This window comes from Aotus nancymaae, unplaced genomic scaffold (genome assembly GCF_030222135.1).
Source record: "Aotus nancymaae isolate 86718 unplaced genomic scaffold, 86718_ANA_hifiasm-v0.15.2.pri h1tg000092l, whole genome shotgun sequence".
Lineage (NCBI taxonomy): Eukaryota > Metazoa > Chordata > Mammalia > Primates > Aotidae > Aotus > Aotus nancymaae.
Genome location: NW_026988507.1, coordinates 2,615,743 through 2,759,921, shown reverse-complemented (window position 1 = coordinate 2,759,921; position 144,179 = coordinate 2,615,743). Strand labels below are relative to the sequence as shown.

At 40.3% G+C, this 144,179-nt stretch overlaps 2 protein-coding genes across 9 annotated transcripts; both read right to left on the bottom strand.

Moving 5' to 3' along the window:
• Positions 1 to 85,096: 85,096 nt before the first annotated feature.
• On the bottom strand, positions 85,097 to 119,004 carry RPAP3 (RNA polymerase II associated protein 3). 4 transcript variants are annotated; one of them, XM_012459107.2, is made up of 17 exons: positions 118,918 to 119,004; positions 115,719 to 115,877; positions 114,827 to 114,967; positions 110,473 to 110,595; positions 109,160 to 109,287; positions 103,413 to 103,534; positions 102,051 to 102,121; positions 100,675 to 100,800; positions 99,590 to 99,717; positions 98,034 to 98,155; positions 95,982 to 96,052; positions 95,771 to 95,872; positions 91,765 to 92,003; positions 90,565 to 90,751; positions 89,661 to 89,758; positions 88,753 to 88,853; positions 85,097 to 85,343 (listed from the first exon to the last, which is right to left on the bottom strand). In XM_012459107.2, the coding sequence occupies exons 2-17, from the start codon at positions 115,869 to 115,871 to the stop codon at positions 85,258 to 85,260; spliced, it is 1,998 nt and encodes a 665-aa protein (XP_012314530.1). In that variant the 5' UTR covers positions 115,872 to 115,877; positions 118,918 to 119,004; the 3' UTR covers positions 85,097 to 85,257. The 4 variants fall into 4 exon arrangements, with proteins under 4 accessions (XP_012314530.1, XP_012314532.1, XP_012314531.1 ...); XM_012459109.3 differs by having other exon boundaries at positions 90,565 to 90,709; XM_012459108.3 differs by having other exon boundaries at positions 115,719 to 115,902; positions 118,918 to 119,003.
• A 4,768-nt stretch (positions 119,005 to 123,772) lies between these two features.
• Positions 123,773 to 140,146, bottom strand: ENDOU (endonuclease, poly(U) specific). 5 transcript variants are annotated; one of them, XM_012459113.3, is made up of 10 exons: positions 139,961 to 140,146; positions 134,550 to 134,672; positions 131,581 to 131,646; positions 130,975 to 131,112; positions 130,324 to 130,495; positions 129,738 to 129,937; positions 126,754 to 126,867; positions 126,008 to 126,114; positions 125,154 to 125,296; positions 123,773 to 124,449 (listed from the first exon to the last, which is right to left on the bottom strand). In XM_012459113.3, exons 2-10 carry the CDS (start codon positions 134,665 to 134,667, stop codon positions 124,332 to 124,334), a joined length of 1,176 nt encoding a protein of 391 aa, XP_012314536.1. In that variant the 5' UTR covers positions 134,668 to 134,672; positions 139,961 to 140,146; the 3' UTR covers positions 123,773 to 124,331. The 5 variants fall into 5 exon arrangements, with proteins under 5 accessions (XP_012314536.1, XP_012314538.1, XP_012314537.1 ...); XM_012459115.2 differs by lacking the exon at positions 139,961 to 140,146 and adding an exon at positions 139,488 to 139,949; XM_012459114.2 differs by lacking the exon at positions 139,961 to 140,146 and adding an exon at positions 137,167 to 139,317.
• Between the last annotated feature and the right edge of the window lie 4,033 nt (positions 140,147 to 144,179).

The window sequence follows — 144,179 nt, the reverse complement described above, 5'->3', positions numbered from 1 at the left end:
CCTTACACTAAAGTTAACTCCAGATGGATTAAAGACTTAACCATAAGAGCTAACACCATAAAAACCTTAGAAGAAAACCTCTGCAAAACCATTCAGGACATAGATATAGGCAAGGACTTCATGACTAAAACACCAAAAGCATTGGCAACAAAAGCCAAAATAGACAAATGGGACCTAATTAAACTCCGGAGCATCTGCACAGCAAAAGAACAATCATTAGAGTGAAGCAGCAACCAACAGAATGGGAAAAAATTTTTGCAATCTACCCATCTGACAAAGGGCTAATATCCAGAATCTACAAAGAACTAAAACAGATTTACAAGAAACAAATAAACCCATTCAAAAGTGGGCAAAGGATATGAACAGACACTTTTCAATAAAAGACATATATGAGGCCAACAAATATATGAAAAAATGCTCATCATCACTGGTCATTAGAAAAATACAAATCAAAACCACATTGAGATACCATCTCATGCCAGTTAGAATGGCGATCATTAAAAAATCTGGAGACAACAGATGCTGGAGAGGATGTGGAGAAATAGGAATACTTTTACACTGTTGGTGGGAGTGTAAATTAGTTCAACCATTGTGGAAGACAGTGTGGTGATTCCTCAACGACCTAGAAATAGAAATTCCATTTGACCCAGCAATCCCATTACTGGGTATATATCCAAAGAATTATAAATCGTTCTTTTATAAAGACAGATGCACACGTATGGTCACTGCAGCACTGTTTACAGTAGCAAAGACCTGGAACCAACCCAAATGCCCATCGATGATAGACTAGACAAGGAAAATGTGGCACATATACACCATGGAATACTATGTAGCCATAAAAAGGATGAGTTCGTGTCCTTTGTAGGGACAAGGATGAATCTGGAAACCATCATTCTCAGCAAACTGACACAAGAACAGAAAACCAAACACCGCATGTTCTCACTCATAGGTGGGTGTTGAACAATAAGAACACATGGACACAGGGAGATGAGCATCACACAATAGAGTCTGTTGCAGGGGACAAGGGGAGGGACAGCAGAGGGTAGGGAGGTTGGGGAGGGATAACATGGGGAGAAATACCAGATATAGGTGATAGGGGGGATGGAGGCAGCAAATCACATTGCCATGTATGTACCTATGCAACAATCCTGCATGTTCTACACATGTATCCCAGAACCTAAAGTGCAATTATATATACATATATATAAAGAAGGCTGCCTACCATAGCATCTGAATCTTACTCTGTCAACTCAGGGGTCCAAGCAATATAACCTTTATTTTCCTGCAACACTTTCTAGTTTGAGCTCATTTTTAAATGAAAAAACTTGTTCTTTGTTAAGTCAGGGCTCTCTGACCCTTTCTCCAGGTTGAAGTTTCAGTGAGATTACAGTGGGGAATTTTAAGCATGCCACAGGGAGGGAGAGCTGATGAGCCCTCAATGTCATCTGTCTTCATGGGTCACTGCTGCCATTCCTGCCTTCATAGTCCCTCCAGGCCCAGCTGGTCTCCTGGAACCTCCTAACAATGACTCCAACTCGAGAAGGCAGCTTCAGAAACTCAGCATTCTGTACTTCCAAGCCCTTCTCTAGTCCTGCCTCCACTGCTGAATGCTGACTAGGAGCAGCAGCACTGGCCCCTTCTCTAAAAGCCACTGTAGGAAATAAGAATAAATAAAAGGTTTTACTTTGAAGCTTTTCTCTTAGTTCATTATGAATAAATAATAGTTTCTTCAAAGGTTAATTTACTTTAAAGCTTTTGCTAATAATCTTAAAGTAGCTGTTGGTCATAACAAAGAAATAAGTGCATCCCGTGTTCTTAGTTCTTACACTTTAACCTAGATAGTTGCCCTGACATGCCTGGACAAGCCCAGGCAAGTTTTAGGTCATAGTTTATTCCCTTCCTTATTTGGAAATGTTATGGCTTCTCTAAGCATTCCTCAAGTTACTTCCTCATTTCCTTTGTTCTCCTCTGCCTTTACTTCTTTAGAAAATTTCCAGGTTTTTAGCCAATCAGGTCAAGCATAGAATGTGAGGTCCTGTTCCAGCCAATGAAAACTGGACACAGCAGTAGGGCAATTGCATCAGGTTATGAAACTTATAAATATCCCTGTCTCCTTGTTCAGGTGTGCTGTTGTGGCAAGACTGCTGGCGAGTTGCACCATTCCTGCAGGAAGTAAACTAGCCTTGCTGAGTTATCCATTGTCTCAGTGTGCATTTTTCCCAATGTTATAAACCCGTTTCCAATGCCCACATAATGTCTTTTCTCTCTCTCCCAAGCCTGATGATCTTTCTCCAGCCTTGGGGAGGAGGGAAAGACCTTCTCACTTCTTCCATGTTTCTCCAAATGTGTGCCTTATATCCAGAGTCCTCTCAGTAGCCCTTGGGGCTTAGACTTTTGAAAACCAAAGTCAAACAATTTATTTCTCAGCTCTTCACTCTGACTGCTCTCTGGAAACGAGTTTTCATGAGAGGCACTATTTTAAGCACTTTACATATAATAACTCACTTAATGCTTATAATATCCTTGAGATTTAGGAGGATTCATTTTATGGCTGGGGAGACTCAGGCATAGAAATGTGAAGAGACTTGCCCCATGTCACACAGCTATGAGTGATGGAGTAAGGCTTGGGGCTTAAGAAGTCTGGCTCGAGTCTAGACCCTCAAGTACAGAAGCAGACATTTGTTTGGAAGCTCCAGCCTAGAGTGAAGATTGCTAATTACAAACTCCATTGCATACTTTTATTTTTTATCTGGAAATATTTTAGACACAGAAAGGTATAGACAATAACATCAAAAACCCGTACACCCACCAGTCAGCTTAACAAATAAACCATATACATATAGTGCCCAATTGAGACCCCTTGTCATACTCTGTTCAGGCTGCTAAAACAAAATATCATAAACTGGGTGGCTTGTAAACAACAGAAACTTATTTCTCATGGTTCATGTATCTGGAAAGTCCAAGATTAAGGTGCTGGCAGAGTCCATGTCTGGTGAAGGCCCACTTTTGGTTCACAGGTGGCTGTCTTCTCATTGTAACTTCATACAGTAGAAGGGGAAAAGGGGCTTCCTGGGATCTCTCTTATGAGGCACTAATCCTATTCAAGATGGCTCCATCCTTGTGACCTAATCACCTTCCAAAGGCCTCACCTCCTAATACCATCACCTTGGGGGTTAGGATCTCAACACACAAATTTGGGGAACATTCAGTTGCTAGAATCCCTGTTTTTTCTTCCCATTTCTGTGCCCTCACTTTCTGCCAAAGGTAATCACCATCCTGTTTTGTGTTTCCATTCTCATGCATATCTTTTTTATCGATACATAATAATTGTGCCTATTTATGGGCTACATGTGATACTTTGATGCATGCACACAATATGTCATGATTATATCAGGGTAACTGGGAGGGTCCCATGCATATCTCTATTTTTCACTCTACATGTATGAATCTGTATGTGGCATATACTAACATTTTGCATGTTTTCAAGCTTTTAGTTTGTCAGTACACATCCTTGTACAACAATTACTTTCACTAACAAGGATAGATACTTTAAATCAAAAATTTTTATCTCAAAAGAGAGGAGTTGTCAGAGAAGTGTCTACTCAGGAGAAGAAACAGCAACACTAAGCCTTACTGGCATGCAAATTCTTCTTAACTACAGAGAAAAATGCACTAGGACTTCTCAAAGCTAGGTACATTCCCTCTTCTTCCTCTTAATTTGTGAATGTTATGAGTTGAGACCAAGATTCTGGAAAAACCAAAAGACATCTCCCAGCATGAACTCCCTTAACTTCCTCCATCCTACCTCAAACTCATCTATATCTTTATTCATCCCCCGAGGAAAGGAAATAGAAGAAATACATACCAACTTTTGAGTCATTCAATCATTTCATAAATATTTACAGTTGGGTCAGGTGTGGTGGGTCACGTCTGTAATCCCAGCACTTTGGGTGGCCGAGGTGGGTGGGTCATTTAAGGTCAGAAGTTTAAGACCAGCCTGGCAAACATAGTGAAACCCCATCTCTACTAAAAATACAAAAATTAGCTGGATGTGGTGGCACGCACCTGTAATCCCAGCTACTCGGAAAGCCGAAGCACAAGAATCACCTGAACCAGGAGGTGGATGTTGCTGTGAGCTGAAATCAAGCCATTGCACTGCAGCCTGGGCGTCAGAGTGAGACTCTGTCTAAAAAACAAAAAAAATTTACAGTTGGACACCATCTTTCATTTGGACTACTATTTTAATAATGATGTACCTGGTCTGTTCACCCTTTTTTTTTCTCCTATATCCTGTTCCTTTCCCTTACTGCCACCTGAATGATATCTCCAAAACCCAGATGCAACTCTATCACATTCAGAGTAAGGACAATTTCTTTACCAGCAAGACTTTCCTAATCAGCCTCTGCCACTTCTCCACAGCCTCCCCTCCATCCATTCTTCCTTCAGGAAACCCAGCTCCAGCTCTTCCCGAAATATTCCAAATCCCCATGTACCATGTTGTCTATGCCAATGTCCCTGTCTGTTGTCTAGGTCTACAAAGCTCTTTCCTCTGCACACCAACACAAGCACTGCCTACTTTCTGTCTCCCACTGATTGTTCAAGCCCAGCTCCTGAGAGTTAGTTTCTTGGTAAAGCTTACCTGATTCTTCCAAATAGATTTGTCCCTCAACCTCTCTCTGCACTGCCATGGATTTCCCACCTGCCTACCACTAAGCTGGCAGTGATCATAGCACTCTGCACAGTAATTGCTTGCAAATCTGAATTCCTATGTGCCAGGCACTCCCTGTGGAAAAGGATTATGTCCAGTTTTCCCTTGTATCCTGGCTCACAGAATGGTGGCTGGCATGAGACCATACTAATGAAGCTTGCTGCATGGATGAAGCCTGTGCTGTTAGACCGTGTCTGGGTAAGCCAGCTATCTTACATGAGATTTTGGTATTATCCATGGAGGGGCCCTTAGGATAGGTTAGTAAGGTCTCTTTTATAAAATGGCAACTGAATCACACCATTCCAGAGCACTGAAGATAGTTAGATGGTTGTGGAGAATAAAGCAGATATGTCAACAAAAAGCACACTAGATAAAGGTCTGAGTTCCTATACACTTTTTGTTTTTTAAGTGAAAGCAAGTTTCTTAGAGAAGTAAAGAAATAAAAAAATGACTACTCCATAGGCTGAACGGTCTCCTATGCACTTTTTTAAAACAGCTGTATTGGGCCTGGCACAGTGGTTCATGCCTGTAATCCCAGCACTGTGGGAGGCTGAGGTGGGTGGATCACTTGAGGTCAGGAGTTCAGGATCAGCCTGGCCAACATGATAAAACCCCCATCTCTACTAAAAAGTACAAAAATTAGCCAAGCGTGGTGGTGCATGCTTGTAATCCCAGCTACTTCGGAGGCTTAGGTGGGAGGATCACTCGAATCTAGGAGGTGGAGGTTGCAGTGAGCCACATCGTGCCACTGCACTTCAGCCTGGGTGACAGAGCAAGTCTCTGTCTCAAAATAAATAAATAAAAATAAAAACATCTTTATTGAGATATTATTCATGTACCATAAAATTCACCCATTTAAAATGCACAGTTCATTAATTTTTAGTATATCCACAGAATTGTGCAGCTGTCACCACAATCTAAGTTTAGAACATCTTCATCACCCCCAAATGAAACCTCATACCATTATCAGCCACTTCACATTCTTCCTCCTTCCTACCTATGCCCCAGCCCTAAGCAACTACTAATCTACTTTCTGCCTCTATAGATCTGCATATTCTGGACATTTTATAGAAATAAAATGATAAAATATGTGGTCTTTTGTGACTGGCTTCTTCTCTGTAGATTAGTTTGAGTAGTACTACCATCTTAAAGACAGTGAGTCTTTTCATCCACAAACATGAATGTCTTTCCATTTACTGAGAGCTTTAATTTCTTTCAACCATGTTTTGTAGTCTTCATTTTACAAGTTTTGCACTTCTTTTGCTAAGCTTATTTAAAAGTATTTTATTATTGTTGATGTTCCTGTAAATGGAATTACTTTCTTAATTTTTTTCATTGCTCATTGCAAGTGTATAGAAATACAAGTGATATTTGTATACTAATTTTGTGTCTTGCTTCTTGCTAAATTTGTTTATTTGTGCTAATATTTTTAGTGCACTTCTAAGATGTTGTGTCTACAAGATCATGTCCCCTTCAAATGATATGTATTATTTTTCCTTTCTAATCTAGATGTCTCTTACTTATTTTTCTTCCCTACTTGTCCTGGCTAGAATCTCTGGTATGATGCTGAATAGAAGTAGAAAAGTGGACATCCTTGTCTTGTTCATGACCTTAAAGGGGAAAAAGTCTTTCACCATTGAGTATGATGTTTACTGTGGGTTTTCATAGACATCCTTTATCATGTTGAGGAAATTCCCTTCTATTGCTAGTTTATTGTTTTTACTATGACAATGTTGAATTTTGTAAAATGTTTTTTTCTATGTCCCAAGTGCTTTTGTATCAGTTACTTATTGCTGTACAATAAACACCCCAAAACTTAGTGACTTAAATTAACATCCCTTTTACCAACTCTTGATTTTGCACATCAGCAATTTGGGATGTACTTGGTTAGATTGTTCTTCTCCTGGTCCTGCCTGAGACTGGAGCTGGAGAGTCTAAGATGGCCTCTCTCACATATCTGGCAGTTGATGCTGGCTGTCAGCTGGATCTCTTTTCGTGTGCTCTGTCATCTTCAAGGTGGCTAGACTATACTTCCTTCCATGAAAGTCTCAGAGCAATGATGCATGCAAGAAAGAGCAGAAGTTGCAAGTCCTCTTGAAGCCTTGCTTGGAAATTATACAATGTTTGTTCTCCCACATTCTACTGGCCAAAGCTAGTTGCAAGTACAGCTCAGAATATTCCCAATGTGTGGGGTAAGGTACTGGGCTCCACCTCCTCATGGAAGGAGTGGCATTTTAATTTACCACATCGTTCAAAGATATGGTCCACTGGTCTTTTATTCCCTCCTTCTGAAACTGAGTTGCATCTTTCCATAGTTGTCCTTTCTCCTCTTCTTTACTTGAATTTCCATGTGCAGCATTTTCTTGGATAGGTAAGAACCAGTAGAGATCATTTGCTCTGTGACCTCCTCCTCCTCAAGAGAGAAAGATGCTAAATAAATTTTTCTCTTAAAAGATAAGTGGAAACAAGTGAGTGATAAAGTACAATTTGCTGTTTTGTACCGGCTCCCATAAACCCAATTGAGAAATATAATCCAGAAAATTGTAAATATAATTCTGTTTCTTCTGGGTGGTGGTGGTGTTGGGAGCATGGTGTTTCTCCTAACCAAAAACATTTACATGATCTGTTTGTTAACTGTTTAGAAGCAGCTGGTCCATAACTAGTGAAGCAATTTGCATATTTTTATTATAATTAAAGTTTCAGAAACAAGTTTGAGTTCTTACAGTGTAGAGCAGTATGTAAGACTATGTTTTACAAAATGTGCTCATGGAAAGTAAAGAATACTAACACATTGGATTTGTCCAATTACCTAGAACCTTAAAGCTAACTTGAGTTTTCAGCACTTCATTATGAACAAAAGGAGCAAATTATTAGAAAACATTGACATAATTGGCTTATTAAAAACAAAACAAAACTTCTTTTCAGAAAGAGTATGCAAGCAGTTTCAATCTCTTGTAATCAAAGAAAGGCATTTGAGCCCGCAAATCACAAAAAGGTTCAATTCTAATCAGTATAAAGATGGATGAGGCATGTTTAAAAGATGTCATCATCAGAATGGAAACAAAGCATCCTCTGACACTCAGTTAACCAGAGAAATCAATTAATCTTCATAGCCTTAATAATCCAATAATGCAAGTGAGTTAGGATTTGTTCCTAATTAGAGCCAACCTTAATGCTATTGCCAATTATAGCGACCATATAATGATTATTATCATGTGTTTTAGTGCACCATATAAATTAGATGAATTTATCTTCTCAATAGATTAGTTAACTTGGGCTGTCATAACAAACTATCACAGACTAGGTGGCTTAAAAAAGAGAGAGATTTATTTCTCACAGTTCTGAAGACCAAGGTGTAGGCAGCGTTGGTTCCTTCTAGGGCAATGAGGGAAGGATCTATTCCAGGCCTCTCTCCCTGGTTTGTCTTCTCCCTGTTTCTTCACATCATTTTTCCCTCTGTACATGTCTGCGTCTAAATTTCCTCTTCCTAAAAGGACATCGGTCATATTGGATTAGAGCCCACCATTGTGACCTCATTCTAACTCAATACCTCCTTAAAGGCTCTATCTCCAAATACAGTCATATTTTAAGGTACTTGGTGTTAGGACTTCAATATATGAATGTGGGGTGCAATTCAGCCCATAGACATAATCCCCTTTTACACCTGAAGAAATAGGCCCAGAAGGATTGCTACCTTGTTCAGAGTCTCCAGTTAGTGGTGGCAGAGTCAAGACAAACTCCAATCTGTTGGAATCCAAAGCCCTACAGTTAATCGTGACACTGCATACATGCCCTTAATAATAGGCAGATCTTTTCCCATCAGTGTCCCCACCCAGTTTCAGTTTCCCGAACACCACACACCCAGGAGCTCTGTAGCCAGGAGCTCTGTGATTACTCCTCCCACACTAGCCTCCAGTGATTCCCCCTCACCTCCCCGAGGTCTAGCTGAATATTCTAGTGAGACCTTTCTTTCCATTCCCAGTCCCCACCAGCCCTGCTTCCAGGACTATCATCACCACCTTCCAGAGACTCAAGGGAGAGACCATCAGCTGTCTTTGCCTCATATTTACATTATATTTCACGAAGGCTCTCTGGACCTACTGAGGTGTTGACCAACTAGCCATAAATGAAGCTAAGATATTGGATTCAAGAGAAGATTTAAGAGTCCTCCAAAGTAATGTGTGCACTTACCACCCACACTCTCTCTCTCACAACACTTCTGTCAAGAGGCTTTCCCGGCTGCCCACACACACCCTCCCTCATGCCTTAGAAACCCCAGATAGACTTTTATTAAACACCTGCAATGCCTTATTGTGAACATTTCTCTTTATATCTGCCTCTCCCTCAGACTGTCAGAGGTACCAACACTGTCTTATTTGTTTCTGAAAGTGCTTAGCATTTTGCCTGGTACTCACTCCCTGGTGAGTATCCAATAAGCACTCGACGAATGAATGGATGAGTTCTCTACCCTACCCTACGCCTCAAAATACTTTCCCCACCCAGCCAAATGATGCATAGAATTACAATATTAGACGTTATGATATGGCATGTTCTCCTGGTTGCAGGATGTATGCCTTATTCAAGGACAATGCCTCTGAGCAGAGTAGTGCCGGAAGCCTCCTCTATTGTCGAATCCTCAGTGTGGATGACTTCCTTGTCATGGGGGAAGTGGATGGGGTGCTTAGGAGAGATGATTGCTTGAGTTGCCTCATAAGGGCTGAAAAAAGGGGAAGACACAGAAAGATAGATCAAAAGACTCAAGGAGCTTTTCCTCTGGAACAGCTTTTCTGAGGAGCAGCTCTGGTTGCCACAGCAACAGCTGCAATTTGTGGTACCTCCTTCCAGCTTCTTATCTGCTGGTGAGAAGGAAATGAAAGCCACAACCTCTTAACCCAGCAGGGCGTTCTCCTTGTATCCCTTGAAAGCAGGAGCTGGGGTGACACCCAGGGAGATAGCAGCCTGGGCTGCACCAACAAGAGTGGTGAAGGAAAGAAGCCAATGGGGGTTGGGTAGGGAGGCACACTGCTACCAAGAGGTGAAGGCTAAACGGGGGGCTGAGAAACACAGGAATAAAGGAGTAAGCTGCCACTGTCGGCAAATAATCGCAGCTGGGGCAACAGTTCTCGGGGCTGATTACCTAGAGATCCTCTAGCTTAACTGATTTTATATAACCTCCTGGCTGCAAAATTGAGAGCCTCAAACAATAAAGACAATTTTCAAAGGACAGCTGCTTGCTCAAATGGACACTCCACACAGAATTGTTTACTGGAGCTTCTAATGACTTATTCTTCTCAATTGAGCCAGAAAAAATATTTTTCTAAAGGAGAAATAGGAAGAATGCCAGATCTGTGAATAGGAGATTGTACATGAGGGTGTTGCTAGGTGTGTAATTATTAGTCTGCCTAATCAAATCAGCAGCCTTATTGTAAGAGTTGCCCATTTCTGCAGCAGAAATATGATTTAGAAATGCTAACAGTATCATCTTTCTAGATCCTATTTTCTGTGTTGAAGACTACAGTCTAAGTCTTCAGCATAACTCAAATTAACAGTATTTTTTTTGCAAGGTATGAAGAAAGGGGAGAATTAGAGGCAATCAAATTACATTTGATAAATTTATCACTTTTATTGATGAAGACATAAATTGTGAGTTCAGAAAAGATATTTGGGCTTATCAAGATTTTCTTTTAAAGATAATTATTTTTTCTATCAACACCAAAGGGAGAGCTTATCCAAACAATTCCTAGAGTCAATCATGGTTCACTGAGGAAAAACACAGCAGAAACATGTAATTTCACAGCAGATCCCACCAAGTAGAGCCTCTCATTACCAGCAACAAGCCAAATAATTTACTTAGCAATCCTGCTGCTGGCATTTAGGCTTTGTCTTCCTCACATCTGGTGCTCCAAGTATGATGCATTTAATAAACATGTTTATAAGTCAGTAATTTATTTCTGGCACTATTTTTGCTTCTTTTTACACCAAACTTCATTCATGGGGAGGAAACATGTGAATTATCTTATTTTTAAGTGACCTTTCTTACTGTGTTGTTTTGAGATTTTACAAAGCCTGCAGATGAGCATGACCTTAGAAATCAAGCCTAGTATAAGCTGTAGGTTGACATCTTTGCACCACAATAATCAGAAGTGAAGCATCAAGCCAAAGTGGGGTGAGAAGGAGATCTATCTCAAAACATTCTTTCAGGCTTCCCAGAAAGTCAAAACAATGTAGGGAAATTACTCTGATGGAGCTCCTGACCTCTATATGATAATGTGTAGGGTCTCATATTACTGCTACTGATTAAGATGAAAAATCAAATAAAGTTCATTTATTTTGGTTTATGAAAATTTTCTGTAAAAAACAGGCAGATGGACTTGCCAGACAGTTACAGAACAGCCAAAGATTGTTTGATATTTCTTCCAGAAAAAGAGATACATTTTGCAAAATTTAAATAGATCTTCTTTGCAGAAGAATGTTCATCCATGTATCCATGTGGCCATGATTGACTCCCTGAGGGACAGAATGCACCAGAGGTTACTTTTCAGAAGACAAGAGGTCACCTGGTGAAGGGGAAGACACGGGTTCAGTAGCAGAGCATTGTATCAAACACCTTGACCAAGAATAAGCAGCAGGCTAGGGGATGGATACCCATTTTCTTTGATGCAATTATTACACATTGCATGCCTGTATCAAAACATCTCACATATCCATAAATATATACACCTACTATGTAGCCACAAAAATTTAAAACAAATTAAAAAGAAACAGCATCAGCCTGACTCTACTCCTAGCTCTGCCACCAACTCTGTCATGTAACCTAAGTCTCTGAGTCTCTGTATTGGGTGGCGATTGCCATGTAAAGAACCACCCCAAAACATAATGGCTTGAAATAACAACTACTTACTATTTCTCACAGATATGTGGCTAGGTTGGTCTGCTGATCTGGGCCAGGCTCAACTTATCTCAGTGGCCCTTGGCCATCCATCTGTGTTCAGCTGATGAGTTGCATGGGGCCCAATGAGTCTAGGATGGCCTCCGCTGTGACAAAGTGATTCTGCTTCATGCGGTTTATCTCAGCCCCCAGTAGGCTAGTCCTGAATTGTTCTCATAATAGTAGAGAAGCAGCTGCAGGGGTTGGGGAGGAGAAGAGAGATAAAAGAGAGGGGAGAGGAAAGGAGGGAGAAGAGGAAGAGTGAGGAAAAAAGGGAATAAGAGAAAGAAATAAGGAGAGAGGGAGAAGAAAATGAGAATGAGAAGAAAGAGAGAAACTGTGAGTTCTTGAGACCTGGACTCAGAACTGATCTTCTAACATATCTACCAAATTCTTTGAGTCTGCTCTTTTCATAGGGATATCATGCTTACTAAATGAGATGGTTTCTCTGTAGCATTTCATAAATCAAGAAGTGTCATACAGCAGATCTAATATAACAAGACATCACCGACACACCTGTTTTGGAGCTGTCCTTCACAAAATACCAGATCTATCCACTCCCTAGAGATGAAGTCAGTAGTGACATGTGGGGCAGAGAAAGTCATGTGAGATATTTTATTTATTTATATCCTTTGCCTTGTTCCACAAGGCTTTGAGATAGCGTGACACAAGAATACAAACATAAAAATAATAGTATACTATAAGTAAGAACTAGAAAAAATATACTTGGTAGTAGGCAGTCAAGACCTAGGCCTAAAAGTGGTAAGGGACTAACCCAAATATGCAAATATTGCCCTAAGGGCAATATCAGAACTATATTGCAGTCTTATATTTGCCTCTATATTTCCTAGAAATAAAATAAAAAGAAGTGTTTCCCAAAGATGGTGCACAAGCTGATCTGGGCTGATACAAAGCTGGCCAGCACATACCTACCTTCCCAACCCTCAGCATACTAGCTGCTAAGAAGCTCTTCAGCAGGTGCTAATGCAATGTCCTTCCTGTCCATGGTGTCACTTCACCTCCTGAATGCTGGTTATTTCTGGGTATTGCAGTGGGCAGTGCAAGAAGCAGTCTGATCTTTGCTGCAAGGTCAGGAGAGCTCAGCCACAGGTCAACAGCAGGGACTGTGTTCAGGCCATGGTAAGAATAACTAATGTTCATGGAAGATGAAGAAGGAAAAATAGTATGGATTTCCCCATCATGTCAGGAACATGGTGTTTCTTCTTTAAATAAAGTTTTAAAAGTAAGTCAATACAGTTATCAATATTAATTAATACAAGTATAGACAGTAGGCTGGGCACAGTGGCTCATGCCTATAATCCCAGCACTTTGGGAGACCGAGACAGGTGGATCAGGAGGTCAGGAGATTGAGATCATTCTGGCTAACATGGTGAAACCCCATCTCTACTAAAAATATAAAAATTAGCTGGGTGTGGTGCATGCCTGTAGTCCCAGCTACTCAGGAGGTTGAGGCAGGAGAATCACTTGAACCTAGGAGGTGGAGGTTGCAGTGAGGCAAGATGGCACCACTGCACTCCAGCCTGGATGACAGAGCAAGACTCCTTCTCAAAAAAAAAAAAAAAAATATATATATATATATACACACACATAGATAGTATATAAGTGAAGCAAACCTGTGCCCGTATTACATAAATGCCCAGAGTTTGGGGAACAGCTCTCATCTGTGACATCCATTCATGAGCAGCACTGGTTCCCATTGAACTTCCCAGAATTAGTAATAAATATTTCTCCAAATGGAGTCAGTACACCACACGGGCAATGTGAGACTAGTATGCATGAAAAATATTAGAAGTGATGCCTAGATTTATATGCAACAGTACGAAAGAAGTTAAACTTCAATACTGCTTACATATTCCAGTTGACACAGAGGCACCCCACCTGCTCAACTTGCAAGATGGTTACCTGCCCTGGTTGCCCCTTGTGGTTTCCTGGGTATCTTGAGGGAAAAGTGGAAGTTCCCTACACAGAAGGCTGGCACATTTTTGTTCACCAAATGAGCACATGTTAGAGTTCAGAAGGGTCTAGTTAAGTGGATGTATGGAATATAACATCCAGTTTTAATTAAATGAGCTTTCATGAAATGGAGAGGATTAAAGAGATGATATCAGTAATACAAGTTCAAGCACACAAAGTTTGTCTGGCAGAGCCATACTTCTCCAACTCTTTTTTTTTTTTTTTTTTTGAGATAGAGTCTTGCTGTCACCCAGGCTGGAGTGCAGTGGCGCAATCTCGGCTCACTGCAACCTCTACCTCCCAAGGTTCAAGGGATTCTTCTGCCTCAGGCTCCCAAGCAGCTGGAACTACAGGCACGCCACCCCACCCAGCTAATTTTTGTATTTTTAGCAGAGACGGGGTTTCTCCATATTGGCCAGGCTGTTCTCGAACTCCTGACTTCGTGATCTGCCCTCCTTGGCTTCCCAAAATGTTGGGGTTATAGGCATGAGCAACTGTGCCTGGCCAACTTCTCTAATTCTTAGAACAGACAAGCTTTTTATCAGTGGCATAGTGAGGTAAAACAGTGATCTGATCATAGCTGACAGAAAGTCAAGTCTCAAATCTGAAATTAATAAAAAGCTTTTTAAAATACGGATTTACCTCCACTCATTAATTTTGATCCTTGCTTTGAGTGTGTATTTTGCCTTTGATGTTAGTTAATGAGAGCATGAAGCCATCAGGATTAGCAAGAGATTTTAAAAATTAGCAGCCAGAACATTCATCATCATAATCGAGTGATATTGTTCTATTATTAAGAGAAATCATTTATTTCATTATCTCATTCATTTAAATTGCTATTTTATGTATCTTTATAATATAAATAATATACTAATATAATGTCACTGTGTGTCATTTATTAATGAATCCATACAGATTGGGAGAGCATATTAACACTTTCTTTTTAATAATGATGTAATTTATGCCTAGCGTTCCATTATTGGAATGCTAAGCATGCAGGAGTTATTTACATCCTACTCTTCAAGGACATCACCAAGTTCTGATTGCAAAAAGTCAAAAGAATTGCAACCTCAGGCATGAATGGGTTAAACAGTTGGGATACTGTTGCTTTAAATGACTAAAAGAATTAGCTGGTTGAATGGAATTATTAAATTTAGGATTGTGACATTTGGGGAACACTCACCACAATAATTATTTTAATTGCAAAATTGTTCATCTAAAACTAGTTGTTCTGCTAGTGGTCTCATCACAGGATGAACCACCCACAGAGGCCACTTCCAGGCTCTGACATTAATATTAATGTACAGGAGGAGACTCATTTGCCTATTCTCCATAGCCAGGAGAAATTAACCAAAATCAGTTTCAAATTATTAATGTTGAATGTGTAAAAAGGGGGTACAGAACACAGTTCTGCTTTATGCCACCAGACATTGTTAGCTGCATCATCAAAAGATGTGCCAGCCGATCCCAACTCGCACCGTGGTGTAAAAAGCTTATTTCTCTGAATACCAAAAACTAAGGAAGTCATTTATGCTGACCCAAAGCTCGCTGCTGTCATATAGTCAAACGTCGAGGAAAGGTCAGTCTCAAAGGTCAAGCTAGTTGGAGGGCACACAGGAGTCATGGAGAAGCCAGGACTGAAGCTCACTTGCTCCTCATGTAAAACGCCAGCCTTAGAAATGCAGACCTGCAGGCTTGAGAGAAGAAAGGCAAAACATTGAGATGCAATGCCTACAGCCCATGACATGGTTGTCGTATTTTAAAATGAGGTCCAATATTCTTTGAGTCTAACCAGATGGGATTATGTCTATGAAGTACACTGAAGTTATGAGGTTGTTGATTGGTGCTTACCAGCATGAAAAAATGTTAGACTAGGCCCAATGGCAAAAGATACTCATCAGCTATTTCATTTCATTTAAGCAATGAGGAAATGTTCTCAGCTGAAAACTGCAAGGGAGTCTATTATGCTTGAAATACTTTGCATAGGACTTTAAAAGATAGGCCTCTTAGTGAAGCACCATCTAAAGGAAAGTCAGTGAAAGGAAGTCTGTAGCATTTAAGACTTGGAACATGAAAGGGAGAAATGATGAAATGAAGGTGCTGTCGATGGCAAATGTACACACAGATGATAGCCCACACATAACAGAGAAAAAGCCAGAAAGAAAGAAGTAACAAAGAATGGGCCTTTTGGTATTTCCTTATTCTTCAGACAAAAATGACCATATATACAGATGAATCATAAATGAGAAGTGTTTTTAAAGAATAACTGTCTTTACGAGGTAGAGGGAGGAGAGGGTCTCTGTCACCCAGGCTGGTGTGTAGTGGCGTGATCATAGGTCACTGCATTCTCCACCTCTCAGGCTCAATGGATCCTCCCCCCTCAGCCTCCTGAGTAGCTGGGACTATAGGTGCATGCCACAATGCCCAGTTACTTTTTGTATTTTTTGTAGAGACAGGTGCTTGCCATGTTGCCCAGGCTGGCCTTGAACTCCTGGACTCAAGTGGCCTCGGCCTCCCAAAGTGCTGGGATCACAGGGGTGAGTCATCACACTCAGTCAAAAATAACTCTTAAGAGTAAGATCTCTTTGTTCTAATTCCATGTGTGTTGAGCACTCCCCTAAGGAGCCTTTGGGCTCCTGAGCAGACACGTACACCAAGAAGAGAACTCCATTCTCCAGCGGCTGGTGCTGAATCTGGGCCAGGTATGGCTCATTATGAAAAAACAAAAAGCTAGAACAGAGAAGCACCTGTATGTTTAATTATTACTGATTCTCCCAATTCTGATTTTCTCCACAGGTACAAATATGATGGAGCTCTTATCCAGCAAACTGAGGCTCCAAATCATCAAAAGATCATGTCCCTAAAAAGATCCACCTGCTCTACCAATTTCCTTATTAATTTGTTCATTCAGCCACTCAGCACATGCTGAGTGTCCACTGTGTGTTAGGCACTGTTTTAGGTGCTAGAGAGAACAAAATAGACAAAAATCCAGAGACAGACAAAAATACCATTAATAAGTGAATTGTAGAGTTAGACAATATTACATATTAGGAATATCAGGGAGAGGCAGAATATAAAAGAGGAAAAGAGAATGCCAGTTGGGGAGGGGAAGTCATTTCATTTTTTAATTTTTTGAGATGGAGTCTCACTTACTCTGTCACCCAGGCTGGACGGTAGTGGCATGATCTCAGCTCATTGCAACCTCTGCCTCCTGGGTTCAAGCGATTTTCCTGCCTCAGTCTATTGAGTAGCTGAGACTAGAAGGATGTGCCACCACACCCAGCTAATTTTTGTATTTTCAGTAGAGATGAGGTTTCCCTATTTAGGCCAGGCTGGTCTTGAACTCCTGACCTCAAGTGATCTGCCCAACTGGGCCTCCCAAAATGCTGGGATTACAGGTGTGAGCCACCACGCCTGACTGGGGAGTCATCTGAAATAAAGTGACCAGGGAAGACATCACTCAGAAAGACACAAATTCTAGAAAGAAGTGAATTTGGGGGAGTGTTTCAGAAAAAGAGCAGCAAGTGCAAAGGCCCTAAGGTAGAAACTTGCCTGATATGTTTGAGGAGGAACTCAAAAGAAGTGAGCAAAGAAAGCAGAGACTTATTTTTATTTATTTTTTTGAGATGGACCAGGAAAGCCCTATTTTGATGGCCCTACCAGAAAAGTAGAGCAGACAGTTCTGCTTCATGATCCCTGGCAGTTCTGGACTTTGGAGTGAGAGAAGACAGAGTTTAAATCCATCTCTTCCTCTTCCTAGGGCAAGCCACATAACCTTTCTGAACCTCAGTATTTCAATTGTAACATGGTAATGTGAAATGTTAAACTGATAAAACATAACACCATAGCAACATGACCACACATCATGAAAAAATCCAGGTAAAATAACATATTACTGGTGCCTTGGCCAGAGTAAGCACTCAATAAATATTAGTCTCCTTCCTTCCAAGCAAAGACTGATTCCAAAGCCACTACCATCTGACACTTCTAGTCAGATGATTTTGCTGAAGCAAAATTGACTATCATGTATTCCTAAATAGGTTGCTTAATCTCTCTAAATCTACCTTCTTATTTGTAAAGTTGGAATAATGTCTCCTTGTCAGTCTACTGCATAGGGATCTCATGAAGACTAAGGTTTTCTATTTTCTATTTCATTAGTAATGAAGTCTTTATACAACTGTAAACAGTGACATCATCATTACTGTGCCCTTCCGATGAAATGGCAGGTACTCCTTAACACTCTTAAGAATATCATAGAATGGGTAACTCTCTTCTAGATTTTGCCATTGGAAAATGGGTCCAGAGAGATGAACTGACCTAGTCATGATCACACAGCTTGGAAGGGGCAGAACTAATATTAGAACTTAGCCTCCTGAATCTCAGAACAATGCAGGCACCACTGGATGGTGAGTCACCCCATAAAAAGCCCTTGCACTCCAAACTCCATCTCAGAGTTTACTAGATAATCCACCCTCCAACGTACAGCCACATCCAGATGTTCAGATGGATGAAAAATGTAGTATTTTCACTTGTGGCCATGTGTACCCCATACTATCCCCATAGTAGACTTAGCATTATGTCTAATATATAGGAGATATTTAAAAATACTTATTGAATGAATGAATGAATGAATGAGAAAGTGATTGAATGAATGATGGGAATCACTAGATATAGGACAAAGAAGCCAACAAAATGTATTGGTTACATACATATTAGTTCACGTGAGTGTATATAGAAACACTTTAGTTACCAATAATCAGAAATATATAAATAAACATTAAGAAACTCATTCTAATTTCACTAGAAAAAGGAAGGAAGAGAAGAAATGATAGTTTCAAAGTGACTTACCATATTTGTAAGGAAGGAAAAGAAATTTTTGTGTCTCATTTTCAATGAGGATTGCTCATACATCACAAAACTAGTAGAGAAAAGGTGTTTGTTTATTTGCTTGTGTTTGTTAAAGCAGAGAGAATTTAGGAGAGAAGTCTGCTGTCTGCTGGGAATAGTCATTCCCAGGGACAGAAGGGAGATGAAAGCTCTTGTACTTTTCAACATATTTGACATTCCAGTAAATTTTACATTGAAAAAGGAAGCAATTCATCCATAAAATGTATTTTGCAAAGAGAAAAGTACTTACACTTTTTTCGGGGGTGGGGGTGGGGTGAAACAGTTGTCAGATTCAGCATTAAATGCCCTGTAGATGAAATATACATGAGCAGGGAGGAAAAGGAAGGGAGAATTGGGAGCATTGTACAAAAGAGAGCACTAAGGCCACAGGGGTCCTGATGCCTCTGAGCCTCAGGAAGGAATCTGCTGGAGCCCAGCTGCAGCCAATCTAAGGCAGGCAACTGAATCAATGGGATGGAACACCCCCCTGCCCCTCCCCCTCTCAGCAGCATTTCAACATTGAACTTCTGCAGATAATGGCCAATGACAGAACATTAGGCCGATGTGCAGAGAAGATACTCAGGGACATGAGGTCTGCTGGTGCCCCTTGGAGCAGCCTGATAGCCTCTAGTCCTTGGGCACACAGCCTGCATTCAAACGAGCACCACAGGGAGAAACAAATGTAGACAGAATTCAAACTAAGAACATGGTCAAATAGCTTCTAGATGCAACAGACTGTTTGAGAAACTACCAGAGAGAAATAGCCTGTGCTGTTAGCTCCTTCTGGGAGGAGTCACTCTTCCCAGTGCCACAGGAGCCAGGAAGTTCAGGCTTGGAAACCCCACGGCCAAAACTAAACCTTCTTGTTGACATTCTATCTCAATTTGACTGTTTTATTTCATGTCCAGCCCAAGACTGACAACATGACACACTTTTGATTTTCTTCCAGAAAGCAAACAAATTTAAAGCTTTATCATGTGGAGAAAAAAAGTGAAATGTGGCTATTAGTCCTCATTAAAACTTCAGGTGTCAAGCTCTAAACCCCCAAGGAGATAGTGAGCAGGAATAGCTGAGACATTTACTGCCCGAGAAAGGAAGTGAAAGATAGACAAGAAAGGACAATACAATTGTGCTGTCCCCACCAGTGCTGCTATTTCCAGGGTCTTGCTGAGCAGAGCCTGTGCTGTAGTGAGTTCCTATCCCATGCCTCGAGCCATATCTGTCATCCTGTACCCTCAGCTGCTGCCTTCAAGAAACACATCTCAGCCTCACACTCAGGACACCAGGAAGTGGGTGTCCTCTCAGCACAGCTGTGTCTCAGATTCAAGACCTTATGTGACATTCCAGACTTATCACCACCAAGAAAAGCAAAGATGCATGATTTCATTTAATCCTCACTACAATCCAGTGGAAAGGTATTAATTTAATCCCCATTTTATGTGTGAGGAAATTAAGGTTTAGAGAAATTAAGTAACTTGAAAAGGATTAAAATTATTAAATGAGGACCTGGATGCAATCGGGATGCCTCCTGTCTTGGGGGAGAGAGAGAGTGGAAACGGCAAAAATGCCTCCCTTTTAAAAAAGCTTATGTATCCTCCATTTTCTATTTGCTCATGAGTCACGTGGGAAGGTAGACATGTGGAGAATATATGAGATGAGAGCCGTGGAAACGCAGTGGCACTAGGTCACATGTAGGTGTTACCATTACCTGGCACAGCATCCCTGTGAGAAACTGATGTCTTCCCCCATTTACCTATGAAGAGACTGATGCTTCACCAAGTCAAGAAGGGCTGGAGCCATCAAGTTAGGAAGTAGAGATGCTGGAAGAAAAAGCTCATTTCCCACCTAGGCTAGACCCCTTCCAGCCCATTTCAACTGCCTCCTAAATTTTTCCTACACTCCTGTGGTGTGCTCCAAACTGCACTGTGTATCTGTTATTTTATTTAATACACACAACAGCTTGGTGAAGATGGCATCATATTATTGTGCATTAAAAATTACCAGAGTTCCGTCGAAGCTGGAGTCGCTATTCTCCTTGTGCAGTGCTGCAATTGCCCCTTACAATGCAGATCTTTGTGAATACCCTGACAGGTAAGACCATTACCCTCAAGGTTGAGCCCATTGAGAATGTCAAGACAAAGATTCAAGACAAGGAATGCCTTCTCTCTGACCAGCAGAGGTTGATCTATGCCAGAAACAACTGGAAGATGAGCACACCATCTGACTATGATATCCCTAAAAGGTACACTCAGCACCTGTTTCTGTACTTGAGGGGAGGTGTCTAAGTTTTTCCTTTCTTTTCATCTTTCAACAGATCTCACTGCACTTTTCTTTTAATAAAGTTGTTGCAACCCTATGTTCCGCCCCCCCAAAATTTCAAGCGTTAGAGCTTTGAGACTTTCAAATAAAATGCATGAAGCTTTACATTTCAATCCTTGTGTTGGTACCAAGATTTGGGCACTCTGAAAACAGACAAGCAGAGAACATACTATCCATTTTTAAAGTATTTCAGTTCTGGTTCTGGAAAGACCTAAGTCTGAAGATAGAAAAAGAAATCATATAAAATGGAGGATAATATTAAAGTTTTTGTTTTAATAGAAAAGGTTATTTCTCATTTGATCCACCAGCCCAGGTAACAAGCAATGCCTTGGGTCACCTTTTAACATGACCACGACGTAATGAAACTTCTGCAGACAGTCTCTCAGGACCTTAACTTTACTATTTGGCCATTCTTGCATTGCTATAAATACCTGAGACTGGGTAATTTATAAGAAAAGAGGTATAATTGGCTCACAATTCTCCAGGCTTTACAGGAAGCATGGTGCTGCCATCTGCTCAGTCTTTGGTAAACCCTCAGGGAGTTTTTAATCCTGGTGGAAGGTGAAAGAGGAAAAAGCACATCTCATGGTGATGAAAGCAAGAGCAAGTGAGAGATGGGCCGGGGAAATGCTACACACTTTTAAATGACCAGACCCCATGTAAACTCAGAGCAAGGCTCACTTATCACCAAGGGGATGGTCCAAGCCATTCATGAGGAATCCACTCCCATGACCCAAACACCTCCCACCAGTCCCCACCTCTAACACTGGGGATTAGAGTTCAATATGAGATTTGGGTGGAGACAAGTATCCAAACTAGATCAGACAGTAATATTATAAACTATTAATACAATAGGAAATCATGATATTAATTAATTAATCAAAAGTTTGTTGAGGAACAAGATACTGTATTCACACAGCTTAAAAGCACCTCCCTGCAAATGCATATTAATTACAAAGGGGGAAAAGATTATCTCCAATAGAGGAGCCTCCTCCAAGTGATCAAATGCAACATGATCAGTAATGGGAAAACCCAAAATTTGCATCATCTGATAAGGTGCAATAAGAACATACATCATTTCTATGATATTCCTGCCAAAAATGCACAGCCCAAATATAATCATGAGGAAATAGGAAATCCTTCAACCTAACTGGCCTATAATCTTCAAAATCTTCAAAACGTCATGAAAGTGAAGACTGAAGACCTGATCCAGATGTTAGGAGACTAAAGAAACTGGACAGTAAATGCAATGTGTGATGCTTAACATGATTCTTTTGCACCAAAGGACAACACAGGCACAAGTGCTGAAACTGGGTGGGATTTAGGGATTCGACAGTAGTCATGTTTTGATGTTAATGCCTAGATGTGGTAAGAGTACTGTGTCCCCGAAAAGGCACACCAAACATTTTGGTGTTGGAAGGATCATCATTTCAGCAATTTACTCAGAATGATTATGAAAAAGAGGTACTTGTACCGGACTTGCAACTTTTCTTTAAGTTTGAGATTATTTTAAAATAAAAGATATTTTTTAAGTTTTAGATGGCTTTTTTTATCAGCTATTTTTGTTTCTGATTTAACCTTTCGGTGATTGGCAGAGCAAATTTAAGAAAAAATATAGGAGACGGATCCAAGATGGCCGATTAGGAGCAGCTCAGGATTGCAGCTCCCAGCGAAAACATGGAGGGTGAGTGGATGCCGCATTTACAGGTGGATTTTTATTGCCCACAAACCAGGAGATTCCCAGGTGGAGGAGCCCCATGGGCCACCAGAATGGCTGTTTTGGCCAGCGCAGCTGTTTTGGTCAGTGCCCCGGCGTGGCGGGTCTCAGCACAAAATACACAGGTCTGGGCGCAGTTTTATCTGGTGATTGTAGCTTCTGGGAGACAGAGTCACCCATTCAACTGATAAAAAAGGGGACTGAAACAAGGAGCCAGGCCAGGAGATTCCCAGACAAAAAAAAAGCGCCACGAATCTCAGCGCAGCTGTTTCAACCGGCACAGTGGGTCACCACACGGGAAATCACACAGATCCTGGCACCTTTTCAACAGGCAACTGGAACACCTGGGAGATAGAGTCGCCCGTTCAACTGAAAAAAAAAGGGTCTGAGGCAGGGGGCCAGGTGATCAGGCTTGGCTGGTCCCACCCCCACAAAAAAAAAGCAATCTGAAATGCTCTGGATTGAGAGGTTTACAACAAGCACAGCTGAACCCAGGATGGTCCAGCTCTGTGGGGGAGGGGCATCTGCCATACCGAGGCAGTCCACCACTACGGAGGTAGTCTGCCATTGCTGAGGCAGCCCGCCATTGCTGAGGCAGCCCACAATTACAGAGAGAGTCCACCATTACAGAGGTGGGCTGCCATTGCCGAGGCAGTTCTAACTATACCCGTATAAACAGGAATGCAGGGAAGTTCACACGGCAGCTGGGCGGAGCCCATAGCAGCTCAGCAAAGTCTCTGCAGGCAGACAGTGACTAGGCTGCCTCCTCGCTGGGCAGGGCAGTCCTGAAAAAGGCAGCAGCATGACAGAAACTTATAAATACAGCCCTAACTACCCGGGACAGAGCACCTCAGAAAAATAAAAAAAGACGTTTATGAGTTCTGCTGCAGCAGACTTAAATGTACCTGCCCAGCAGCTCTGAATGAACAATGGAGCTCACAGCTCAGCACTTGAGCTCCTATAAAGGACAGACTGTCTCCTCAAGCAGCTCCCTGATCCCTGTATATCCAAAGAGTCACCTCATAAAGGAGAGCTCAGACTGACATTGGGTGGGTATCCTTCTGGGACAAAGATAGCAGAAGAAACTGGCAGCAACCCTTACTGTTCTGCAGCCACTGCAGGTGATCCCCAGGCAAGCATGGCCTGGAGTGGAACTCCAGCAGTCCTACAGCAGAGGGGCCTGAATGTAAGAAGGAAAACTAAAAAACAGAAAGAAATAACTTCATCATCAACAAACTGGATGTCCACTCAGAGACCCAATCTGAAAGCCAACAACTACAAAGATGACAGGTGGATACATCCACAAAGATTGGAAGAAACCAGCACAAAAAGGATAAAAACACCTGAAACCAGAACGCCTCTCCTCCTACAAGGGATCACAACTCCTCACCAGCAAGGGAACAAGGCTGGATGGAGAATGAGTGTGATGAATTGACAGAAACAGGCTTCAGAAGGTGGGTAATAAAAAACTTTGCTGAGCTAAAAGAACATGCTCTAACCTAATGCAAAGAAACTAAGAACCTTGAAAAAAGATTTGACGAAATGTTAACGAGAATAAACAACTTAGAGAGAAATATAACTGAATTGATGGAGCTGAAAAACACAACACGAGAACTTCGCAAAGCATACACAAGTTTCAACAGCCAAATTCACCAAGCAAAAGAAAGGATATCAGAGGTCGAAGATCAACTCAATGAAATAAAACGAGAAGGCAGGATTAGAGAAAAAGGGTAAAAAGGAATGAACAAAGTCTGCAAGAAATACAGGACTATGTGAAAAGACCTAATTTACGTTTAATAGGTGTACCTAAATGTGACAGAGAGAATGAATTCAAGCTGGAAAATACTCTTCAGGATATTATTCAGGAAAACTTCCCCAACTGAGCAAGGCAGGCCAATATTCAAGTCCAGGAAATACAGAGAACACCACAAAGATATTCCTCAAGAAGAGCAACCCCAAGGCACATAATCATCAGATTCACCAGGGTTGAAATGAAGGAGAAAATACTAAGGGCAGCCAGAGAGAAAGATTGGGTTACCCACAAAGGGAAGCTCATCAGACACACAGCAGATCTCTCAGCAGAAACCCTACAAGCCAGAAAAGAGTCGGGGCCAGTATTCAACATACTTAAAGAAAAGAACTTTCAACCCAGAACTTCAAATCCAGCCAAACTAAGCTTCATAAGTGAAGCAAAAATAAAATCCTTTGTGAACAAGCAAGTACTCAGAGATTTCATCACCACCAGACCGGCTTTACAAGAGCTCCTGAAGGAGGCACTAAACACAGAAAGGAACAACCAGTATAGCCACTCCAAACACGTACCAAATGATAAAGAGCATCAACACAAAGAAACTGCATCAACTAACAGGCAAAACAGCCAGCTAGCATCAAAATGGCAGGATAAAATTCACACATAATATTATTAACCCTAAATGTAAATGGCCTAAACGCTCCAATCAAAAGACACAGACTGGCAAATTGGATAAAGAGCCAAAACCCATCAGTGTGCTGTATCTATGAAACCCATCTCACATGCAAGGATACACAAAGGCTCAAAATAAAGGGATGGAAGAAGATTCACCAAGCAAATGGAGAGCAAAAAAAAAGGCAGGAGTTGCAATCCTAGTCTCTGATAAAATAGACTTTAAACCAATAAAGATCAAAAGAGACAAAGAAGGACATTACATAATGGTAAAAGGATCAATGCAACAAGAAGAGCTAACAATCCTAAATATATACGCACCCAATACTGGAGCACCCAGATACACAAAGTAAGTTCTTAATGACTTACAAAGAGACTTAGACTCCCACACAATAATAGTGGGAGACTTTAACACCCCGTTGTCAATATTAGACAGATCAACCAGACAGAAAATTAACAAGGATATCCAGGATTTGAACTCAAGCCTGAACCAACCAAACTTAATAGACATTTACAGAACTCTCCACCCCAAATCCACAGAATATACATTCTTCTCAGCACCACATCACACCCACTCTAAAACTGACCACAAAATTGGAAGTAAATCACTCCTCAGCAAATGAAAAAGAACAGAAATCATAACCAACAGTCTCTCAGACCACAGTGCAATCAAGTTAGAACTCAGAATTCAGAAACTAACTTAGAACTGTACAGCTTCATGGAAACTGAACAAACTGGCTCTTGAATGTTGACTGGATAAACAATGAAATGAAGGCAGAAATAAAGATGTCCTTTGAAACCAACGAGAACAAAGATACAACGTACCAGAATCTCTGGGACACATTTAAAGCAGTCTCTAGAGGAAAATAAATAGCAATAAATGCCCACATGATAAGCAAGAAAAGATCTAAAATCGACACCCTATCGTCAAAATTGAAAGAGCTAAAGGAGAAAGATCAAAAAAACTCAAAACCTAGCAGAAGACAAGAAATAACTAAGATCAGAGCAGAACTGAAGGAGATAGAGACACAAAAAACCCTTCAAAAAATCAATAAATCCAGGAGCTGGTTTTTCAAAAAGATCAATAAAATAGACAGACCACTAGCCAGATTAATAAAAAAGAAAGAGAGAAGAATCAAATAGATGCAATAAAAAACGATAAAGGGAATATCACCACAGATTCCACAGAAATACAAACCATCATCAGAGATTATTACAAACAACTCAATGCACATAAACTAATAAACCTGGAAGAAATGGACAAATTCCTGGACACTTGCATCCTCCCAAGTCTAAACCAGGAAGAAGTTAAAACCCTAAATAGACCAATAACAAGGGCAGAAGTTGAGGCAGCAATTAATAGCCTACCACCTAAAAAAAGCCCAGGTCCAGATAGGTTCACAGCCGAATTCTACCAGACATACAAAGAGGAGCTGGTACCACTCCTTCTAAAACTATTCCAAACAATTGAAAAAGAGGGAATCCTTCCCAAATCATTTTATGAGACCAACATCATCCTGATACCAAAACCTGGCAGAGACTCAGCAAGAAAGGAAAACTACAGGCCAATATCCATGATGAACATAGATGCAAAAATTTTCAATAAAATACTGGCAAAGCGACTGCAACAGCACATCAAAAAGCTTACACCATGATCAAGTAGGCTTCATCCCAGAAATGCAAGGCTGGTTCAACATACACAAGTCTATAAACATAATTCACCACATAAACAGAACCAAAGACAAAAACCACATGATTATCTCAATTGATGCAGAGAAGGCCTTTGACAAAATTCAACAGCGTTTTATGCTAAAAACCTTCAATAAACTAGGTATTGATGGAACATATCTCAAAATAATAAGAGCTATTTACGACAAACTCACAGCCAATATCATACTGAATGGGCAAAAACTGGAAGCATTCCCTTTAAAATCTGGCACTAGACAAGGATGCCCTCTCTCACCACTCCTATTCAATATAGTATTGGAAGTTCTAGCCAGAGAAATCAGGCAAGAAAAAGAAATAAAGGGTATTCAATTAGGAAAGGAGGAAGTCAAATTGTCTCTATTTGCAGACGACATGATTGTATATTTAGAAGACCCCATCGTCTCAGCCCAAAACCTCCTGAAACTGATAAGCAACTTCAGCAAAGTCTCAGGATACAAAATGAATGTGCAGAAATCACAAGCATTCCTATACACCAATAACAGACTAAAAGAGAGCCAAATCAAGAACGAACTGCCATTCACAAGTACTACAAAGAGAATAAAATACCTAGGAATACAACTAACAAGGAACGTAAAGGACCTCTTCAAGGAGAACTACAAACCAGTGCTCAACGAAATAAGAGAGGACACAAACAGATGGAGAAACATTCCATGCTCACGGTTAGGAAAAATCAATATTGTGAAAATGGCCATACTGCCCAAAGTAATTTACAAATTCAACGCTATCCCCAACAAGCTTCCAATGACCTTCTTCACAGAACTGAGAAAAAAATCATCTTAAACTTCATATGGAACCAAAAGAGAGCCCGCATAGCCAAGTCAATTCTAAGCAAAAAGAACAAAGCTGGAGGAATCACACTACCAGACTTCAAACTATACTACAAGGCTACAGTAATCAAAACAGCATTGTACTGGTACCAAAACAGAGATATAGACCAGTGGAACACAACAGAGGCCTTGGAGGCAACACCACACATCTACAACCATCTGATCTTTGACAAACCTGACAAAAACAAGCAATGGGGAAAGGATTCCCTGTTTAATAAATGGTGTTGGGAAAACTGGCTAGCCATGTGCAGAAAGCAGAAACTGGACTCCTTCCTGACATCTTACACTAAAATTAACTCCAGATGGATTAAAGACTTAAACATAAGACCTAATACCATAAAAAGCCTAGAAGAAAATCTAGGCAAAACCATTCAGGACATAGGCAGAGGCAAGGACTTCATGACCAAAACACCAAAAGCATTGGCAACAAAAGCCAAAATAGACAAAAGGGACCTAATCAAACTCCACAGCTTCTGCACAGCAAAAGAAACAGCCATTAGAGTGAATTAGCAACCAACAGAATGGGAAAAAATTTTTGCAATCTACCCATCTGACAAAGGGCTAATATCCAGAATCTACAAAGAACTAAAACAGATTTACAGGAAAAAACAAACAAGCCCATTCAAAAGCGGGTGAAGGATATAAACAGACACTTTACAAAAGAAGACATACATGAGGCCAACAAACATAAGAAAAAATGCTCATCATCTCTGGTCATTAGAGAAATGCAAATCAAAACTACATTGAGATACCATCTCATGCCAGTTAGAATGGTGATCATTAAAAAATCTGGAGACCACAGATGCTGGATAGGATGTGGAGAAATAGGAACACTTTAACACTGTTGGTGGGACTGTAAATTAGTTCAGCCATTGTGGAGGACAGTGTGGTGATTCCTCAAGGACCTAGAGATAGAAATTCCATTTGACCTAGCAATCCCATTACTGGGTATATATCCAAAGGATTATAAATCGTTCTACTATAAGGACACATGCAAACGAATGTTCATTGCAGCACTGTTTACAACAGCAAAGACCTGGAACCAACCCAAATGCCCATCGATGATAGACTGGACAGGGAATATGTGGCACATATACACCATGGAATACTATGCAGCCATAAAAAAGGATGAGTTCATGACCTTTGTAGGGACATGGATGGAGCTGGAAACCATCATTCTCAGCAAACTGACACAAGAACAGAAGATCAAACGCCGCATGTTCTCACTCATAAGTGGGTGTTGAACAATGAGAACACATGGACACAGGGAGAGGAACATCATCACACACTAGGGTCTGTCGGGGGAAAATAGGGGAGGGACAGCAGTGGGTGGGGAGTTGGGAAGAGATAGCATGGGGAGAAATGCCAGATATAGGTAATGGAGAGGAAGGCAGCAAATCACACTGCCATGTGTGTACCTATGCAACAATCTTGCATGTTCTTCACATGTACCCCAAAACCTAAAATGCAATTTAAAACATATATATATATATATACATACATACATACATAAATTCTTATTTCCTCCCTTCTTACGCAAAACTAGGATATTCTGCATCCTCCTTTTTATTTTTTTCACATGTAACAATATATTCTAGATAACATTTCACATGAGTACATGTGGAGATCTTCTTCATTCTCTGTTATGGTTGCATAGTGCTCCATGCTCTCAACTGATGTTCATTTGACATATTTCCCATTTTTCCCTATTTAAAAATAAAAGCCATACTGAATGACCTTTGTGATGTGTCATTTTGTACTTATACAGGTATATGTCTAGAATACATTTCTAGGAGTTTCCACAGCCCCACAAATAAAATAGGTCTTAGATTTTTGTCAATCTGACAGGTTGACAAAAGCCCCACAAATAAAATAGGTCTTAGATTTTTGCCAATCTGACAGGTAATTTGCATTTATTTTGAGCATGGTTGAGAGTCTTCTAAGTTTGAAGATCTCAGAAATTTTGTCACTCCCCAGAAAAGTTGTCTCCTTCTCACAGGTGTCTGATGGATGCCAGGTTTGCAACTTGTTTCGTTGTAGTCTATGGTTTTGGTAGCTAAGAAGAAACACAACTACTAAATATTGTTTATGTTTATTGGTTTTCACTAGAGTTTAGACAGACATTGGAATATAAGTCTAATTTACTCAGATATCATCTCCTCTATGAAATTTTCCCCAACAGCATCCAGCTGGGTTTAGCATGGTTTCCCTAGCATTTTGTACATACCTCTATGAGCATATATCTTCCCATATTAAACTTACTTGTTTAAGTAATTGTACTTACTGGGGGGTTCGCACCTAGAAAGATAAAACAATACATCTTATTCATTTTCCAATCCTTAGGATCAAGCCTAGTTTCTGGCACATACTCAATATGTGTGTGCCAAGATAGATAATAAGTGTGTGTCTGAATAAATGAATAAGTGATTGATCAGTAACCCCAGTGTTAAATTTATACTGAAATCTAGCACTTCACATCTCTGTAGAAACACACGCAGCAGAAAGGAAATGTTTCTTTCTTGAATGCTATGAACTTTGAAGGACTGTTTATTTCCAGCTTCTGATCTCCGCCTAGCTTTAGTCTGCTTCACTAAGAAAATGAGTCAGTCTCCAGAGTGCCTGATCCCTTTCTTTAGCTGGTAAGCAAGTGTAGGAGTCCAGATCCTTTCACAGAGACATTTTCTGGTGCTGCTCCCAAGGAAGGTTCCACAATCTGAAGCCCTGCCTTAGCAGCAGCATCTATGACTAAAGTAAATACAGTTGTCCTGGATGCCACTCTGTTATGTTTTTCCTTCCTCCCTCCATACTCTAAGGACTTGTACTCTGGCAATTCAGTTGATCTTTGAAATTTTCATTACATTCAATTTACAGCCTAATCATTTGACTCCAGAAGGTTATAAGTGTAATATTCTTCCTTGACTACTGTGGTTCCATTTTTCTCCCTAAGGAGGGAGGGTCTTAAACACAAAACACTTGCTTACTAGTCATGCACCTTAGGAAACCAAACTCTCTGCTAACAGTCTCCTTCTTAGTGGATGATTTATATTATTCTGAGAAATAGTTTAAATCTCTCTTAGAAGACAGCCATGCTTCTATGACAAAGAGTTACTGTAAGATGGCACGCCAAATATGCCAGAAGCCACAACTGTAAACAAAGCCATAATCACAGAGTTAGGTTAGTATAGTTACATCATTTATAAGTTAGTTTAAAAACATGCAGCGATTGCAGCGCTGGTCTTCAGGAAAGATGTTCTGGGCAATAATATAATAATTGCACTTACTATATCAATATTCTTTTCTCTCCTATTCCCCCAAATATATCAGAACACCTTTTATTAGGATAGCAATTCAGTTCTAAGCCATCTATTGCTTTTTTTAAAATTTTAGTTCAAAATCAAAGACATTAGCTAGATTTCCAGCTTTGTCATAAAGAATGTTGGGCCATCTCATTTGAGGGATAAAAGAAAGTGAAATGCAATGAGGGGTAAAGAAAAAATGGAGAGAAGCAGTGTAGTTCTTGCCCCACTGGTGGCTTCCTCCTACCGTCCTGCAGGTCAGCTACGTTAGAGATGCAACAGCCATTCTTTCCTCCAGCAGGCGGCGCCAATCTTGCAGACACGAAGAAACACAACGTCAGGGAGTCTAAGACCTTCTTGCCAACACCTCGTATGATACGAAGCCGGAATCTGACAGCAGGGTGCTGGAGACACAGGTACAAACCTCACACCTTCTTCCACACACATATCTGGCACAGGGTCACCAACACCCTCATTCGCTGCCAGCACTGCCATGCACACAGCGGACGCCTCAACCACGCCTCTGCCACTGCCCGGCTTGCAGTCCCGTGACACCTACCGCCTCACCCACCTCCAAACATCTGGGAGCCCTTGCTTTTAGCTTCCCCCGAGTCTGGTCAGAACAACCCTGGGTTTCTGAGATAGTTGTATTTCAGAGCCTCTACCCAGAGAAGCGGGATTCTCTCACCCACTCCAGAAGACAGTGCCAAGACCCCGAGGTAACTGGAGCTGTGATGCAGAGCCTGTGCTGGTCAAGCAACTGAACTTCTGGCTACCACCACCAAGTACAGATGCAGCGAGGACAGCAGAAAGTGCATGAGATATGGGAGCCTGACAGCTCTCACTCCACCAGTTACCAGGTGTATGGTCCTAGGCAAGCAACTTGATCTTTTTGAACTCCAGGTTCCTCACCTTTACAATGGAGATAATAAGAGCTATTTTTAAGCAAACTTGTTTGCCTAGTATATGTGATACTATTATCTAACAGCATCCAACAACAGCAGCAACTGTGGTTTAAGTTTTTAATATGAAATAGGCATTATGCAAAGCATTTTGCATCCATCATTTTATTCTGTAAATAAATCTATGGGGTAAATAGCATTGAATTGAATTACTGTTTTACAGATGAGGAAATAAAGCTGGGAAATGTCATCCTTCTTCCCCCGAAGTCACATCATATAGCTAACACCCAGTATCAGATGAAGCTGGAATCTGACAGCAGGGTGCTGGAGGCGCAGGTGCACTAGTACCTACTAGCTAGTAAGTAGTGGAAGTGGACTTCCAGTGGTGTGCTGGTAAACCAGCTCACTGTATGGAGGGAGTGGGGGAAAAGGCCTGATTTGTAGTAACTGTCAATTTCCATGCTGCAAATACTCCCACTATGGCTGATTTCTAGTTACCAATGGTTTTACAATTGGCTTGCAAAATTCCTGAGTATTTGACAAGTGTCTTGAGAGCCTGTACAGGCTGGCTCTAGCACACCACTGCTTCAAATGTGAGTCTGATGCAAAAGCCCTTTCTACTGAATATTACAGTCTATTGCCTTCCAGCAAACAAACACAGTGGCACATTATAGGTGTTTAGTAAGCATCTGCCAAGCTGTAAAGAGAGGGAGGTTTCTATTTTAAAGAGCACTTCCAAGCCATAGACTCTCAGTGATATCTCCTCTCCTCTGGATCACTACAGACCAGGCCACATGGTATACAACTGATCACTACCAAGCTGTTCAGAAAACCTGCAGATGCAATATGTGAATACAAAATTATGTGATTTTTAAATTTTTTTATGATTATATCAAAATATATTTAATCAGATATGGGTTAGACTCAAGGTATGATTCATCTGAGAGGAAATTCCTCTCCAGCTATGAACCTGTGAAACCAAACAAGTTATGTGCTCTGAAAATACAGTGGCCATGTGTATTAGTTCACTTTCAAGCTGCTGGTAAAGATATTCCCAAGACTGGGCAACTTATAGAAGAAAGAGTTTTAACTGGACTTACAGTTCCACGTGGCTCGGGAAGCTTCACAATCATGAGGAAGGCAAGGAGGAGCACATCACATCTTACATGGATTGCAGCAGGCAATAAGAGAGGGCTGTGCAGAGGAACTCCTGTTTTTTAAAACCATCAGATCTCGGGATACCCATTCACTATCACGAGAACAGCTCAGGAAAGACCTGCCCCCATGATTCAGTCATCTCCCACCAGGCCCTTCCCACCAACACATGGGAATTATTGGGAACTACAAGACGAGATTTGGGTGGGAACACAGAGCCAAACCATATCATTCTATCCCTGGCCCCTCCCAAATCTCATATCTTCACATTTCAAAACCAGTCATGCCTTCCCAACAGTTCCCAAGTCTCAACTCATTTCAGCATTAACTTGAAAGTCCACAGTCCAGAGTCTCATCCAAGACAAGGCAAGTCCCTTCCACCTATGAGCCTATAAAATCAAAAGTAAGTTAGTTACCTTCTAGACACAATGCGGGCAGAGGCATTGGGTAAATACAGCCATTCCAAATTGGAGAAATTGGCCAAAACAAAGGGGCTACAGGCCCCATGCAAGTCTGAAATCCAGCAGGGCAGTCAAATCTTAAAGCTCCAAAATGATACCCTTTGACTCTATGTCTCATATCCTGGTCACACAGATGCAAGAGGTAGGTTCCCATGGTCTTGGGTGGCTCCACCCCTGTAGCTTTGCAGGATACAGCCTCCCTTCCAGCTGCTTTCATGGGCTGGCATTGAGTGCCTGCAGCTTTTCCCGGCAAACTGTGCAAGCTGTCAGTGGACCTACCATTCTGGAGTCTGAAGGATGGTGGCCCTCTTCTCACAGCTCCACTAGGCGGTGCCCCAGCAGGGACTCTGTGTGAGGGCTCAACCTCACATTTCTCTTCTGCACTTCCCTAGCAGAGGTTCTCCATGAGCGCCCCACCCCTGCAGCAAACTTCTGCCTGAGCATCCAGGCATTTCCATACATCTTCTAAAATCTAGGCAGAGGTTTCCAAACCCCAATTCTTGACTTCTGTGTACTCGCAGGCTCAATACCACATGGAAGCTGCCAAGGCTTGGTCTTGCACTCTCTGGAGCCATGTCCCAAGCTCTGTGTTGGTCCCTTTCAGCCACAGCTGGAGTGGCTGGGATGCAGGGCACAAGTCCCTAGGCTGCACACACCACGAGGACCCTGAGCCCAGGCTATGAAACCATTTTCTCCTAGGCTTATCTAAGCCTGTGATGGGAGGGGCTGCTGTGAAGACCTCTGACATGCCCTGGAGACATTTTCTCCATTGTTTTGGGGACTCCTCGTTCCTTATGCAAATTTCTGCAGCCAGCTTGAATTTCTCCTCAGAAAATGGGCTTTTCTTTTCTATCACATTGTCAAGCTGCAAATTTTCCAAACTTCTATGCAGACTTCCCTTATAAAACTGAATGCCTTTAGCAGCACCCAAGTTGTCTCTTGAATGCTTTGCTGCTTAGAAATTTCTTCCACCAGATACCCTAAATCATCTCTTTCAAGTTCAAAGTTCCACAGATCTCTATGGCATGGGCAAAATGCTACCAGTCTCTTTGCTAAAACATAACAAGGGTCACCTTTGCTCCAGTTCCCAACAAGTTCCTCATCTCCATGTGAGACCACCTCAGCCTGGATTTCATTGTCCATGTCATTATCAGCATTTGGGTCAAAGCCATTCAACAAGTCTTTAGGAGGTTCCAAACTGTTTCACATTTCCCTGTCTTCTTCTCAGCCCTCCAAACTGTTCCAACCTCTGCCTGTTACTCAGTTCCAAAGTTATTTCCTCATTTTTGGGTGTTATTTCGGCAGTGCCCCATTCTATTCGTACCAATTTACCGTATTAGTCCATTTTCAAGCTACTGATGAAGACATACCTAGACTGGGCAATTTACAAAAGAAAGAGGTTTAATTGAACTTACAGTTTCACATGGCTGGGGAAGTCTCAATCATGGCAGAAGGCAAGGAGGAGCACATCACATTTATGTGGATGGCAGCAGGCAGTAAGAGAGGGCTTGTGCAGAAAAATTCCTGTTTTTTCAAAACCATCAGATCTCATGAGACCCATTTATTATTATGAGAACAGCATGGGAAAGACCCATCTCCATGATTCAATCATCTCCCACCAAGCCCCTCAACACATGGGAATTGTGGGAGCTACAAGATGAGATTTGGGTGGAGACAGCCAAACCATATCACCATGCTAGACTTCTCTTACTGTCATAATCTTTGCAAAGAAGGTTTCAAAAGCATGGGGGTATGGGATGCCAGAGGTGTGGGGGAAACACCCCTGCCAGTTGGAGCTGTAGGGCAGCACCTCTGCCCTAGTGTGTCCAGAGGTGGGACTTACTGCCCCACTGGGCCTGAAAGGCAGAGCATGGAGCCAAAGATTATTCTCAAGCCTTAAGCTCTCATGGAGTTTGCCTTGCTAAGTTTTATACTTGCTTGGGAACTATTTTTTCCTCCCTATTTTTCTTCTCTTCTTTTTCATTTCTCTCTTTTGGAAGGGGAGTGTCTATCCTATGCCTGTCCCACTACTGTATTTTAAGAGCACAAAACTTGTTTATTTTCACAGGTTCTGAGCTGGGGAGGAGTTCTGTCTCAAATGAATCATACCTGGAGTCTCACCCATATATAAGTTCATCCCCAAACAATCAGCAGTACCCATTCTCTAACCCCCGGCCTGTAAACTTCTCTGTAAAACATTAGCCTCTAAATTCTTGGAGAGACTAATTTGAATAATAAACCCCTGACTTTCATGTGACTAGCCTTGCTTTAATTAAACTCTTTCTTTACTGCAATACCACTGTCTCAGTGAATTGACTCTATCTGTGCAGTGGGCAAGAAGAATCCATTAGGTGATTAGAGTTTTGGGTGGTCCTGTTCCCATGGCTTTGGGTTGGAGCTATCTGGCCTGTTGAAAGCAAAGCAATGGTCCTCCCCTTTAGAAACCAAGGAAGCAACCCTGATGATCTCTGAATTGCCTTCATGGTCCTTCTTCTCTTGTCTTGAAGAATAGTGCACATTCACAGTTGAATAGCTCTATGGTCCATACTGTTAAATATAAGTTTGACAGCCTTCCTTCATTCTTTCCTTTCTCCATCCTCATCAGTTCAAACTAATAATTTTCCACTGGGGTGGCTGATTGAGTCCATGGTTCCCACCCATATTAATCTCCTCATCAAAGGGGATTTGCCCACACCATTGGTGTTCTCATTTTTTGCAATATGAACAGGCTGAGAATTTTCCACATCTTTAAGTTCTGCTTACTTTTTGCCCAGAAATTCTGTCTTCAAGTCATTTCCCTCATGTCTCATTTCACTACAAGCAGTCAGGAAAAGCCAAGCCACATCTTTAACACTTTGCTTAGAAATCTCCAGCTAAATATCCAGTAAAATCTCTCACAAGCTCTATCTTTCTTTCACAAAATACTAGAATATGAACACAAGTCAGCCAAGTTCTTTCCTACTTTATAACAAGGATGGCCTTTCCTCCAGTTTCCAGTAACATGGTCATCATCAGAATGGCCTTTACCATCCACATTTCTACAAATGTTCTGTTCAGGATTACTTAGGTATTCTCTAGACTCAGGTTTTCTCTCCAGCTCTTCCTCTTTTCTTTCCGCGCTCTCACCAGAATCACCCTTAACATCCGTATTTCTAACATGCACCTCAGAATTCTTCCAGCCTCTACCCACTATGCAGTTCCACATTTTTAGTTATTTGTTACAACAGCACACCCACTTTTTGGTACTAATTTTCTTAGTTTGGGCTGCCGTAACAAAATACTATAAACTAGGTGACTTATAAACACTGGAAATATATTTCCCATAGTTCCACAGTTCTGGAAGCTGGAAGTCTGAGGTCAGGGTGCCTGCATGTCAGTTCAGGGTCTTCTCACAGTTGCAGATTGCTGACTTCTCCTGTTAGCAGAAAGAGGAAGTAAACTCTCCTGTTACTGCTTATAAGGGCCCTAATTCCATTTATGAGAGCTCCCCGCATCATGAGCTCATCTAATCCTAATTATCTCCTAGAGGCACCAACTACTAATACCATCATTACTGGGTGTAGAGTTTCAATATATAAATTTGGGGGAGGACAGCCAGGCATGATGGCTCACACCTGTAATCCCAGCACCTTGGGAGGCTGAGGCAGGTGGTTCACGGGTCAAGAGATCGAGATCATCCTGACAGACATGGTGAAACCCTGTCTCTACTTAAAAAATACAAAAATTAGCCGGGCATGGTGGTGTGTGCTTGTAGTCCCAGCTACTCGGGAGGCTGAGGCAGAAGAATCATTTGAACCAGGAGGCAGACGTTGCAGTGAGCCAAGACTGCACCACTGTGCTCCAGCCTGGTGTCAGAGCGAGACACCATCTCGAAAAAAAAAAAATTGGGTGGGAACACAAACATTCAGTCCATAACGTATACATTCAAATGAGTTTTTCTCCCAACTTGTCATGCTGGGCAGATATTCTTTGTCTAATGATGCTGCTTCGTGGGTGCCCACCCCAACAGGCTCTGTGGATGCCCCACTGTCACAGTGATGCCATTCACTGTGTTCTGGATGGTGTCCAGAACAACAAATTGAAACAATTTAGCCAAATAACCAAAATGCATAAACCACATGTTACATTAAAATAACATAATTTGGCGGGGCGTGGTGGCTCACGCCTATAATCCCAGGACTTTGGGAGGCCGAGGCAGGCAGATCATGAGGTCAGGAGATCTAGACCAACCTGGCTAACACGGTGAAACCCCATCTGTCCTAAAAATACAGAAAATTAGCTGGGCGTGGTAGCAGGTGGCTATAATCCCAGCTACTCTGGAGGCTAAGGCAGGAGAATTGCTTGAATCCAGGAGGCGGAGGTTGCAGTGAGCCAAGATCTCACCGCTGCACTCCAGCCTGGGCGACAGAGTAAGACTGTCTCAAAAACAACAACAACAACAACAACAACAAAAAAAAAAACATAATTTATACCCACTGCCTTCTAGTAAAAGACATAGAGTAAAATGTTAGTACATTAGCCTTTTTGTGGCATCTTGTAAACAATACTTTTTTAACATTAAAGTGTACACAAATTAGAATGGCTGCACTGAACTCAAGGAAATACATGCTGCCCATTTTCTGCCTGAAATCTGGAAAAAGGAAGGAGGGAGTCATCCTCAGACCCTCCCTTCTCTTCATTCCTGTGAGGCAACTGCCTAGTCCTATGCATTGCACCTCCTTCATGACTGTTATTTCCACCTTCTCCTCACTAAGACCTCATCATTTCATATCTAAATTATTCCAACAGCCTAATACCTGGCCTCCCTGCAGCCACTCCAGAAGTCTTTCTGCAGTCATAAGCCAGTGACCTTTCTATAATGCAAATCTAGGTCCATATCCTCTTACCGATGCCCCTCAATGCATGAAAGATCTTTTCATAGCTGGCTTTTTCTATGTTTTCTAGTCTCATCACTTTTCGCTTCTTCCACTCCCACCTCAAACATGTAACCTTTACCCCAACCCTACTTAAAGACATGTAGTTCCCCAACACATCACATGCAGTTTGATTTTTTAAGTTGTGTTTTGCTGATTCCTTATAGTCTGTCTCCCATCATTAGAAGATAGGATAATGAAAGTGGGAAACTTGTTTGGTTTATGTATACTGGTATTGCCAACATCTGGAATGACTCCTGATACCTGAAAGGCACATCTATAAAGATTTGTTAAATGGATGAATGAATTAATGAATACCTCAATGCCTATGCACATACTGTTGCTTCCATTTGAAATGTCCTTTCCCACTGCCTTTCATGACTTCAACCTCATTTTTCTCCCAAAACTCAGTTTCAAATAAATTCTTCTGGAAAGCTTTTGCTATACTTTCCCTTCCCTCCCCACTACACACACACACACACACACACACACACACACACACACACACACACAAATGGGTTTACCTCTCTTCTGAGCTCCCATTACACTCCCACCCTATGCATAAGTCTCAGAGACAGTTGGCTCTTGATCAAAGACTGATGCTCCCCTTTCAGAGTGCGAAGTTGTTGCCAGAAAGTGGCTACCTAGCCATGCCATTATAAAAGGCCAGGAGGACTAAGCTCTGATGAATGGCTTATGGACACCTCTTCCAAACCTATCCCCCAAAGTCTTCCTGTGACACACTCCAGTTTCCTCTTTCTTCCATTTGTCAACTGGTTGCAGAGGATCCAGAAGGAACTTTGAGACTATGGAGATTGTTGGAGCTACGTGAGGACTACCTGCCAAGCACCTGCACTACTCTGTAATAGTGGATGGAAACAAATATCTACTATGCTAAGTCATGGGACTTTGGGGGCTATTTGTTACAGCAGCCTACCCTAAGTTATACAGCATACCTTTACCACAGTGCAGAATACTGCCACTGTCCACGTGTCAGTCCCCTTTTCTGTACTCAGTGCTCTTGACGAAGGGACTGTGAGTCACTTCTCTATATTACCAGGTCTTAGTGCAGGATCTGGCACATAACTATGTGCACTTAGTATGTCTTGCAACTGATGCATGACGCCAGGAATTAAAAAAAGAAAGAAAAAACAGTCAAAGCCAAACCTTGATTTTCTCCCCAACAAGTTTTCTCCCATAAAATCCCTTTGCCACCAAAAAAAAAAAAAAAAAAAAAAAAAAAATCCCTTTGCCATTTTCACTACAGGGATTTCTGAGATGATGTTTTATGGCAAGTCACATTTAGACGCCTTCTTCCCTACTAAAACACTCCACTCATCCTCCTGAGGACCTCTGCCCTGTAGATCTTATTATCAGGCTGTTCAGCTCTCAACCACTACACAAAGAGCTCATTGATGAGAATTACTTTTGAAGGAGCAATCTATGCCTGTGATTAATTCCACCCTTCCCTGGAATGTTTTGTTTGTTTTGTTTTTGTTTTAATAGCACCTTTTCCTGTTAATAAAATAAATAGAGCCTAATTTCTCCTCTCCTTTCCAACCTAAACTAATCATTACTAATTCTGACTTAGATGAATTTATCCTGGTAAGATGTACATTTAATTGAGATCCTAAAATACCTAGGTGGATATTAATTACATTTCTGAAACAAAGAATGAAATCTAAACAGATTCTGGAATATAAAATGGAAATGGACTTTTTAGTTCTAAGCTAGTGTCCAGACGCACAAGTATTGTCTTAGTCTGTTAGGTGCTGCTGTAACAGAATACCTGAGCCTGAGTAATTTTAAAGAACATATATTTATTTCTCACAGTTCTAAAACCTGGGAAGTCCAAGATCAAGGTGCTGACAGGTTAGGGCTTAGTCTCTCTGTTTTTAAGATGCTAATTTGAACACACATCCTCCAGAAGGGAGGAACACCACGTCCTCATATGGCAGTAGAGCAGAAGCGAGATAACCCACTCCCATAAGCCCTTTTTATAGCAACAAGCTACAGTTTGGATGATTGTCCCTCTAAATCTCATGTTGCCATTTTATCTCCAGTGTTGGCAGTAGGGCCTAGTGGGAGGTATGTGGGTCAGGGGGATAGATGCCTCATGAATGGCTTGCCGCCATCCTGATGGTAATAAGTGAGTTCTCATTCTATTAGTTACTGCAAGAGCTGATTGTTAAAAAGAACCTAGTACCTTCCCCCACTCTGTTACTTCCTCTTTTTCCATGTGCTGTCTGCACATGCTGATTCCCCTTCCCCTTCTGCTATGAGTGTCATCAGCTTGAGGCCCTCACTAGAGGCAGATGCTGGGCACCATGCTTCTTGTATAATCTGCAGAACTGTGAGCCAAATGAATCTCGTTTCTTTATAAATTACCCAGCCTCTGGTATTCTTTTATGGCAACACAAATGGACTAAGACACAAAATTGGTACCAAGGAGTAAAATGTTGCTATAAAGATACTTGAAAATGTGGAAGCAGCTTTAGAACTGGGTAATGGGCAAAGGTTGGAAGAGTTTAGAGGGCTCAGAAGAAGACAGAAAGATGAGAGAAAGTTTGAAAATTCTTAGAGGTTGGTTAAGTGATTGTGACCAAAATGCTGATAGAAATATAGAGAGTAGACCAGGTTCGGTGGCTCACACCTGTAGTCCCAGCACTTTGTAAGGCTGAGGTGGGCAGATCACAAGGTCAAGAGATCAACACCATCCTGGCCAACATGGTGAAACCGTCTCTACTAAAAATACAAAAATTAGCTGGGTGTGGTAGGGTGCACCTGTAGTCCCAGCTATTCAGGAGGCTGAGGCAGGGGAATTTCTTGAACCCGGGAGGCAAAGGTTGCAGTAAGCTGGGATCATGCCATTGCACTCCAGCATGGTGACAAAGCAAGACTCTGCCAAAAAAAAAAAAAGAAAGAAAAGAAATATAGAGAGTAAAGGCCATGATGACAAGATCTCATTGGGAACTAAAGCAAAGGTCACTCATGTTACATCTCAGCAAAGAATTTGGCTGCAATGTGTCCATGATCTAGGGATTTGTGGAAGGCCAAACTTAAGAGTGATAATCTATCTGGTGGAAATTTCTAAGCAGCAAAACATTCAAGGTAGGATGGGCTGCTTTTAGCAGCTTACAATCAGATATGGCAGTAAAGAAACCTCCTAAAAGTGAAATTTATATTTAAAGGAGAAGTAGGGTAAAAATTTGGAAAATTCACAGCCTGGTCATGTGTTATACAAGGAAAGAACATTTGCAGGAGAGGAAGCCAAGGGTGCTGCAGGGCAACCACTTGCTAAAGAGATTGGCATGACTAAAAAGGAGCCAGATGCTAAGAGTCAAGACAATGGGGGAAAAGCCTCAAAGGCATTTCGGAAATCTTTGAGGCAGTTCCTTCCATCACACACCTAGAGGCCTAGGAGGACAGAATGGTTTAGGTGGACAGGTCCAGGGTGCTGCTGCCCTGAACTGCCTCAGGATGCCATTCCCCACATTCCAGCCACTCTGGCTAGTGCAGCCCAGGCTCAAATGGCCTCAGATATTGCTCAAGCTGCTGCTCTAGAAGGCACACCATAAGCCTTGGCAACTTCCACATAGCATTAAGAGTGTAGGCACCCAAAATGCAAGAGGGGTAGAGGCATGGAAGCTTCCATCTAAATTTCAGAGGAGGTATTGTAAAGCCTGGGTGCCTGAGGCAGAAGTCTGTCCTGGGGTGGAGCCACCACAGAGAGATTCTACTAAGGCAGTAGCCTAGTGGAGCTGTGAGAGTAGTGTTTGTGCCCTCTAGACCCCAGAATTATAGAGCCACTGGCAGCTTGCAACTTCAGTCTGAAAAAGGCACTGGCATTCAACTCCAACCCATGAGAGCAGCTACATGGCCTGTGCTCAGCAAAGCCATGGGCTTGAGGGCCCACCCTCACACCAGTGTGCCAGGACATGAGACATGAATCAGATTTTTTTTTTATCATTAAGACTTAATGTCTTCTCTTCTGGGTTTCACACTTGAATGGGTCCTATTACCCTTTTCTTTTGGCCAATTTCTCCCTTTGGAATGGGAATGTTTACCCAGTGCCTCTAACACTATTGTGTCTTGGAAGTAAATAACTTTTTTTATTTTACAGGCTCACAACTGTAAAGAACTTTCTTGAGTCTCAGATGAAACTTTGGACTTTGGAGTTCATGCTGGACCACAAACATGCTTGATTAAATTTCTAAGACATAAATTTTGGGGGATACATTCAGACCATAGCATTCCACCTCTCTAGTCCCCACAAATTCATGTACTTCTCATATATATGAAACACATTCATTTCATCCCAATGGCTCCAAAAATCCTAATTCATTCCAACATCAACTCAAAAGTTCAAGTCCAAAGTCTCAACTAAATCAGATGTGGTTGAGACTCAAGACAGAATTTATCCTGAGGCAAATTCCCTCGATCTGTGAGCCTAAGAAATCAAACAAGTTATGTGCTTCCAAAATACAATGGTGGAACGAGTGTAAAACAGACATTTCTATTCCAAAACGGATAAATAAGCCAGAGGAAAGAAGAAACAGATTCCAAATAAGTCTAAAACTCAACAGGGCAAACATTAAATCCTAAATCTTAGAACAATCTTTTTGTTCTCCATGTCTCATCTTCCAAATACCCTTGGGCAGGGTTGAGCTCCAAGGCCCCAAACAGCCATGTCCCTACAGCTTCACAGGGCAAAGCACATGCTTCGGCTCTCACATATTAAAGCTGCATGCCTGCAGCTTTCCCAGGCTGATGCTGCATAATGGTGGCTCCACAGTTCTAGAGTTTTGGTCATGGCCCCATTCCCACAGCTCCACTAAGAACTGCCCTAGTGAGATTCTCTCCAGTGGCTCTATCCTTGCTTCAGGTTCCTGTTCGAGGTCTGAGGCTGTCCAAAACATCCTTTAAAATCTACATGGAGGAAGTCATGCCGCCAAAACTCTTGCACTGCTTAGGTATCTGCAGAATTAGCATGGACATCACCAAGGCTCACCACTTAAGCCTTCTGGAGTTGTGGCCCACGCCATACTTGGGCCCACCAGAGCCATAGCTGGGGCAGCTAAGGAGCACTACTGCACTGGAACGTGGGGAGCAGGGACATCAGGCAGCCCTGGGCAGTGAGCCCTGAAGTCCCATGGGTGACCTGGGCCCATCCCAACAAACTATTCTGGGCCTGGTACCCTGAGCCTGTGATTGGAGGAGCAGCTAAATATCTCCAAAATTTCTTTTGGGTCATTTTCCCTTTGTCTTGATAAGTAACACTTGGCTTCCTTCTATCCATATTAATCTCTTTATCAAACCGTCACTTGGCCACACTGTTGGCTTTTTCTCCTAAACACATGTGTTTAGTCATTACATGACCAGGCTGAGAATTTTCCAAATATTTGCATTCTGCTTCCCTTTTAGTTATAAATTCCATCTAATCATTTCTATTTTCTTTCATTTTACTAGAAGCAATTGAGGAAAGCCACACAGCATCCTGCTTGAGATTTCTGCTTAGAGACTTCTTCTGCCAAATATCCTAGTTTATCACTTTTAAGTTCTGCCTTCCATAAAATTCTAGGACATGACCATAATTCAGCCAAGTTCAATGTGCCAGCAGATTCAGCGTCTGATAAGAGCTCTCTTAGAGGCTTGCGGATGGCCATCTTCTTGCATCCTCCTTGCGTGGTGAAGAGCAAAGAGAGGGTACAAGCTCTCGAGTATTTTTGTTTAAGGGTACTAATTCTATTGATGAAGTCTCCATCCTAATGACCTAGTTACCTCTCAAAGGCCCCACCTTCTACTGCCATGACATTGGAGGTTAGGATTTCGAAATATGAATTTGGAGTGACAAATTCAGTCTCTAACACTATTACATATGCAGAAGGGTTTATATAATAAGGCTTCTACATTAGCAAATATTTGTGATAGGTTAAGAAAATTATCTTGGTTCTGTGAAATATATTATTTCAAAGCAACTGCTTTTTAGAGAAATGTTTGACTTGTGCATTTTAAATTTACTGACATGCCTTGATTGTATCTGGATAAGTACGAAAGGGAAAGAAATGATAACTTCTTCAACTGACAAAAAAAAAGGAAAATAAATCACTCACTCCCAAGGGGCATCTTTTATGTCAGTTCAGACTGTGCAGCCTGACTGATGTATGTAAATCTGTGTGTCACTCTTCTAGTGCTATAAACAGATATTTACTTCTCCACTTCACTCCACACTCTGACACATTGGTTCAGGGAAATGCATAATTACTTCAGCAATTAAGCCTACCGAATATTAAAAGTGACTTACAAGACAGCAACATGGAAACTGGATTTTGAAAGCTTTAGAATAGAAAGACTTTGTAAAGAAAATACAAGAAAGATTGAAAGAGAAAAGAAAAGGGCGAGAGCAACATAAAGAAATCTGCAGCACAAGTTAGGATGGGTTCTGGGACCGTAAGGAAGGAGGACTGGGTAGGAAGGCTGGGTTTTCTGTTTGTCTATCTAATGGCTGGAGGGTCTGATAGCTTACTCCCTTGATTATCAGTTCACCTCTCCATTAAGTCTCTGAGGTCCCTGCAAAGTCAACCCTGGTAATACATGAGATGCAGTGAAACAAATAATATTCATATTTTTTAAACAAACTCAAAAATTGTTTAAAATGGCTATGACTGCCATTAATATCTTTCTGTTACATCTTAATCTTTTCCTATTTTAAAGGCGTCAGAGCCTCCCCTGAAACTCCCCTGCCCAGCTCTGCTCGATTAATTCTTTTTTTCCCCCTCTGAGCTCAGGGATCTAGAGAAATCTGGCAAGACCAACTCACCATTTGCTAATACTGTGACCTAGATTGGATCTGTTTCACTTAATAAACAGTAAGAGTTTTAGCCCTGGGCTATCAATACATCTAATGCTCCAGTGGACCCACAGTTTGTTTATGAAGGATGTTTTTGCCTGGGATAAAACATGAGCTGTTGATTTCTTCTGAGTTTGCAGAATGGACCAAGATTTGGGCAATGTTTTTAGGCTTTTTTCAAAAATGCTCACAAAGGTGTTATCTGTGTCTCAATATATTCAGCAAAATTTGTAAATTACTTCTCCAGATAAATTTGGATGTTCTTGTCCTCTTCTGATAAATAACTGGAAGGAAAAGATATTGCCACTCAGCACAGAGGTAGTGCTCATTACAGCATCCTTGGTTCAATTATTCATTTCCAAGTCTCCTTGATTCACTTTAATAATATTATATCATACTTGCACAACTGCAGTAACAACTAAGTATTATTTTATTGAGCATTTATAATATATATGCTCAGGGCTAAGCACTTTGCATTCATTAACTCATTTAAGCCTCATAGGTGTGCTATGAGGTAGATAAATTTTTATTCCACTTTATGGATACTCAAGAACACATATCTATTAAGTAGAAGAATTAAAATCTGGGTTTGTCTTACTCCACACAGACTTAACTTTCATAGCACTATTCTAGGAATGCATAGCACTGTAGATTCTAAATCATTTTAACCATTGTGATCTCATTTGATCTGAAGCACAGCATTCTACAGTAGCTATCATTATGTCCATGAAGAAACTGAAGTTCCAAGAGTTTGAATAACTTGCCCAAAGTATGGTTGCCACATTTGCGGGTGCAAATATGGGACTTTCACTTAAATTTGATTTTCAGATAACAAATAATGTTTGGGAAACACTTACACTAAAAATTTTTGGTACTTATCAATTACAGTTTACTTATTCCATTCCAATAAGTAACAAAATAATTTTTAGTATAAGTTATGTACCAAATATTATTCTTTATCTAATATTCCAATTCATCTAGGTGTCCTGTATTTATATATATTTATATATGACAACCTTAGCCTAAAATCACACTACTGGTTGTGAGGCAAGGTTGGGACTTGTTCTTTTTGCTTAGCATTGTCTTGGTAAGCCTCTTATTTTTCTACCAGACAATTGCATTTAATAAAGCTTTTGCTTTCTCACTTTTTTTTTCCATTCAGGACCTGGTCAGACATTCATTATTATGACAAGATAGGTTTTTGCCCCTAAACCCAGGGTTCTTTCTACCACATCAAAATAAGGGGCCTATACCCCCACCCAGATTTGTAAACAGACTATTATAGATAACTGCTTCTGATCAGATACTCAAATACCCATATAAACTAGTATTTTTCTGACATGTAAATTAACCTTGTAGCTGGTATGAATCTTAGTCCATACACGCTGGTGTCAAAAATTAGAACTTAATTTGGTATAACTGAACTTAGTTTCTATTTTTAATCCTCCTCCTTGCTGGGATAGTGGAAGTACTGCTTCCAGACTCTCTCCCTAAGATAGGCTATGATTCTGGGATCTTACTCAATGTCAGGCTCCATGGGCTTCACGGGAGCAGAATCCCATTTGGTCACCATGTCGTTGGCCTACACAGGATGCTGCCTGTGAAGCCTCGTAGCCCTGATGCTCCAGTGACAGACTGAACTCACAGGCTCTTGGCAAGCTGCTAAAGCTTGCATCCTCTTTTGCAGGTTCTCCAGGAAATTGGCTGCCTCTGAGAGCCTCTGCCTAGGAAATAGGGTACAGGTTCTCTCTGTTCTCATCACCTCTTACCCTCTCCCCAACCTGGGGACAAGATGGATATTTTTCTTTTTTTCTAGTCTTTGAGAAATCATACTTCCCTTAAGTTTCTGGCAGAAACTTTTATCTATTTTTCAGAATTTTTTTCATTGTTCCTTTGGGTTTGACTCTTAAAAACCAGGAAGATTTCCACATTTATACATTTCAACCACACTTCTTTCCCTGGGGTAAGGAACACAAGATCAACTAACTGCTTGAATGCAGAAGAGAAAGAAGGAAATTCAGGGTGAGAAAAAAATTCATTAATAACATATTCTCCTGCCACAGCACAATATAAGAATTATACGTTTGTCAATAAATTATCCATATTTTATGGTTTCTCCATTTAATACACTGCTCTGTACATCTCTGCAATTAAAATTGATATAATCTTTCTATGTGGCCAGAGCAGTTTCCTAAAAGTAGGCTCATCAGATTACTTCTTAGCTCAAATTCATCCAAAGGCTCTCCCTTGTCTCCAAAATATAGTTTAGTCTCCATGGCTTGGCACACGAAGATGTCCACAGTCTGTCAATTCTGTTTTTACCTCCATCTTCCAAAGCTCTTCAGCATGAGTGGTCATAACCTCACAATATTACACTGCCTGCAATGCCTTTCTTCTTCCCCTGTGCCTCTCCAAAATTCCCAAACTGTTGCCATAAATATTGACTTCATATCCCCACCATCCCTCAACTACAGCAGCCCATACCAACACATTTCAGCTCACATCAACTAATTCCTCTGCCAACCACCTTACTTGGTGTCCCTTTAGATCACTAAGAAGGATAACAAAAACATCACATGTGCAAGCAGAGCATAGGTTAATTAAAAATCCAAGTTTCTTTGCTCAGCACTGAAATTGTACCACCTCTCTGCAGTAACACTGGTTATCTCATAACAATGAATGCCTGACCAGGTCCTGAATGGAAAAAAAAAAAATGAGAAAGAAAATGCTCTATTAAATGCAATTGTCTGGTAGAAAACAATTCTAAGCAAAAAAACAAAACAAAACAAAACAAAGCTGGAGGCCTCACGCTACCTGACTTCAAACTATACTACAAAGCTACAGTAATCAAAACAGCATGATACCGGTACCAAAACAGAGATATAGACCAATGGAATAGAACAGAGGCCTCAAAAGTAACACCACACATCTACAACCATCTGCTCTTTGACAAACCTGACAAAAACAAGCAATAGGGAAAGGACTCCCTATTTAATAAATGGTGTTGGGAAAACTGGCTAGCCATAAGCAGAAAGCTGAAACTGGATCCTTTCCTTAAACCTTATACAAAAATTAACTCCAGATGGATTAAAGATTTAAACATAAGACCTAACGCCATAAAAACCCTAGAAGGAAACCTAGGCAATACCATTCAGGACATAGGCATAGGCAAGGACTTTATGACTAAAACACCAAAAGCAATGGCAACAAAAGCCAAAATACACAAATGGGATCTAATTAAACTTAAGAGCTTCTACACATCAAAAGAAACTATCATTAGAGTGAACCGGCAACCAACAGAATGGAAAAAATTTTTTGCAATCTACCCATCTGACAAAGGGCTAATATTAATCCAGAATCTACAAAGAACTTAAACAAATTTACAAGAATAAAAAAACAAACAAATCCATCAAAAGGTGGGCAAAGGATATGAACAGACACCACTCAAAAGAAGACATTTATGCAGCCTACCAACACATGAAAAAAAGCTCATCATCACTGGTAATTAGAGAAATGCAAATCAAAACCACATTGAGATGCCATCTCACGCCAGTTAGAATGGTGATCATTAAAAAATCAGGAGACAACAGATGCTGGAGAGGATGTGGAGAAATAGGAATGCTTTTACATTGTTGGTGGGAGTGTAAATTAGTTCAACCATTGTGGAAGACAGTGTGGTGATTCCTAAGCATATAGAACTAGAAATACTATCTGACCCAGCAATCCCATTACTGGGCATATACCCAAAGGATTATAAAATATTCAATTATAAAGACACCTGCACATGTGTCTTTATTGCGGCACTGTTCACAATAGCAAAGACTTGGAACCATCCCAAATGTTCATCAATAATAGACTGGATAAAGAAAATGTGGCACATATACACCATGGAATACTATGCAGCCATAGAAAAGGATGAGTTCATGTCTTTTGCAGGGACATGGATGAAGCTGGAAACCATCATTCTCAGCAAACTGACACAAGAACAGAAAACCAATCACTGCATGTTCTCACTCATAAGTGGATGTTGAACAATGAGAACACATGGACACAGGGAGGGGAACATCACATACTGGGGCCTGCTGGGGGTTAGGGAGACTAGGGGAGGGATAGCAGGGGGTGGGGGTATAGGGGAGGACTAACAGGAAAAATACCTAATGTAGATGACAGGGGGATGGGTGCAGTAAACCACTATGGCACGTGTATACCTATATAACAAACCTGCATGATCTACACATGTACCCCAGAACTTAAAGTATAATAAACAAAAAGAAGAAGAAAAAAAGAAAAATAAGAGGCTCACTGAAGTATGAAAGAAGACTTTATGAGTGAAAAGGTAGAAACCATCTAGTCCAGCACAGCCCTTCAATTTTCAGTTGAAGAAATACCTTCCACCCTCACCCACACCCACCGCCACAAGTTTCCTCCTGTTGTAATGAAAGATGGTACTCCCCACATGCTATCAATGTGGAAAGCTACAGACTGAATGTTTGTATCCTACCAAAATTCATATGTTACGTTCTAATCGGTAATGTGATGGTATTTGGGGGAGATTAGGTCAAGAGGGTGGAGCACTCTTGGGCACATGAATGGAATTAGTGCCCAGTAAGCTCGTTTGCCCCTGCCACCATGTGAGGACTCACAGAGAAGACGGTTGTCTATGAACCAGACACTGAATCTGCTGGCATCTTGACCCTGGACTTCCAGGGGCCAAAACTATGAGAAATAAGTATCTGTTGTTTATAAGCCACCCAGTTTATGGTATTTTTGTTATAGTAGCCCAAGCAGACTAAGCTACTCACTTGCTAAGAAGCTTATAAAAGTTCACATGTATAATTAGCGACAATCAATAAATGCATTACATGTGTGAATATGATGTATGAAACCAAAAATGAGATACTCTGAGAAAGACAATGAAGAAGAAGGAAAGGTTTTCACACTTTCTAGGTCTTCATTCTTCACATTTGCTCCATTGGAACATTGTTTGTCAGTGAATTCCTCTGAAAAACTGTAAGTGGGTAGTTCTTATGGGAGTTCTTACCTATTGTTTTACCCTTGGACATGTTAAGAGCAAAGCTGCTTTCTCAAAGTAGAGAAAGGGTCTTATCTGAAATGCACCATCTTCTTGGATGGCTGGAGAAAAACTCATATTAAGACCAGAATCTAGAACTGAGGGGCAGGGCCCTAGGTGAGAGGCAGAATATTTTTCCTTGGCCCTGACCTTGAATAACTGAAAGTGTCTGGGAAACCAGTGCTGACATCTGGGAAACCAGTGCTGACATCTAGGAAACCAGATTCTGGCATCAGAGAAGACAGAAATTGTCCTCTACATGGAGGCAGTGTAGGAACTGGATTAAAGGACTCTGGAGGACACAGCAGAACGGCCTGGGAATCCTGTGAGAGCGCTACCTAGGGTGACATCAGGGACCTGGACTATGTATGCTGAACTTTTCTGCCTCTAATATCTTTATTTATATTTTACATTTTCTCCTAGAATTTGGTAAAGTCCTCTTGAAACTGCCAGCTTATCTAAGCTGCACTGAAGGAAATCAAAGGAAAGGGTTTATATCCACTTGTGGGCCTGTGTTTTCCACAGCCTAATCCCTGCACTCTAGGAGCCAGGCTCAGGGGTGGCAGTAGATATCCTAATATGAGTGCTCCAAGGGAAAACCAAGTCACAATCCCTTGGTCCCACCACACTTCCCCACCTGTCAGGTCCCTCCAGCCCTGCAAGAAAGATCTCTACAAAAGCACCCTCAGTTCTCCACATACAACTCTACCAACAAGTGTTACTGAAAATAGCAACAGGGTCCAGGACTGTTGATAGCTCGTCTTTCCCAATATCTTCAACAGTCCATGACTCTGTGCTTCCAGGTTCATTTCTTCCCTCTTGTAACTCTAATTTGCATGTCATTCTCTGTTGAGCATCTATCTACTCATCCAAAAAAGACCCAGACAAGCATGAAAGGCAGAAACTCAATGCTGACTTTGGGATTCTGGCTTCAGAGCCTGCTGGGGAAGTCCCACCATTACTGACGGACCAGTGTTTGGTATTAAGGCACCACTGGTGTCTTGTTGAACAACTTCCCAGTGGCAGGAAAAAAAAGGAACAATAACTCTCAGAGCCATGCAGATCTAGCTGAGTGTGCAGAGCAGGCAGAGCCTGGGGGAGCCCAAGACCACAGCAGGAGCCCTGGGGCCTCCCTTTCTGGAGATCCAAGTCTTAAATACTATTCTAAAAATAGGATCTACCCCATCAAGCTACCAATGACCTTCCTCACAGAACTGGAAAAAACCACCTTAAACTTCATATGGAACCAAAAAAGAGCCCGCATAGCCAAGTCAATTCTAAGCAAAAAGAACAAAGCAGGAGGCATCACACTACCGGACATCAAACTCTACTACAAGGCTACAGTAATCAAAACAGCATGGTACTGGTACCAAAACAGAGATATAGACCAATGGAACAGAACAGAGGCGTCAGAGGCGACACAACATATCTACAACCACCTGATCTTTGACAAACCTGAAAAAAACAATCAATGGGGAAAGGATTCCCTGCTCAATAAGTGGTGTTGGGAAAACTGGCTAGCCATGTGCAGAAAGCAGAAACTCGACCCCTTCCTGACACCTTACACTAAAATTGACTCCAGATGGATTAAAGACTTAAACATAAGACGTAACACCATAAAAACACTAGAAGGAAACCTAGGCAAAACCATTCAGGACATAGGCGTAGGCAAGGACTTTATGACCAAAACACCAAAAGCATTGGCAACAAAAGCCAAAATAGACAAATGGGACCTAATCAAACTCCACAGCTTTTGCACGGCAAAAGAAACAGTCAATAGAGTGAATCGGCAACCAACAGAATGGGAAAAAATTTTTGCAGCCTACCCGTCTGAAAAAGGGCTGATATCCAGAATTTACAATGAACTAAAAAAGATTTACAAGAAAAAAACAAACAAGCCCATTCAAAAATGGGCGAAGGATATGAACAGATACTTCACAAAAGAAGACATACATGAGGCCAACAAACATATGAAAAAATGCTCATCATCACTGGTCATTAGAGAAATGCAAATCAAAACTACATTGAGATACCATCTCACGCCAGTTAGAATGGCGATCATTAAAAAATCTGGAGAAAACAGATGCTGGAGAGGATGTGGAGAAATAGGAATGCTTTTACACTGTTGGTGGGAGTGTAAATTAGTTCAACCACTGTGGAAAACAGTGTGGCGATTCCTCAAGGACCTAGAAATAGAAATTCCATTTGACCCAGCAATCCCATTACTGGGCATATATCCAAAGGATTATAAATCGTTCTACTATAAGGACACATGCACACGAATGTTCATTGCAGCACAGTTTACAATAGCAAAGACCTGGAACCAGCCCAAATGCCCATCGATGATAGACTGGACAGGAAAAATGTGGCACATATACACCATGGAATATTATGCAGCCATTAAAAAGGAGGAGTTCACATCCTTTGTAGGGACATGGATGAACCTGGAAACCATCATTCTCAGCAAACTGACACAAGAACACAAAATCAAGCACCACATGTTCTCCCTCATAGGCGGGTGTTGAACAAGGAGAACACATGGACACAGGGAGGGGAGCACTATACACGGGGGTCTGTTGGGGGGGAGGGGGGATAGTGGGGGGATGGGGAGTTGGGGAGGGATAGCATGGGGAGAAATGCCAAATATAGGTGAAGGGGAGGGAGGCAGCAAATCATACTGCCACGTGTGCACCTATGCAACAACCTTGCATGTTATTCACATGTACCCCAAAACCTAAAATGCAATAAAATATATATATATATATAAAAATAAAAAAATAAAAAAATAAAAATAGGATCTAAAAGCCAGAGGGCTCCCCAGAAGAGTAGAGATTTAATTTAGATAGAATGTACAGAAAAAAGTAGGAAATCGGAACTGACAGCAGATAGAAGGGCTAGGATGTTTCTTGAAATACATGACCTGGACTCAAAATAGAGAGAAAATGATGTTCCACCATATCAGATTATTAAAGTCACCATCGCATGCCTAACTAACCACAGGTGCTCACTGCTCTAGGGTTGCTGTCTCCACTGTAATGAAGAGTCTGAAAATCAGGATATATGTAAGTAGATAAGAGCTACTCAGGGCAATGGGGATGATTCTTCTGGTACTATGATGCCATTTATTACATTTTATTGTATTCTCATTAAATTCACTCCCAGCAACAATAAAACACAATATTCATTGTCATTGACTATGTTGTAAACCCAGTGCCAAATACTTTAGGGGAATTATCTCATTTAATCTTCACATCAACACTGTGAAGTAGGCACTATAATTATCTCCTTTTTAAAGATTATGAATCGAAGTTTGGCGATCTTAGGTCATTAACCCCAGAGCTTAACTCAGATCCCTGGCCATCTGACTCTTGAGTCTAAGCTCTGATGTTATACCACTTCTGTAGACTGTAAGTACAAAGGCAGGAAAAGTGTCATTCATTCATCCATCCAACAAATATTTTGAGCAACTACTATAGACTACTGTAAGCTATTCTAAGTGTTAGGAGTATAGTAAACAGGCAACATTGCTGTTTGTAAGAAGCTAACATTCTGGAGATGGGAAAACAGACAAGAAACAAGTAACCCAATAAATGAAAAAGATAAATCAGGTAGTGATAAATACTAAGATTGCAATAAAATAAGCAGGTATGCTGGCTAGAGACTAGCTAGGTTCAGGTATATGGCTGAGAGGGAGAGTGTAACTTCAACCTGAATGACTGGGGAAGATCTTCCTTAGGAGATAACATTTGCGCTGAAACCGGCAAGATGAGAAAGTAATAGTATGTGAAGATCTGGGGAAAGAGAATCCTAGGCAAGGGCCTGAGCCGTGTTTAAGAAATAAAAAGGAGGCTCATGTGGCTGGGGAAAATGAACAAGGAGGATATTCTACCTGATGCTGGAGATGAGGTTTTATTTTCAGTGTAATTGTAAGCCAATGTTGTCTCCCTTACCACCAAATCTACAGCACTTAGTGATGTGTTCCAAAGTACACATTAATTGTCACTGAATAAAATGTTTGCTGCATGAACAAATGAAAGAATGAACAATATCCAGCTTTCAGCTCAAAGGAAGAAGTTACAGAATGATGTACCCTGTAGAGGACTAAGAACCTGATCTAAAGCCCAAGAGGCAGAGTCCTTTCTTCCCCCTCTGCCATACACTGAGAGAGCCTGAGTGGGTGACTAGACTCCCTAGAGATACTGCAGAACTGAGAACAGCAAATCAAAGTTCATTTTGTTACATAAAAGGAGTAGAAGATGGTCATGCCATTGCTCTGTGTGTGTGTGTGTGTGTGTGTGTGTGTGTCCCTACTCACAATTTGCACAATAGCTCCTTGCTTGGATGAGTACATGATCCTTTCAAACTCTGAAGGACAAAATGTATATAATGCATAGGAGGGAACATCCCTGGGGACTGTAGACCTCATTTTTGGATGACAAATTCTGAAGAGTCATGCTTGCTCCTTCCAAGGGATCCAAGTATGAATAGGAAGGAAACTTAACAAAGAATCATACCAGCCTTCTCAGGGACAAGGGATGACATGCTTAAGCCAGTCCTAACAGTTTGTCTGGCTCATATTTTACCCTCCTTCGTAGTGCCTATGATATGCCATGTGATAAAAATGAGTTTCTGATGATCTCCAAGCCATAGATTCACTATAGGAAGCAAGCAAGTGGGCCATGTTAAATGGTTGCCTGGAACATTCTTATCTTACCAAGAATTTTATCAGCCTGTCCAGATAATGCTTCTATCCCTCCAAGTGCTACAGAGAGATAGCACATCCATAAGGTCAAAGGGACAACACCTGGACCCCAGAGGCAGGTCTCAAGGCCAAAGTGTGACCTTGAACCTGGGCAACATAGCAAGACTCCAGCTCTACAAAAAAAAAAAAAAAATTAATTAGCCAAGCATTTTGGTGCACGTCTGTTGTCCCAGCTACTCTGGAGACTGAGGCAAGAGAATGGCTTGAACCTAGAAGCTCAAGGATGCAGTGAGCTATGATGGCACCACTGCACTCCGGCCTGGGTGACAATACAAGACCCTGTCTCTAAAAAAAGTGTGACTGGGAACTCAATTAACTTTAATTGCCTTACATCTTTTCCATTACTTTCCTACCATGCTCCCACCTCCACTGGCACTCCAAGTGAGCCCATGCTACTGTAAAAGGTGGGTATAAAAAGGCAGTTTAGCTTTGGAAGCAGATCTGGCTTTTGAATTACAGTTTTACAACAATTAGCAGTGCAACCTCAGTCAAGTTACTCAACTTTTATATGCCTTAGTGAGCCAATCTGTAAAATTAAGATAACAGTGTTGAGAAGACAAAATGCATAAAGCACCAGAGCACCTAACTCACTTCTGGCATCTATTCAGCACCCCTCCTTCCCATCCCTCTCCCCAAAATCAAAGGCCCCACTCCCTTTGTTCTCTAAGGACATTAAATAGCACAGAGGGAAGATACAAAAATATTTCTCATAAATGTGTTATTAATAATATCCAATAACAGCAATTTTATGTTTCACTTCCAAGTAATATTTAAAGCAAAGAATTTCTAGTTCAGGGATTTTATGCCATGTAGTCATATTGGCAGAGAATAAGAAAATCTTTCCCAAATACGGTGCAAGCAAACTGGGGCTATGTGTGAGTTTACCATGCCATTATCCCCTCTTCCATATGGTGCTATCATAGTTCATTCAAATGAAGAGGCTAACTGAGGAAAAACCACTGGTAAAGCTTGGGAAGTACAAATCTTAGGCAGACCAAACTTTTATTGACTCTTGGAGATAAAAAATATTCATTAACTCAGGAAAAAAAAACTCCATACAGTTCTTCAGCAAGATTCACATTCATGCTGACTTTAATAAATGATGTAAGGGGAGCTGGCTAGATGGCCAAATAGGAACAGCTCCAGTGTGCAGCTTCCAGCAAGACCAACACAGAAGGCAGGTGATTTCTGCATTTCCAACTGAGGTACCCTGTTCATCCCCCTGAGACTGCTTAGGCAGTGGGTGCAGCCCACAGAGGGTGAGCAGCAGGCTGGGGTGTCACCTCACCTGGGAAGTGGGAGCGGGGCCTCCCTTTCATAGCCAAGGGAAACTGTGAGGGACTGTGCTAACCGGCCCAGATACTAAGCTTTTCCCATGGTTTTTGCAATCTGTAGACCAGGAGACTCCCTTGTGTGCCTACACCACCAGGGCCCTGGGTTTCAAGCACAAAAGTGGGTAGCTGTTTGGGCAGACACCAACCTAGCTGCAGGGGAGCCAAGTGGTCTCGCTCAGTGGGTCCCACTCCCATGGAGCCCAGCAAGCTAAGAACCACTGGCTTGAAATTCTCACTCCCGGCACAGCAGTCTGAAGTTGACCTGAGATGATCGAGCTTAGTAGGGGGAGGGGCACCCCCCCGGGGCGCACCCCGCCCCCCCCCCGCCACCAAGGCAGTTTTCCCTCTCAGTGCTAAAGAGGCCCAGAAGTTCGGACTGGATGAATTCAACACAGCACAGGAAAGTGGCTGGGGTCAGACTGCCTCACTAGATTCCTCTTCACTCGAGAGGGCAACTCTGAAAAAAAGGCAGCAGCTTCAGTCAGGGGCTTACAGATAAAACTCCCATCTCCCTGTGACAGAGCACCTGGGGAAAGTGGGGAGCTGTGGGCACAGCTTCAGTGGACTTAAACGTTCCTGTCTGCTGGTTCTGAAGAAAGCAGTGGATCCTGACAAGGAGGGTTCTCCCAGCACAGTGCTCAAGCTCTGCTAAGGGACAGACTGCCTCTTCAAGTGGGTCCCTGACCCCCATGCCACCTGACTAGGAGAGACCTCCCAACAGAGGTTGACAGACACCTCATACAGGAAAGCTCCGGCTAGTATCAGGTGTTCCTCTGGGACAAAGCTTCCAGATGAAGGAGCAGGCAGCAATCTTTGCTGTTCTGCAGCCTCCCCTGGTGATACTCAGGCAAATAAGGTCTGGAGTGGACCACTGGCAAACTGCAGCACACCTGCAGAAGAGGGGCCTGACTGTTAGAAGAAAAACTAATGAACAGAAAGCAATAACATCAACATCAACAAGAAGGACTGCCACACAGAAATCCCATCCAAAGGTTATCAGCCTCAAAGATTGAACACAGATAAATCCATGAAGATGAGGAAAAACGAGTACAAACATGCTGAAAATTCCAAAACCAGAATGCCTTTTCTCCTCCAAATGATCAAAATGCCTCTTCAGCAAGGGTGGAAAACTGGACAGAGAATGAGTTTCACGAATTGACAGAAGTAGGCTTCAGAAGGTGTGTAATAACAAACTCCTCTGAGCTAAAGGAGCATGTTCTAACTCAATGCAAGAAAACTAAGAACCTTCCCAAAAGGTTAAAGGAACTGCTAACTAGAATAACCAGTTTAGAGAAGAACATAAATGACCTGATGGAGCTGAAAAACTTCATGAAGCATACACAAGTCAATAGCTGAATTAATCAAGCAGAAGAAAGGATATCAGAGATTGAAGATCAACTTACTGTAATAAGGCATGAAGACAAGATTAGAGAAAAAAGAATAAAACGGAACAAATGAAGCCTGCAAGAAATATGGAACTACGTGAAAAGACCAAACCTAGGGTACCTAAAAGTGATGGAGAGAATGGAACCAAGTTGGAAAACACTCTTAAGGATATTATCCAGGAGAACTTCCCCAACCTAGCAAAAGAGGCCAACATTCAAATTCAGGAAATAAAGAGAAAACCTCTAAGATACTCCTCAACAAGAGCAACCCCAAGACACATAATTGTCAGATTCATCAAGGTTGAAATGTAAGAAAAAATGTTCAGGGCAGGCAGAGAGAAAGGTCAGGTTACCTACAAAGGGAAGTCCATCAGACTAGCAACATATCTGTCAGCAGAAACCCTACAAGCCGGAAGAGACTGAGGGTCAATATTCAACATCCTTAAAGAAAATAATTTTCAACCTAAAATTTAGCCAAACTAAGTTTCATAAGTGAAGGAGAAATAAAATCCTTTACAGACAAGCAAATGCTGAGAGATTTTATCACCACCAGGCCTGACTTACAAGAGCTCCTGAAGGAAGCACTAAACATGAAAAGGAAAAACCAGTACCAGCCACTGCAAAAACATACCAAAATATGAAGTCCAATGACACTATGAAGAAACTGCATCAACTAATGTGCAAAATAACCAGCTAGCATTATATGACAGGATCAAATTCATATATAACAAGATTAGACTTAAATGTAAAAGGGCTAAATGCCCCAATTAAAAGACACAGACTGGTAAATTGGATAAGAGTCAAGACCCATCAATCAATGTGCTGTATTCAGGACACCGATCTTATATGCAAAGATACACACAGGATCAAAATAAAGGGGTGGAGAAATATTTACCAAGAAAATGGAAAGTAAAAAAAAACAGGGGTTACAATCCTAGTCTCTGATAAAACAGACTTTAAGCCAACAAAGATCAAAAAAGACAAAGGGCATTAAATAATGGTAAAAGGTCAATGCAAAAAGAAGAGCTAACTATCCTAAATATATATGCACCCAATACAAAAGCACCCAGATTCATATAACGAGTTCTTAGAAACCTACAAAGAGACTTGGATTCCCATTCAATAAGTGAGATTCCCACTCAATAACTCAAGATTAGACAGATCAATGAGACAGAAAATTAACAAGGATATTCAGGACTTGAACTCAGCTCTGGACCAAGCAGACCTAAGAGACATCTACAGAACTCTCCACCCCAAATCAACAGAATATACATTCTTCTCAGCACCACACAGCTCTTATTCTAAAATCGACCACATAATTGGAAGTAAAACACTCTTCAGCAAATGCAAACAAATGGAAATAATAACAAACAGCCTCTCAGATCACAGTGCAATCAAACTAGAACTCAAGATTAAGAAACTCACTCAAAACCACACAACTACATGAAAACTGAGAAACTGGCTCCTGAATAACTACTGGGTAAATAATGAAATTAAGGCAGAAATAACAAAGTTCTTTAAAATGGAGACAGCGTACCAGAATCTCTGGGGCACAACTAAAGCAATGTTTAGAGGGAAATTTACAGCACAACATGCCCACATCAGAAAGCAGGAAAGTTCTAAAATTGACACCATAAAATCACAATGAAAAGAACTAGAGAAGCAAGACCAAACAAATTCAAAAGGTATCAGAATACAAGAAATAACTAAGATCAGAGCAGAAATGAAGAAGATAAAGGCATAAAAAACCCTTCAAAAAATCAGTGAATCCAGGAGCTAGTTTAAAAACAAAAAATTAACAAAATAGACCACTAGCCAGACTAATAAAGACAAGAGAGAAGAAAAAAAGAGAAACAATAAAAAATGATAAAGGGGATATCACCACTGGTCCCACAGAAATACAAACTACCATCAGAGAATATTATAAATACCTCTATACAAATAAACTAGAAAATCTAGAAGAAATGGATAAATTCCTGGACACATACACTCTCCCAAGACTAACCCAGGAAGAAGTTGAATCCCTGAATAGACCAATAACAAGTTCTGAAATTGAGGCAGTAATTAACAGCCTTCCACCAAAAATAAGCCCAGGACCAGACAGATTCACAGCTGAATTACACCAGAGGTACAAAGAGGAGCTGGTACCATTCCTTCTGAAACTATTCCAAACAATAGAAAAAGAAGGACTCCTCCCTAACTCATTTTATGAAGCCAGCATCATTCTAATTTTGAAACCTGGCAGAGACACACAACAACAAAATTTCAGGCCAATATCCCTGATGAATATCGATGCAAAACTCCTCAATAAAATACTGGCAAACCAAATCCAGCAGCATATCAAAAAGCTTATCCACCACAATCAAGTCAGCTTCATCCCTGGCATGCAAGGCTGGTTCAACATATGCAAATTAATAAACATAATCCATCACATAAACAGAACGAATGACAAAAACCACATGATTATTTCAATAGATGCAGAAAAGGCCTTCAATAGAATTCAACACCCCTTCATCCTAAAAACAGTCAATAAGCTAGGTATTAATGAAACATACCTCAAAATAATAAGAGTTATTTATGACAAAACCATAGCCAACATTATACTGAATGATCAAAAGCTGGAAGCATTCCCTTTGAAAACCAGCACACGACAACGATGCCCTCTCTCACCACTACTATTCAACATAGTACTGGAAGATCTGGCCAGAGAAATCAGGCAAGAGAAAGAAATAAAGTGCATTAAATAGGAAGTATGGGAGTCAAATTGTTTCTGTTTGCAGACATGATTGTATATTTAGAAAACCCCATGGTCTTAGCCCAAAAACTCCTTAAGCTGATAAACAACTTCAGCAAAGTCTCAGAATACAAAAATCAATGTGCAAAAATTACAAGCATTCCTGTACACCAATAATAGACAAACAGAGAGCCAAATCATGAATGAACTCCATTCACAATTGCTACAAAGAGAATAAAATACCTGGGAATACAACTTACAAGGGATGTGAAGGACCTATTCAAGAAGAACTACAAACCACTGCTCAAGGAAATAAAAAAGGACACAAACAAATGGAAAAAAATTCCATGCTCAAGGATAGGAAGAATCAATATCGTGAAAATGGCCATACTGCCCAAAGTAATTTATAAATTCAATGCTATTCCCACCAAGCTACCATTGACTTTCTTCACAGAACTAGAAAAAACTACTTTAAATTTCATATGGAACCAAAAAAGAGCCCATATAGCCAAGATAATGCTAAGCAAAAAGAACAAAGCTGAAGGCATCATGCTCCCTGACTTCAAACTATACTACAAGGCTACAGTAACCAAAACAGCATGGTACTGATATGAAAACAGATATGCAGATCAATGGAACAGAACAGAGGCTTCGGAATGCCACACATCTACAACCATCTGATCTTTGAAGAACCTAACAAAAGCAAGCAATGGGGAAAGGATTCCCTATTTAATAAGTGACATTGGTAAAACTGGTTAGCCATATGCAGAAAACTGAAACTGGACCCCTTCCTTATACCTTATGCAAAAATTAACTCAAGATGGATTAAAGACCTAAATGCAAAACCTAAAACCATAAAAACCCTAGAAGAAAACCTAGGCAATACCATTCAGGACATGGGCATGGGCAAGGACTTCATGACTAAAACAACAAAAGCAATGGCAACAAAAGTCAAAACTGACAAATGGGATCTAATTAAACTAAAGAGTTCTCTGCTCAGCAAAAGAAACTATCTTTAGAGTGATCTGGCAACCAACAGAATGGGAAAAAATTTTTGCAATCTACCCATCTGACAAAGGGCTAATATCCAGAATCTACAAAGAACTTAAACAAATTTACAAGAAAAAAACAAACAACCCCATCAAAAAGTAGATGAAGGATATGAACAGACACTTCTCAAAGAAGACATTTATGCAGCCAACAAACACAAGAAAAAAAGCTCATCATCACTGGTCATTAGAGAAATGCAAATCAAAACTACATTGAGATACCATCTCACGCCAGTTAGAAAGAATGGTGATCATTAAAACATCAGGAAACAACAGATGCTGGAGAGGATGTGGAGGAATAGAAATGCTTCTCCACTGTTGGTGAGAGTGTAAATTAGTTCAACCATTGTGGAAGACAGTGTGGTGATTCCTCAAGCATATAGAATTAGAAATACTATTTGACCTAGCAATCCCATTACTGGGTATATACCCAAAGGATAATAAATCATCCTGTTATAAAGACACATGCACATGTATGTTTATTGCAGCACTGTTCACAATAGCAAAGACTTGGAAACAACCCAAATGTCCATTAATGATAGACTGGATAAAGAAAATGGCACATATACACCCTGAAATACTATGCAGCCATAAAAAGGATGAGTTCATGTTCTTTGTAGGGACATGGATGAAGCTGGAAACCATCATTCTCAGCACACTGACACAAGAACAGAAAACCAAACACCACATGTTCTCACTCATAAGTGGGTGTTGAACAATGAGAACACATGGACACAGGGAGGGGAACATCACACACCAGGGCCTGTGGAGGGTAGGGGGTTAGGGGAGGATAGCATTAGGAGAAATACCTAATGTCGATGATGGGGTGATGGATGCAGCAAACCACCATGGAACATGTATACCTATGTAACAAACCTGCATGTTCTGCACTTGTACCCCAGAACTTATAGTTTTAAAAAAAATTCTTCTAACTGAATGACAATAGTGACACAATCTATCAAAACCTCTTGGGTACAGCAAAGGCAGTGCTAAGAGGAAAGTTCATAGCCCGAAATGCCTACCCCAAAAAGTCTGAAAGAGCACAAACTGACATTCTAAGGTCCCACCTCAAGGAACTAAAGAAACAAGAACAAACAAAACTCAAACCCAGTAAAAGAAAGGAAACAACCAAGATCAGAAAAGAACTAAATGAAATTGAAACAAACAAAAATACAAAAGATAAATGAAACTAAAAGCTGGTTCTTTGAAAAGATAGATAAAATTGATAGACCATTAGCAAGATTAACCAAGAAAAGAAGAGAGAAAATCCAAATACCTCATTAAGAAATGAAACAAGAGCTATTACAACTGACACCACTGAAATACAAAAGATAATTCAAGGCTACTATGAACATCTTTATGTACATAAACTAGAAAACCTAGAAGAGATGGATAAATTCCTGGAAAAATACAACCTTCCTGGCTTAAATCAGGAAGAATTAGATACCCTGAACAGACCAATAACAAGCAGTTGTAATTTTAAAATTACCAACAAAAAAAAGTCTAGGACCAGGTATATTCACAGCAGAATTCTACTAGACATTCAAAGAATTGGGACCAATCCTTTTGACACTATTCCACAAGATAGAGAAAGAGGAAATCTTCCCCAATTCATTCTATGAAGCGAGCATCACCCTAATACCAAAGCCAGGAAAGGACATAACCAACAAAGAAAACTACAGGCCAATATCCCTGATGAATACAGATGCTGAAATCCTTAATAAAATACTAGCTAACCGAATCCAACAACATATCAAAAATATAATCCACCTTGATCAAGTGGGTTTCATACAAGGGATGCAGGGATAGTTTAACATATACAGGTCAATAAATGTGATACATTACATAAACAGAATTAAAAACAAAAATCATATGATCATATCAATAGATGCAGAAAAAGCATTTGCCAAAATCCAGCATCCCTTTATGATTAAAATTCTCAGCAAAATTGGCATACAAGGGACATGCCTCAATGTAATAAAAGCTATCTATAACAAACCCACAGCCAACATAACACTGACTAGGGAAAAACTGAAAGCATTCCCTCTGAGAACTGGAACTAGACAAGGATGCCGATTCTCACCACTCCTCTTCAACATAGTCTTGGAAGCCCTATCCAGAGCAATCAGACAAGAGAAAGAAATAAAGGGCATCCAAATCAATAAAGAGGAAGTCAAACTGTCACTGTTTGCTAAAAACATGATTGTTTACCTTGAAAACCTTAAAGACTCCTCCAGAAAGCTCCTAGAACTCAAAATAATTCAGCAAAACTTCCAGATACAAGATTAATGTACACACATCAGTAGTTCTTCTATACACCAACAGCAATGAAGTGGAGAATCAAATCAAGAATCAATCAAACCAAGTGGAGAATCAAATCAACCCCTTTTACAATAGCTGCAATAAAATAAAATAAAATACCTAGGAATATACCTAACCAAGAGGGCAAAAGATCTCTACAAGGAAAACTATAAAACACTGCTGAAAGAAATCATAGATAATGCAAACAAATAGAAACACATCCCATGCTCATGGATAGGTAGAATCAACATTGTGAAAATGACCATATTGCCAAAAGCAATCTAGAAATTCAATGCAATCTCCATCAAAATAACACCATCATTCTTCACAGAATTAGAAAAAAAATCCTAAAATTCATAGGGAACCAAAAACGAGTGCCTCTAGCCAAAACAAGACTATGCAAAAAGAACAGATCTGGAGGCATCACACTATCTGAATTCAAACTATACTATAAGGCCGTAGTCACCAAAACAGCAGTGGTACTGATACAAGAATAGGCACATAGACCATTGGGACAGAATAGAGAACCCAGAAATAAACCCAAATACTTACAGCCAACTAATCTTCGACAAAGTAAACAAAAACATAAAGTGGGGAAAGGATACCCTTTTCAACAAATGGTGCTGAGATAATTGGCCAGCCACATGTAGAAGAATGAAACTGGATCCTCATCTCTCACCTTATACAAAAATTAACTCAAGTTGGATTAAGGGTTTAAATCTACGACCTGAAACTATAAAAGTTCTAGAAGATAACATTGGAAAAACCCTTGTTGTAGACATTGGCTTAGGCAAGGATTTCATGACCAAAAACCCAAAAGCAAATGCAATGAAAACAAAGATAAATAGTTGGGAATTAAAGAGCTTTTACAAAGCAGAAGGAACAGGAAGCAAAGTAAACAGACAACCCACCTAGTGGGAGAAAATCTTCACGATTTATACATCTGACTAAGGACTAATATCCGGAATCTACAATAAACTCAAACAAATTAGTAAGAAAAAAACAAATGATCCCATTGAAAAGTGGGCTAAGAACATGAATAGACAATTCTCAGAAGAAGATATACAAATGGCCAACAAACATATGAAAAAATGCTCAACATCACTAATAATTAGGGAAATGCAAATCAAAACTACAATGCAATACCACCTTACTCCTGCAAGATGGCCATAATCAAAAAAATCAAAAAACAGTAGATGTTGGCATAGATGCAGTGATCAGGAAACACTTCTACACTGCTGGTGGGAATGTAAACTAGTATAACCACTATGGAAAACAGTGTGGAGATTCCTTAAAGAACTAAAAGTAGAACTACCATTTGATCCGGCAATCCCACTACTGGATATCTACCCAGAAAAAAAGAAGTCATTATTCAGAAAAGATACTTGCACATGCATGTTTATAGCAGCACAATTCGCAATTGCAAAATCATGGAACCAACCCAAATGGCCATCAATCAATGATTGGATAAAGAAACTGTGGTATATATATACAATGGAATACTACTCAGCCATAAAAAGAAATGAATTAATGGCATTTGCAGTGACCTGGACAATACTGGAGACTATTATTCTAAGTGAAGTAACTCAGGAATGGAAAACCAAATATCGTATGTTCTCACTGTTATGTGGGAGCTAAGCTATGAGGATGCAAAAGCATAAGAATGATACAGTGGACTTTAGGGAACCTAGGGGGAAGGGTGAGAGGGGCAAGGGATAAAAGACTACAAATAGGATGCAGTGTATACTGCTTGGGTGATGGGTACACCAAAATCTCACAAATCACCACTAAAGAACTTACTCGTGTAACCAAATACCACTTGTACTCCAATAATCTATGGGAGAAAAAAGCCAAATACCAGAGAAAATAAATGAATAAGAAAAATAGAAAAATTTTTAAATTAAAATTTTCTTTTTTCAAAAACAAATAATAAAGAAGCCACAATAAAAATGCTTCAACAAGCAATTACAAACCAGTTTGAAACAAATAAAATATAGAAAATAGACAATATAAAGAACTAAATGAAAATTTTAAAACTCAAAAATACAATCACTGAAATAAAAATCTCAGTGGATGGGCTCAATAGTAAGAGGAGGAAACACAGGAAAGAAATCATGAATTGAGAAATAAAACAATACAAATTAGTCAATCTGAAAAATACAGAGAAAATAGACTGAAATAAAATGAACAGTATCTCAAGGACCTGTGGGACTATTTAAAAAATAACATTAATGTAATCAAAGTTTCAGAAGGAGGGGACAAAGGCAATAAGACTGAAAAAGCACTCGAAGTAATGGCTGAAAAATTCCCAAATTTGCCAGGAGACAAAGATCTACAAATTCATGAAGCTGGGCAAACTCCAAACATGATCAACTGAAAGAAATCCATGCCAACTTCTGAAAACTAAATACAAATTTAAATATATTGAAAGCAGCCAAAGAAAAATGACAACTTACCTACAGAAAAACAACAACAACAACAACAACAAATTTTTCATCAGAAATTATGTAAGGCAGAAATAAGTGGCACAATATTTTTCAGTATTGAAAGAAAACAACTGTCAACCAGCTATGCACAGTGGCTCACGCCTGTAATCCAGCAGTTTGGGTGGATCACTTGAAGTCAGGAGTTGGAGACCAGCCTGGCCAACATGGTGAAACCCCATCTCCACTAAAAATACAAGAAAAAAAATAGCTGGGTGTGGTGGTGCATGCCTGTAATCCCAACTACTCGGGAAGCTGAGGATCCCTTGAACCCAGGAGGCAGAGGTTGCAGTGAGCTAAGGTCACACCACTACAATCCAGCCTGGGTGACAGAGCAAGATTCCATATCAAAAATAAATAAATAAATAAAATAAAACAAAACAACTGTCAACCAAGAATTCTATGTCCAGTAAAAATATATTTTAGGAATCATATATATATATATATATATATCAAGAAACTATCAGATGAAGGAAAACTTATATAATTTTACATCAGCAAAACTACCAAAAAAAATGGGTAAAGGAAATTCTCAAAATAGAAAAAAAATGACAAAAAGAGAAACTTGAAACATTAGGAAGAAAGAAACAACACAGTAAGCAAATACAATGAACAAATACAACAGGTTTTTCTTTTCTTCTTGAGTTTTCTAAATTATGTTTGAAGGTTGAAACAAAAATCACAGCATTGTCCTATGTGATTCTAAATGTATGTACAGGAAATATTTGAGACAAGACTAAGTAGGGGAGGGTGACAGAACAAAAAGGAAGGTAAGGTTTCTGTACTTCATTTGAACTGGTAAATAACACCAGTAGACTGCAATAAGTCATGTATATATGATGTAATACCTATAGCACCCAAAAAAAATAAGACATATGCTTTTTCAGAAGTATACAGATAAATCAAAATGGAATTCTAAAATATATTTCAGTAAGACACAGGAAGGCAAAAAAAAAAATAAATGAAAACAGCAGAAAACAAAAAATAACATGGCAGATGTACATTCTAATGTAATTATGTTTAATATAAATGGTCTAAAAACAAATTAAAAGACAGAGATGGCATGTTGAGTTACATAACATGACCCAACTACATGCTGTCTATAACAAACTTGCTTCAAATATAATTATATAAAAGTATTGAAAGTAAAAGAATGGGAAAAGACATATCATCCAAACATTAATCAAAGGAAACCAGGGATGGCTATATTAATATCAGATAAAGTAGACTTCAGAGCAAAGAAAATTACCACCAACAAGAAGGGACATTACATAATGACAATGGGATAAATCAACTAAAAATATATAGTAATTCTAAATGTGCATGCACCCAAAAATAGAACTGCAAAATATGTGAAACAAAAACTGATATAACTGAAAAAAGAAATAGAGAAATCCACAATTATAACTGGAGACTTCCACACCCTCTCAACAACTGATAGAAGAACAAAACATAAAATCAGCAAGGATATGAAAAAACTCAATACCATCAACCAACAGGTTAGCATTTATAAAATATTCCACCCCATAACAGCAGAATCAACAGATTTTTCAAGAGTCCACAAATCATATACCAAGATGGACCATAAATTGGGACATAAAACAAACCTCAACAATTGTAAAATAACTGAAATTATACACAGTAAAAAGAAAAGACACAAACTGCCAATATCAGGAATAAAACAGAAACTATCACTAGAGACCCTACAAACATCAAAGGATAAGGGAATATTGCACACACAAACTTGAAAACTCAGAAATCAATAACTCAAAAGACACAAATAACTACACATCTCCTATTATGATAATCTGAATAGCCTACAATATTAAGGAAATTTAACTTATAATTTTAAAACTCCAAAAAAAATAAATCCCTAGGTACAGATTGTTTCACTGGATAATTTGACCTATTGTTTAAATAAGAATAAGCATCTATTCTACATAATTTCTTCTAGAAGATAGAGGAGAGCTTTCTTAATTCATTTTTGAATATCCTACTATCCTAATTCCAAAGCCAGACAAAAAATATTAAAAAAGAAAGAAAACCACAGATAATATCCTTCATAAACACAGATACAAAATATTAGCAAATAGAATTCAGCATTATATAAAATGAATTATACATCATGCCCCAATGGGATTTATTCCAGGGATGCAAGTCTAGTTCAATATTTAAAATTCAATCAATATAATCTACCATATTGGGCTAATGAAAAAAAAAATATGGTCAAACCAATTGATTCAGAAAAAGCATTTGAAAAAATTAAACAGAGATTCTTGATAAAAACTCTGAGTAACAGAAATTGAGGGGACTTTCCTGGAGAGAAAAGGTAGGGCTGTTCCTAAATTTATTATTTTTAATAAAGGGGGAAAAAAGAAATAGAAGGAACTTTCCTCAACTTGATAAAGAATATTTACAAAAACCTACAGCTAGTTATACTTAATGAGATAAAAGAATGAATGCTTTCTCCCTAAGATCTCCCTAAGGTACGAGGCAAGAATGTCCATTCTCACCATTCTTTATTCTGCATAATGCTGGAAGGTCTAGACAATGCATTAGCTAGTGCAATTTTTACATAACTTAACTTGAAATAAATCACAGGCCCAAATGTAGAACACAAAATATCTGAACTGAAATGCAAAGAGAAAAACGAAGGAAAAAGACAGGCTATTCAAGAACTGTGGGAGAATTAGAAAAGATGTAACATGCACATAATGGGAATACCAGAAGAAGACAGAAAGGAACAGAAGAAATATCTGAAGCAATAATGACTAAGAATTTTCCAAAATATCAGCTTATATTTACCCAGCAGACTGTATACCCTTTACTGTATCTAGTGTTCCCTAGTCCAGAGTTTCTCAAGAGTTCTAGAATGTAAGTACCATCTGTACTCAGTTGCTAGGACTGCCATAATGAAGTACCACAGACTAGATGGCTTAAAAAATAAAAAATTATTTTCTCACAATTCTGTAAGTTAGAAGTCCAAGATCAAGGTGTCAGTAGGGTTGGTTTCTTCAAGATCAAGGTGCCAGTAGGGTTGGTGCCTTTTCTCCTTGGCTTGCAGATGGCTGTCTTCTCCCTGTGTCTTCACATGGTCTTCCCTCCATATATGCCTGTGTCCTAACCTCCTTCACATAGGGACAACAATCATATCGTATTAGGGCCCACCCTAATGATGTCACTTTAACTTAATTACCTCTTTAAAGACCCTATCCCCAAATTTAGTTACATTCTGAGGCACTGGGGGGTAGGACTTCAGCATATGAATTTGAAGAGAACATAATTTAGCCCATAACACTTTCCTTATGCTCTCTCATGCAAATCCTTTCTGTGACTCCCTCCACCTTCATCTTTCTAAAATGTATTAATAATTTTTGTTTCCTAGTGTACTATTCCCCTTTTTTTTGCTGTTTATGATTTATTCATTTATAATTTTTTACTATTACTTTACTAGGATCTGAAGAAAGATAAGGAGAAGAAAAAATGTGCTTAATCCACTATCTCTTCCTAGGAGTGTTCCCAAACTTTTAGTTTCACCTCCCACTAAGAAGTCTTCTTGCTGATGTTAGACCACAGTAATCAATCCTTTATCCTAATTCTTAATTCATTTAACACATATTGGTGTTCTATTTTATTTTATTTTTATTAGCCTTAGGAGCCCACTTACAGGTTTTAAGCAATGATGGTTTTTAGAATTTCTATTTTACCCCCAGGACCCGGTATTGTATCAATATTTGATTAAAATAATTAAATTTTTATAAATTTATAATATGACCCCACTCCTATAATTCAGATTCAGTTTTTATGTTTTAATGTTGTGGACCAATGAATACATCATGAAATTCACAATGTACAACCCTATTATATATGACAGCTTATGGGAATAAGAGGTATAAAATTTCACATCCAAGTACCAAAATAGAAAGCACAGAGCCATCTCATGCCTGAAAATCCTGTCCTAGACTTCTTAGAAACACAAACATTTTAAATTCAGCCCAGGCAAATTAGATCAAAGCTAATAATGTAATCCTTTAAAAAATGACTCATTGCTCCAAGCTAAGTAAAAAGCATATCAGGTCTATGAAGAGTAATTATACATGAAAATGAGATTATTTGCTTTCCTTCTAACAAGTGTTAAAGGTAATGTAATTAAAATCAACATTGATCACTATAATTATGGAAATCTTAGTCCTGAATTCAGGTCATTTACTGTTAGTTAAGTTGACTGGTTAACAAAATCTTTGAAGTTTTCCTAAGGAGCCTCATTGCCTTACATGATTTTCTCTACTTCCGAATTTTCACCAGGCCTGGGTTCAAAATCCTCTGGTGCTTAATGCTGCCATGTGATTGGTTGGCGAAAATTTCTTTGTTCTGCTTCTTTGTCAAATGCAAGGACAAATCAAGTGTGATGAAAAGTGAGATGGCAAGCAGGCAGAGTAGTTTGACTTGACAATATTTCAGATTGTAAGGGCTGATACTTACCTGATAAGACTCTACACCCAATTTGAACATTTTGACTGACTTACTGATTATCCAAATTAGGGTTTTTTTGGATAGAAAAGATGGTAAGGTGAGTAAAAAGGGATAAAATCAAATTCCAGGTACCCATTACAACAGACATGAGAAAACAAAATTAAAGCCACCATTTAGAGAATCAGATGCATTCTCTTCATTCTTGTGTGTTTCCTGGATTTTCTTTTTCCTTTGGGAAGATTCCCCCATTGTTCTAGGAAACACAGTTTGTTTTGGTCAAGCAGATCTAAGGTAAATGCCTACTCACTCTTTCAGGTCAGAGAAGTCCTGAAAGCAGGGAGTAATCCACATGCAGAGGCTTCAGACTCAGATGCTAAGCTGGTCTTCACCAATTGCAGAGTGAAGCTCTTGCAGAGACTGTTAGAGGATGAGAACTGATTTTTGCTTCATCTGGCATAGGCCAATTGGTGGAGAATTCTGGGCTTAAGGAGGAGCACTTTTGCAAAGAAGCACAGCCAGTGGACTCCAGGAGCAGGGATACCTGGTTTTAAAGTTCATTTGTGTCCCATAATGCCCCAATGGTATCTTCAAGTCTATGGTAAAGTATCATTAAACTGTGCCTTCTATGTCAAATTTGTTAGCCTTGGATCTCAGCCTCTCCAATCCCAACTAAGGCAAAACTCTAAGCCTGTGGGAGGTGAAAAGACTATGCTTACCTTCTTATTCTTATTCTTCATTTCCCCACTTAAATCACCTTTTTAATTTCTGACTTAACCTAAACCCTACCTTGGCTTTTGCCTCCCAAGGCCTGCTTTTAGGTTCCTTCAGGATCCTCCTCTCCAAAGCATAGGGCTGATAAAATTGTCTTTGCTAATAGATTAATTAGCTCATATGTCACTATTTTCAAATTATAGTCATAGCTGAGCTAAGTTTAAAATGTTTATGTCTCTAAGAAGTCTAGTACAGGATTTTCAGGCATTCCAGCAAGCCAGGAGAGAAATGTATTTGGCAGGAGCCCTCTGGCACTTCGAGGCTGCTGGTTAGTCCAGGGCCGGAGTGAGGATGTGATTAAGTCTGTAACCATGCAGAACTTCCACTATTGCCAGACTCTAGGGATAATACTGCCCCAGGTCTTGAATTGTAGGAAGTTAGGGTTAAAATTAGGCCTACAGCAACTTTATCTATTTTTATTTTTTTGAGACAGAGTCTCCCTCTGCCACCCAGGCTGGAGTGCACTGGTGTGATCTCAGCTCATTGCAACCTCCACCTCCCAGGTTCAAGAGATTCTCCTTCCTCAGCCTCCCGAGTAGCTGGGACTACAGATGTGTGTCACCACACCCAGCTAATTTTTGGATATTTAGTTGAGATTGGGTTTTGCTATGTTGGCCAGGCTGGTCTCGAACTCTGACCTCAAGTGATCCACCTGCCTCAGCCTCCCAAAGTGCTAGGATTACAAACGTGGGCTACCATGCCCAGCCAGATAGCAACTTTAGCTGGAAAAACAGACTGGTACCTCAGTCAACTCTATTTATTGTTAGGCAGAACTGTGAGTGAAGCCCTTCCTTTGGTCTTTTCACCATTCTAATAAACTAATACCTGCCCAATGAGCAGTACCTAATCACAGATAACTCAAAGATGTTTAGCACTCACAAAAGGCTTGGTACACAGAGTAGAAAAGAAAGAACTGAATATGGTATAATCTTTGGGAAATCAAACCAGTGACCACAAAACTATGACACTTCTTGGTGTCAGCTTGGGTTTTTGCCATTGCAAATGTGCTGCTTCATCATGACTCAGAATCTGCCTTGACTTAATAGTTATAGTTTTGCTCTGATGTTACAGAAATGCTATTCAATTATCCAAGCGAGACTAAACAAAATTACCGTATTTTACTACTTAAATAGGCCTTATAAAGGAAACATCAAACTGTCTGACTGATGTTAGAAACTGAGAGGCAGGGGAAGTAGAAGAGAAGCAGGTATCTGTGTAGGCCAGTAAAGCAGACCTGCCTATTACATACAAACAGCCATTGCCTACCATGTCCATGCACACATGCACACAAACACTCCTCTCTCTCAAGGAAGAACAGCCCTTTCTAACTACATTTTTGTGACACCTCCTCCTCTTCAAAATTTAGTCCATATTTAGATTAAATCTAGTAGGAGGAAAAATGCTTCCCACACACTCCCCCCAGGCTCCTAGAAAGACCTTATGACACATTAGGAAGGGGGCTCTCCTTGATGGAGGAAGATGGAGTTCTGACCTAGCCATGGTTAGGCACTGACTTTGAGGTATGCTCCCTGTCTGGATACTCCACCATGATCCCACAGCTTCCCAACATAACCATGGCCCAGGACTGTCAGGCTACAGGACAGAGTAAATCCAACGTTTCATAAAAGGGCCCAGATAAATTCTGACATCCCTTCCTGTGTGCCAGCTACCAAAGCCAACCACCACATTGACTGGCACAGAGGAGGCCTCCAGGGTCTGTCTATTGGCTGAATGAATGAACTTGCCATTACAAACTATCTGCCACACTCCCTCCTTTCACCATGTCCTCCTTCCAGGTTTCAATACTGAACAACATGATCAAAGATTACATGTTCGTTTTTGCTATATGCACTAGAAGGAGACTTAGAGATAGACAGGGTCTCACTTTATCACTCAGGCTGGAGTGCAGTGGTGAGATTCTGGCTCACTGCAACTTCTGCCTCCCCGGCTCAAGTGATCCTTGTGCCTCAGCCTCCAGAGTTGCTGGGACTACAGGCATGCACCACCACGCCCAGCTAACTTTTAGTAGTTTTAGTAGAGACGGGGGTTTTGCCATGTTGCCCAAGCTGGTCTCAAACTCCTGAGCTCAGGCAATCTGCCCGCCTTGGCCTCCCAAAGTGCTGGATTACAGGCATAAGCCAAAATCTTACGAATGTAAAATTCACTTTCATGTTTATTCCTAGCAGAATGCTTTCTGCCACGGGCATACTGCTATTTTCTGAACATCCAGTGGATGGCAGTAATACCGAGGAAATGCTAGCTGCCAGCCTGCCTTCTCCAGCCGCAGTGCTTCTTGTGTTAACCCTGACAGTGGCTCAGTAACCACTGCAGTGTACAAGGAAGAATATGAGTGTCTAAGTCAGACTAGCTTCTGCCTGACCCCCCAGCTTCACAGGAAAACCTGTTCTGCGTGTTTCTAGGATTAATATATGCAAAGCCCTTGGTACAGTGCCTGCCACATAGTAGGATGCATATAAATATTAGCTAATAGTAAGTCTATTTGAACTGCCATAAACAAGAGTTCCACATGAGAAACAACATTATAACCCTATTCCTTTTTACATTCATTTGGTATTCAAAAAACATTTTGGGGGAGGAACACTCTGAATACAATCCTACAACAGAGAATTAAAATAATCCTCACTGATGATGAAAGGTCTTTAAATGTTCAGACAAGTGATTTTAGCCAAGCTTAAAATTTCATCTGAATACTTCATTCTCATTCTATACTGCTTGCATTCATTCATCTAGCAAACATTTATTAACTTCATATTATGTGCTAAGTACTGTATTTTGGAGATCATCTCTTTAAGATACATTGTACATTTATAATCCCACTGATATGCAGACAAATTCTAGTTTTCACGTCTCTTAGTTCAGGAGGCTATTTTAAGAATACCATACACTGGGTGGCCTAAACAAGAAATATTTATTTCTCACAATTCTGGACACGGAGAAGTCCATGATCAAGAAGCCAGCAGACCTGGTATTTGGTGAGGGCCCTCTTCCTGGTTTGCAGATGGCTGTCTTCTCATTGTATCTTCACAAGGCAGAGGACAGAGACAGAGAAAGAGCCAGAGAGAAGGGGGGTGAGGGATGGGAAAGAAGCAGCTCTTTCCTATCTCTCTTTAATAAGGGTAGTAATCCCAGCATGAGGGCTCCACCCTCATGACCCATTTACCTCCCAAAGTCCCCATCTCCACATACCATCACAGTGGGGATTAGGATTTCAACATATGGATTTGAGGTAGGACACAACAGTCTGTAGCACCACTGAATCCACATTCAGTGGTTTGCAGTTCTATGGGATTGACTCAGTAAAGTCCACATCATTACTGGATTCCGTAAGAGGGGACCTGATAGAGGTTACTGGAAACAGCACAGAGTTCTGAGTTATGTCACTATTCACATGACTTTGGGCATGTAATTTAACCTTTCCAGCTCTTTGCTTTCCTATCCAAGTAACAGTTACTCTAAATAACTTACTGAACACAGTTGCAAGGGTCAAATATGATAAACTGAAAATGTCCAGAAGGGTCAGGTGTGGTGGCTCATGCCTGTAATCCCAGCACTTTGGGAGGCCAAAGCAGATGGATCACCTGAGGTCAGGAGTTAGAGACCAGTCTGGCCAACATGGTGAAATCCCGTCTCTACTGAAAATACAAAAATTAGCCAGGCATGGTGGTGTACGCCTGTAATCCCAGCTACTCAGGAGGCTGAGACAGGAGAATCACTTGAACCCGGGAGGTGGAGGTTGCAGTGAGCCAAGATCGTGCCACTGCACTCCAGGCCTGAGCAACAGAGTGAGATTCTGTCTCAAAAAAAAAAAAAAAAAAAAAAAAGTCAAGAAAACTACACAGCTTAGAGAACTTTGTTATTATAAAAGCTCATTTTCTATTGTGATTGGGACACAGTTCCAGATGTATTCTAAATGGTATTGCAAATTCTGTTCTGGTACAGGATCCAGGGAATGACTGAGTTAACTATTTTTGTGTATTTCCACTATTCTGGCTACAGAATTTTTTTTTTTAGTTTTCCTTTTAAAATATCAAATTAGTTTAGAACTTCTGTCTGGTATTCATGGACAATGAATAGCAACAACTGTCTCCAGCTTTACTCACCTTTCACCTCAGTGAACATTTACTGAGTGCCTCCTCAGTGCTCCGCCCTGTGCACTGGTCTCCATCCAGGTGGCAGAAACTGCAGTGACTCATTACTCAAAGAGAACAAGTCAAGAATCAGAAGAGCATTTGATATATTTCATAACTTACTAATAGCTGAGACCATTTTATCACTGATGACAGTTTTATGTTTTTTAATATTTCTTAAGGCCTATGCTCAACCCTCATTAATGTGCTCATTTTGTCCTGATTTCATCTGCTTCATCTACCCAAAGGATGTCCCTAGTTTTATAAGACATTTTCCCCCATGATCAGCTTCAGGGTCATCACGAATGTGTTCACTGGCTTGGCTGATTTGAAATGTCAATAAAGCAAACTCTAAATGGCAGGTTAAAATAGACCCCTGGGACCCAGGCATATCTTCCTCATTTACAGTATTCCCTGAAGAGATAACAAACCAAAAGAAAGATTCTAATGAGGCCCAAATATTTGGCTTTACTCATGTCAACTGACTGAGTGCCTGCACTCTTTATTTTCCTCTGAACTCTCAGTCTGGTATTTCGAAAGCATGAAGTTTAAATGCTAAAGTGTCACATAAAATGTAAGAATCTTTAAGAGACAAACCACTGTTCTCCATCTCAAAATCTCTCCTGAATGAACAGGTCTGGGCTTTGATGTGCCGTTCAAGAAAGATGCCATAGCAATTCCCATTCTACCATTCTGCTATCCATCTGTATCTCTAAGAAGTTAAGATGTATCCTGTTAGAGAAGCCATCAACCCTCCTCTACCTAAACCAGACTCTACCCATCCTTCTAGGCCTCCTCAGACCCCATCTCTTCCATGCCACCTTCCCTGTCTATTCCCCAGATCACCATCTCCAGAATCATCAAACCCCCCATTGAGCCCTTCATCACTCATGGTCTTGCTTCTTTGCAGTTACCAGCACAGCACCAGTCACTGCAAAAGCACAGTACTGATTCCATAAGCCACAAGGAAAATATCTCCTACCTCCCAAGCAGCCCATCTGGCTGCTTGTGATCACAGAAGTCAAACAAACTGAAGGAGGGTCTTCATCTTAGGGACACTACCCACATCCCTGGATCCTGGATCCTAGGATAGGCCTCCAGGATTGCAGATTCCAGGCAAACCCAAGGCCAAGTCCTCTGGAGGCCCCTGCAGTGTTAACCACAGCCTCCTCCAGAGCTGCATTCAGTGGGACACCAGAGCAGGGCTTTGTACACACATAAACCTTGGGTTTGTTATTGTTGTTTGGTGTTTTGTCTATTATAAAATATAAATGGATATTCTAAACTTGTTTTAGTCCAGTTGGGCTACAATAACAAATTACCATAAACTGGGTACCTTATGAACAACAGAAATTTATTTCTCACCATTCTCGAGAATGGGAAGTCCAAGATCATGGCAGATTTGATGTCTGTTGAGGGTTAATCTTCTTGCTATAACCTCCCATGGGAGAAGGGACAAGGCAGCTCCCTGGGGTTTTTTTTTTTAATAAGCTCACTAATCCCATTCATGAGAGCTCTCACCTCCCAAAGGTCCCACTTCCTAATACCATCACATTGGGGATTAGTTTTCAACGTATGAATTTGGGGAGATACAGACATTAAGATCATAGCAAAAAAATATAGTAGGTGAACAGGATTTATTAAATAAAATTACCCAGAGGCCTTTTTTGCTTAGTTCAAACTCCAACTGTAAGCATCAGCTAACGGAGGCTCCCAGATCCCTGAGGTGTTCCTATTTTAGGAGTGGTCATTTTCAGAGACAAAATGTAAGGAATTTTGACTCCTTGATGCTACTAGGTTAAAATTACTGCTATATAAAATTCAAAGATATCACAAATCTTAAAAGCTTTATAGCTAGACAGGCTACACTAAGACTAAATTGAAGTGAGGCTATCCACCCTGTTTGATGGGAAATAAGTTTTAAACTTATATAAGCTCAACAAAACAATCATGTTAAAAACTATTTTTAATCAAGTCTTTTTGTTGCCCCAAATTATTATTTGACAAAGAATCAAACTGATTGGGCTAGCCTATATCATGGATAGCTTCATTTTTCTTCTCTTTAAGAGATTACAATGAAAAAGTAGTGAAGAGAATAACACTTTAATAAATTAGATTTAACAGTCCTACATTAACCACAGTAAGAGGAGAAACTCACTAATTCTAGCCTAATGTCGTAATAATCTAGACTGGTCACTCAATAAACATTAGCTAAACAACTGTATTAGACAAGGCCAATGTTAGCATTCATGACATCTAAGATGATGTCACGACCCTCCAGGAACTTAAAATCTAGTATGTGCACACATGAAAAATTAACAAATAAAAAATGAAGGGAGAATGTTCCAGTCGACTCAAACTCTATCCCCCGTGTCACCTTCCATAGTACACAAAACTGCCTACAACCCCACGGGCAAGTCAAAGTGCTCAGGACCATGCCATTAATACATGACCTTTACCTCTGCTGATCCCACTGCCTGGACATCTTCCTTCCTACTGCGAACCTGTACCATCCTTCTCAAGTCTCAATCAAACGCTGCCTCTTCCTTCCCTGTCTCCCACCCAGTTTGATTCAGAGCTGCCCTCTGTGCTCTTTCCAAACCTTTGCTAGGGCACTCATGACACTGTACTGTAATTGCAGATTTATTTGACTACTCAGCTACACTATGTGTTACTGAAGGGCAGAAGTTATGTCTGTTTTCTCATGCTTAATCCCCTACAGGGTACATTATAGACACTGAAGAAATGTTTGAATGAATGAACGTCCACAAGTCCTGTGGATTCTCCCTCCTACATAGATTTTTAAAATTCACCTTGATGGCTGGGCACAGTGGCTCACACCTGTAATCCCAGCACTGAGGGAGGCCGAGGCAGGTAGATCACTTGAGGTCAGGAGTTCAAGACCAGACTGGCCAACATGGTGAAAACTTGTCTCTATTAAAATATAAAAATTAGCTGGGCATGGTGGGCGTCCCTGTAATCCCAGCTACTCGGGAGGCTGAGGCTGAAGAACCGCTTGAACCCAATAGGCAGAGGTTGCAGTGAGCTGAGATTGCACCATTGCACTCTAGGCTGGGTGACAGAGAGACTCCGTCTCAAAAAATAATAATAATAAAAATAAAAATCCATCCTGTCTTCTCTATATATCTAAGAAGAGGATAACATATAGAATGGTGGTTAGGCATGTGACTTCTGGCTTCAGAGATACTTGGTACAGTATCTCTGCTCTACCACCTGTTAATCAGATGTCTATGGGCAAATTATACAACATATATATGCCTCCATTTCCTTATCTCTAAAATGAAGCCCTGAGTGATTCTTGATCACTTTCAGAAAATTGGTCTTTTTGTCACAGCAAATGCCTTTCATAATCTGGCTCCTAACTCTTCACCATCTCACCAACAGCCAAGCCCCAAGTACCCCCACTGCCTGCAAATCCCTTAATGTTTCCTGTTTTCATACTCCTCTTTTCAAGCTGTTCTACCTAAACCATGCCGTCCCTGCATCTGCCTGGACTGCTCTTTCTAATCCTTCATGCCTGAGACTAGATGGCTCCTCTACAAGGATGTCTTTCTCAATCCTACCAGGTGAGCTTTGAGCCCTGGCTCTTAGACTTCTATCATTATATTTGTCACCCTTTATTATAGTTCATGTTTCTTATCCAATTCCCTTAATAGACAGATACTTCAGGGTAGAGGCTGTGGTTTTCATTTTTGTATCTGTAACACCTATATAGCAGCTGGCACATAATATGTATTGCTAAATTAAGAAATAAATCCACAAATCAGAAAGCCCTTGGTCAAACAAGTTGTCCCAATATTTAACTCAGAAGATGGCCATCATGAGAAGTCTCAGGAGTGAGGTGTCCTGCAAGCTGTGTGCACAGGTGACATGATGAGAACAATGCTAAAGGAAGATTTAGCTGGCAGAGGCACACAGATGGATTATACAGGAATACAGCCAGCGAGACTCATTAAGGGTTACTGCCATCTTCAGGACATGAGGTGACATATGGCAGGCACTGCAAGGGGAAAGCTCACTGGACTTCATGAGTTAGTGATTGGATGTAGGCAAAAATAAGTAGAGGTCAAAAATATTACTAAGATTGAAATTTGTGTCTGAACCAACAATAGTCACATTAAAAGTGGACAGTCAGGAGAAATGGCTAGAGGGGGGCTGCTAGACTGCAATGGCAATGAGCTATTTTTTACAATGCTGGGTTCTGGTCAGTAATAGCACACCAAGGAGTAACAGTACAGAAGCAGGGAAAAAGACTAGCACTTGAGAAAAAATAGAGCAATTAAGAAACAAATTTGGGGGGTTGTTAGTAGAGGCTCTCTGAATAGTCAAGCTCTCAGGGGAGAGGAGAGGGACAAGGACTAGATACTGAAGACGGAAAGATGAAAAGGCGACAGAGACAGAGCTATGAGGAGGAGACAAGGAACCAATAGGGTGAAATGTCACCAAGGCCAAGATAGCCAACCAGGTCAAACGCTACAGAGGATCAAGGACAGTAAGAACTTAGGGGAAAATGACTAATTTTACCATCACAGAACTACTGGGGATAGCCAGAAGAGATAGAGGACATGGACAGGGCCAAAGGGCCATTCCTCTAAGCAGGGAAATCAGACTTGCTTGTAGTCGGGGGAAGAGCCACAGAAAATAGAGGATATCAGGATATAAGATAATAGAAAAGATGGAAAAGCATGGGCTCAAGGCCTACACTCTAAAAAAAAAGAGATATACATGCAAGAGAAAGCAAATTACCTCTTCGGGGTAGCTCTTGTAACTCATACCTACAAAAATGAAAAATCAATACCAGACAGATCAAGCCCTAAAAAGGCACAGCCCTTCAGTTGTTCACAAATTTGATAGCTGAGATGTATAGACTGTGCATCCAAAACCTCTGGTGTTGCAAGAGAAGAGATGCTTGCTAAACACTCATAGGACTCAAGGTTGTGGACTGAGAAAACAGCCGATTTACCCTGAAGTTAACAAAGCTTGAGCCCCAGGAACTCTCACTTGTACAAGCCACTTCCGAGGCCCAGAGAGGGACTCCAGGGAAGTTTTTACATTACTATGTTTTTGCAAACTAAATTTTCAAACTAAATTTCAAAACTAAGATATTTTAACCACAGTCTAGACTGCTGTCCCTTTCCACTCTACTTTCCTGCACGAAGTGTTTTGAGATGTAGACTATGAAGTAGCTGAGTGTTATGGAATATATTTACATGGTCTGCAGTCATTTTTGTACCAGATTGAACTATTGCTCACCATCTCAGCATAGGAAGATTTTAGGGATACCCCTACTGTCCATACCATCAACTTTCCCAGTTTTAGACCAGAAGTTGAACCGTGATAACGAATGCATTAGACAGTAACCAGCCCCATAAGTACATGTGCAGTGGTGGACAAGATTTGCAATGTACAGATCCCAAAGCTCATCTGTAGAGATACTTCCCAGTCTTCAGACATGTATTGTAACAGGATGCTTCATGGATGCCTAGTCAAAAAGGGAGTTCTGCCTTGTCAGAAATATATACTCATGTAATCCCCTGAATCATGCAGCTCAAATATAAAACAAACATGGTAGAGATTTTCTCAAACTTGGCAACAATCCTAAAAACTTATATGACAGAACCAATCAAAACTTTTAAACTATCAATAACAAAAAACTTAATTCCATCGCATGCTTTCTGCCGTCACCCTCTCTGTGCCCCCCCTCCCCAGTCTGCTTTATGTGCTCCTTTTCCAATCTGTTAAATGTGAATGTTAGTTCTGTCCCACTTACCTAGTCACCCTTTTCTCCTGATTCTATACTTCCAAGTAATCTCATCTAATCCTGGGACTCCACCTAAATGCTTTTTAAGGTCCAAATCAAAATCACCATCCCTAATCTATTTCAATGACCAATGGGATCACAAATCCAACAGATCCTAAATTGAATCTTTCTCTCAGCCACTCAACCAAACTTTCTACTTCCACATATGGTGTCACCCACTGTGGTCTGTATTTCAGTGAATGAAAGCACTGCCCTAGGGGAAAAAAATCTGAGCATGACCATTCTCCCTTCTGCTTCTCAACTTGCTTCCCAACCCACATTCAGTCCACACAGGATCACCAAATTGTACAAGTCAGGAACCATTCACATTATGTTCCAGAGATGCCATTCACACATACCACAATGTTAAGGGTGCTCCATGGAGTTAAGCCCTGAATGTGGGGGCCCTGTATCCACCACCAAATCTTGCCCATTCTACTTTCCAAATATTTCTCCATTCTGGTCATTTCTCTCCATCCTCATGGCTAGTACTCTTGTTCAGGATATCATAATCTCTTGGCTTAGGTACCCCAAAAGTCCTCTAACAAGTTCCCTTGCCTCTAATGTTCCCATGCAACAGTGTTCTTCCCACAGTAGCCAAAGTAAATTTTATTAAATACAAATTTGAGAATCAGTCTCCTATATAAACTATCACGAGTTTTGCAGTACCCTCTAGGTTAAGTTCAAATGTCCTCCAGAATCTCAACCTTCTTTCTTGAGCTTCATTTCTTCCCACTATCCAGTTCCCCACTCTATGCTAGAAATTAAACTTAAATTTTCTCAAACTTGTCTTGTCTTTTGCATCTGCTATTCCCGTATTTCCCATGATCCTTTGATATTACCTGTTTAGCATTTATTACATTGTATCTCTTTATTTGTACCCCCTCATCCCACCTCCCACTTCCCTGTAAGCTTTGTAAGGAAAGAATCCATGTTTACTTTGTTCATTTTTGTATTTCCAGTGCCTAACAGTGCCTGAATTATATGTAGACTCAACAAATATTTAATTAATTAAATGAATGAATCAAACAGAAGTTTCATTAAATTTTTAATGTTTCTTTAAACAGAACTCAAAGGTCAAACATTAAAAAAGAACTGTAGAGGGGTTGGGGGGGGTGATAAAAAAAAAGAATTGTAAAAAGGTAAAATGAGCCTTGGTACTGTGTTTAGAAATGCCTTCTGTTAACAGAGATAATGGATTCACAGGTTGGAAGTAAAATTTTTTTCAAATGTATTAGGACAAATTGTCAAAATGGTGAGGACTTGGGTATACCCCATCAATTTATTAAATTTAGTGTAACTAAAACAAGAGTGGGAGGCAACTAATAAATAATGGGCATGGTGCTTCCGCCAAAAATACAAGAATAATTATGATTTAAATGTTGCTATCAAGTTAAAAGATACAATTAATAGTAAATAACTACACTTCCAGAAAGAAATCACTTGAGAAACTACTGCTTTTGTACCTTTGAGGCAATATTACTGTTATTAATTAAAATGACTGAGCACTATGTGACAGGAACTAACATGCTAACACTTATTATAATAGCACATTTAACCTTTCTAAAAACTTCTGAGGTAGGCATTTATTAATATTCTATTTTATATGAGAAGGAACTGAAGCTTAACAAGGCTGAAGAGTATGTTCAAATTCACAAGCAAGTTGAGTGCAATAGGTTGTATACTCAGGTTATTTGACCCCAAAAGGACTCTATTAACCACCATGCTATTTTGCAATGATGCAACAATATGACAGCCCCTAAAGACTGTTCTTTATTCTAATCACTTTTAGGAAAGGATGGTAATTGTAATAATGATAGTAACAACAGTAGCTTACTATAATATCCAGCACTGCTCCAAACACAAAACGTGTACATTCCCGCAATCCTCACTTATACCCATTCTACAGATTTCAAAAACAAAGCATAGAAAAGTAAATGGTCTAAGGCCCTAAAGCCAGATGGAGCCAGAATTCAAACTCAAGAAGTCTGACTCCACAGCCTCTGGTTTTAAATCACTACATGAAAATGTCTCTGGGGAGAAATCAGGCTAACATTAGAAAATTTTTAAAATTCAAATTCTACAGTAAATCTTGTGATCTGTACTTCTTCAGTTAACAGTCTCTATCCAGGTAACACAACATAAAAACTGCAGCTGGGATTAGTTCAAATAGCTCTACATTAAAAGAAGACAGCATGTTCTGAACCATTTTAGTCCACTTTTAGCTCTATAATCATGCAAAGAACATTTACCCTCTCAGCCTCCTTTTCTTACGTTAAGAATGAAAATAACATTACCTGCCCTGACTACCTCGTAGTATCTTCAAAGGATCATACCTTAGTCCATTCAGGTTGCTATAATAAAATATCAAACTAGGAAGCTCGTACTAATAAAACAAAAATTTATTTCTTACAGTTCTGGAGGCTGGGGAGTCCAAGATGATGCCAGTCTCTGGTGTCTGGTGAAGGCCCACCTTCTTGTTCGTAGATGGTGCCTTCTTACGTGTACTTACATGGTAGAATTGGTGAACAAGCTCTCTGGGGCCTCTTTTACAAGGGCCTGCCCTCCTGACCTAATCACTTGCCAAAGGCCCCACCTCTGAAGATCATCACTTTCAGGATTAGGATTTCAACATATGAATTTGTGGGGGATGTAAACATTCAGATAATAACAAATAAAAAACCAAATTCTGTTACCTGTTTATATACCATAATACATTTAGCAGTGGATAAAGTTAATAAGCTTTATCTTAAGTGTATTGTAAAGCATTCAAACTATCCAAATTACAAACATATCTCAATAATTTATACCATAACCTAAAAAAATCTTTGTAAACAAATTATGATTATTTCTCAAACAATTCATAAGAATAGTAATAGGTATAATGGCAATAAATATTAACAACAATATTGTATAAAATTGTAAACTGTCTTTTTGAGGCTGATAATAATTATAGGATGGTGTCCTAACATTTTTTAACAACTTGATGGTCTCTAAAATTACACTGGTTTTACCAGTGTTTACATCATGCCCAAAATTTGCTAGGCTGCTACTTTAAACATTTACCTAATGTGATTCTTAAGTCAAATTCAATTAAAATTTAAAAATGAGCACCTATGTGAAAAGGTTTGTACTAGGTACTATGCAGAGTTCTAGCCCTACTTTCAAAAGCTTACAAACGCTACACTCACATCCAACACATACATATGGGCTATACGCTAATTAGTACTTTAAACACTAATTTTTAAATTTTTACACCTTGCTTTAGATTATCTGTCCTTAGCTAGTATGTAACATGGATATCATAAAGCAAAAAACTCTATGGCATTAAAATGTAAGGATACTGCAATGCTTCAATTAACCTAGTTTGAAAGTTCAGTTAAAAGTCTTCTTTCTTTCAACATAAATACTAAAAATACATATCCTGCAACTAAATAACTTTATGTTAGTGAATTGGCACAATAACATTAAAAAGTTTTATACACAAAGGATCTCACCATCTAACTTCCTCTATATAAAGATAACTATTCATATGCTAATGAAGCAGCTTTGGCATGTGGTTACAAAAACTCAAGAAAATGTAAAAATAAAGTTACATTTATGGGTCACTGAAGAATGTATCTAAATTTAACATTTAAAATGACTCATAAAACAAAATGCTGATCCTTACAAACATACCTCATTGTTTATATTTTTATTTTCAGAAAAACACAGAGTTCATTTGAATACAATTCTCGCTAGTTAAATCACAGTATCATTTTCTTAAAAAGCAAAACACTTTTAGTAGAAAAAAATTTTATATGAAAGTCAGAAGTAATTCTTTCAGCAAAAATGGAAATCAACCACCGTATCTTTTCTTGAGTTCTTCAACAGAATTATCCTTCAATCCTGATTTGTCCATGTGATTAAATAATACATGTGCAACTGAAAAAGGAAAAAAAAAATCTCTATTTTAATCTCATTTTTTAAAAACTAAGCAAAATGTAAATTAAAAGGAGCAATCTGATTTGTCAAAAACATTTTACATTTTAAAGCAATAAGTAGGTTTATAAATTCTAATTCAGGTATTTAAAAAGTCAATCTGAGAACACAAAATTACATAGCAATCCAACAACGTTTCTTTCCAGAATATTTTGCTTTAGCAATATAAAATTTCCCCCGCATTCTCAATATTAATCTTACAGATTAAACTTAATTCATTCTGTACTACCTTAAAAATGTCTGCCCTGTGTAACAAGTGTACTTTTATTTTTTTAATATTTTTATTTCAATTAAATTTTTCAAACCTAAATCATTTTATTTTAAAAGAAAACTTTATATCACTACTGTAAATGAAAAACAGCAATGACATCGATGAAATCACACTTGATGGGACAGTTAAATATTTTTATATTACAAAATTAAAACTACTAAATGTTAAAAATAAGATTATGAATCGCAAAATATCATCTTTACTACCATTGATCAATCAACGCTCAACATTAGGAACACACTGTTATAGTTCATGCTTCTCAACATTAAAACTGGAGAACTAGCTAACAGTTATTAATGATAATGGCAATAATAAAAGATAATAACAGCTAAGTATTTACTGAATGCTTAGTTACATACCAGAACCATTCTAAGTGTTTTCCATGTTTAACTTCAACCCCATCAAGAAAGTACTATTGGTCAGCCAGTCTGAAGAGCCCACTTGCATTCTCAGACATCTTGAACTTATCACATTAGAGTTAACAAAAAATTCATTCATTCAACACATTGACACTGAGGGGCTATTATGTACTAGCACTGAGGCCCAGTGAACCAGGTGGACAAAGTTTCTGCTGTCATGGAGCTTTCATTCTACTAGATAGATATAATAAACATACACATGAACCACTGTCAGCTAGTAATGTATTACGAAGAAAAATAAAGTAGAGTGAGAAGACAGAGGGTGATGGCGGGTTGGTGAAGAAAGATGTATTTGAAGTGGTGATAGATGAAAACTAAATGAAGCAGCACAAAAGTGAAGATATGCAGGAAGATATTCTGGGTTGAGAGAAGAACCAAACACAAAGTCCTTGAGGCCAAAATAAGTTTGGCAGTTTGGGGTATGGGTGTGTGTGTGTGTGTGTGTGTGTGTGTGTGTGTGCGTGTTTTTTTGAGATGAAGTTTGGGGGGAGTGTGTGTGTGTTTATTTATCTTTTGAGATGGAGTTTCACTCTTGTTGCCTAGGCTGGAGTACAATGGCACAATCTCAGTTCACTGCAACCTCCGTCTCCCAGGTTCAAGCAATTCTGCCTCAGTCTCCCAAGTAGCTGGGATTACAGACACAACGCCACTACACCCAGCTAATTTTTTCTGTGTGTGTATTTTTAGTAGAGATGGGGTTTCACCATGTTGGCCAGGCTGGTCTTGAACTCTTGACCTCAGGTGATTCACCCACCTTGGCCTCTCAAAGTGCTGGGATTACAGGCATGAGTCACCACACTCAGCTGGCAGTTTGGTATCTTAAAAGCTATATAAAACCACTACAATGGGGCACAGTGGTTGAAAAAAGAGTGGTAAGATGAGGTCAAAACAGTAATAAGAAACAATAACATTTTTCAGGGATTTCAAAGAACATTTCTGGCTAACTAAAGCTAAAACCAAAACTTTTGGTTTAAACCCTCACTATTAAAAAATGTGTATCTATTTTATTTTTATTTAACTATTTATTTGAGACAGGGTCTCACTCTGTTGCCTAGGCTGGAATGCAGTGGCACAATTATGGCTCACTGCAGCCTCAACCTCCTGCACCAAAACGATTCTCCCATCTCAGTTCCCTGAGTAGTTGGGACTATAGATACACACCACCACAACCGGCTAATTTTTGGAATTTTTATAAAGACAGGGTTTTGCCATGTTGGCCAGGCTGGTCTCAAGTGATCCTCCCGCCTTAACCTCCTAAAGTACTGGGATTACAGGTATAAGCCACCATGCCTGGCCTAAAGAAAAATACATCTAAATTACATGTCCATTTCCCCAAGTATAATTTCAAAAGTATCTTTCTTTTTGATTTAAAATCATTCAACATCACTGCTAAAAAGATAAAGAAGAAATAAAAGAAGTCTGCCAGGCGCGGTGGCTCAAGCCTGTAATCCCAGCACTTTGGCAGGCCGAGACGGGTGGATCACGAGGTCAAGAGATCGAGACCATCCTGGTCAACATGGTGAAACCCTGTCTCTACTAAAAATACAAAATATTGGCTGGGCATGGTGGCGCGTGCCTGTAATCCCAGCTACTCAGGAGGCCGAGGCAGGAGAATTGCCTGAACCCAGGAAGCGGAGGTTGCGGTGAGCCGAGATCGCGCCACTGCACTCCAGACTGGGTAACAAGAGTGAAACTCTGTCTTAAAAAAAAAAAAAAAAAAAAAGAAGTCCATGTATGCTTAGTACAGGAAGTATCTGAAAATGATACACTGAGTTTTTTTGGTAATTTTTAAAAATAAAAAAAAGACACTCTTGTATTTGAGTGATTTTTTTTTCTTTTTTTTTCCTGAAACGACTATAGCCCAAAACTGTGTAACTGCAGTTTCTGCATAGTGCAATTTTGCTTTAATTAGGATTTCTCAAAATGGACTCTTTAACTGATGTGGAAATAAAAAAGAAATACAATTCTTGAGGCTCATCACCTGCCACTCATTACTCCTTATTCTATAATCCAGCCATACTACTTTAAATTCTCTGGACTCATTTGCTCTTTCCTGTCTCAGAAGCACTGCACGTATCATTCCTTCAGTCTAAAACTCTCTTCCCCAGCTTTCCCTTTGACTCTTGCACTTCTTTGGGAATTCAGCTAAGATCAAACACAAGGATTGAGTTACCTCTCTCAGATTAGATCAGGCCTTTCCTGTACCTCACTCAGTTACATGTCCTGTGGCTTTGATCCTTTACATACTCAGTGACAGTAGGAACTCAACCATTATACCATTTACTGCATTTTCAAATAGAAGAGCTCAGACTATGGAGCTGGACTGCCTGGGTTCAAATCCTGGGTCTGACTTCCTAGCTATATGACCTTAGTCAAGTTTCTTAGCCTCTCTATACTTCAGTTTCCTCCTCTGTAAAAGGAGGAAACAGTACCCATACTTCATAATATTGTCAGGACTAACAATACAATTTTAACTGTTCTTGTTATCCAATTTAATTAACTTAATATAATTTAATATAATTTAATTTAACAATGTAATTTAATTATAAATATTTGATTAAATATAACCTTATACACAGTAAATAGTAAACGTCAGCTGTTATTTGTTGAATGAATAAAGGAATGTACAAAATAAACAGAGGAAAACTTTCATAGAACTTACTCTTTTTCTCTGTTTCTGACATAAACATCACTGCCATATCAAACCTTTTTAGTTCAGAAAGTCTTTGTAAGATTTCAAAGATGAGTGATGGCTTTTCTTTCCTGAAATAATCCAAATATAAAATAAGTTAAAAGTAGCTCATTTATTAATAATTCTGTTTACTAACACAATACTTCTAATTATTCTAATTATACATAAATGATATCATTTTTCCCCCTGGATGCTACCTATATTTAAGTGCCCAAATAAAGAAATGTATTAAGTCAACTGAAGAAATTATAATATTCTTAAATGAGAGCTTAGCATAGAAACTATTATTCTGTTAAAACATTGGTCACTTCCACACCCTACTTTTCTCTACAAAAAAAATTAGGTCCTTTTTCCTCCCTTTTAAACTTTTCCCTTTTATTGTCTGTACTTGTCATTTCCTTGCAACTTCTGTAACAATGAAACTTACAAAAAAGCTAATTTTGCTATATGATGTTAATTTGCTACATATATTCAAAGAGAATGAACTTCCCAAATCATTGCAAATAGCATAGCATTATAATATGAAAGTACAGTAAATTCTCACTTAACATCATCAAAAGGCTCTTGAAAGGCTCCTTATTCTATAATCCAGCCACACTACTTTAAATTCTCTGGACTCATTTGCTCTTTCCTGCCTCAGAAGCACTGCACTATTCCTTCAGTCTAAAACTCTCTTCCCCAGCTTTTCTTTGACTCTTGCACTTTATAGCATACTGTATAAACAAACCAATTTTACCATAGGCCAGCTGATATAAACAAGACTTAAGTTCCTATGGTTTAATCATTTCAATTAAAGTTGCAGTTTCCAAGAACCTATCAATGACATTAAGTGAGGACTGGATAACTGACTTACTCAATGTAAAAAAACCTTGACTTACTCAATGTAAAAGTCATGCAGAATTTTAATGATCTGGTTGAATATATCCGGATCCAGATTTTTCTGAAACAACTTAGGATACAAAGATGGTTCAATTTGCTTGGAAAAAAAAATTAAAAGTTAGACAATTACTTGATGGCAACAGTTACATATCACAAATTATATAACAATTGCTTGGGTAAAAATAGTATAGAATAACTACTATGCATTAGCACTTATGAATAATAATGAAGTCACATTAAAATGCAATTATGATAGAAGAATGAGTTACAGGAACTGCATGATAATCACTCTGCTCTAGCCACAGAAAAATCTTATGAGCAGAAGAGATATACACCATCCTAAGAGAGACAGGAAACTTAAGAGGGCTCTCAAAGAACAATAAATATAACTAGAGATTTTAAAAAGTAGAATTACATGAGAAAATGTATTTGGAAGTAATTTTATATTGCATAATTATAAGGAAATGTTACTATCATTACACTTGAAAAAGACCATGCTAATTCATTATTTGCTAAATTTCATAGGATTTGACTCTTTTTTTTTAGCAAATAAAAGCTTATTTTTAGGAGAATGATTGCCTAAATATTGCAAGCACTACTTGGCACACAGAAGATACTCAATGTATTTTAGAATTTTTATGAAGGATTAAGCTTAAACTAATATATATGAAATTAGATTAAGTTGAGACAATAAAATTTGACACAGAATCTATTTCCAAAGAAGAACATCAAGGTTCCCTAGTTGTAAATATTTTTAAATGGTCTGACCAGGGTGATGTATTGCACAATAATTTCTCCAATAATATCCTACAAAAAGCAAATATGGCACCATTATTATAAAGTGACAAAAGAAGTTCTTTGACCTTTTACTTGCAACAGAACTACTAGCTTCCTCTCTCTTACCTTTAAATACTGATACAACATATCTGGAGAACTTTTCAATTGTCTGAAATCAGATTCAAGCTGGAACGAGTTTGCGGGAATTGGAGGAAGAACAGTTGTGACAAACTGAGCAGGTTTTTGTCCTATCTGTATAGGCATTTTCTCACTGTAAGATTGACATACATTGTGTTTCAAATTGGCTTGAGGTCTGAAATATTTCAGAAGTATCAAACAGAAAAGAACCATAAATAATCATAGCTCAATCAAGGAGCCATCAATACAATTTTTAAATTTTTGACCCTATAATATTGTATTAACAATCTATTTGTATTCTACAAGTATTCAATTATTTCAGCTAATAATATATAAACATTTTTTGGCAAAATAGATTATGCTCTTGCAAATTTTCACATGCTGGCTATGTAATGACTATTCTTATCTGCTAGGCAACTAGCCTATCCACCTTTTGAGTACACCATTTCTATATATTTCAGTCATCATGTCACATACACTAATGACTTGGCTTTCAAAGATCTGAATGATCATTTTCAAAATATTCCAAAAGAGGAAGAAATGCTTCTTCCAAAAAAAAAAACCAAAAACTGCCTATTTAGTATTATCCCACAATCTATCATTCTAATTCATTTCTATCACTTTAAATAAAACTACTACTGAAGTTCAAAGTTTAAAAAACAACTCTTAGCAGGTTTGTTGAGTCGCAATATAAAAATATATGAGTAAGGTTTCCATACCTCAAAATGAACCTAATTAGTCTATATCTTCTACATTCTCATTATTAAGAAAAAACACGTAAACTATTTTTTCAATACCAAACAAAAGTTAAGAATCCACAAATCTTAAATACTAATGGATGAAATGATGGCAATGCATAAATTCTACAATTTTATGAAGCTTTCTTTTTAAAAAACTAAAATTTTGCTGAACTAAGTAATAAAACATATACACTGAAATCCTAGAACTGAAAATTTTTAAACAAAATCAATTTTCAAGACACCTTCTTATCATTTCTAAATTTCACACTATGGTGAAAAAAAATCGCTCTTAAAGTAAGTACAAATAAAAAAGAAAAACTAGAACCTTAAGTTAGGCAGTTCAAAAAATTAGCATGATTAGTACAAATCAGAAGCCTCAGTAATATCAATTCTCCAGTGGAATTATCACCATTCCAGATGATCATCAAATAACAATATTTCCACTCACTGTAAGGATGACGTATCACTGATTTCATCTATTTTCAATACTTTTGCTCTTGGAGTATCACTTGTGAGAAAAAGGTCATCTTGGCTTGAATTCTTCTTATTTGTGGTGCCTGTGGCTGCTATCACATTTGCTAGATTAATTGGATTACTTTCTGGAGCAGCAGCAGTAGTGCTGTCTGGCACATCAATAGTCTGTATCAAATTACCAGTTTCTTCAATAATAACCTTCTTGAGTGGTTTCTAAAACAATTAAACAATTCCTTAAATCAATATATTAAAGGTTTCCTATTTTAGGGTCACAAGTTAAAAGGTTGCAATGTTCTTATGGCTAATATCCCAGTGATGAGCAAATTCAATTTGGTGGCTAGACAGACTTAGGAGTCTGATAATACAAAAATAAAAAACTATGCATAGCACTTATCCCAGGTAGGTCTAAACAGGGGAGATAGACATGTATATGTAAATAATAATAAGGCCATGGGTCTGTTTAAGAGATGAAATCACAAAATGCAAAGAGAATACAGGAAGGAAGATAAACACTGGCATGAGGGAAGCCTTCACAGAAAAAGCACACAGGAATGGCAAAGTTGAAGGGTACAGCATGGTCAGTGGAAAGGTGAGAAGTCCAATAGGCTAGTGCAAGGCAAGGCGTGGTCAAGGCAAAGCCTGAAAGGCTGCTTGAAGACAGTTTATAAAGGGACTTGGATGCCATGAAAGGAGTTTGGACTCTATTCTAGGGGCAATACAGTGAAGAAATTACCAAACTAATGGCAGTATTGTGGACTAACTGAAGGCAAGTGGAATAAGGGCAGACAATAACCAGCATTGTGTATGGGGTAGACGATCATTAAAACCTAAGCACACTGTCTAAATATGTAACAGCTGGATAAAACTAGCCCAGGATTAAAAATCTGTCAAGTTTCACAAAGTTGGTAAAAGTAAACTCTTTTTTCCAATTTAATAAAATAAATGGCTTTCACTGTTTATCTTGATCACTACACATGCCATTTTCAACTTATGTTGACATACAGTACTGTTATATTTAACTATATATTTATATAATTATATCTAGTAAAATATAACAATATTCTTCACTATATAATCATACCAAACACACAGAAATACACTGAGGAGCTGCTGTTCCACCAAGAGTATTGAAAAATGAAACAAGAAAAGCTTCTTCTAAATTTTGTAAATATTGATTAACAGTTGTAGCTATTATTACTTTTGTAAATGCTTGAAAATTGATTATCTTTAAAAAAGAGAAAAATAATTGAAGGTACAAAAAATGAAAAAGCTGTAAGAAAATTTGTAACAGAATCCTTCAAGCAGTTCTATTTTAAAGAATAATCACATTAAGGCCTATGCTTTGCTAAGAACTGTATCAGCAATAGTTTTTATCAAGATATTGATCAAGAATGGATATGTGTTAGTATTAAACCTTTTTCCTTGATAACAGATATGTAAATAACGATTTGAATTTATGAATTTCCTAACCAATGGTCTCTGTTAAGTGTAGACCCGGTGTACTGAAAGCCGCTGAGGGTCACTGATGACAATTGGAAGGACTGCAGGGAACAACAGTATGCTGGTAACAGGAGTAAACCATAAAAGAAACCACTATAGAAAGAAAGAACTTAAGAAAATATGAAAGGTTCAATTCATTCCTTTTTTAAAATCATGATCAGAAGCCTAACATTTTATTTAGTTGTATATTATGACCATTTCAAAAAAAAGAGAGAGAGAAAAGAACAAAGAAATAAAGAGAAAAAAGGACCAAACAGAAGGTGAAGTTTTGACATCAGGAAACAGAAAAATGAAAAAAAAAAAGTAAATAAAGCAAAATAAGACATTTTAGCATAAAATTAGTGGGGAAACCCAAAGCCTAAGTTCACCTACATCTCTGCTCTCCTATATTCTGTCTAGAGGTTTGCTAAAAATACCTCCCAGCTGCCAGCCCTTCAAGCACAGACTACCCCAGCCTAGCCTCTCATTGCAATAATCCTGGGACTCTCTCTCTCTCTCTCTACTTTTTGTAGTCTTCCTTTCTTTTCTGATCATTTTCCCTGGTGTCCAGGTGTTGTCACAAATAGGTGACTACAAAGGAAATTAAAATTTGTTTCACCTGAAATTGCCTTAGCATTTATGCATATTATTTCCTTTGATATAAACTAATCTGTGAGTTATTCTCAACTTAAGGAGAAAAAGTAAGGATAACACAGGGATTAACTAACTTGTTCAAGATTGCTAAGTCTATCAAGTGGGGCTCAAATCCAGTCTCAGAGGCATTATACCAAACTGCTATCCTCTACTTTTTAAAAATAATGCCCACATTATTTTTATCATGAAGATCCATTATAAAAATAAACAGCAATTTTTTTCTCTTCCCACTAGAATACTAATTTAGTTTGTTTTGGATCATTTACAGAATGGTTTACTCTGGGATTTCTCATTTTCTAGAGGTGTTTTGTTTTGTCATACTGCCATAAGAAATTTAAATTCATGTTGCATTGTCACAACTATTAACATAAATTCACTTTTAACAAGGAGGACCCAACAAATGTGTAAAAGCTACTTATGGTATATTAGTCATGGAATATTACACATATCATATGGCAATGTTTTTATAATCATGGACAGTAATATCTAACAAAGGCCTTTTGTAAAGTTGTAAATTAATTTTTGTAAAGAAGTATTACAAAGATATAGAAGTTTAAACTACATTTAATTAAATATTTAATCACTTTTACTGAAAAGAATAGTAAATGAATATATGAAAATGACCATAATGTGTGAAAATACCTAGATTTATTCCTGGAACACACAAAACCAGTATTATCAAGAATACTGTCATAATAGGCCATGTACAGTGGCTCATGCCTGTAATTCTAGCACTTTAGGAGGCCAAAATCCCAAAGATCACGAGGTGGGAAGATCACTTAAGGTCAAGGGTTCAAGACCAGTCTGGCCAACATGGTGAAACTCTATCTCTACTAAAAATACAAAAATTAGCCGGGCATGGTGGTATGCCTGTAATCCCAGCTACTCCAGAGGCTAAGGTAGGAGAACCACTTGAACCCAGGAGGTGGAGGTTGCAGTGAGCTGAGATCACACCATTGCACTCCAGCCTAGGGGACAAGAGCAAAACTCTGTCTCAAAAAACAAAAACAAAAACAAAAAACAGTCACATTAAGTGCACTGGAAAAGAATTAAACTAAGAAATCTATTTGCTACTAACTACTAATACAAATGTAGCAAAACAAACTTTCTCTCCTTTTCTGTCTTCATAAAAAAAAAAGGATAAAAATACCTGCTCTGACTTCCTTATGAAATTGTTATTTCTAATAAAGAAAACTGACTGTTATGCAAAGGATCATCTATGCGTAACAGTTTAACGGGGCAGGAAGAGGATATTGATCAGTAAGGGGCACATAGAGAGGTTTCTGGAGGGTGATATCTTTCTATTTTCTGACTCGGTGGTTTCATGGGTGTTCACTTTGTAATTGTTCTCTAAATGATAATTTGTCTTGTGTACTTTTCTGTATATTTCATAATTTACTTGATGCAAATGTGTTTATCCCAACTTCAGAATAGTAATAAAAGTACAAAGACATTTAATTTCTATAAGATGTTAAACTGCTTGAAATTCCTTTAATATAAGATAAATAGGTAGAAACATTTAAATTTATAGTGTTAAATTCAAATAGTCACTTAAAAAGTTACCCCAAAAATCTAAACACAGCTAAATTTCCCTTATTATGTCAGTAATGCTAGGAAGTATTTTTTCCTTTTTTTTCTTTTTACTTTGATCTAGACAGAATTTTTTTTATTTTTGTTTTTAATTTTTACTAGTATTTCTTAAAGATTCTTAAAAAAAAAAAAAAAAAAGTCCCCAGGAAGACATTTCAACATTTCCTTTAAGAGTTTATTAATACAACAGCTGGTTTCCAATTCTCTTAATACAACATATTTAAATGGCAAGGAGAAAATGAAAGTGCTTTACTTACAGTTGATCCAAGATGTGGTGGATTATCAATGGGTTTTACCACATTTTGTCTTTGTGTGGAATCAAGAAAGACATCATCCCAGTGTCCTTTCTCAATTAATTCCTTGAAAATAAATTTATAATCTTAACTACCAAAATATTTATCATACAACAAATAAATAGATTTATGTTTCAGAAAATATGACCAAGTTTTGGTGAAAAGAACACATTACCTTCTTAATTTTGGAGAGTTCAGTTACTGCTTGCTTATTTCCAGGTTCCAGAAGTAAAACAGTTTCAAAATCTAAAGTGAATTTTTAAAAAATATTACAGTGTAGTGAAAATGTGGAGTTTTCATATTCGCATGTATATTCATGATATACTCATTTAGTAATCACATTTTTTTTCTTTTTTTATTAGGGTAGAAGGTAGGTCTCAGTGCAAGTAATCACATTTTTAGCTCAAGATGTTTTACTCAGATTACTAGGAAACACGTGAGCTACAGTAAGAACATTTACTGAATGCTACTGTAGTTGTTTTATATGAATTTTCACGTAACCCTCACTACAACCCCACTTTAAAGGTGATAAAACTGAGGCCTAGAGTTCATCTAACTTAGCAAAGTTCACCATGTAAGCAAATGACAGAGTAACTCGCTAAATGTAAAATGTTAATAAGAGAATGACATACAACAAAGTATTACTCAGCCTTAAAAAGGAATGAAATTCTGACACATGCTCCAACATGGACATTATGCTAAGTTAAATAAGCCAGAGGCAAAAGGACAAATATTGCTTGATTCCACTTACATAGGGTATCTAGAATACTCAAATTCAGAGACAGAAAGTAGAATGGAGATTACCAGGGCTTGGGGGAGAGGAAAAGGAGAGGTATTGTTTAATGTGTATAGAGTTTTAGAATGGGATGATGACAAAGTTCTGGAGATGGACAGTGGTGATGACTGCACAACAATGTAAATGTACTTAATGCCACTGAGCTATATATTGAAAAATGGTTAAAATAATAAATTTAATGTTACATGTATTTTTTATCACAAAAAAAACACAGGCTATAGCTAACAGGCTCATAGAGAAACTACCAGATTTTAAATGCACATACCAGAAAAGAACAGAGGCTGAAAATCAATTTTCTAAGTACTGATCTCAGAAGCTAGAAAAACAGTAAATTAAATTGAAAGAAAGTTGAAGGAATAAAATAAAAAGCAGAAGGAAATTAAATAGAAAACACACACAGGAAAATCAAGTTGGTTCTTTGAAAAGACTAATTAAATGAATACCTAAAAGACAAGACCATAAAAAATCAAGGAAAAAAACTAGTATCAAGAATTAAAATGGCATCACTACAGATCTCCATTATCCTCCATTCCCTAACTGCTGATGAAACCACAGTGCAGAGTTAAAAAAAAAAAAAAAATCAATCACTAACAGAAATTCTTGAGTTTGCAGGATGACAGACAGGAAAAGATACAACTTGTTGAAACAATGAAACTTCCTCTGCTTATTGGGATTAAAAAAAAAAAATGGCTGAAATCATTGGAACCAAAATGGCCAAGTGGAGTTTGCACAAAACAAGCTTGCTGATTTCACAGCCTGAATTTCCACCAACTTTCATACTAACTACCCTGAATTTGCACATGCAATCCATGAGTTAGCATGAAGAGATAGCTACACATGCCCAAGAACTTTCCCCTTTCCTTCCACTAATCAACTGCTAATTCCAGTATCCACCCCCCTACACCTTTTCTAATAAAATTACTGCCTTAAAGCTAGGATAAGGAGACAGAATTGAGCTTGTTTCCTGTCTCTTTGGGAGTCAACTTTCAACATAAAGCCTTTTCTCAAAAATCTGATTTCTCAAAAATCTCAAAAAAAAGGGACACAGGCACTGTGTCCCTTTTACTTACAGTATTGGCTTCTAGCACATCAGGCACTGAGTCCCTTTTGCTCAGCAACACTGATTCCCTTCCTTTTCTTTTTATTCTTGTCTTTTAATCACTTTTTCCACTCTCATCTATAATTAAAATTTTTCATTAATGTTGACTGAAAATTAGCCAGAATGTACTGTATGCTACTAAACAAAAAGATAATCGGGTACACTGTAGAAGTTGCATGCCTCCAAATCTATTCATGATCTAAACTGTGGAAAGAAAACATAATTCCCTAAGTTCAGTATCTTTGAACCATGGGTAAGCTACGTGAATCTCTACTTCTATAACTTGGGCATCTCATCAGGATGACTGAGTGCCAGCTATTATAAAGTCTTACCTTGTTTTGCCTCATTTAGCTTTCCCAGAAATGTTCTTGCAGTTCCTCTTCTGGCAAAAGCTTTAGAATATGAGCCATCTAATAAAATGGCTTGTGTGCAGTCTTTTTCAGCTTCTTCATATCTATTGGACATGATAAAATTACTGACTGGAAAAAAGGCAGCTTATGGAAAATTTTCATATAAACTAAGTTTCTAATTTTAAAAACTTGTATATAATTTCAATCACTAACTCCTTAATCTGTGTTTGAAGTGGAGAACTATTTCATAAATTTTTTTATTCTCCCAAATCTTGGAATAATTTGGTGAGGAGGCAGAAGATACCAGATTAAGGGAAAGTTAGGAGAGTCTGCTGGAGGGATGGAATAATAATGCAAAGGTATGACTAGGGCAGACAAAAGAATACCACTGCTGGCAGGCTACCTCCTCTCCAAGCCTCAATATGCACAGGTACTGCATTAGAATTTTAACTGGCATTAGTTTTCTAATAAAACTTTATTAACATTTACCCACAGTATTGCTCCCATACGTATAGAAAAACAAAAAAATCAGAACTCGCTATGTATGTGATAGCACATCATCTAATGCTTTGCATAAATTCCACTCAGTCATGCAACCAGCAATCAATTCAGCCTTACAGATTTACTCGTTCTGCTGCTTAAGAAGAGCTCAAAAAAAAAAAACAAAAAAAAAAAACAAAAAAAGAAACCCAACAACAGAAAAACCTGAGACATTCCCATATATTAATATGACATTAATGAATTATTGTTAATTTGTTAGGATAATATGTATAAAATATCCTTTCTTTAGTGATAAAATGTCATGTTTATGATTTACCTTACAATAATTCAGGAGGAAAAAGCTGAAACAAATATGACCAAAAAAATATGGCTTGTTAAAACTAGATGATGGATACATGGGGCTTATTATACTACTTTTGTATAAGTGAAAAGTTTCATAAGAATATTTAAAAAAAAAAAAAAAAAGCTCCTGTAATTGCATTCTCCCCAAGGCTTAAATGGATGTCATCTTCCCCTCAAAACAAGATCTCTTATGAACAAAATCAGAATTTAGAATTAACTTAAACATCTCTGATTTCTTTAACTCACTTTTCAGCAAGAGATAAAGAACATATCTGTGTTCATGCCCTTATCAATGTATTTTCTACTTGCCTGAGTATATCATTCAAGATACCTGCATGGCCCCCACACTTTTCAGGATAAAGTCAAACTCCTTTGGAGGGCGAAGTCAGGGGCCTGCCTGACTATCTGGCCTTTTCTCTGCCACTGTCCCCTGCAGTAACAGCCATAATATGGACCACTCACCCTTTCCAGGAGGTACCATGAATCTTCCTACTCCCATGTCTCTGAACCTGCACTAGAACCCTAGACCTGTTTTTCACCTCACTAACTTATACCACTCCGTTAGATTTCAGTTTGGTTTGAATGATTTCAAGATGCTTTCCCTGCTGCTTATTTGCAATCACATGCAAATAACAAATAACCAATTTATGGTAAACTTTTATCCTGAAAAGCACTAAAATATAACCAATACTTACTCCTGAATCTTCAGATAGGCCATAGCTCTATTAGCTGGAAGAAGGGCATTAGCACCATCTGCTGCTATCCCTCGAGTATAGCATTCAATTGCTCTTTCATATTTCCCCTCTTTGAAAAATCCATTCCCCTGTTATTTTGTAGAGAAATATGAAGAAGAATTTTAAAAATAGAAGAAAATTAAATGAATTCAAATCTTAGGAAAAACTGTGAGGACGTTCATCAACGGTATTTCAGGAAAGAATATTAATTGTTAAAAATCTAGCCCATGAGACACGTTTTAGAATCTTGGTTTGAGTTCTTTTTTAATGGCATTATTCTCTTTTCAGCACTAAAAAGGAAAAACATGAATACTACTATATTACTTTGCAGCATTCACTATTATTCCATTAATAAAATATTACGCAAAGCTTAAATTTAAAAACCTATTTTAACAAAGGCCCAAATATTATACTGTCTTTAGCTACATTAGAAGCTGTACAAAAAGAATTTCATAACTCAAATAATTTGTGAAAGAACACAGTATCAGAATTATAAAGCCCACTCTTCAATATAAGATAAATTCAACAACATTGGAATCTGTATACCTGATTTCACTATAACATTTATTTATAATCAGAGTCAAATATCACAATCAATAATCATTTCATAAATACTTATTAGGAATCCTCTGTGGGTCCAGGAAAGGCTATATATAAATTAAACCTCCTCAACTCATGATTAGTAGAGGAATTTCAATCAGAAACAGTCCAGTGTGAATTAATGAAAAAAGTATGAATAAGAATGGACTGTAATTAACTTCTATGTTAAATTTATAACTATGTATATGTAAATATATAATAAAACACTCAAAAGTAGCTTCCTAAACTTAAGTGTTTCTATAGTTATTTTTTTAAATTATGTATAAAGTCATCAATTACTCAAATTTTGAATTAGTAAGTCCCAGAGGCTTTAGTGTATTTAATCTCCAATTCCTACTCAAGCAAAATTTTAATATTAGAGAAGCAAGAAATTTAACTAATATATAATAAATAAATCAACACTCAGCAAAACATATACATTATATGTTGGAATAGCTTCGGATTACCAGATCTTTCTCTGAAATGGCCTGCTGCTTATTCCATTGTGCTTCAATTTGCTTTCGCTCGCCCTCTGTTGACTTAATCACTGTTTCAGCTTCCTTTGGATGTGAGTTTTCTTTGGATGCTAAAGCCTAGGAGACATAGCAGTCAGCTAAAATAAAACAAGTAATGCAAGATACACATATATTTGACCTTAAAACATAAATACCTCAAATATATTACAATTTCTGCCACATTTTACATAGTCAAAATAACATTTTCTACTCTAATTCAAAATCTTCCTACTTATTAAAGTAAAAAGTAACGTAAGTATATAATAAATTTAATGTGCTTCTCATTTCAATTAAAATTAGTATCAAATACCAAAGACTGCATGTTCTGACTTGTAAGTGGGAGGTAAACATTGGGTACACATGGACATAAACGGAAACGATAGATACTACAGACTACCTGTTAGGGAGAGAGACACTGGGGGTGGGGAGGGAATGAAAAACTACCTATTGGGTACTATGCTCACTACCTAGGTGACAGAATCATTCATACTCCAAACCTCAGTATCATACAATATGCCCATGTAAAAAGCCTGCACATGTACCCTTTGAATCTAAAATAAAAGTTGAAGTTATTTAGGTTCCAGAGGCTTTAGTGTATTTAATTTCTAATTCCTACTCAAGCAAAACTTTCATATTAGAGAAACAAGAAATTTAACTAACATACAAGAAATAAATCAACACCCAGCAAAACATATGCATTATATGTTTGAATAGATAAATTAAGTAGTATCCATTAAAAGTAATTGTTCATTTATTCAACAAATATTTATTGAATTTCTATACAAGCCAGACACTGTTTTAGGAGCTGTTTTCAAACATAACAGTTCATTACAACTACATCACCAAATTTCTCAAATTCAATACTCACAGTCACTATTTGATGTAAGACAAAATTTTAAAAATACATAATACAGTTCACAACTATAATCAAGTTGACATGTTTACCAGCAGATCTTATGTGCAATAGTAATGGCAATATTTAAAAGCACACTTTCCCCAATCATTGTCATTTTTCTCTCAAGGTTTCAATCAGTGCATAAGCCAAAAAGGAAGAAAATCAGTGAGATAAAAAAGAATAATTCTGTCACCTGGGAAAGAGTAAAGCAGCAGTAGTTCTAAAGATCTCAGGCAACTTTTAGAACAATCAAGGATCTTTAAATACCATTACACTACCTTTAGCTTGCAAATTCATTTAGCAAAACTCTACAAAGACTTAAAATTAGAAAATCTCAATATAAAGAAATCTATTATATAAAATCTATGCAAAAAGCTTTACTTCTTCAAATAAAGGTCATAAGTAATGCACTTAACTTAAATAACTAGTTTACCTGATTAATTTTCCTGAGTTCATTTGTTGCTTCAAAGTTATTTGGCTCCAGTTCTAATACTCTTTCATAATCTAAGTAAAAGAGAAGATAAAAAAAAAATTAAAATAGGTAATATTTAAAAACCTGTATGAAACAATCTTTTGCTGTCTGTGACAATTAGGCAACTGTCCTTCAGCAAAATAAAGGAGAAACAAAGAAATACCATCATTAGGCCACTGAACTTTCTTTTTTTGAGACAAAGTCTCACTCTGTTACCCAGACTGAGTACAGTGGCCCAATCTTGGCTCACTGCAACCTCCACCTCCCAGGTTCCAGAGATTCTGCACCTCATCCTCCTGAGTAGCTGGGACTACAGGCACACACAACCAAGCTCAGCTATTTTTTGTTTTTTTAGTAGAGACAGGGTTTCTCCATGTTGGCCAGGCTAGTCTCAAACTCCTGACCTCAAGCAATCCTCCCACCTTGGCTGCCGAGAATGCCAGTATGACAGGCATAAGCCACTGTGCCCAGCCAAGCCACCGAACTTTCTTTTTCTCCCCCAAGGCAGACAAAATCCTATGACAAACTATCTTCCACTAGCCCCAGTAAGGAAACCTGCTATCATAAGTTGTACATCGTAAAACTAAGAAGCAGGCCAGGCGTGGTGACTCACACCTGTAATCCCAGCACTTTGGGAGGCCGAGGCAGGCAGATCATCTGAGGTCAGGAGTTCAAGACCAGCCTGGTCAACATGGTGAAACCCTGACTCTACTAAAAATACAAAAATTAGCTGGGCATGGTGGCAGGCACCTTTCAGGAGGCTGAGGCAGGGAGAATTGCTTAAACCCAGGAGGCAGAGATTGCAGTGAACTGAGAGCATGCCATCACACTCCAGCCTAGGTGACAGAGTGGCAAAAAAAAAAAAAAAAAAAAAAACCCCAAGAGGCAGCAAATCCAATTAAATATCAGCTTTATTCAGATTTTGATTTGTAATATACAAACTTATTTTGTGGAATAACAGAAGGCTTAGAATTTATAAATAAACAAAAATGTGTTAGGAGCTTTAAACACACTACCTCTTGTCTCACTAAAGCCAACAAGACATTTTAATGCCTATTTTACAGATGAGAAACTGAAAATCAGAGAAGATACTGGTCACATAGCTAGTACTTGGTAACATGAGAATTTGAACCAAATTCTGGTTGGTAGCAAATAATGCATTCTTTCTCAAAACATCAAGATATCATTTCAGTTGCAAAAATGAGCTTTGTTCAAATATAGAAAGCTCTCTGAAGGCAGTAACTGTGATTACTTAGTAATCTCTATATAGCATCTGTTAGATTACACTGTTAAAGAATTTTTTAGATAATGACTAGGAAATACCTTTTTTGGCCTCTTCTAATTTTTGCAAAGCAAATCGAGCAGCACCTCGTCTGGAATAAGCTTTTGTGTAACTTCTATTCAAGGCAATTGCTAAACTACAATCAGACTCAGCAACAGCAAATCTGCAATTTTAAAACATTAAAATAAATGAAGTTAATAAAACTCATTTAGTAAACAAAACTTCAAAGTTTTGTTTCTGAAATCCTTGCAAAGGGAATTTACTTACCCACTGAAGGCATGTTTCCCACTTCCTTTTAATTAAGCATAATAAAAGCAATACTGGCATTCCTCAACGATATTGTGGATTTGATTTTAGACCACCTCAACAAAGTAAACGTCACAATAAAGCTAGTCATACAAATTTTCTGGTTTTCCAGTGCAAACAAAAGTTATATTTACATTATACTGTAATCTAGTAAGTGTGCAAAATCTTTATGGATAAATAACAATGTATATACCTTAATTTAAAAATACTTTATTGTTAAAAAAATGCTAATGATTATCTGAGCCTTCAGAGAATACTTATGTTTTTGCTGGTGAAGTATCTTGCCTTCATGTTGATGGCTGCTGATTGATCAGGGTGGTGGTGGTAGCATGTAATGCTGTTTGATAGCATTTTACTCATAATAGAACTTCTTTCAATATTGGAGTCAATCCTCTCAAACTCTGCCACTGCTTTTTCAAGTAAGTTTGTATAATGTTCTAAATCTTCTGTTGTCATTTCAAAAATGTTTACAGCACCTTCACCAGCAGATTCTATCTCAAGAAACCACTTTCCTTGCTCATCCATAGGAAGCAACTGATCATCCATTCAAGTTTGAACACAAGATTGCAGCAATTCAGTCACATCTTCCTCCACTTAAATCTTGAACCCCTCAAAGTTATCCATAAGAGTAGAAATCAACTTCTTCCAAACTCCCGTTAACACTGATATTTTGACCTCCTCCCATGAATTACAGATGTTTTTAATGGCATCTAAAATTAGTTAACCCTTTCCAGGTTTCAATCTACTTTGCCCAGATCCACTAGAGGAATCATGATCTATGACAGCTATAGCCTATGAAATGTATATCTTTCTTTTTATTTTTAATTTTTTTTGGGGGGGGGAATCTGTTCCATCCAAACACTGTTGAAGCAAGAGATAGATCCGAGGGACCACTGAACTGCTGAAACGCATTTCTTAAATAACGAGACTTGAAAGTTGAAATGACTCTTTGATCATGGGCTGCAGATGGATGTTGTGTTAGGAAGCATGAAAACAACATTCATTTCCTTGTACATCTCTCCAGCAGAGATCTTGGGTGAGTAGGTACATTGTCAATAAGCAGTACTATTTTGAAATAAATCTTTTTTCCAAGCAGTAGGTCTCAACAGTAGGCCTAAAATATTCAGTAAACCAGTTTATAATAGATGTACTATCATCCAGACTTTGTTGTTTTATTTATAGAGCACAGGCAGAGTAGATGTAGCATAATTCCTGACTTTTGGAATGGTAAATGAGCACAGTCTTCAACTTAAAGCCACCAGCTACATTAGCCCCTAACAAGAGAATCAGACTGTCCTTTGAAGCCAGGCATTGATTTCTGTCTAGCTGTGAAAGTCCTAGATGGCACTGTCTTCTAACAGAAAGCTGTTTAGTCAACACTGAAAATGTGTTGTTTAACATAGTCAACTTCATCAATTACCTTAGATAGATCTTCTGGATAACTTTCTACAGGTTCTCCATCAGCACTTGCTGCTTCACCTTCCACTTTTATGTTACGGAGACAGCTTCTTTCCTTAAACCTCATGAACCAACTCCTGCTAGCTTTCAACTTTTTTTCTGCAGCTTTCTCACCTCTCTCAACCTTCACTGAATTGAAGAGTGTTAGGGACGTGCTAGATTAGACTTTGGCTCAAGGGAATGTTGTGGCTGGTTTAATCTATACAGACCAATAAAACTTTCTCCCTATCAACATTAGGCTTCTTTCACTTTTAATTACTTGTGTTCAATGGAATAGCCTTTTTAATTTCCTTCAAGAACTTTTCCTTTGTATTCACAACTTGGCTAACTGGCACAAGAAGCCTAACTTTCAGTTAGTCTTGGCTTTCCACATGCCTTCCTCACCAAGTTTAATCATTTCTAGCCTCCGATTTAAAGTGAGAGATCTGTGAGTCTTCCTTTCTTTCACTTGAACACTTAAATGCCACTGTAGGCATTTTTTGTTTGTTTGTTTTGAGATGGAGCTTCACTCTGTCACCAGGCTGGAGTGCAGTGGCATGATCTCGGCTCACTGCAACCTCTGCCTCCTGGGCTCAAGCAATTCTCATGCCTCAGCCTCCAGAGTATCTGAGATTATAGGCATGCACCACCACGCTCAGCTAATTCTTTGTATTTTTAGTAGAGACAGGATTTCACCATGTTGGCCAGGCTGGTCTCAAACTCCTGGCCCCAAGTGAGCCGCCCATCTTGACATCCCAAAGTGCTGGGATTACAGATATGAGCCACTGTGCCCGGCCTCACTGTAGGTTATTAACTGGCTTAATTTCAATACTGTTGTATCTCAGGGAATAGGGAGGCCCAAGGAGAAGGACAAAGATGCGGGGGCAGTTGGTCAATGAAGCAGACAGAATGTACATTTATTCATTAAGCTTGCCATAATATATGGGCATGCTTGATGGCTCCCCAAAACAATTACAATAGAAATATCAAAGATCCCTGATCAGAGATCACCATAACAGATATAATAATAACAAAAAAAAAGTCTTAAATACTGCAACAATTACTAAAATGTGACACAGATACAAAGTAAACACATGCTGTTGGAAAAATGGCACTAACAGAGTTGCTTGACTTGCCTGATACAGGCTTGCCACAAACCTTCATTTTATAAAACAGTATCTGTGGACGCAATAAAGCGACACACAATAAAACAAGGTATACCTATAATTCCTAATGGTGGAACATTAGTAGCATTCCCTTTAATACAAGAAACAAAAATGCCCATTACCACTGCTTTTTCTTGGTATTACATAGAGGTCTCCACCAATGTAGTTCTGTAAGAAAGAAATACAAGGACTAGAAACAAAGAAAAAAACCTGACATTATTCTCAGATGATATGATGGTCTAAAAAGAAAACTCAAAATAATCTAAAGACACTGCTAGAAATATTAAAATATAAAAGTTTAGTAAGGTGACTATGACAGATCAACAAGAAACAAACAAAACATCTAACAAAGATGTACAAGACACAGTTGCAAAAAATTGTAAGACTATTTTCAAAGACATTAATGACCATGTAAGTGGAAATATTTCACATTCATCTATAACAAAGTACAAAAATGTAACAATATGATTCTCTCCAGACTGATTTATAAATCTAATGCAATTCTAATCAAAATCCCAACAGGATGTTTTAAGGAATTTGGGAAGATTATTCTAAAATTTATATTGATGAGTAAGTCCAAGAATACCCAAGACATTGCTGAATAATAAAAAGTAGGAGAATATGCCCTACACCAAATATCAAGACTTACAGTTATAATGCTTGGATGGATTGTGGAATGGATGTAAGGACAGGCAAGAGACCAGTGTAAAGAACAAAAGATGAGAAAGTGATCTAGGCAAACATGACATATGACAACAGTAGAATGGCAGATCCATGGGGGAAAGTAGGGCTATTTCAAAAATAAGAGCTGGAAAAACCTTTGGCATATGTGAAAAGGCCTAAATGTGAAAATTAAATCTTAAAAATGTTTAGAAGAAATCAGAGGAGACTATTATGAACTCAAGCAGCAAACTATTTTTTTAACAAATCATTTTATAAAGTCCTAATCTTTTTAAAAAATTAATAAACTGAAATATATTAAAAGTAAATATTTACATTAATTAAAATTCCATAAAGAAAGAAAAAAGATAAGCTACAAATTGAGAGAAGATAGTTATTATGAAAAAGACTAAAGGATTAGTATCCAGAATAAAGAACTCTTCAAAGGCACAATGAAATGCCATTTTACACCTACTAGATTGAAAACAATTAAGAAGCCCAATTATATCAGTGTTGGTAAGGGTAGGAAATAAGCATTATTATACACTGCTAATGTGAATGTAATTCATCCATCTACCTTTGTACAACTGTATAACAACAAACTACCTTTATCATCATCCTGTGAAGCTGAACATCTATATATTTTTTTTATGACTCAACACCAAGAAATATGTACAAAAATGTTCCTGGCATCACTGAAATATGGAAGGAAAGGACAGAAAGTGGGCAGTAGTAGAAAGAGGGACAGAAGGAGGGAAGAAAGAGTGGGAGGGAGAGAGAGAAGAAAAAGAAAGGAAGATAGGAACCAACCAACAATTGAGCAACACAAGAATAGACAGATAATGGCTGGGCTCAGTGGTTCACATCTGTAATCCCAGCACTTTGGGAGGTTGAGGTGGGTGGATCACAAGGTCAAGAGATGGAGACCATCCTGGCCAACATAGTGAAACCCCACCTCTACTAAAAATACAAAAATTAGCTGGGTGTAGTGGTGAGTGCCTGTAGACCCAGCTACTTGGGAGGCTGAAGCAGGAGAATCACTTGAACCTGGGAGGCAGAGGTTGCAGTGAGCCGAGATTGCGCCACTGCACTCTAGTCTGGTGAGACAGTGAGACTGTCTCCAAAAAAATAAAAAATAAAAAAATAATATTTCTAAAAAGAAATTATCTTATATAACAATTACAATGAGAGCTCTAGAGCTATACACATCAAAACCAGAATGAATCATAAAAATATAATATTCAGAGAAATAGGTGAGCCACAGACAACTATATATGTTTAAAGCTCAAAAATAAGCAAGGTTATACAATATATTATTTAGGGACATATACATATATAATAAACCTTTTTTAAATCAAAAGAATGATAAATATGTAATTCAAGATAGTGGTTAACTGGGAGGGAGGCAAGGAACAAGATACAGAAAGGAGCATCAAGGTAATTTCAAAAATAATGGTAATGTTCTGGTTTTTAAGTTGAGAGGGGCCCTTATACAGGCTTATTTTAAATTATTCTCTATAACTTATACATGAGATACAAATACTGCAGATATCAAATATTATAAAATGTAAAGATCCCCGAATTTTTTAGAATATTAATATGAGTTTCAAAGACAAAAATATGCTATTTAAATAGTAAAAACTCAGATAATAATAAAATTTGTATTTCCAAATAATTAAAACAGTAAGAATGTCTTCCTTGATGCTATTTACCTTTTCAAAAAACCCCTATGATTGGTTGGTTACCTGCATATGATAAGCCAATACCTTTTATATTCTTCCACATTAAGTATTTATTTTAAAAGTCAGTATGACTTAAAGACACATGTTGAAACATATTTTAAGTTTACCATTATAAATGTCCTCTAGATTAAAAAGTGGATAAATAGTTTTTCAAAATAATGAAGGATATTAATTTCTAAAAACATCCAACAAACTTTTTTAGCTTTGTGAATTAGAAAAGAACACTATTACTGAATTTTTAGAGGAACACCTCAGTAAAGTGAGCTATGGAAACATAGTTTTTAGCACCAGATATTTAAAATGGCTTAAACAAAATAACTCAATAAAAAGGAGTGAACTATAAAAATTTACAGCTGAAAAGAAATGCAATACATTTTCAATCTGTCCTCCACACTTTATTACAAACGTTTTTTAAAATTAGTCTCAATATATATATATAAGACATTCACATTTGCACACATTACAGAAAGTCCTTACTTTTTCAATCTAAAATACGCTGACGCTCTATTTGTTGGCAACACAGGATTATATGGATCGGCATCCATGCCTTTTGTGTAGCAGTCAATTGCTTCATCATATTTTCCTTGTTTGAAATATTTATTGCCCTGAAGAAAAGAAAATTAAATAAGATTATCTTTTTTACAAATGTTAAATTCACTACAGTTGACCCTTGAACAACCCAGGATTGAAGAGCACGGGTCCACTTAAATGTGGATTTTTTCAATAAGTCTACACCAAGTGTGCCTGCCTCCCTTTCCACCTTCTCCACCTTTTTTGCCTCTGCCACCCCTGAGAGAGGAAGACTAATTCTTCCTCTTCCTCCTCCTCAGCCTACTCACTGTGAAGATGACAAGGATGAAGCTATGATCCCCTTCTACTTAGTAAAATATGTTTATATAAACACACATTATCTTCCTTAAAATGTTCTTAATAACATTTTCTTTTCTCTGGTTTACTTTTTTTGTAAGAATACAGTAAATAATACATATAACACATAAAATTTGTGCTAATCAACTATTTGTGTTATCCATACTGATTCCAGTCAACAGTAAGCTATTAGTAGTTAAGTTCTGGGGGAGTCAAGAATTATATGCAGATTTTTTTACTGCATGAGGCATTGACCCCACACTGTTCAAGGGTCAACTATATATGATAATTGTATGGGCACAATCCAAGAACCCAGTCAGAAAAATGAGTAAAATACTTAGCGTTATACTCCTTATTGACAATACCAACCTACAGAAATGTAACCAAAAAAAAGCATCAAGAGTTTAATCTGAAAAGAGTTCCATCTTTGTGAAAGTAATATAGCTGGTTTTATAATAATGAACCATCCCTCAGGTAGATACTGAACATTCCAAAAAGTAGCCAAAGATAGCCTTTGATATGCAGGAGTGGAATATAATACTTATGCCAAGAATCACACACTAATTTCAAGTTACTTCAATCTACTACTAAAAACACTGGACAACTCCAAGCACAGTCCAAGCATTTACATAAAATAGTTCATTTACTACTCACAAGAATCCGTTGAAGTTGGTAATATTAATGTCATCTTACAGATGAGAAAACTGAAGTTCAGAAGTTTAAAAAGAGATCTGAACCCAGGTAATCTGGCTCGAAAGCATGTACTCCTAACCACTATGTTCCACTGCCTCCAGAGAGGGATGCAGCCAACAACAACATAAAGCTTAAACACCTACTAAACTATGTTCAGGAAATTTTAGGATCCATATGATTCTCTACAGCTCCTGCTTACCTGAAAAAAACAAAACCTAACTAATTAATACCTTTTCTTTTAAAACAAGAGCCTTTTGAGAATCTACATGAATCCCATCTTCTTCCGACTCTGATTCTTGAGACAGAGAATCATGGGTACTATCATCTTTGTCAAGCTCATCAAGGATACTGTCCTAAAATCAAAAGAAGAAAAACAGTGCTCATAATTATATGATCATTAGGGGGAAAAAAAGACATACTAAAAAAAAAATACACTCAAAAGAACGTAAATTGTTACAATCTAAAGACCTACAGGCTTACAAATTGTTACAATCTAAGGATCTAGAGGCTTACAAAGTAACCCGAATCTCTCGTTAAGATTATATCCAGCGAAAAAGATGCCTTTGTTTAGAAAACCAAGATCCAAACCAAGAATCTGACTTTGAACTCATAAAGCTAAGTCAAGAGACTATACCAATCACCCCTAAATCACAAACTATTAGCAGTTAGGTATCATGGCTTACAGGAAGTTTGCAAATAGCCCTAAACTAATATAATTAGCACCCCAGTAGCAGAGAATGTTTTCTTTAAAAAACATTATTCTTCCTTATTTTAAAACAAAAAAAACTGCTGCTTTAAAACTGCTATTTTAAAACCAAAAAAAAAGAGCACATTAGCTCCTAAACTTCACAATAACCTACGAGGAAGGTATAATTACCTTCACTTGATTTTCCTTCAATTTTTCACTTGAGGGAACTGAAATGCAGAAGTTAGTTAACTCATTCAAGGTCACTCAACTAGTAAGTGGCCAACTCTACTTCCTCCAAGAGTTCTCAATCGTTATGTTACACCATCTCTCAGTATATTCCAAAATATAGCTGCCTCTACCAAAGGAGAAATACAATATGCTAGTCCCAAGATTCTCAATCTCTTTTGACTCACACTACTTTTGTGGTAATAAATAATTTCATAGACCCCCACCAGAATTTTTCTCTCATTTTTCATGTGATAACACAATGATTTTTAGTAAGATTTTATTTTTATTTAATTTAATTTTATTTTATTTTTGAGACAGCATCTGGCTCTGCTGCCTATGCTGGAGTGCAGTAGTGTGATCTCAGCTCATTGCAACCTCCATCTCCCAGGCCCAAGCCATCCTCCCACCTCGGTCTCCCAAGTAGCTGGGACTATAGGCACGCACCACCACGCCCAGTTAATTTTTATTTATTTATTTATTTATTTTGAGACAGAGTCTCGTTTCCTCGCCAGGTGCCAGGCTGGAGTGCAGTGTCGCGATCTTGGCTCACTACCTCCCAGGTTCAAGCAATTCTCCTGCCTCAGCCTCCCAAGTATTTTTTTTATTTTTTGTAGAGAAGGGCTTTTGCCATGTTGCCCAGGCTAGTCTGGATCCTGAGCCCAAGCAGTCTGCCCACCTGAGTCTCCCAAAGTGCTGGGATTACAGACATGAGCCACTGCGACCAGCATTAGAGTTCATTAAAGCACATTTAAACACAAACTTTAATCATTATGTAAACAAAATCCTTTTTGCATTCAAAAACTATTTTAAAGTTATTTACGTAAAAAAAATTGCTTATAAAAACAAAAAAATTATTCATAGTTTCATTAAATGAACATTGAAACATGGACTGAAATTTAGCTATGTGTTTTAGCATGAAGATTCTAGAAATACCACCAGCCTACCAACATTGTAGTCAGGATTATCCAACCCTGCTATGCTGACAAGTACAGAAAACTAATAGCAGCAGGGCACTAAGGTAGCTGCTCAAATCTGAACTAGAACGAAATAGAAACTAAACAACTATATCTTGTATAGAGACACTAAAACGACAATTGCAAGCTATGCAGTACAATCATGATGGCATTGTTTACACACAGCAGGAGCTCAATCAATATCTGTGTAGAAAATATCTCTGTAAGAAATCATCTGAAATGATGCCTTTCAGGAAAGGGCATTATAAGAAGACAACAACTGATGAAAAGGAACAGGCTGTGTAACAAGAAGTCACACAAAAAAATGAAGACAGGCTACATGACACTTGGGAGTAAATTCTATTTTCAGAAAGTATCATTTCCAACAGTGATAAATTCAAGACCCAAAATTTTACTTCTCTTATACTGGGACTATCCTGAAGCAGATGGCAAACTAAATAAAAGTCCCAGTTCTCTCTTAACTAGCCTTAGTTTTATTAAGAAAAATACCACATAGGCCGGGAACTGTGGCTCACGCCTATAATCCCAGCACTTTGGGAGGCCGAGGCAGGTGGATCACGAGGTCAAGAGATCAAGACCATCCTGGTCAACATGGTGAAACCCCCATCTCTACTAAAAATACAAAAATTAGCTGGGCATTGTGGCACATGCCTGTAGACCCAGCTACTTGGGAGGCTGAGGGAGGAGAATTGCTTGAACCCAGGAGGCGGAGGTTGCGGTGAGCCGAGATCGCGCCATTGCACTCCAGCCTGGGTAACAAGAGTGAAACTCTGTCTCAAAAAAAAAAAGAAAGAAAGAAAAGCAAAATACCACACAAATAATTTGGAAAAATGTTTGGCAGTATTTTCTAAAGCTAAATGTATTTATAAACGATGACCCAGCAAATCCCCTCTAGGGTGCTTATGTCCATCAAAAGCCAAGTACAAGAATGTTCACAGCAGGTTTATTCATCATAGCCCCAAACTGCCACCACCACAAGGGTATATCAATAAGAGAATGGACACACAAATTGAGATATCCACACAATGGAATTCTGGTCAGCAATGAAAAAGAACTGCTGCTACTCACAATATGGATCTCAGATAATGATAGCAAAAGAAGCCAAACTTAAGGAATGCATACTGCATAATACATTTACGTGAAATTCCAAACTGACCTACAGTATGAGAGGTCAGAACAGTGGCTACTTTTGAGAAGTTATCTACTGAAAGGAAGGCCTCTGTGAGGCTGGAAATTTTTTTTTTTTTTTTTAAGAGTCTCCCTCTGTCTCCCAGGCTGGAGTGCAATGGTGTGATCTCCGCTCACTGCAACCTCTACCACCTGGGTTCAAGCCATTCTCATGTCTCAGCCTCCCGGAATGTTCTATATCTTGATCCAAACAGTGGCTTCACAGGTGTACACTTGAGTAAAAATTCAGGAAGATGCACACTTAAGATTTTTGTAAGTTATGCACATTATAGTTCAATAAAAATGTTAAACAGAAAAATACAAATAACATAATAAACAGAGAAATTAGACAGTGGTTACTTCTGGAGTAGAGGGGAGAAAAGAACATGGGATCAGAAAGGAACATACCAGTAAGCTTCAATGGTATTGGAAAAATTCTCTTTAAGTTAGATGGTAGGCTCAAGTATTCATTGTATTACTATGCTTTGGAACATACATCTCCGCCTATTCTTTGGTATGAATCAAATATTACATAATAAACATTTTTTAAAAACTAAAAAGGAATATATATTCCAAATTTGGTAATCACATCTCCCAACACACATACCCTCAACCAAATCAATCCTCAAAATAGATCAGAGTACAGAATAAGCCTGGCCAACAGGTTCTCTTTCACAGGCTTACATGACAGTGGCTGCTTAAAACATTGGTAGAGGGTTGTAAGGCAGAGCACTGGTGGTGATTCTCCAAGTACGTTGTATCACATGCGGGAGATGGGAGGACACACATCTGCTATCCCAGTCTAGAAGGGTGAAGAAGCCCAACTCCCTGGGATCAAGATAGGCCTACGTTTATTGTCACACAGCCCCAGTCCCAAGACTAGACACAAAGGCATTCTCTTTTAGCAGAATTCTACAGGTCCTTCAGTCTGCAACAAAGACTTCTGATCTGTACATTCTTTTCTGGGAGTATCTTAGAATTATGGCTGTTTAGGGGTTAGAGAAGATGGGGAAGAGGGGAGCAGTACGACTATAAAAGAATGGCACAAAGGGAATCTTTGTGGTGGTGCCATATATCTGTACCTTAATTGTAGTTGGATTATCCAAACCTATACATGGGATAAAATAACATAGAACTATATACACACTGTACTAATGTCAATTTCCTAGTTTTGATACTATATACTACAGCTAAAAAAGATGTAACCACCAGAGGAAACTGGATGAAGAGTACACTGGATAAATACATAATAATAAGTAAATAAATAATAATGTTTGCAAAAAGAAAGAAAAAAGAACAAAATTCTGGCTGTTTTAGCTACCATTCCCTGAAAGAAGATTGCAGGAAAAAAAATTATCTCATTAACTAAAGAGCTATGTAATTAAATGTTTATTCCACATAAAATAGTGTCTAAGAGAAAGACACAGGCCATAACTGTACATTATTTTTCAATTAGCCCATGACTATCAGCTAACTCCCAGAAAATTTTACTCAAATATTAAGAAGCAAATGACTAGATTAACTTACCACATCAAATTTTGCCCATGCCTCATAATCATAAGATTTTATTCTATTTTTTGTGTTTTCCTCTTTGGTTTTTTTGGAAGACTCTTTAGCTTTGCCTTTCTTCTTTTTCCTAAAATTGCCATTTCGAATAGGAGGTAAATTCTAAGACGGGAAAAAAAAAAAACACAAAAGTTGTGAGTATTCTGCTCTATTACTCTTTGTATAACTAGATATGTTTAAAATTCTCACTATATTTTCTTTTAAGAATTTTTCAATTTAAAGTGTTTTACTATCATCACTCATAATAATTATGCTTGAAAAGTTTAATTCATACTTTGATGAATGTTGAACACTGTTCACTCACAAGAAAAAAGTGTTACCTAGAAATTCTAATTATACCTTTAATTTGCAACCATAAACTCTAACTTCAAAAACGACCTATCTTCAGCCTTAGTACGATGAACCAGCAGTAATGCAAAGGCAAACTAAACTGCCTCCCTATTATGTACAGTATGAAAATCCAGCCATACTTAAATGCACTGTCTTAAGAAAAACTTTTGGTTGAACCTAGGTACTAACTGCATTTTTATGCCAATATGGTATGTTAACATATCACTAAATATATAACTACACATATTATTTTTATACACACACACCTCTATTTTATGATGCTAGTCATTTACCTCTAAGTATTATCACATGATCATCCTTTTGGTAACTATTCACTAAGCCTTAAAGTATGGTAATATATTTAATTATTACAAAGACTTTTTGAAAAGCAGAATTTCTTAAAACATTGAGAGTGAAGCAAACCACTTCAATTTCAGTATTTTCACAAAACATTTTAAGAAGTTATGCCTTATTTTTAAAAAACTCATTTCAGTGGATGTTTAATTAGGAATTCTTAATTTACCTCTTCAGGAACACCACTCTGTCTTCTTAGCTCCATATCCTTTTGTTTAATGTCTTTTTCCCAGTTTTCCAAATCCCTCATAAAGTCTTGTAATTCTTCTGCATTTTGTTTCACTTGTAGTTGTAATTCAACTGCTTTATTTGCTGAAGTCATTATGGTCTGCAGAGTTTTGAACAACCAACCTCTGATAAGAATAAGCCTATTTAGTTTATTTTTCTGAAAGCTAACTATTTTTTTTACTCCTTCATAAGTGGCCAAGAAACATGGACAGAAGAGAACCAAGTGATGCTAAATAAAGAAAAATCAATATAATATTTTAAAAATAAATCAGCTGCTGAATAAACAAATGAAAAATAGACAAGTTTGAGCACCCTTGAAAGGTAACAATAAAGAATGGGAATATGGAGAAAAATCACTGAAATTATCAAGTACCCTATGGGTAGCACACAGGCTGCTTATCTCTGGAGTTGAGGAATTACCTCCTTTATTTCTTTTTCTTTCAACATTTAACTTCTACTATGTGAAAGACCCTAAATCAAGATTTAGGGATGCAAAAACAAGATAAGGTCCCCTGTCTAGTGGAGAAGAAAAAAATATATAAAGTACTAGTAACAAAATAAATATGTTGGGCAGGGTTTCTCAACCTTGGGACTACTGACATTTTTGAGCCAAAAAAATTGTTTTAAGAGTACTGTCCTGTGCATTGTAGGATGATTGTCAACATCTCTGTCCTCTACCAACTAGGTGCCAGGATTATCCCTTCCCCTCATGGATTGTGACAAGGGAGAAATTGCCAGACACTGCCAAATGTTCCCTGAGAGGTAAAATAACCCCTGGCTGAGAACCCTGTGCAAGGTATATACAGATGCTATGGAATTGACCACAAAGGAGAGGCAACAGTCAGATGGTAGGGTGGTAGAATCAAAGAAGGCATCCCCAGAGGTGTTGGAACTTTAGCTGGGTTTCAAAGGGGCCTGCCAAGTGACTAACAGAGAGGAGTGGGCGGGCAGAGTGAGGGGCTATGAGGGAGAAGGAAGGAAGAGAAGATTGAAGAGATGGACATGGGACAGCCTTGAAATGGCAGGCCATGAGGTCTAACCTATATTCGGAAAGTTATGTGAAAATATCAAGGTAGTAAAATAAAAAGAACTTGATGACTGACTAGACTGAGGTGTTGGAGAACAGAGAAAAATTCAAACAGTGGCCTAGATTTCTGGCTTGGGAGCCTGCTAAGATTACTGACAGCATTTTGAGTCAAGAAATACAATGTTAAAAGGAAAAGAGGTGTCAAAGTTGGAGGGCAAATGGAAAGTCAAATTGTTTGAGATATGCTGAATTTGAAGGCTAATCGGGCGAGGAGATAATTCAGTAGGTAGCTATATAGAATTATAGATAAATTCAGGTGTCACCAGCATAAAGGTGGAAGCTAGAATCAAGGATGTGGTCACGTTTCACCATTGTGACAACTGGGGGATGGGATAAACCTGGAGTACACTAAACGGAGGAAGAGATGCCAAGGAAGGAAAAAGTAGGCAGTAGCCCTAGACAGCTGGGAGGAAAACCTAGAGTGCACTGTTACAGATGACAAAAAAAAATGAGTTCAAGAAAGTGAAAGCGGTTAGCAGTGCCAAATGCCATGGAGGATACATAGAGGTAAAGAAAGTGTATTATATGAAGACTATTCAAAGTTTTCTTCTTTTCTTTTTTTTCTTTTTTTTAGACAGTCTCACTCAGCCTCCCAAGTGGCTGGGGTTACAAGTGCGGGCCACCACACCTGGCTAATTTTTTTTTTTTTTAATAGAGAGGGGGGGTTTCACCATGTTGGCTAGGCTGATCTCGAACTCCTGACCTCAAGTGGTTCGCCCACCTCGGCCTTCCAAAGTGCTGGGATTATAGGTGTGAGCCACCGCACCTGGCCTCGATTCAGAGTTTCAAAGGGATTTTTTTTTTAAGGGTGGGAGGCCAAGGGCAGTGGCTCACGCTTGTAATCCCAGCATTTTGAGAGGCAGGTGTTGGCAGGCAGGGGGAAGAGCTTGGGCTCAGGAGTTCAAGACCAGCCTGGCCAACACTCCAAGATCCCCGTCTCTACTAAAAATACGAAAATTAGCCAGGCATGGTGGCAGGTGCCTGTAGTCCCAGCTACTCCGGAGGCTGAGGGGAGGATCCGCAGATAGAGGCTACAGTGGGCGATGATCGTACCATTGCACTCCAGTCTGGGACAAAAAAAAAAGGAGTGGGGGATGAACTGAGTTAAGTAAATGAGATTATATGGAGATTAGAGTAAATTTGCCTTTGATAATGTAAGACTTGATCTTGAGCATAGTCTGTGGAAAGAGCAAGAAAGTGAAAGATACAGGAAAAAGGATGAGTGATGGGCCAAAATCTCCAAAAAGGTGGGAGAAGATTCAAAGCTTGAGGGCAGGGGGAGGGAAGACAGGAGGGAGAAGGAGAGACGGAATTAGAAAAAGCACTTGTTTAGGACAGTAAAAATTACCTCACTAAGAAGGGACAGTTGCAGATGCAGATAGGTCTTCTGACCCGTAGCCTCAACAACTAAATTAGGTTTAAGCTTCTTTCAGGCAGTGTCCATGTTTGATCATATATGTACATCTCATTCAAAAACAAAACTACACAACGCTTTGTTGGGGACTCAAATATATGAATAAAAGCGCAGTGAGTCAGTGAGATGCTGACGGGGGTCAGGTGCTTCTCCATGTCACCCATCACCGCTGCTGCTCGAGCAGGCCCAAAAACTCCCAGGGACCCTGCGATGGGGCAAGGGTTCGAGCCAGCAACCATAAACTTCCAGCGCTTGGGATACCACTTTCACACCCGCTGTGCCAAAGAACACCGCACACTCACGCCGCGAGGGGGCGGGCCCCACCGCGGACTTTGCGGGAGTGCGGCTCTGCCATCTCGAGCACTGCAAATCGCCCAACACCCCGGGTGGCAGGGTGGAGGGTCCGCCCGCAAAGCAGAGCGCGCAGGCCCGGGAAGCTGGGGCGAGCCCCTCCTGGGAACGCGCGCCCCGGGTCGCCGCTACCCTGGACACCGACGCCCCGCCCCAACGCGCGCCTCCGCCGCCTGCCCTAGCCCACTCCGCCTCACCGGTACCCATAACCGGTACCCCTCCTCCCACCGGCCACCCCAAAGATCTCCTCCGCTGCTCCTGGCGGCGAAAACCGCAACGCCAGCTCACCTGACCAGATCGTCACCCTCCGCACTAAAGGCCAGTCAGCCCCGCAGAGACTCACGCCGAGCCCCGCCTCCCGCGCTTGCCCACAAGACCCCGCGGCCTCGCCCCGCCCCCTGGAGCCTGAGGTTGAGCGCGCGCAGGAAGTCAGATTCGTGACTTCCTTCCCAGGATGGAATCAGCTTGGTGGCTTGAGGGTACGTAAAGGCAGTATCTGAGCCTTCCGCCTCCTTCCATTATGACTAAACTTAATAGGAGATAACCCAAAAACTGCAGGGTCATCCTGATTTTCTGATCTCCAAAACAATAAAACCTTTAATATGTCCTTGGACTCCCTTTAAACAGTTTAATCCCTAATATTTACCTTGCTAATGTCTAACGATTTGTCTGACCTTTGTGAATGTGATAACTATATGAGAAAGTTACTGTTTTTCCACCATGAACAATAAACTGTCAACTGGTAATCCTGGTAATTTTAGGAGATTTTTTTTCCCCCTAAGTACTGGTATTTGGCAAACTAGTCCTTCAGTCTAACTCCCTTGCACTTTTTGCAAGTAAACTCCTTTTCTAAGTGAATCTATCCCTGAGTCTCTCTTTGACGTGTGCCAGTGTTACAGTCTGTCTTTAGATATGCTCTGGCTTACAGAGAGAAGAAAAATGAAACTTTTAACACTTTTTGCTTTTGCTTCCCGTGTGAGGGAGTCTTCATTCATTGCAATGACAACTCTAAAACAAAAGCAAAACAAAAATAATTCTAGAAGTCCACGAAAGCAAACACAAACAAGTGAAACTTTACATTTAAGACGGGACTGTGACCTCAAATATTATTCTCAAAATCCAGATCGGTGGTTCTCAGGCTTGACTGAACTTTGGAATCATTTAGAGAATATATACATATACGTGTGTGTGTATGCATGTATATATACATACTGATTTCTGTGTCCCCAGAGTTTCTGATGTAACTAGTCTTGAGTGAAGCCTATCAGAATTTTTAAAAGCATAGGATGCAGCCACGCATTTGAAGCTTGAAGCCACTAACCAGGTGCTGATCAATGAAGAACTAGGCTGGGGTCATATCATTAACATATCTTTTCCATTGTTTAATTATTCGTATCTTTGTATTTTAAAATCATAGTAGTCAATTCATTACGTGTACATCAAAATATTTACTAATGGAATGATTTTTTGGTTGTGTTAGGGAGATAGATTATTGACTTTTAAGAATATTTTTGTTTTTTAAAAATTATTTTAAAACATACTTTGATTTATTGATGTTTTTAACAAAAGCAACCACATTTGTTTTATTAATTCTGGCAGAGTTGATTGAGATGAGAGATAAGGGGGCTAGCTGGCTGCTCTAGTAAAACCTCATAGACCCTTAGGTGAACCCTCTCTCTCTCTCTCTCTCTCTCTCTCTTTTTCTCTCTCAAGCCACATAATGATCAGAAGTAGCTTAGTGAATATAGAGTCAAACTGAAAAAAGTTAATCAAATGGTTTTGATGGTCATGATCACCTAATTCTGAGGCTCCTGCTGTCCCACAAAAACATATGCCTGCAATGGTAGCCTTCTCTCCTGTGAGCTCAGACCTAGGCCACCTTAAATTCTTTTCTAGATTCCATACAGACCTCCCCACTTCTGTTGGCAGTTTTCTTCAAATGAGATTTCAACAAAAATGTCTAAATCATGCCTTTCTTTTATGTCTCTTTTACTCATTTATTTACTCCAGTCATCTCAATTGAACTTATTAATACCTGAATAGTTATTTTCAAAGAGACAAACCTCTTTATGTGTTTCATATGTTGAAATTGTAATGGTCAGTGGAAATAAACAGAAGTGCTTATTATTGCAATTAAAATGCTACAATTAATGATTGTGAATGCTATTAATTTTAATATCCAAAACAATTATTGAGATCTTTAAAATATTTAAAGAATCTGACAGTTAATGTAAATCTTAAGAAAGGAAATATTAGCTAAGTAACTTTGGGAAGAAAAGTTATGACCCTTGGGACTTCCTGTTATGGAGATACTATGTCACGTTTGGTTGTATGTGACAGAAAGCCCAAAATAAAAGTGGCTTAAACATGAAAAAAGATTATTTCTCTTTCATATAAGACTGAATATAAGCAATCCAGGACTAGTGTGATAGTTCCAGTATGAGACCCAGGCTCCTTCTTCCTGGCTGCTCTGTCATCTTCAGCACATGGCTTTCATTCATGGTTCAAGCTGACTGCTCAAGCTCCCATGATCTTGTCTGAAATCCAGTCAGCAGAAAGGGGCAAGAGTGGGAATAACAGTACCCCCTGCCCATTAAGAATACTTCCTTTTGCATGCCATTGGTGAGGACTTAGACACACGTCGACTTCCAGTTGCAAGGGAGGTCAAGAGTCTATACTCTTGACAGTCATTTGTGTACCTAAAAACTGAGAGTTCAATGAATAAGGAAGAAGAGGAGAGCAGATACAGAGGGGTAACCAGCAGCACAACCTCTGTCAAGGGTCTTAACAAATATTCTTTAAAAAATAATGAATTAATAAGTGAGTAGATACTACTAGAAATCCAAGCTCACTACAACATGAGGAAAAGGGTTGAAATTTGCAATCCTGATTCTGCTACTAAGAATGTAGCTTAATCTGAGCCTCAGTTGTCTAGGTAAAATAAAAGTGGTGAAGATCAAAATACACACCAGAGTGAGAAAATGAATATAAGAGGACTACTTAGCACAGCTTGGGACATGGTAACAGCTTAACAAATGTTAGTTCTGGGCCGGGCACGGTGGCTCACGCCTATAATCCCAGCACTTTGGGAGGCCGAGGTGGGTGAATCACAAGGTCAAGAGATCAAGACCATCCTGGTCAACATGGTGAAACCCTGTCTCTACTAAAAATACAAAAAATTAGCTGGGCATGGTGGTGCATGCCTGTAGTCCCAGCTACTCGGGAGGCTGAGGCAGGAGAATTGCTTGAACCCAGGAGGCGGAGGTTGCGGTAAGCAGAGATCGCGCCATTGCACTCCAGCCTGAGTAACGAGCGAAATTCCGTCTCAAAAAAAAAAAAAAAAAGTTAGTTCTTACCCTGTTCTTCTGCAAAGCTAAGACCCAGACCCTGGAATACAGTACTCTCTCCTGCATTTCTGTCTTTCTGCCTTCTACTGGACTACCTGGAAGACCTCTGAAGAGGCCTATGAAGAGCACAAGTACTGGGGACCAATAGATGAAGGTTAAGGCTGATAGCAGGGATAGTAAATTGCCTCTCCTGGTATAAAATTAAATCTGTATGATAAATGAGACAAGAATTACTATAAGAAAGACCAGCATGTTATTTTACATTCCTTATCTCACAACAGTGGTAATATCATCCCCATTTGACTGGTGAGGAAATGATCTGAATAATTAAGAAATTTGCTCATATAGCCAGTAAGCAACAAAGCCTGGCTAGTTACCTGGGCAACATAACTTCAGAGCCTGTACCTGTTAGCCCTGTGCTCTACTGACTCCCTGTCTTGCCTATTGACCATGAACATCCCTGGGAAAGGACAAGACAAGGCCCTTTTCCATCTATCTAGAGTCTGTAACTTGCCTGAGGTATCCCTTCATACCTGACCTTTTTCTAGCATTGTGGCTTGAGTAATCTGTTTACAGATAAGAAGTCTTTTTCTATATCTCTTTAGCATCTCCTCTTCCCCCAGTGTGGTCAACCTCTGCAACCACAGAAGCTACATCCAGAAATGTCCTTATACTCCTGTGTATGTGGTCCAGGGGACTGGTTATTGAGGATGGGGACCACCAGTCTTCATTTACCCCCCTCCTCATTATCTATATGCAGTGCTCTTTCCACTCTTAATATTACAGAATTATCTTCCCTTCTTGGCTAGAGACTTATTGAGTCAACAGGGACTTCACTCAAATACTGCATTCTCCAAGCCATTCTGAACAGAAGCTAGAGCAGAAGTATCACTCCTAGCCCCGCTTCAGGGAAAAGGCAAGGAGACAGTGGAGGGAGGCCATTTACAAAGAAGACACTCCTTTCAAGTTTTCTTCAATGACTTTAATTGGAAATTTGACCCTTCTAAACCGTAGTTCACACCCAGCTCTGTGGACAGCATTTGGTTCTCAATGAGGTTGGGGAAGAAATGCGTAATTGAAGTTAAAATAGAGAGCCCCAGTCTCTCTGGTCTCCTAGAGTTATTCAAATCATAGCTGCTGGATAAGCCTTAAAATAATAATTACTATTATTACTTTTTTTTTTAGATGGAGTCTCACTCTGTCATCCAGGATGGAGTGCAGTGGCACGATCTCCACTCACTGCAACCTCCGCCTCCCAGATTCAAGTGATTCTTCTGCCTCAGCCCCCTGAGTAGCTGGGATTACAGGCACATGCCACCATGCCCAGCTAATTTCTGTATTTTTAGTAGAGACGGGGTTTCACCATGTTGGCCAGCTTGGTCTCAAACTCCTGACCACGTGATTCGCCCACCTCAGCCTCCCAAAGTGCTGGGATTACAGGCATGAGCCACCGCACCTGGCCTAAAATAATTATGTCAATGACACCAACCTACGGGTTACTTCTTCTGATGCTGAATCTTCCTCCTATGAGGATAACTCTTCCAAAAAAAAAAAAAACTATTTGGGATCAAAATACAAGTCTGTGGTTGCACTAAACATACACAAGTGGGAAACTTCTTGATGCAGATACTGAGCTGGACATAAAAACACTCAGGCCTAGAGAAGACCACACCACCCACAGTTGGTGTGGTACAGTTCACTGTACCAACATATTACCCTTCTCCATCCAACATTGGAATTCTCCCAGACTCTGTTCTGAAAGGATCTGACTCTGGAAAAAAAACAAAGACCCTTGCTCGATTACTGTGATTTTACTTCTTTGAGGACCCCAGCACAGGGCTGAGTTGTCGTTTACAGAGCTGTGTATAATAACAGCCATTATAGCTTGAATTTCTATCAGCTGTTCTTCCTAAGAACAATAGAAAACACTTTCACAGTAAAAATATCATCAGGGTTTGCCCTCTCACCAACTGCAAAAAGAGGAAAGTGGGCAGACCCCTTCCCGTTACATTAAAGGGAAGCATGAGGCCTGGTGAGGTCGAAGGACTTGTTCCTAGTTTCCCCACACATCAGGGCAAAGAGTTATGGAGGACCCCAACCTTCTTTGCCTGGACTGTATTTCTTAGTCTACATTGCCCAAATTCTGGAGGACAAAGATTTGACTGTTTCTCCACATTTTTCTAATTTGTACATTTTCTCTCTTTCCCATGCGGGCACTTTGGGATTTAGGAATGCTTCTCATTGCTTTGAGATGTGGGGATCCCTCCCAGTCTTCTCCCTCTTCTCTGTATTCCAAAGAAGATAGCACTTTAGGCTTGCAAGAGCCCTCATGCCCCTTTCTGGCTCAAAGTTCTATTAGGTGGAAGACACTATATAGGCTGTGGCGATGTACTTCTTGCCATTCCCATAGGTGGAATTGTCCCAGGTGTAGGTCTGGATGGCCAAGGGATATCCTCCCAGGCTTAGCTGGCACCTGTGGGGAAAGATCCTGAAATCAGAGGGGCTTATCACTTTACCGTGCCTCTCCCTGGGCTGGAAGGATCAAACCCAACCTAAGCAGAAGGGCTCCATCCTGCTTAAGCAGCCTTAAGGACAGCTGGCACTGCTTTCTCCAGCAGCTGCCTCCAGGTCCCCATGTGTAGGGAGCCATTTCAAAATATTTGCCTTATTTCTTGTCTTAAAGAATGCTGTTCCTCATCTTTCCTAGAGCAATATTTCAAAATCTCAGATTCTAGAGGTGAAATCCTCAGAAATTAAATGTTTGCTTAGGGTTTCAGAAGTGGGAGAACTCAAAGTGTTCAAATGTTAGAAACTATGAGGCCGAGTGGTTCCTAATGGTACTTTCTGGGCTCTAGGTTCCCCTAAGTAGCCTCAGGGATCAAAGAGGCTGAGAGCCCCAAGACAACTCCACTTCTATTTCATATGTTAAGGTCCTACAGAGGATTTCAGTTTGGGGGGATTAAGGGAGATAGTTTTGCTACTAAGATGAAGTTTGGCAGCCACTGAACTAATCCAAAAACTTCATTGTTCAAGCAAGAGAAGTGAGGCCCAAAGCACAGATTTGTCCAAGCCCTCCCAACCTCTTTGTGGCAGAGTCCAGGTCTCCCGACACTGGGCTATGTGACGACAGCCTGCAGCCCCAGACTGCTCCTTGGGCCTGGATGGCCCTGTCCTTACACTTTGCCTGGCCTGGCGATGAAGCATAAGGAGTAGAGTGCAAACTCGAACTCAGGGCTGCTGCCGATGAAAGCGGAGCCCACTTCTTTATAGTAGCCGTCCCAATTGAACTGCATTGCCAGCACGTCGGGGTAAGAATCCCACTGCAGAGGGAAGGGCAGAAAAGGGGGTCTGGTGAGTGCCACACAGTGGGGTAGGACAGGTGCCCAATGGCAACAGTCAGACAGTATTTTTGAGGGTCCATTAGGGGCCTGTGTGAACCTTCCAGAGAGACTGGATTCTTTAAATAGAGGAGACAGTCTGCCTTGCTAAGGTGTCTGAGCCCACCCGGACCCTCTGGCTGGAGCTGCCAGTGTACATCTACCAAGAAGGCCAAAGTCACTCCATAGGATCCATCTTTGGGTATCAAGGATGTCACTGTTCTCTGTGGCCCTCACACATGGAAGAGAAGGATCGTTTACTGCCCCAAATTATTTCCTGGTACTGGGCAGCAAAGGTTTCTGTCTTATAAAGTGTATGAAGTTTAGCTCAGACTAGCCAGGCTGAAACTTCCAGCCACATTCTAAGGAAACTGAGGCAGTGGGTAATTGCATATCTTTGGTTCTTCCCTTTGAGAATCCTCCCCAGGGTGCCTTCTGCCTCCTGTCCCCTGCAGTTCTAGAGCCTTCACTGTTTGGAAGGGAATTCCAGTGTCCTGGCTAAACTGGTTGTCCAGTAGGTGAGGACATCATAGTCACAATCCCCTGGGGCTGCCCCGTGAGAGTCAGGCTGAGATACAAGTCTGACTCTTTGGAACGCAGAGTGAGAGCAGGACATCTGGGTGCTGTCAAGGCTTTTCCAGCCCATGTACTCACAGGCCCATCGAGGATGTGACTGTAATAGTCAACCAGGCCCTCCTTCTCCTGCAGATAGAAGCGGATCCAGTTATGGAAGCCAGTAACCTTGCCTTTTTTGACTTCACCTATAATAAAGAGTCCAAGGTGGATAATCAGGGCTCCTTCCCCACCCTGCCCTCCAGTCCCCTTTCTCCACCCCATGCCAAGGCTTCCCGCTTCTCCAGTCTCTGACTTCTAGCTGCTCGACCCCTCGCTCTGAGCCCCCATAGTCTCTCACAGTCCTATCTCTCACATCAGGAAGGCCCCCCTTTTGGGTGAAGCCCTTGGGAGAATCCTTCCTTCTGGTGAGCCTGATGACCTCTCTCAGCCATTATTCCAGCAGCAAGCCAAGTTCAGTGGGAGTTTATGGGCAGAACAGGAGAGAATAGACCATGGCCCTCTTGGGAAGCAGCTGGCCAGGTCCTGGAAGCAAAGGACTATTCAGAGGTAGGCAACCTTGCTCCCAGACACTTGTCTTGTCCTAGAGGTAACCTCTTGGGAATCAGCATCTGGTCTTCTTTCTCAGTTAGGTACTCTAGAAATTTCTCAGAATGGCTCCTCAGACCCACCGCCTACCCCGGCCATTTGGGCAGGGGAGTGCACGGGTCCCTCCCTGCTAGCTGGCTCGACTGCTGATTAATCCACACCCAGGGCTACCCTGCTCCTGAGCAAAGCCATTCCTCTTCATCCCTCCAACTCTTTATTTTCAAGAAAAGTGCTCCCACCTGAGAAGACGTGTTCAAAGCCACTCGAGTCCCCCTCCTCTTTGCCTCTTGAATAAAGCCCAAACCACATGTTCTTCAAGTCATCGACGAATTCTTGTTCTGAGCCGTAGCGGTCTGCAGAGAGGAACACAGAGCTTTGGAGAGGGGAGGCAGGGCTAGGTCCTGGTAGTGCTAAACAGAGACCCATAGGGCTACCTGCTCCCACATGCCAAGAGACATGTGGGTTCAATCAACAAATGTGTTCAGTTGTTTATTCAACACATATCTATGAGATGCCTATTTTATGCCAGGTCCAGATCTAAAGACTAAGGATTCAGCTGGGAATAGCAAAGACACAGTCTCTATCTATATTACATTCCAGTGGAGGAATCAAAACATAAACAGTAAACAATAAGAAATACGATTTCAGATCAGTGCTATGAAGCAGAGTATCCCGCAGTGACTGGAGGGCTGGCGTAGGGGGTAGGGGGTTTCTTCTAGAAAGGAACATCAGAAAGGCCTCTGTGAGAAGGTAGCACTGATCAGAGAGCTGAAGGATAAGGAACCAGCTACACAAAGATCTGAGGAGAAGATTCTTCTATGTAGAGGGACCTGCAAGAGCAAAGGCTCCAGGCAGACTTGAGTTTGCTGTTCAAAGAACTGAAAGAAAGTCAATGAGGCAGGAGGGGAGAGTGATGGCAGAGTGATAGGAGAGGAGGTTTGAGAAGCAGCCAGGAGTCAGATCCTCCAAGCCATGGCAAGAAGGTCAGATCTCAGGCAAATAGAAATAAAACAAAAAATATTTTAGATTTACTAATTGCTTTCTGTGTAACTAGTGCCATTTTAAATGCTTTCAATATAACACTGAATCCTCACATTGAATCTTCACATAAAGTTGGTACTAATTATCCCCAACTTAAAAATGAGGAAACTGAGACAGACAAAGAGTATCAAACTCATACAAGATCACGTAGTTAATCAAAGGTAGAGACAGTGCTTGAGTCCACTAAGTCTAACTCCAGAGACCAATCTCTTTAACAACTCAACTTTAAAATCCTTCAGAGCCACTGAAGGATTTTAAGCAGCGGAATTGTAGATAGACAATCACCCTGGCTGTGGATGTAAAAAAGGCAATGGGGTGGTGTGAGTGGAAGCAGAGAGACCAGTTTTGAGGCTCATGCTTTGGCCACGTAAGAAGTTGATGGGGCTTAGATGGTGGTGTTAACTCCAGAGGAGGAGGGAGCAGCAGCAGGTCCAGGACATTACATTGCTGATGGAGGAGATGGGGGTAGGGAACTTTGAGGTAAAGAGCACAATTAAATCCAACTCCTAGGTTTTTGATCTGAGCAACTGGATGGGTTATGCTGTCATTTATGAGACAGGGAAGACCCAGGGAGGAGCAGGTATGGAGAAAGAGATGGGAACCAAAAATTCTTTCTACTTTAAGTTCTGTGTGAATATCAGTTAGATAGCCAAGTGGAGATGTTGAAAAAGCCCTTGAGAAAGTTTAGGGCTGGAGATTTCAATGAGGGAACCATCCAACATTGCCTGTTTACTGCCTAGAATTTTGTATGGTGAATACAAAAGAGATACCAGACATATTCCTTCCTTTCAAGGACTTAAAACACATTTGGAAAACAAGACTAAATATACATGAAATGACAGAGAATGGTTTCACACACTGAATAGCTACCCTTACTGAATACTGACTGAGTGCCAGGCTTTCTACTGGGTGCTTTATAAGCAGTCATCCTCAAAAACCCCATTTCAAAGGGAAGCCCCAGAGAGGTCAAATAAATTCCCCAGGGTCGAGTCACTAGCAAGTGACAGAGCTAAGATTTAAACCAAGTCTCTCTGGCCCAAGGCTGTTGTGGACCACACTTCAAATTCTGCAGAGGTGCCGAAAGCCAGAGTTAGCTGGGGCAGGTGCAGCTTTCACAAATGTGGTGGGATATGAGCTATTATAGAACTTAAAGGATAAGTGGGATTTGGACAAGGAGAGAGGTGAGAAGAGAGTGAGTAGTGAGACCGCCTGGACTTGGCATCAGAACCCTGAGTTCCAGCCCCAGCTCTGCTTCCAACTCCTTTGTGGCCTCAGGTAAGTCTAGCCTGTCTGACCTCCATTTCTCTCATTTGAAAAGCCCTTGCTCAGTCTAGACCTCCAAGATTCTCTTGTGTATTTACTACAAAGAGAACACCAGGGGGCAGCACAGGATTGCAACTTCTTCATGGAGTCACTCCTGTGTCACTGTCACTTTACCTAAAACAGTGCCACCAACTCTTAAAGGAGGCAGCCCCTCAGAGCCAAGCCACTCTCAGGGGCAAAGAGGGAAGACCCGGGCAGAGCCACCCCTGAGACAAAGTCCAGCTGCCTGGAATTTGGAAAGAAATCTGCAGGATACTAACAAACACAACCCCATGCCACAAGTCCTGCGGCCAGAATCTTTTTTGGTCTGACTCAAATCTATCTCTATCTGGAGGCTTTCCAACCAGAACTATTCCTGGTAGGACTTCCCTCTCTGAACCTTTGTTGATTTTCTGATGCTGTTTCTCCAGCCAAAAGGTGGACTCAGCCAACCCGATTCCTGGACTTCAGTGCAGGAGAAGGGAGTAAGTAGAATCAGCGACTCTCCCTATCTGAAATGTGGTGCTGACTGGGTGGCTGAGATGTGCCCTGGGTGGGGGTGGGATCTGAGGGGAGGCTCACGCCCGGCAGAGAACCCTGAGACTGTAGCAGAGGGTGGGGCATGCATGAGGCAGCTAACATGAAGTCAAAGGTGGGGTGATTTCCAGGCCAGCCAGCCAGAGGATGTGTCAGCTCCTGGTTGGGTTCCTAACCTTTCTTGGCTTCCCCCTGGCCTCATCCCTGATTCCTCTCAGATGTATATCAACTTCCACAGAGTCCCCACCGCCGCCTCACCTGCCCTCCTAACCTTCCCCTCCCCCACCCACCGGCTTCCCTTAGACAGACTCATGCGTCCTGGAGGTTGGGGATGCTCACTCACTTTGGTGATGGAGGAAGCTGTAGACCTCCTTCATGACTGCCGTCTTCATGATCTCTCTGAGGAAGGCATCCTGCTCGGCCAGCTGCTGGGCACTGAAGTGCTCCCCATGGCCTGTCACCCGCTGGTAGTTGTTGAGGAGGTTGATGAAGGCTGCATAGGTGGGCTTGGAGAACAGCTTCTCATTGACGTAAGTGAAGAGTCTGGGCAGGCAGAGGGGAACCACTGAGAGCCCCAAACTCGGGGCAGAGACCCCTCCAGAGACTTCTAGACAGTCCAGGGGCCAGCAGGCAAGGGCTGGGTTCAGGAGCTGAGGGGGGACTTCAGGTACTCTTGAAGGCCACACATCAGGTCACTTTTCTTCCACCTCATATTTTGGAAAAGCTGTTCTATCCTCAGCCTGGCCAATCACAGAAACCCTCCCAACTGGATATCCACAGTCCCTCAAGATGGCTGTCTCTGGAGACCTGTTTTTTTTCTTCTCTCACTTTGATCCTGCCTGACTTGAGGATAAAAGAGCTGAGGCATCAAAAGAAGCAAGGATGGGGGCGAGATTTCAGGGGCAGGAAGAGGAATTGCAGGAACTCACGGCTTTGGGCAGTGATCCACTTGGTCTCTGGTCTCCGACGGGGAGATGCGGTTTTGTCTGTTGAGAACGATATCTTCCTTCTGGGCTTTGTTGGTGTCTGCCCTGTAGATCTTCTCAGAGATGCTCTGAATCTCCTCTTTGCTTATGGCATCACTGCTGTAGGAGAAGCCCTCTGGGAGGAATTGGGAGAGGGGTGGTCTCAGAGCCAGAGAGAAAGTGGGAGGTGGGCAGGAAATTGTCTGTGTTCATCCCCTCCTGGACCTTCAGGAAGTCAGCATGGAGGGAGGGGAGCCACAATTGGACACCCTAGTGGTTGAAGGACAGGGGCACAGAGCCTGAAGGACCTGTAAAATCAGCACATGGCATTGCCCACAAAATGTCCTTCCACCCCTTCCACCCAGGAGAGGTCTCATGCTTCGGCATGCATCAGAATCACCTGGAGGCCATGGTAAAACAGGGCAGTGAGCCCCACCCTGAGAGTTTCTGATTCAACAGGCCTGGAGCAAAGCCCCAGAGTTTGACTTATCTCACGAGTTCTCAGACATTGCTGATGATGCTGGTCTGGGGACCACACATTGAGAACCTCTGCTCTCGAGTCCTTCTGTCTCTGCTGGCAATCCTTAGGCTTAGCTAAGGGAGCAGGAGACTAACCGCGGTGACTACACAGGCTCTCAAAATCCTTGCAACAGTTTCCGAACTCTTGGCAGCGGGCATTGCAGTGACATTGGTGGTGCTTGTCAAAGGCTTCGTAGCAGCGGCCCTGGCAGGAGGTGGGTGCCGAGTACAAGTCTGAGAAGAGAGGGGTGGTGTGTCCCGAACCAACCTCTAGAGGTTGCTATGAACACCCCACAGGCCATCCCTCCCTCCTGGCTGTCCTGACTCTGCCCAGTAAAGATCTCCAGGGAAGGAAAACAAACAAGCCTAATTTCGTGCACACCCTTCACAGTCAGGAAGTCCTTTCCGATGCCGAACTTTACTTTCTGGCACACTGTTTTTCTAATATTCCCAATCTAAAAATAAAATCTCTTCCACTTCCCTCTCCAGGCCTCAGGCTCTCTTTCTAGCTACCCTTCTCCCATAGCCCCCCCAGGCTGGCTGAGCCACCTAGACTTCTTCCTGCCCGGACTCCCGGAGTCCAGCAAGCCCCTCTCATCTGGCTGAGGCCTGGGCCTGGTGCCACGGCCATGGCCGCCTCTCCTTGTCACCCTCACGTCCCTCCTGCTTTATGTTGAGGGCCCTTTGGGGAGGCAGGCTCACTGCTGGCGAGGGCGTCTTCTGTCTCTTCCTCCGGCTGTGGGAATGGCTCTGACTCTTTGTGGTCCTCTGCAGGTAGATAGAAAAATAAAGTCACCAACCACCTGAGAATTCCCCTCCTGCTTGGTTTCTGGTTCTCAGCTCCCCCAGCCTCAGGGACAAGCAAGGGCACTAGAAGCAAATCCTGAACAGGGGCTGGGGTCCAATGGACAGTCACCAAATAACAAGGATGAAAACAGAAAATGGAAGATGTTTCCAATGGAAAACACATTATAGAAAATTTATAAAAAAGGAAAATAATGTCCCCAGGTGACATCTGGATCGAAAACTCTGATTTTGGTGATGACTTTTTTTAACAAAAGTTGACAGATGGATAGAGTCTTGATGCTTTCCTAATGATAAGGCTCTCATTTAGGAAGTTCCTATACCTAGAATAACTTCTAATCAGAGTCTAGGGTAAATTCTCAGGGCCTCAAGGAAAAAGAGCTGTTTCTTGAGATTCCAACTTCCCTTCTTTGCCCCACTTGGAAATGGCCACAAAGACTGTGTCTAGGAAAAGGGCATGTTCAGAAGAGCACATTCCTATTGCTGTCCCATTCCCTTCACCTGCAAGCCGAATGACTTTAGCTCCTCTCTGGGCGGAGAAGGGTGGATTTAAGGTGGGGAGGGGGCCGGGGGAGAAATCAGAGTTCCTGGGGACTCTGAGTTCCTCTCTCATCACATAATTCCCGCCACCCCACACACACCCAACAAACGATACTGTTACAAAGTGATTCAGAATCTACTAGTGAGTTTGCTGGAAAGTATCGTGTTATTACCATCAGAACCAGAAAAATAACCAGTCAGGTTATTCTTCAGTCACCAAACATCTTTGATCACTTACTACGATCAGGCTGTGTTCTAATGCTGGCAATCCTTAGGCTTCTGAATTCAGCCACATTTTATGCTAAACAGAATTTTGTGTGCTGAGCTGGAGTCCTAACCATCATTTCCAATATATTTCTATTGGAAAGGGGTTCTGAGTTGCAAATCAGAAACTTGGAGATGAAATGTCTGTTATGCTGGGTATTGCCTTTATCTTGAATGCCAACCTGATAGGCCAAGGCGAACAGGCCTTCCTGTGTTTGTTGAATGGTAAGAAAAAGTGGGGACACAAGGGCAGCGGAAAAGGCATAGGCTCTGATTCGGGCTGAGCTCTGGGCCTGGGTCTCCCTGCCTGGGCAAGGAAGTGTGTGTGTGTGTGTGTGTGTGTGTGTATGTGTGTTTGTGTGCACGGGCACGCCTATATATACATATGGTGCTAATATATAATACATATGCTAATATATACAGTGATATGGGTTGGCTATGTCCCCTCCTGAATCTCATCTTGAATGGTAGCTTCTGTAATCTCTGCCTGTCATGGGAGGGACCCAGTGGGAGGTAATTGAATCATGGGGGCAGGTTTTTCCCAAGCTTTTTCTTTCTTTTTTTTTTTTTCCTGAGACAGAGTCTTGCTCTGTTATCAGGCTGGAGTGCAATGATGCGATCTCGGCTCACTGCAACCTCCGACTCCCTGGTTCAAGTGATTCTCCTGCCTTAGCCTCCTGCGTAACTGGGATTACAGGCATGCACCACTATGCCCAGCTAATATTTCTGTGTTTTTAGTAGAGATGGGGTTTTCGACATGTTGGCCAGAATGGTCTCAATCTCCCGACCTCATGATCAGTCCGCCTCGGCCTCCCAAAGTGCTGGGATTACAGAAGTGAGCCACTGGTGCCCGGCAGATATCTGACAGTTTTATAAAGGGAAGTACCCCTGCACTTTGCCACCATGTAAGATGTGTCTTTGCTCTTCCTTTGCCTTCCACCATCCTTATGAGGCCTCCGCAGCCGTATGGAACTGTGAGTCTATTAGACTTTTTCTTTATAAATTACCCAGTCTCGGGTATTTCTTCATAGCAGTATGAAAATGGACTAATACATATGGCATTTTTGTGTAAATTGAAAAAAGCTTCCATATGAGTGGAAGCAGCTCTGTGGGCACTTGGCTGGCTACCACCTTTGGGTAAATTCAGAAAAGGCACTCCTTTCTCTCAGCAGACACAACTCTGCATCAGGGCATACAATCTGACACGAAGGTTACAGACTGGATTTGGGTCCAGCTTGCTGCTTAACTAGGTTCCCTTGTACAATGCACAACCTGTGCAACGATTATGCAGTGGGCTTGCTGGCCATTACCTAACATGACTTCAGTGACCTGTCCTCGAAACTGGGAGTCAGAGTGCGTGGCTTGACAGCAAGGCTTTGTGTCACAAAGCAGATCATTAATCTTCTGGAAGAGATTAATGGAATCTAATCTAAATTTGGAAGCACCTAAACAAGTAGATTATTCATACAAGATTGTTTTCAAGTATTCATTTAAAACTGTGCAGTTGGAGTAGTGGAGGAGCAACAGCCTTTGAAGGTGGTGCATGTCCTGTTTTCATCGGTGAGCTGGAAATGACGCTATGGAGATGTCATGCCATGTGGTCCCTTCACTAGAGGAAGAGTGTTATGAATTGTGTCAGTCACTGTGACACCATGCAGTCTTCCTAGCGGTACACAAGTTGTGAGAGTTTGCTACCATTTTTACATTTTTGTGATTTAAAGTGTTGAATAACAATTAGTAATGTCAGACATACTAAAATATAATTTTTATAATTTTATCCTTTTTTAGAATTTGGTACTTAAACTTTCAAGATATTGTTAATACTGATAGTTCAGACAGATATTCTATGTAAATTACATCTACTATATTTTAAGTTGGGGGCATCCTAGAAAACCTGAGACAAGTGGTGGCCAAATCCCTGACCCCGCCTCTGTCCCTCAGTGCTCTCTGTCCAGACCCTTAAAGCCCCTCTGAGTCCTGAACACTGCTTTGGCCTGCGGGACACTCAGGCCAATGGCCCCTCAGGCAGGCTGGAGGTGCCTTCATCTCACAGGGAGGCTCACCAGTACACAGGTGTTTATAGTCTTCACAACAGTCCCCATGCCGGGGACACCGGCGGTCACACTGGCAGGCAGCATCCCGGTTAAATTTCTCATTACATCGAGATGCACAGGATTCCATTTTTCCTATGGGCAGTAAAGGTAGGAAACTCAGCTCTATGGAGACTCTGTTCTCCTCCCTAAAGTGCCTCCTGCAGGAGGGTTCACAGACCAGGGCAGGAGTATACCTGGAAGAGAATGGCATTACTCTGCAAGAGAGAAGTACATCCACAGCCTCCCAAGTACAACATAAGCCTCCTCCCCACCGCCCAACACCCACCGAATATTTCAAGGCTCATCAAAGAGACCAGGATCACAAACCCAAATGCCTATTTGGGTCAGGCCCATAACATAAACAAGTAAAGAAGCAGGGTAAGGCGGTAGGAAGAAATGGAGACTGTGACGAACTTAAGAGCAACGCTCCATCTGAAGTTTGCAGCTGATGCTCAGCTCCAGCGAATTGTTGCCATGTTGGGACATGGGCTCAGTGTTGCCAGAGCCTCCTGTTTTCCTTCAAGACAAATATTCACTTTATGTGAAATGTTCCAAGCTTGCAAGGCTTTAAACACGCCAAAGAAAGAGGTCTGTTAACTGAGTGTAGCCCACAGGCCCCCTTCACCTGTCACGTAGGTGCTGTCCCAGAGATGCCCCCTGCCCTCTCACTCCCCCCTGGCTGTTATCCCATCCCTGTTCTTTGCTTCTTTGCTTTTCTCTCACCTTCATCCACTCTGCATCCTCTTTCCCCGTGTCATATCTTTCAGTTCTTTCCAGTCTTTGGAGTGCATTCAGATTAATTTATGCTCAGGGTAGGGAATGAGGCGAGTGTGGGTGAGAATTGGGCTCTGGCATAGAATTCTATTATATAACCACAGACCACATCCCCCACTCCAGCCAAATGGTTTGCAGAAGCAAGCTTTTTCTCGCAAGGGATGTAAGACAAGTTGAAGGAACTGTGGAAACCCACTATCCACTCTGGGCTTTAAGGGTGATAACGGAGTGTTTGTTCGATTTGAGGTTCCTGAGGTTTGGACTTCATGAATGCTGGGTTTAGCGATCATATTGTGGGTTACAAAGAATTTCAAGATCAGAGTCAGGGTTACCATCAGCATCAGAATTTCTATCAGGGAGGAAACTGAAACCTCATCTAGACCAGGGTTGGGGTTAGTTAGGTTAAGAACTTCAGTTAGGATTTGGGCTTGAGTTAAATTTATTGATAAATTAACAATTTTATATTGATATTTGGGTAAGGAATAGGAATAGACTTAAGATGACATTGGGGTTGAGGAATGTGTCAGGATGAGAAAAGGACAAATAATCCCTGTTGTTCTGGTTACGATTCAACACAAAATAGTATTTTCATTTAAGCCAGGAGTGGGTTAGAGCTTAAATATTAGAGGTTGGGTTTAGTTACCAATCCCTAATACTGGATTCTGGGATTGAGGCTGATACTGGGTCTAATGAGGGATGGCATAGCAGAGAGGTTAAGAGCCTAGACTCTGGGCCAGGCAAGGTAACTCACGCCTGTAATCCCAGCACTTTGGGTGCCTGAGGTGGGCGGATCACCTGAGGTCAGGAGTTTGAGACCAGCCTAGCCAACATGGTGAAATCCCATCTCCACTAAAAATATAAAAATTAGCCAAGCATGGTGGTAGGCATCTGTAATCCTAGCTACTCAGGAGGCTGAGGCAGGAGAATTGCTTGAACATGGGAGACAGAGGTTGCAGTGAGCTGACACGGTGCCACTGCACTCTAGCCTGGGTGACAGAGTGAGACTCCATCTCAAAAATAAAAAAAGAACCTAGACTCTGGCGCCAAACTACTTGAGGCTGGAATTCTGGCTCTACTGCTTTCTAGCTATGTGATCTTGGGCAAGTTATTTAAACTTCGATGCCTCAGTTTTCTTATCTGTAAAAGCGGGATGATAATGGAGTCTACCTCATAGAATATTTATAAGAATTAAATGAGTTAATATGTGTAAAGCACTTAGGACAGCAAGTGACACATAGTAGTACCATAGAAGTACTTGTTAGGTAAATAAACGGTGGCAATATTTCATGCCCGTCTTCCAAGTGACAAGTGTTCCGACTGCCTGGAGCAGTCTTCCCTGCGTGGTGGGCCTGCTGACACACTTGATTTAGCTGAAACTCTCCCAGGGTTTCAGCAGGGTCATCCCTTGAGCTGGGCTGTCAGCACATCTGTGTTGCTGGTTTCCTGACTGACTTGATCACTACAGGTCCGTATTCTTTACATCAGAGAGGCATCAGGTCAAGGTTAACCCAGGTCCTCAGACAACTTCGCATTGTAAATCCTCCCAGGTGGCCAGGAAGGCAGATTTCCAGTCCCTAAAAGAGACCAGGCCCAAGGCCACTTGTTCCTTCAAGCCCACAGGAGCTCCTCTTGAATGTTAAATGATGCTCCCTTGGATGCTGAATGCAAAGATCTTAAGGAGAAATTTTCAGCCCATCAGCTGCCTGCTCAGTCAGCCTGGCAGTACACCCAGAATCCAAAGGGAGAGAATTCAGGCAAATCAGGGCAATATTTTTAATGGGCCAAATCAGCAGAGTCCAGGAAAATAATTCACCTCATTCCAGCAGCTGGCACCAGTTGAGAAGGGTTGCAAGCGAGCAGTCCACTGAATGTGCAGGAGAGCACCCCCGCCGGCCAAGCTGAGTGGGCTTTTTCATCTGTGCCCAAGAACTTTGTCTCCAGCAAGAGCCCCATGCCAGCACTTTCCCACATGTCTCTGTGCTCTTGGCCTGCTTCAAGGTGACCTTGGGATTTGACAGTGGAGGGCAGGGGTGGGAGGAACTTTTCCTCATGGGCACCTTGCTGTTTCCTGGCTGACTTCATCACTTCATAAGTGATGTTCTGGGGATACTCTGATGAGTAACTAGTCACCCTAACAACTCACTCCAGCACCCCTATACTGTGCCATTGACACGAATGCTCTGAGTAAGCCTTGTTCTCCAAGGCAGGCACCTGAATCACTGCTCTAGTAACCTGTGCCTCTTGTTCCTCTGCTTCACCTCTCTGACTCTCTGCCTTTCTTCATTTGGGCCCTTCCTCTCTTAGGCTCAGATTCTCCCTCTATTACCCCACGGAATGCTCAATTTCTCTGTACCTTCTAAGACTTCAATATGCCAGAACAGCCACTCCCTATCCATACTGGCCATCAAGAAAGCTTGGTCCCAAGGCTGAGTGGACACAGTGTCGCTCTACGCTGGCACTCAGCCCCTCTGATGGCTGGGACATCCTACACCTGTGCCTCTCAGAAGGCCCTAGATGCTGTTTCCATGGAGACCTAGTCAACCAAGAAGCACACCCCTTGGACTAGCTTCCTGCCTCCATTCACAACCAAAAAAACAATTAAGGTTCTCCACAGGCATCCAGCTCATAAAGGAGGACCTGAGGCTGGCAATGATCCGTGTGATTCATATTCTTGCATCTCAGTTCTGAGATGTTGCGATAGTATCAACGAGTGCAGAGCCTCTTCCCTGCCACCTCAGGAGTCCTCACACACTTGACCTCACTTCCCGGTTGATTCCACAGCCTATGCAGATTGCTGCCCTCTAACCCAGTAGCAAGAGCTCCACCTGCATTTCTGAAGCCACTTCTATCTCTGCCCTCAGGGATGTTCCCCCAGGGACCAAATGTCCGGAGTTGCTCTCCTTCCCTAAGCCTGGGATATGCCAAGCCCACTGGCCACCCCTCCATATTAAGCCCCGAGGTTCCACCGTCCTCCCCACCAACAGGGCTGAAGCTGGTAGCTCTCAGGCCCACCCTCATGCTCTCCCCCTGCCTCTCCACCCGCTAGGACCCGGGCAGAGCTGATTTCTGCATAAGGTGCACCATCTCATCCCTAGTTGGGAGGCCTGGGAATAACTTCCTCTTTCAAGGGTTTTGCATTTAGAAATCCCATTAAGGGTGTCCTTTCCACAACCCATTTGGAAATGACCCCAAGCAGAAGTTTCTCCCAAGAATATTTATAGTCTTATAAGTAAAGTTCCAATTCACTGAGATCTGTTTGTGCCAGGTGCTTCTCATAATCTCATTTAATCCTTTCCACAGTCCCATACAGGAGTGAGCCAGTGAGTGGAAGGATTCTTTCTCCTCTGGGCAGAGGATTCTCCCCACACTCCTCAGCTCAGCCCCTTCCCTTGGCACTCCTTTCCACCTGCCCACTGGCTACCAATTAACACATCAGCACCAGCATTTTGCACAGCTACTAAACAGGAACGTGGTCCTGTTCCTCTGCCAGTCCCATCCACTCCAACTCTCATAACTGTGGGCCAGGTCCCTTCTCTATTCTTTAATTCTGCTAACACTGCAGAATTAAATCTACCCACAACAGAGATCCATTCCTCTGACCCTTGTACAACCCCAGATAGGACCTGGCCCACCTCCTGGTCAAGGGCCCTTTTGGTTTCCTCCTAAGCATGCTCACCTCCTAAGGCTCTACCCAAAGTAAGGTCATACCCTAGACAACCTCACCTGTCACCAGGCAGTGGAAGGAGTAACCAAGGGCAGCCAGGCCACTCAGACCCCATGGGCCCCTGCCCTAGCTTCATACCATATGGTGGCCCCAGACAACAAAATCTTAGGGACGTCAAAAGTCAGGTTGGACTAAAGGATGTTTGGGGCTGATCCTCCAAGGTGTCAAGAAAGCACTTCCATGAAATCAGTCCATCAGCTCTGCAGTTCACTCCACATGGTCCAGCTGATTCCAGGAACAATGCCTGCACCCTCAGACAAGGATAACCCAGCAGTGTTCTGCGGGTTTAGGACAGAGCTCATCTTCCCTTGTCCCACGGCCCTGCCCTCTACCAAGTTCCCCAACTCTCTGCTTCTTTAGGTAAGATCCCTCCCCACGCGCAATCCCATGCCGGCCAGAGAGTGACTTACCAGCCCAGGCCAGGCCGCACAGCACGGCCAGTACCAGGGGGATGCAGGCCCTCATGGTGCCCAGTTGGAAGCCAAAAGGCGTGTGGCTGTTGAACTTTGACTAGAGTCAGATAAATGTCACAGCTCTCAAATGAGCCTTATTCCTCGGGCTGATCCTTTTAAAGACACCAGGACTTGTGGATCTGGTGTCTCCAGATCCTTTCAGGAGGAAAAAGGGGAGGGAGGGACCCTAGATGGATAGGAGGTGGGGCCCTATAGCTGTTTGAAGCCTGAGGGAAGGTGACGAAGCAGGTAGGTAATGCCAGATGTTGAGAACAGGTAATGCTGGCTGTTTGCAGCTAGAAAATAGGTCATGTAGGCAGGTACAGCAAGATGGGTCCAGTTTGGGGGGGTCTTTGTCCAAATCAGGGACGCCCATGGGCTTATCTTTGGGTGATCTCTACCAAAAAGATACCTCATTACAAGCCTCAGACCTGACTTTTGAAGGGGCCACAGGTTGGCTTCATCTTCAGATTCCTGTGCTTAGCATGACACTGGCACACAGTAAGATGATTGGTCCAAGTTCGACAAACAGTAAGTGCCCAATCAAGGGCTGGGGTCCTTGAACAGAGAGATACAGGATATGTTGGTTAGAACCTGGGCAATTCTTATTACTACCAAGCCCAGCATAGCTAAATCAGACACACGCAGCTGCGCATGGCTAAATCACCCTAAAATATCATGCAAATAACTCTTATTGAGTCAGTCTCTGGGGTTTACATGTTTCAGATTCCTTATGAAGCAGGGGAGGGGCAAGAGGCCTCTTAAATGCAACTGAAGGCCCACTCTTCCTCCCCTGGGAGCCCAGGGTTTCACTGCCTTCACCCCCACTTACACCCCTCTCCTCAGGACTACTCCCAAGTCCAAAAGAAGAGGAGCAACTCCCCGTGACTGTCAAGTTTTCCCCGATAATAAAGATAAAATCTGCTAAGTACAATGACCTTCCCAGAAAGAGCACTGCATAGGGATTATCAACCCTCTCAGAACCGAAGACTATCATATAAAAAGGCAAAATTCGTCAACAGTGGAGGCCACTCTATCCATGATTTTTTTTTAGAGGCTGGAGGTAGAGCACGGCTTCATCCAGTGTGCTTTACCAGGAGAAGTTTCTTCCTCTCACCAGTCTTCAGCTTTCTCATCTGAAATGATGGGGTTGGATCTGACAATTCCTTCCAAGTTCTCAGACTTTAATCTTGAGGTTTCCTGCCCATGCGCCAGGTTGAACAGTTGCTGGTGGGTTAAAGAGAACCCCCTCAACCTGTTGCTGTATAGAGATTAGTCCAAACATAGGGACTCGGGTAGTGAGAAGGACAAGCCTAGGGCAAGCAATCTTTGCAAGGGGCTCAGGCCGCAATTGAAAGCGCAATTTTTTTTTTTTTTTTTTTTTTTTTGAGAGGGAGTCTCACTCTTTGCCAGGCTGGAGTGCAGTAGCACGATCTCAGGTCACTACAAACTCCAACTCCCGGGTTCAGGTAATTCTCCTGTCTTAGCCTCCCAAGTAGCTGGGATTACAGGTGCACACCACCACGCCCAGCTAATTTTTATATTTTTAGTAGAGATGGGGTTTTACCATGTTGGCCAGGATGGTCTTGATCTCCTGACCTCTTGATCTACCTGCCTCAGCCTCCCAAAGTGCTGGGATTACAGGCATGGGCCACCACTCTCAGCGTTTTTTTTTTTTTTTTTTTTGAGATGGAATCTTGCTCTGTTGCCCAGGCTGGAGTGCAGCAGTGCAATCTCTTACTGCAACCTCTGTCTTCCCAGCCCAAGCAATTCTTGTCCCTCAGCTCCCCAGTAGCTGGGAGTACAGACATGTGTTACCATGCCCAGCTAATTTTTGTATTTTTAATAGAGACCATGTTGTCCAGGCTGGTCTCAAACTTCTGACCTCAGGTGACCCGCCTACCTCAGCCTCGCAAAGCGCTGGGATTACAGGCGTGAGCTACTGCATCCGGTCCGGAAGCACAACTGAAGAGTGAGCCTGGCCCTTCTCTCCCAGAAGGAAGCTGGTTAGAGGGAGTAAGAGCAGAAGTGGCTGCTTCATTTGCATAAGTTTCATGTGCACAACCCAAAAGCAGGCTGCAGAGCCACTGCCCGTCAGAATCCTCATCCTCCCTGGATGGCACCACATAAACATATCTCTGACTCCTGTTGTTTAGGGGATAAAGGAGGGTGTCACTTGCTGGCCTGGGAAGCAGCGATGCCTCAGAGTCTGGGATTGAATGGTCTGTCCCTTCCAAGTGTCCAGCTGAGTGGACCCTGGCTGGAGCCAAAGCTGTCAGAGTGGAGTGCAGCCTGGCTAGGTTCTCTTGGTGTCCAGCTGAACTGGCTATGGGATGGCATTTTGAGAGCACGAGCTCTTCCCCCCATTAGTGGAATTTTAGGTCAGAAGCAAGGATGGGAGCTGGGGAAGACAGCTAAGGGGGCTGACTCCACAGAGCCAGGTGGTTCATCTGAGGATCCAGGTGTTTCAAACTGCATCCTCAACAAGAATAACAGCCTAACAACCACCAGCAACATTGACTGAGCTCTTACCACCTGTGTTATAATATGTGTTATCTCATTGATTCTCACCACAACCTTAATAGGTACTATTGCCATCCTCATTTTACAGATGAAGAAACTGAGGCACAGAAAGGTTAGGAGACGTGTCCAGAGCACACAATTATTAACTTATGCAGCTGTGCCTCAACCCAGGTGCATCTGACCAGAGTTCATTCTCATAAGCACTGAAGCTCCATGGCCCACGACATCACATTTTCGACCACCACTTAATCATGTCCTGGTTACTATACAAAGCAGTCTAGATTTAGATTCACTGGAATTAAAGGGACCTCGACGGCCACCTAGTTCCACTTCTCATAGGATGTCACAACTCCCTCAACGACCTTCAGTGCTTGTCCTGCCTCTACGTCAAAGCCTCTGGTGCTGAGGGTTGAGGGGTAGGGAATTGGGATACGCCCTCCCAGGGCTGCTCATACTCCCTCTTTGCCGATCAGATTCCCAAACCCCAGATTTTATAACCAAAGGCATGCTGATGAAGGCAAAAGTATATTAGGATGGAAGAAAATCCATTAAGCCAATAAATGAAAATATATCAATATATATTCATGCAAAGATGCCTCATAAACTTAGATGTCCATATATGTGTGTACATACACACACACACACAAACACACACACATACACATATACACATATACCCACAGATACATAAAGATATATTTCAGACTGCTTTCCCTGCTAGCCTGTTCTGGACCAAGAACTCTGCTGCTTGTCTTTCTAAGTTCTCCCTCCCTTTAGGCATTCACATGGGCTTTCCATCCTTGCAAGCTTCCCAAGAAGCCACAGTAGGACCAGCCAGCAAGTTGGGCATTGAGGTAGGCTGGGTCCTGGAGAGCTGGGGTAGGGAGAGGGTAGAGGGAGATGCATGGTGGATGGTGACCCAGTGATGAGAATAGCAACAGAGATGGTGCAGTTGTGGCCTCTGTGGAGGTTTGGGGAGTGGGGAAGAGGCTGAGGCTGCTTGGGCAAGGATTTGGGAGAAGTGTCAGAGACTTACAGGGTGGGAATTTCATCAGCCAAATATCTGGAGTGCTCACTACATGCCAGGTGCTATGCTGTTATTGGACTGGCAGGGTTCGGGCAGGGCTGGAAAACTCTTCCTGGAACTGATTGGTTTCTGGTGGGACAGAGGCTAGATAAGCCTCAACCATTGTTTGAAGTAGGACTCATTCATCTCTGGGATACCACAGGTGGTCTGGGGTCTGTCAGGATCAACAGGCCATAAAAAAGACTGACCCAGAGGACTACTGAAGGGGACACCTGCCCAGGCCAGCCTATTCTACCATCCTCGTCCTCCTGCAAAACCAAGACTGAGTCATTTCAGCAGAGGACCTGAGTACGGAAGAACCCTGCAGCTGACCCAGCACAGGGGAGGCCCAAACTCACCTTCTAAGGCAACCTTGGCACCTGGAGATGCTGGATCTCCTGGGAGTGCTGCCCTGGCCCACAGGATAGAAGCGCAGGACAGTCACCCACGTCTGATCTTATTGAATGTGTCTTAGAAGTGCCTCCGTGTGTGATTTCTTTCCCCACATTGGTTAGTATGGTGCATACCACATTTGTTCCTAGGCCTTTGTTTAAGTTTGTGGGCAGCCTGACATCAGCATCACACTCACTGCCTGGCCTGAGCATATTCGTCAGACCTCCCAACTAGGCCCACTCATCAGAGTCCCATGCTGTGCTTCTAGTTCTGCCAGCCACACCCCATGCTGGTCCTCAGCCTAGAATACCCTCCCCCCACCCTCCCTGCGCAGCTGTCCAGCTCCTACCCATCCTCCGGCCCCAGGGCAAATCCACCCTTCCACAAAGCCTGAGCTCCCCTCTCCAGCCCACAGGATTGCTCCTGCTTATGAACTCAGTTGTGCATATTTGTCCTGTGTGCCTTTGACACAGCACAGTCATCTCTGACCATCTGTTGCTGCCAACATGGTGTCAGTTAACCTCTGCACTGCCGTTTAACTTTTCCTCTGAAATTCTTTGAGAAGGGAACCCTGCCTCATGGGTCCTTTGTACTGCCATCCAATGTGTGTCAGAATATAACAGATAATTATCAACTTGTGCCTGGGACCTGCAGTGAATCAATATTAA

Bases quoted from the DNA above. Each gene is read 5' to 3' on its own strand.
- ENDOU (XM_012459110.2), bottom strand. From the start codon at position 134,790: ATGCCATTCTCTTCCAGGTATACTCCTGCCCTGGTCTGTGAACCCTCC. The intron at 131,647-134,549 runs GTGAGCCTCCCT...ATCTACCTGCAG, and splicing joins CTATAAACACCTGTGTACTG to AGGACCACAAAGAGTCAGAG. The intron at 126,115-126,753 runs GTGGGAGCACTT...TCTTTATTATAG, and splicing joins CTTTGAACACGTCTTCTCAG to GTGAAGTCAAAAAAGGCAAG.
- RPAP3 (XM_012459107.2), bottom strand. From the start codon at position 115,871: ATGACTTCAGCAAATAAAGCAGTTGAATTACAACTACAAGTGAAACAA. The intron at 100,801-102,050 runs GTAAACTAGTTA...TATGTCTCCTAG, and splicing joins AACTCAGGAAAATTAATCAG to GCTTTAGCATCCAAAGAAAA. The intron at 85,344-88,752 runs GTAAGTTCTATG...TTCCTTTTTCAG, and splicing joins GTCAGAAACAGAGAAAAAGA to TTGCACATGTATTATTTAAT.